At 44.9% G+C, this 144,179-nt stretch overlaps 3 protein-coding genes across 12 annotated transcripts in view; all 3 read right to left on the bottom strand.

The window, feature by feature from the left end:
* Positions 1–56,064, bottom strand: part of SNX27 (sorting nexin 27) — a 60,426-nt gene extending 4,362 nt beyond the window's left edge. Inside the window, exons 1-8 of one of the 7 annotated variants that reach the window (XM_074319075.2) lie at positions 55,583–56,061; positions 32,820–33,051; positions 20,618–20,810; positions 18,944–19,008; positions 17,318–17,422; positions 14,552–14,630; positions 9,121–9,284; positions 3,749–3,838 (exon numbers count right to left, since the gene is read on the bottom strand). In XM_074319075.2, the coding sequence (XP_074175176.1) occupies positions 3,749–3,838; positions 9,121–9,284; positions 14,552–14,630; positions 17,318–17,422; positions 18,944–19,008; positions 20,618–20,810; positions 32,820–33,051; positions 55,583–55,887 (1,233 nt within the window). In that variant the 5' untranslated portion in view covers positions 55,888–56,061. Of the gene's footprint in view, positions 1–3,748; positions 3,839–9,120; positions 9,285–14,551; positions 14,631–17,317; positions 17,423–18,943; positions 19,009–20,617; positions 20,811–32,819; positions 33,052–54,326; positions 54,366–55,582 lie in introns of those variants that run through there. The other 6 variants (XM_074319078.2, XM_019739998.3, XM_074319079.2 and 3 more) reach the window with 6 other exon arrangements.
* Positions 56,065–76,376: 20,312 nt separating this feature from the next.
* Positions 76,377–112,189, bottom strand: TUFT1 (tuftelin 1). 2 transcript variants are annotated; one of them, XM_019740023.3, is made up of 13 exons: positions 112,036–112,186; positions 94,890–94,964; positions 94,341–94,442; positions 91,319–91,405; positions 90,764–90,853; positions 88,920–88,985; positions 86,306–86,419; positions 82,929–83,057; positions 82,308–82,402; positions 80,313–80,418; positions 79,395–79,478; positions 78,448–78,548; positions 76,377–77,878 (listed from the first exon to the last, which is right to left on the bottom strand). In XM_019740023.3, the coding sequence occupies exons 1-13, from the start codon at positions 112,093–112,095 to the stop codon at positions 77,815–77,817; spliced, it is 1,173 nt and encodes a 390-aa protein (XP_019595582.3). In that variant the 5' UTR covers positions 112,096–112,186; the 3' UTR covers positions 76,377–77,814. The 2 variants fall into 2 exon arrangements, with proteins under 2 accessions (XP_019595582.3, XP_019595583.2); XM_019740024.3 differs by lacking the exon at positions 94,890–94,964 and having other exon boundaries at positions 112,036–112,189.
* A 1,199-nt stretch (positions 112,190–113,388) lies between these two features.
* Positions 113,389–135,140, bottom strand: CGN (cingulin). Of its 3 annotated transcripts, none has more exons than XM_019740020.3 (21): positions 135,030–135,140; positions 129,040–129,923; positions 128,228–128,328; positions 128,021–128,090; positions 127,819–127,914; positions 126,076–126,203; positions 125,242–125,374; positions 124,711–124,923; positions 124,153–124,301; positions 123,752–123,884; positions 121,141–121,341; positions 120,622–120,828; positions 119,931–120,188; positions 118,706–118,876; positions 118,012–118,173; positions 116,913–117,002; positions 116,370–116,453; positions 116,140–116,258; positions 115,719–115,827; positions 115,177–115,340; positions 113,389–114,865 (listed from the first exon to the last, which is right to left on the bottom strand). In XM_019740020.3, the coding sequence occupies exons 2-21, from the start codon at positions 129,907–129,909 to the stop codon at positions 114,724–114,726; spliced, it is 3,600 nt and encodes a 1,199-aa protein (XP_019595579.2). In that variant the 5' UTR covers positions 129,910–129,923; positions 135,030–135,140; the 3' UTR covers positions 113,389–114,723. The 3 variants fall into 3 exon arrangements, with proteins under 3 accessions (XP_019595579.2, XP_088655736.1, XP_019595580.2); XM_088799610.1 differs by lacking the exon at positions 135,030–135,140 and adding an exon at positions 134,890–134,908 and having other exon boundaries at positions 114,583–114,865; XM_019740021.3 differs by lacking the exon at positions 135,030–135,140 and adding an exon at positions 132,727–132,839 and having other exon boundaries at positions 114,583–114,865.
* Between the last annotated feature and the right edge of the window lie 9,039 nt (positions 135,141–144,179).

The following is a 144,179-nucleotide window of genomic DNA, read 5'->3' as shown; positions in this document are numbered from 1 at the left end:
AGAGACGTGGAGCTGCGCTGATCTTGAACTCGGTTTGTGATCTTGTGTAAGTCACTCTTCTCTGGGGACTTCCCCTGTGCCATCTGGAAACAGAGAACACTGCTGCCACCCTCTCAGCTCTGATGTAGAGAAAAACATATGCTTTGGAGCCAGACAGAAATGGTTCAAATCCTCATCTAACTTCTGATCTCAGGTAAGAGTCTTCATCTCTCCAACTCTGCCCTGCTCTGCAAAGTGGGGGTGACACCTGCATGGCTGTCATAAGGAGGAAATGAGACTGTACATACAGTGTCCCCAGCAACCCCAGGCACATAGTACGTGTCCTCCCCCTTGAATCAAAAAGCTGATTTATCCCTCCAGATTCAGGAATGTAGTCCCTGAAAGCAAAGGACCTTCAGAGGACTTCCTAATGGCATAGGTTCTAAAAATAACCTGAGTGAAAACGAAGGGCACCTGTGGCCCTGGTGAAACGACAGCAGTAAAGTTGCAATGAGGAAACCTAAGGTTTTCAGAGAGTCTCGGGTCAGGTAGTATTTCTCAGCTTTAAGTGGGCATATCTCCATTCCTGGATTTGCACAAAGCGTAAAGAGAAGAAACATTGAAGAAAGTCTTACCTACGTCCACAATTTCCAAAGTGAATTTTTGTTTTCAAACAGATTTATGTAACGGTGTGTAGCTATATATTTGAAACACAAAATTATCCTGTCCATTTTCCTTCCATGTTAAATACTGAGTACTTCAATATGTATCCCAATTATCTCCCTGACACACACCACGTAGGTGCCGGCCCCCATCAGGCTGAGAAGAGGAAACGTACCGCATGGGACAGTCTGTGACTGTTCAATACTTAGCACGACAGGTAACTACAGAAATAGGACAGTTACTAGCAGACTCAGTACTTAACACCAGAACACTTCGGCGAGTGGGTGAGGTCCATTCTGGGGAACTCGCTGTTCTCTCAAACACCCTGCCGAGGGTCAAACCAGGTCTAAACCAGAAATAAGGGCTTGCGAGGAACCTTAGGAGCGAACTCTGCCAAACCCCACAGCAGTGACGCTGAAGCACCTGGAATTTCAGAATCATCAGGGTGCTTCTGTGAAAAATCGTTACAAAAATGCCTACATCCTCCCCCAGGGATTCCGGCTTAGTAAATGTGAGGTGGGTGCAGACACCTGCACTGTGATTCCCACAGGTGAGCTAGGACCACACTCTGAGAAACACCAACTTTCACATTTACTGCCTTGTGTGAAATCACCAAAAATAATGTTGAGAAACACTAACATGGAAATTTCTTATTTGTCAGTTTAACAATGGCAAAGTCAGGCCACTGCAACATAAGGAAAACATGAGTTCCAAATGTCTACTGTTTATGTGAGAGTGAAAAAAAAAAAAAAAGGAAAAAAAGGAAAAGACCAAATCTCTCTAGGATGATTGGATTCTCAACCATCCAAATCTGAGATTCAATCTAACTGTAAAATAAGTAGAAAACAAAACCATTTTTGATCACACTGGGTCTTATACCGATGTCAAAGATATGTGCTGTCCTCTGTATCTGGAGGACACGGGGACTGAACACAGAGCTTATTTAGCTACCAGGAACGCTGGAGTATTCTGTCAAGGTTCTACTTGATAGTTGGCAATCTGAACATCCTACTTGACAGAAAAGAAAGTAGAACTGAGAAGCTTGTTGAATTGCTGAAGTTCTCACAGTGATTTGGCAACTAACTGTACTGATGGACCTAATGTTAGGCCCACTAACCATACCGAGTTGCTACAGAGAATGGTGTCAAGACGTATGGCTCTGAAGGGTCCACGGAGATGGAAGTTTCAATGTGCTGACCACTGAGTAAGCTGGTGTCTTTGAACACTAATACTTGAATATATGAAATTACACTTGAATAAATTTCAAACTTTGGTAGGATTTTCTTTAAAATCTGTAGTATCATAAGGTTAGTACACACTTGTATGTTGGCATTAGGTTTTCAAGACAATAGAATTCCATAAAAGTTTAAGCCCATTTTACACTCAATTTGAATGACCCATGGGGAAACGTATCAATGTACCAACTGCACTCAACATTCTCACCTGGGTGACTACAGGATACAAATTTGAGTCTGAAAATGATTTCACAAGAGATCACGCTGCTTGTTAAGTTCCGACTTTCTGTATTTTGCCACAGAAGAACACAAACCTATTTGTGTCTCCAGCACCTTGCACTGTGTGTGCCTAGCACACACTTGGTGCTCGGCAAGTAGTTTTGGTTGCATGCGTACACGGAAGAGAGCGTGTCTGGGTACTGCAAGTGCAAACACCCAACACATGTTCCGTCTGTCGTGGTGTTACCAGAGGCCACTGGGAAATCACTTTGCTTCTGGTGGCTCCGGCCCAGGTAGAGAACCGCTGCAGATGCCGATGGCCCCACAGTATTGGGCTCTTTTCACCAAGAAGCTGCGAATGTGCTGGTCAGAATCGTGCAGTAACATATGGAAGACAACGCCAGTGTCTCAAAGGACAGGTGGAAGCTGAGTTTTAAAATCCTGTCTCCCATATAGTAAAATGCCCTTAACCGAAATTCTGCCAAGTTAATACACTTTTTCTGTTTAAAATACTGTGTGTTGCTTATGTCAGCCTGTTGCTATGCACAACATTCGTAGATGGTTCTCTGATCTTTGGCAATTTTCTAAGGCAAAGCGATTTCTTCCTTTTCATCATATAAGTGATAATATAACTGTCCCAGCTAGACGTAAGACCATGGCTGAGTTCAATGGTTGACTTGCGTATTCTTATTTCAACCCAATTAATTTAGATGGATGAACATTCCCTCATAAGAAGTGCACAGAAGGTACAAAGAAATTCAAGTGATCTATAAAATTATTACCAATGCAATTACTGCCTAGTGTGAAATCATGAAAAATTATAATTGGAAAAATTTCAACTACGTGTGAATTTGCCAAGAAAGAAATTTTAAAATGCTATGAGTGGAAGTTCTGTAAGTGTTCTTTACACATTTTATTTCTGACAATTTCCATCTTGTATTTATGGCAGATACAAATTGAAAACTAATTTTGAGACATTTAAGGAATATTCTAGGCAGCCCTCTCTAACAGAACTTCCTGTGATGATGAAAACGTCCTATCCTAGCTGTCCAATACCATAGCTAGTACTCACATGTGGCTAGTAAGCATCTGCTATGTGGCTAGAGCATCTGAGGGAATGAATTTTAAATTTTATTTAATTTAAATAAATTTAAAATTAAATTTAAACAGCCACATGAGGCTAGTAGCTATCGAACTGAACAGTACAGCTCCAAGATATCATACTAATCAAAAGTGTTAATAAATGTTTAAGCAACTGCAGAGGTCGAAACTGCAAAAACAAATGATTTTGCTACTGCCAGATCACAACTAAAATAATTTCTAATGTTAAAAACCTAAATATCAATTCTTACGGAATTTTAATCATGTTAAACGTTTTGCACATCTTTGGTTTTAGAACTTTTTCTATCAAAAAAAATTCCATTTGGTTATTAATAATAAAGTTATATACCTATAGAGAGCAAAATAATCTCTGTGTGCGCTACGTGGAGGAAAACAGTGGACTTTTTACACCAAGGTCTGTATCCCCGCTCCTTTTCTAAAATTAGTTAAGCCACTGACCAGGCGGCAACAATTTCAAAACTGACTGGAACAACAGGTTTAAGAGATAAGAAGCAGCATTTCATAGAGAGATGATGGGGACGTAAACTTACCATGACCATTTTCCTTTGTTCATACAGCTTCTGTAATTGGTAGGACTTTTCCTCTGCTTTGATGTAACCTTTCTTCACATCATCGACAGCCTGACACCAAAACAAGGGCAGGGAAGAAAGGAATGTAAAAATCAACGTCAAGTACCTTCGTGATAAAAACAGAGGCACGATTTCACCGTCTGAAGAACTCTTCCACGTGGACCATCATCGTCCCCAGTGAACTCGGCCACAAGGACACATTTATGGGAATAGGTAGCATTTATGAAGTGTCTGGTATGGGCTCCAGGATGTTCTAGGCACGTGAGGAATCTGGTTTCTCAGGTTAAGAGATTTAAATTCTTGTTAATGTATACATGGGAAACAATTAGAAGACACTAAAAGACAGCATCTAATACTGTAGTGAAGGTAACAGCGGAGCAGCCAAACTGTGTGGTATAGACAGTGACACACGCAGTGGAACAGGAGAGCTCGCTGCTGGTTGCAGTTCTCAAGGAAGCCTTGGCTGGATGTCAGGAAACAGGAATGGGTTTGAGCTTAAATACAATTAGGAGACAGAGGTGCCCGGTTTAAGTAAAAGGGTGCATGGTGGGGGACAATGGAAGATAATGCTAGAGGGGTAGGTTAACAGATTAGGGAGGATCCTAAAAAGCGGGCACAGGAATTTAGCCTTCCGGACAGTAGGGGGCTAAAATAAGCAATACAATTTTATTATTTTGTTTTAAAAAAAAGAAGATCGATTTGTATGAGTGCCGTATGAATTAAGCGAAGGAGGGAACAAAGGGAGACCGACGATGTTGTGGTATTTGAAGCACGGAATGAAACAAGGCCTTAAGCTAGGGTGGTAGCAATGGGAGGAGAGGAAGTGATAAATCTCAGACCATGAACGGCAAAAATCCCCAATGGGACCTGATCCAGACATAATCCGCTAATTCTAAATGAGTCCTGGTTCAGCTATATGAAATATGCACCCTCTTCCCAACCTCACTGCACCCCAAGAAAAAAATTAAAATCTAAAGGAAGGGGACACTGATCATTGGGAGGAAAAAAGGAACAAATCATTTCTCCAGGGCCCTGGCACTCAGAACCTAACCTCAGGGAGTTCCTGCCAGGACAACTCTACACAGGCACCAGGCCGGGGATGACGTGAACTGCCGACTTCCTTAAGGTAGCAGCAATCGTTCCCCACAGTCTTTTAAGGGAAAATAGTTGCATAACAGAATGAGTTTAGGATTGAAGTCAAAAGACCAGTTCACCTTCTAGCGCTGGCCCTACGAGTGTGCACGTTAGTGAGTCACTTAAGCCCTCTCAGTCTGTAAAACAAGACTGATACTCATCTTACAGGCAGACAACAAAATGAGACAACAGGTGTTAAGAGTTTTGTAAAGTATAGATAAATAGTTGTTACTGTATCATTGCTATTGGCATTGTTTAGCTGTTAAGTCCTGCCTGGGACCACCTACTCCACCTCAGTCATAACCGTACAAACCAGGGCTCTCTTGGCACAGAGGCTCGTATGCAGAGGACATGCGCAGTAAGAATGGCCACACAATGACCTGGGAACCTGAAGACTTCATTATTTATCATCGAAAGACTTGGCTGCCCCAGACCAAATTTAAACCAATTATTGGAAAGCCAGGAGAGAAGAAGGAAAGCAAACAAACAAATACTGTTCTATCTATTCAGTTTCCTACGTAACAAAGTATTACTTAGCTAAGGGAAAAGAGTTTTCTGATGAGCAAATAAAAATGCTGTTATTTATTTCGTTCGCATCCCCAATACCTAGATTGGCTTCGACTCTGAATAGCACTTAAATATTTGATGAACATTTCCCCAGGGCAGAGGTGGGTCAGAATGAACATCTACTGCAGCCACTCTAAGTGAGCTACTGGGGCAGTAAAAACCTTCTCTCCTCCTCTCATTTCTAATCAAGATTATACTGCTTGACTAGCCCTGAGTGGAAAACATAGATATCATCAAGTAGAGTCCTCTTTTTCTTAATTGAAATTGTTCTTGTTAAAGTAAAACATGTACATAGTTTTAAAAAATTACAAGTATTACTAAAAGGCTCCTAATAAAAACAGCAGTCTTCTGCTCCCACAGCCTCATTCCACAGAAGCAACTAATTTTAATCACTGTCAGCAGTTTCTTAGAATATATTCCTTCCATAATTCGCTATGTCATGTTTACACTAGTAATTCCAAACTTAGCGATTTTAGACAATGTTGACTTCCTGTGTTAAAAATACTGTCTTAGCTTTCCTATACCAGCCAAGCACTCCTACCTCTTCTTCCTCCAGCCTCTCAATAAAAATTAAATCAATATTCAGTATTATTATAATCAATACATTATGACAAGCATGTAAATAAATACTGTTCACAACTAACTCATGTACTATATACTATGACTTCCTTTCTTGTATAAGCTTTTTCCTGATGGTAACTGCCTCTCGTTTTTGTTTGTAACTTTCCATATGACTCTTTTTCCCCCCTTTCTCTGCCTCCCCCCCCACCACCACTCTGGTTCAAGCCGTTGTTTCTCAGTCTAGTTGTGTAGGACACAGCTCCCTGGCCCATGCAGGTGTTATGGGCCTTGCCCCCCACCCCCAGCTGAGGCAGTTGGTCGCCAGTCATGGGTTGGCTGCTCACAGCAGCTCTCGCCAGCTGCCAGCCACTCACGATGGCCACCGGCCACTCATGGCGGCACACAGTAGCCCACGGCAGCACAAAGCAGCCCATGGCAGCTCATGCCAACCTCCAGCTGCTCACGCAGCCCAGCTCCAGGGAGAGCCGTTGTTCACAATCCTAGCTGTAGAGGGCGCAGCTCACTGGCCCACGTGGGAATCGAACCAGCGACCTCGGCCTTAGGAGGGCGGAACTCCATCCACCTGAGCCACCGGGCCGGCCCTCCATGTGACTCTCACCAATTCTTCCACAATAACCAAACACCAAACTCCTCTCGCTTCATTCAAGTATTTATCTGGTAAAAACTGTTGACAGTTCTCATCGGCTGTTATCTCCTCTCCTGTTCTTTGTTCTTGCAGGTTTATGCCTTTTAAATTTCCATTACTATTATTTTAGTGAGCCTTCAGGAAGGAGCAGATTACATAAGTGTTCAGTCTGCCAGGTTTAGCCAGACTTGAAATATATCCTACTATGAATTTCAACCTTATTAATTTTAGGGAAAAAGCTCATTATCATCAGTATCTAATATTTCATCAATTCTAAGGTGCACATTTTTTCACATCTCTAAAACTGGGATGCATCTTACAATCAATTATGTGTCAGTTTAATTAGTAGCTCTTTTCTCTTTCTTAGCAGTACGAAAAATAGTGCATCTTACAATGGACGGCATCTTGGAATTGAAATATATTAGCTAGTCCCACCATCAATATATGATACAAACATAACTAAAATTAAGGGAAAAAATTTAATATTATTTTCCAAATGGCCCAATTGTTATAGTCAATCAAGAAATCATTTGAGCTCTTCTGCCATTTTGGGAATGTAAAATGATGCAGCTGTTATGGAAAATTGTATGGCGGGTCCTCAAAAATTTATAAATAGAATTACCATATGATCCAGCAATCCCAATTCTGGGTATATTAAAAGTAGGATTTTGAAGAGATAGTTACACTCCCATGTTCATAACAGCATTATTCATGACAGCCAAGAGGTAGAAGAAACCCAAATGTCCATCCACAGATGACTAGATAAACAAAATGTGATATACACATACAATGAGATACTATTATTTTACCCTAAAAAGGAAAGAAATCCTGTCATATGCTACCACGTGGTTGAGCCTTGAGGACAGTATGCTAAGTGAAATAAGCCAGTCACAAAAGGACAAATACTGTGTGATTCCATTTACACAATCAGTACAGAGCTCAGCAAAGCAGTGCTAAGGATTTACCCAATGCAGGGCGTGGACTTGAACCAGACATTCTGACTCCTAGCTAATGATTCTTCCATTTCACCAATACAAGGAAAAATGTTCCATTCATAATTGTAATAAAAGTATAAAACACTTAGGAATTAATTTAAGGGGCATACGTGAAACATAAAACTACAGAACTTTATTTGGGGAAACAAAGGAGGAGTTGAATAAATAGAAACATTATGCACTTTGTTGGGAATATTACATTTAATAAAAATGGTGATTCTTCTTCAGTTAAACTGTAAATTTAACAAAAACCTAATTATAATAGTAATAGGATACTGTATAGTATTATCAAATGAGTTAAAAATGTTTAAAAGGGGGGCGGACGGGTGGCTTAGTTGGTTAGAGCGCGAGCTCTGGGCAACAGGGCTGCCGGTTCGATTCCCACATGGGCCAGCAAGCTGCGCCCTCCGCAACTAGAATGAAGTCAATGAGCTGCCACTGAGTTCCCTGGTGGCCAGATGGCTCAGTTGAGCGCGGGCTCTCAACTACAAGGTTGCTGGTTCGACTCCTGCAAGGGATGGTGGGCTGCACCCCCTGCAACTAACAACAGCGAATGGACCTGGAGCTGAGCAGCGCCCTCCACAACTAAGACTGAAAGGAGAACAACTTGACTTGGATGGAGCTGATGAGTCCTGGGGAAAATACACTACTGTTTCCCAAAAAAAAGTCCTGGAAATATACTGTTCCCCCCAATAAAGTCCTGTTCCCCTTCCCCAATAAAATCTTTAAAAAAATATTTAAAAGGAAGTACAAGACTAAAGATAGTATTCACTATATGGCTCTGCTATAAATCTATGATTTATAGAGTCATAATATAAACACTGAATATGGATTTAACAAATATTATAATTTGCCTGTATTAAGAAGATGAGAGAGATGAAAAGGTATAGGTATTACTGGGAATGGAGGATGAAACAGAGCCAAAGTCTCATCTTCTATGGTGGGAAGTGAACAGATATTGCCCGAATCTGAAAAATCAAGTAGGAGCAATATAACCAATTTCTAATAGAGACATGGAAATAAATATAAAACAAAACAAAACAAAAAACAAAGCTAAAAGAGGTGGAAGTGGTTGCCTAAGGAGGGAGATGAAAATAAGTGGGGGCGACTAATATTTTTCATAATAACCTGTATAGAACTATTTCAATTTTATGTATGTAAGATTTTGATGAAAATTTTCTGAAAAGGTTCACAGCCATAATGCTCATTTTCTGTTGTTTAAAAATATATTAACAAATATATTTAAGCTCTAGGACATCGTCACTTCTTAAACTTATTTATCTTTTGTGAAATGAGACAGAACATTTTACAAATTTAACTATGATCCAAGAGGCAAAGCAGGTTACCGAAGGATTCATAGTGAATTGGCGAATAACCCACTCCATACAAACAAAGAAATCAGGCCTTTCCAGGAAGATCGATTTACCCACCTGATGAAAGAAGTAGGTAACAGCGAGGTCATTGTCATTTAAGAGGATTTCTTCTTCTGTCGTAAAAAGCCACTTTCGAATGGTCAGGCAGGTGCCTGGCACAGCTGATGTGTAATTCTGGACGTACAGTTTATGAGGAAATTCATTAGGTGCCAGCTTACGTACTAAAGAGAAGACAAAAGAGAAAGCTAGAGTGAAAAGCTATGTAAGGAATTTTCCTAGTGTAAACTGCAAGTAATGTGTAAACCAGCAGATCACAAAAGGTAGGTTATCACTAACCAGCACATCTGCGTAGGTCCATCCAGGAGCTCTGCCGTGGGATCACAAAATCACCATTTGGCCAAATCTCTCCCTTCTAACTAGGACTCTGGCCAGTCGGGCCTCGAACTGACTGAACTCTATCACCTGAATGACAGCACCTACTACAAGCTCAAAATAGCTGGTCCATTTTCTGGTAAGTAACAGCGATGTCCACTAAGGTTCTTTAAAGCAAGCCTCACCTCTTGCCCAGCTACGGGGCATTCAGAGTCCCTCATGTGGCAATTTTCGATGAACTGCTTCTATTGTTAATAGCTGAAGGCTCTTCCACCCCACCCCCAATCGAGACATTTATCAAAGTTCAAAGTGTCTTCTGAGTAATGTGACTTCCTCTTCTAACAATACACAAGCAGAATAAAACAATACCACTTTGATTTGCGCATTGTTTTTTTTTTTTTTGAAAGACTCAGTTTTCTTTCCTTGATGTTTACTTGGTTTTACAGCACCGCAAAAGACAGATTTAATATTTCACATTTTATTTATTAACTAAAGCTTAGGAAAAAGGGTAAGATTAGAATCCAAGTGTCCTGGTTCCCTAGCAATCCTTTGTAACATTTATATCTGCCCAGTTTAGACTGTAGGGAGTTGGGAAGAATAGAGATAGCTGCTTCAGGGGGAATCCAAGTTGTCCTACTTGACCTGGGACGGCAAGGCAATCCCAACCTACCAAATCTCCCCCTTTCTGGCATGAGGAAGGCCTGAGCAGTCAATATTATCTGTAATTTCTGGCCTTAGCCCTGTGTATTACATATGACGTGGAAAGGACCCATAAGCCATAGGAAATCTATGTCCTTCAGAGCAAGCACTTAGACTTCCTCCCCTTTGTGGTCTTAATGAACCAATGAGACCACCACCCCTAGCTGTTACAAAATAATATGTAAGAGAAGCTTCCTGTCATCATGCAATAGAATTTCCTAGAAAGAGGATATTTATTTACAAAGAACCTTAAAGACGGGCATTAAAGCAATGGCCTTTAAGCAATTTATCTCTTTCTACCTCCTAAAACAAAAAGCTATTCTTGGCTTCCTCTCAAGATGGAGGAGTAGGTAAACGCTGTGCTTGCCTCCTCCCACGACCACTTCCAAATTACAACTAAACTCAGAACAATCATCACTGAAAACCCCCTGAAGTCTAGCTGAACAACTAAGAACATACAGAAGAAGCCACATGGAGAGTGGTAGGAGAGTCAGAGACACTGAAGGTACAACATGAAGTGTACCAGCATTTGCATCATAGGGGTACCACATCCATGTGTAACTGTTAAAAATCGGGAGGGATATCTTAGCTGTGGAGGTCGCCTCTGAGGAGCAGGGGATCCCAACTCCCCATGAAGCTGCTCCCTAGCCCAGGGTTCCAGTGCCGGGAAGAGAAATCTCCACAACTTCTGGCTGTGAAAACTAGAGGGATGGTGGCTGAGTGAGATGGATGGCAGCTATACTCCCAGACTCTCCTCTTACAGGGCCTGCACACAGACTTACTCGCTGACAGACTCACTCACTCTGAGCTCCAGTGCAGGAGTAGGAGCTCGCAAGGCGCCAGGGACATACGGGGAGGAACTGAATTGTCTGGCATCAGGATGAGGGCTTTGGGGGGCAGCTTTCTGCCAGACAGAAGTGCTGGCAGAAGCACTGTTCTTTTGTTGAGCTCTCCCCACTCCCAGTGTGCACATGCAGGCAGGCGCCATATCTGAGTCTCCATCAACGTGGCTGACATTGTTCACCCCACCCTGGTGATTCCCTGAAACCCCACCCCACCCAGCTTGAGAGCCCACCTAAGCCACTTCCAGTGGCTTTTCCATACAAACAGCCTGTCTTGGCTCATGTTACAGACTTTCCTAAAATCTCTTAAAGGTTCACAAACCCCAGACAAGCAGCATCTGGCATCAGCATGCCCCATATCTCTTGCTTAGCAGCCCCAAGCCTGGCACTAGCGGCAGCCAGCCTCAGTTCACAGCTTAGCCTCTTCCAGGGACCTCCAAGCATAGCACAGTTAGCAACCATCTGCAGATCACTTTGTAGTTCATATCAAGTGGCCCCAGGCAGGGCACAGGCAGCACTGACCTTGGCCTGCACCAAAGCTCCCTTACCCTGGCCACACACCTGGTGGCCAGCCTCAGACCACACCAGAGTACCATCCAACCACCTCCACAAATGATACACCCAAAGGGTAGACTCAGCAGGCACTAGAGCCCCACTAAAGTGAATCCTGCGCCACAGGGTCAGCCCCTGCACAGCAGCTCCTCCACAGTAGTCACAGCCAGTCCTCACAACCAATCAGCCAGAGGGTGAATCCCTCCCACTGATGTGCCAACAGCAACCAAGGCTCAACTACAACAGGAGGGCACACACAACCCACACAAGGGACACTCCTGGAACACCCAACTCAGGTGAATACGGAGACTGCATCACTGGGCCCCACAGGACACTTAATACATAACGTCACTCTACCAAGACCAGGAGACTTAGCAGCTCTACCTAATACACAGAAACAAACAAAGGGAGTCAGCTAAAATGAGACGACAAAGAAACATGTCCCAAATAAAAGAACAGAACAAAGCTCCAGAAAAAGAACTAAACAAAATGGAGATGAGCAATCTACCAGATGCAGAGTTCAAAACATTAGTTATAAGGATGCCCAATGATCTTGGTAAGAACTTCAACAAATGGGAAACATAAAAATGGAGATAAAGGGGCCGGCCTGGTGGCTCAGGTGGTTGGAGCTCCGTGCTCCTAAGGCTAAAGGCTGCCGGTTCGATTCCCACATGGGCCAGTGGGCTCTTTGAACAAGGTTGCTGGTTCAATTCCTTGAGTCCCGCAAGGGATGATGGGCTCCGCCCTCTGCAACTAAGATTGAGCATGGCACCTTGAGCTGAACTGCCTCCCGGATGGCTCAGTTGGTTGGAGGTGCAGGCTCTCAACCACAAGGTTGCCAGTTTGATTCCTCGAGTCCCGCAAGGGATGGTGGGCAGCGCCCCCTGCAACTAAGATTGAACACAGCACCTTGAGCTGAGCTGCCGCTGAGCTCCCGGATGGCTCAGTTGGTTGGAGCACGTCCTCTCAACCACAAGGTTGCCAGTTCCACTCCCGCAAGGGATGGTGGGCTGTGCCCCTGCAACTAGCAACGGCAACTGAACCTGGAGCTGAGCTGCGCCCTCTACAACTCAAACTGAAAGGACAACTTGAAGCTGAACGGCACCCTCCACAACTAAGATTGAAAGGACAACAATTTGACTTGGGGGAAAAAAAAAAAGTCCTGGAAGTACACACTGTTCCCCAATAAAGTCCTGTTCCCCTTCCCCAATAAAATCTTTGAAAAAAAAGGAGATTAAAAAAACATAAAAAAGAAGCAACCTGTCAGAAATGGAGAACACTGTAACTGAAATGAAGAATACGCTAGAGGGAATCAACAGTAGATTAGATGAAGCAGAGGATCGAATCAGTGATTTGGAAAATAAGGTAGCAGAAAATGCCCAATTGGAACAGCAAAAAGAAAAAAGAATCCAAAAAAACGAAGAGAGTTTAAGGGGCCTCTGGGACAACATAAAGTGTACCAGCATTCGCATTATAGGGGTACCAGAAGAAAAGAGAGAGAGCAAGAGATTGAAAACCTATTTGAAGAAATAGTGAAGGAAAACTTCCCTAACCTAGTGAAGGAAATAGACATACAAACCCAGGAAACACAGAATCCCAAATGAAATAAACCCAAAGAGGCCCCACACCAGGACACATCATAATTAAAATGCCAAAGGTTAAAGACAAAGAGAGAATCATAAAAGCAGCAAAAGCAAAGCAGTTAGTTACTTACAGGGGAGCTCCCATAAGACTGTCAGCTGATTTCTCAACAGAAACTTTGCAGGCCAGAAAGGAATGGCAGGAAATATTCAAAGTGATAGAAAGTTAGGACCTACAACCAAGATTACCCTATCCAGCAAAGCTATCATCTAGAATCAAAGGGACAGATAAAGAGCTTCCCAGACAAGGAAAAGCTAAAGAAGTTCATTACTACCAAACCAGCCTAACAAGAAATGTTAAAGGGACTTCTTTAAGAAGAAGAAGAAGATACAAAATATGAATAATAAAATGGCAGTAACTACGTATCTATTAACAATTTCTTTAAATGTAAACGGATTAAATGCTCCAGTCAAAAGACATAGGGTGGCTGAATGGATAAGAAAACAAGATCCAAGTACCCATCAATAGATGATTGGATAAAGTAAATATGGTACATATATACAATGGAATATTATTCGGCCATAAAAAAGAATGAAATCTTTCCATTTGTGACAACATGGATGAACCTTGAGGGTATCATGCTAAGTGAAATAAATCAGACAGAGAAAGATAAATACCATATGATTTCACTTATATGTGGAATCTAAAAAATAAAATAAATGAACAAACAAAACAGAAATAAACTCATAGATACAGAAAACAAACTGATGGTTGCCAGATGGAGGGGTGTTGCAGGGCTGGGTGAGAATGGGGAAGGAATTAAGTACAAATTGGTAGTTAAGAAATAGTCACAGGGATGTAAAGTACAGCATAGGGAATACAGTCAATGATATTGTAATAATTATGGATGGTGTCAGGTGAGTACTAGATTTATCGGGGACATCACTTTGTAAGTTATATAAATGTCTCATCACAATGTTGTACACCTAGAATTAACATAATATTGTACGTCAACTGTAATTGAAAGATATAAAATGATGTTTTAAAAAAGCTACTCTTAAAAAGTCTACAAAAAGCACAAAGTACACTAAAACAAGTTGTGGCTAATTAGAACACCCCTCTTTTTAAGGGTGTTTCATTGGAATATATGGATTTTGAACTGCTAATTTAAAAGACCCTCAATGAGAACACCTGCTTCAGTGCTGGGTGCCAGTAATTTCCAAGGAGGAAAAAGGACCAGCAGGCAGCAGATAGCCGGGCTTCAGGGGATTCCTCCGACCTGCTTGTTAGAGACCATCCCGATGAGCGGGCTCTCCCCTTGTCTGCCAGCTCTTCTTCTCTAGGCAAGCCGTTTCAGTCTGACAGTTTCTGGGAGCTTCAGTCTGACAGTATTAGAATAAAATACCTCCCAATAAAACTTAATATTACCCACTGGCACTTACCAAAGGAATGATTAATCACTTCAAATAAGGCAAAGTAATTCACCGTCGTACTGTCCATGCCGACTTTTGCTGCAATAGCCTAAAGTGTAAGCAGGATAGATTAGTTGGTTTCAGGGAAACTAAATCTGGCAACAATGTTGGAGAAGACAGTTGCACGCACGTGGAGGGCGAGGCGGGAGGGTTCTGCCATCTTGGTTTCACATGAACTAAATCCATGGTCCATGGCTATTTTACTTTGCATGTATGTGTACACGTACACACACATACATATGTATGAAATTGAAGGGAAAAATACTTGTATGTGATTTAAACAGCTATGATTTCTGAGTTTCTCCCCTCCAATTCAAGCAGATAATAGTCTCTCCTTAAATATCAGCTTTCCTCTCTGAAATATGACTTCCCAAGGGTCTTTATAAACAGCACTTACAAGACATGTGCTTGGTAAGGACAGATCTTAGGAAGAAAGGCAATTCTTAAATATCCAGTCTTGTACATTCCGCCTACATTTAATATAGGCTGTTAACATACAGGATCTATGCCTCAGGTTCTTGAGCTTCAAATACTGTTTATCAATTTTGTTCATGTTTTACAATATCTTCTTGCTTATTTTTCAGATGATCCATGTCTCAGGCTAGGGACCTCCATTTCCTAAGAATAACCATCAATACCCACAAGGAAATAGCAAAATGTTGGGACAGCAGAGGCATTTTAAACATGTATCAGTCCTTCTCTCTAGGAACTAAGGTCCTAATATGACAAATAAAAAGAAATTGAAAGATTCCACGTGCAAATAACTGAAAAATTGAAATTATACACAAACAACAAAACACAAACTAGTAGAACCAGCATTCCTCTTCAATCCCTATATATATATAAGGTGTTAAGTGAAGAAGATGAAATCGTTGAATATTAGTGTCTTAGTAAACCAAATATGATTATACCTTCTTCCCCTCTCTGCTCACATATCAGACCTAGGTTCACTCCTGATAGGAGGTGGGAACTGGAATTACTGTTACGATGACTAAGTTACTATTCTTCGCTGCACTGGATAGAAACTGAAATGCTCTCAAGGTTTGGAGAATGGCTTGTAGCTAAAGGTCTCCATTACAGGGTGAAGGGGAAAGGTACAAAAAAAAGTAGGCCTTACTAGAGAAATACTGGAAAAGAAAAAGAAAAAAAAAGAAAGAAAACAAACCAAAATATCAGCAAGCTATAAAATTAACATTTTCCTTACAATCATACATACCACACCTGATAATTTCAGAGATAGTTGAGATCCTGCACATAACATTTATCATGGTCTACAGTGTGTGAGGAAACGTATGGGGATACATTTTTTGTGTGCCACAAAGAAGTAATAAGTATACCCATATCCAGAAACCTGCTAGTCTCCCTCAAAATATTGATCAAATCAGGATGAAAGACCAATAAAAAGGCCTAAAAGCAACACCCATCACCCAGACATAATCTTTGAATACCATTTCTCACCGACAGGAAACAGGACTCCTTGGGGAAATGGCTGATTAGAGATCTAGCACAGGAAATACACAGAGTTCCTTACAGAAGAATTCTAGTTAGTAAATGTGAGGAAATGAGAGAATTAGAAAATCAGCACTTTGCAACCCTTAGTGAGATCACTGGCGATAGACTCATTTGATAAAAGGTCAGTGGAGAAGTTCACAACAGAGAGATCAGGTTATTACCACCTAAACCTACTCATTAATCATTAAAAGTGGATAACCAGATACTGTATCCCTCCTGTTGAGAAGCGATATGAAGTCTATAACATCAATTGCGAAATATTTTTATCAAAAAAGCTGAACTTGAATCTAATCAAGTCTGTAGAGAAGACGTCCATTTGTAGAAAATATAAGGAGACAGAAAGACATATTAAATGACAAATAGATAAAAGAAACAAACACATAAATTCAGAATATGGGGCATTTCAACGGGACACAGACCCAATTTCTGCAATAAAACAATAACATGAAAAAAAGTTGGGGAAGGGAAGAGAGACTTCTCTATTTTAAAACAAACATCCTGAAATCTATGTAATTTTACTAACAATTGTCACCCCAATAAATTAAAATAAATAAATAAATAAAACAAACATAAAAACCAAATCTGACATAAGGACCTTATTTATTTAGACCCTGACTTTAACCAACCAACTAACTATAAAAAATAATTTTTAGATAACTGGGAAATTTTGACAATCAATTTATTAGTTAATAACAAGGAAATACTGTTAAATTTTTTAGGCTTGATAATGGCTTATATAGGTCTATATAACGGCTTTTTAGGTTTAATAGCGGTTATATAAGAAGAATGTCCATATTGTTTAGAGATGTATACTGAAATACAGGTCTAATAACATGAAATTTGTTTTAAAATATTTAAATGAAAGGGGAAAAAGGACATATAATGCAAATGTGGCAAATCTTGGTGACTATTAAGTGTGAGGGATGAACACACAAGAGGGTCACAGAACTATTCTGTTTTCAGATACATTCTGAAGTTTTTTACAATTAAAGTGGGGGGAGCTAATCAGAACCACCACAACCTGGGATATTTATTGTACTTTCTTTCAAGGAGGACAAAGTACTTTCACAGGAACAATAACAGCATCAACCATAGTAGCTAGCATTTAATAAATTTATTATGTGCCAGATGCTCCAAGCACTTTATATGCATTAACTCATTTCGTCTATCTTCCTTCACTTTATACCACACAATGTCAAGCCTACTTGGCCCAGTTTACTTTACCTGATATACTTGGTCTGTAGTACTGTTCTTTTTAACCCTGACTGTAACTGTTGTTCCATCTGGTAATGCTACTCTCAGTTCTACGTCAGAGACACCATTGTAGTTCTGGGGAAGAAGACACAGAGAAAGAATTTAAGACCCAGCATATCTTCGTTCTTCTTGTAGCATGCTAGTTAAACAACCACCTAAACGTGTGATAGAGCGAAAGTGAGCGCCAATGAAAAGGGGGGAAATGACACCTTAGAAGTCGATAATACATTTACAAGTCAAAGCTGACTGTGGGTACAGCAGAAGTTAACCTTTAAGATGATCATGGAGGAAAGAAATACGATCTTGAAGCCAACAGGTTCACACTTTAAAACAAAACTTGTGTGAAACAGTCTAGGTCAAACACAGATGAGATTTTTGGCTTGCTTTGAAACACTCTGAACTCACACATGATAAAAGAAGACAACTGAAAGCCGTTGCAACAAATACTCTCTGGTTTTTCGTGGTTGGGTATGCCCAACTGGCTCAGGTAGTGTCCTACGCTCCTTTCTGACCCTGAAATAATCATGACACCGTTGAAAGGAAAAATGGGTGAAACTCAGGAATCTGAGCCTGGTGCCCAGTTTTCTTCTAACAAAGAGTAAATCATTCTCATCCTCCTTAATTCAAAGGAAGTCCTTCTCTTATTGCTTTTGATGATGAACACATTCCTCTAACCTTGTAATTTTTGACCTTGTCATTTTTATTAGAGAAGAACAACTATTGAGGAACAAGTCCATCTTCATTTACCACTTTTTTAAAAAGTACTATTCATCGCCTACAACCATCTTAAGCATTACTTTGTTATAAGCCCTTTTCTGCAAGAAACTTAGAACTTAGTTGGGAAAATCAGACATAGACATATAAAATAATCAGTGGGTAACACACTATTTAATATAGTGGCATTACATATTCTTTCTTGTATTCAATTAATATTTATTAAACACCTACAATGTGCTTGACGCTGCGCTGAGGCACTGGGAATAAAAAGATGAAGATTTAGCTCTTGTTCTGGAGATCTCATAGCACGGTGACCTGGACATTTGCTAAGAGGCTGGATTTTCAGTGTTCTCACCACGAAAAGAGGGAAAGGACGGAGAGGAAGAGGGAGGGAGTGAGGGAAGGAAGAAAAGAAGGGTTCATCAGATGATGGATATGTTCATTAGTTTGACTGTGGTGACCATTTCACGATGTATACATACATCAAAATTATCAAGTTGTACACCTCAAAGATACATAATTCCTGTTTGTCAATTATACCTCATGAAGTCGAAAAAAAAGATTTAGGCCACACTGTAGTAAATGAAAAATATAAAGTGGTAATATGATTAAATGTACAAAAAAATTGGAGAATGAGACAGCAACATGGCGAAACTTAAGTGGCGCTGACTGCAAAAGTTCTTGGTGGAATGAAAAACCAATGACGTAACAGGGAAGGCTTCAAAACAAGGTGGACTGAGCACTAGATCTTGAAGAATAAGCAGGACACATAAACAAAGGAAGCTGAAAAAAGTCATTTGGAGAATTTATGGCAAGCCGCTTCATAATCGGTATCCCTAATTTATTCCCCGCACAAGGAGCCAGCAGGTACTCACTCACCTCGTCTGACTCCGACAGGAACTCCTGCATGATATCACTCTCGCCAATGACTCGTATGGAGCACACTGCAGAAAACAAAGACAGAATCTGGCGTGAGGCCCTGAGGTCAAGAACATATCAAGACTGAAGTGCAGATCCTAAGTACCAGGCGAGGCTGAGCTAGTATGCCACCCCTCACATGTATGCCACCCCTCACATGTATGCCACCCCTCACATGTATGCCACCCCTCACATGTATGCCATCCCTCACTCACACAGGACACAACAAATGTTCATACAAATATGAACTAGAACAAGGGACTAACAGGATGTACAAACATGAAGCTTTCTAAGAATATTAAACATAGTCATCACAAAAAAGAGAAATAAAAGTTCAGTAAATCTAACTGTAGTTGTGTGTGAACTGTTAACAAGCAAGACAATAGAGTGAGTGTAAGGTCAATTAGAAATAAACCAAACACAAAATTGAACTACAAAAGGAAAAATATCTGTTTGGCCTCGGAACAGGCCAGTGAGAGAACCACGAGCATGCAAAGCCACTTTGGGGAAATGGGTAGGTAATTATGTATTAAGCTGCACACATCTTCTCACTTCACTGATTTTTAGCTTCTAAACAACAACAACAACAAAAAAAAAAAGGAAGGGAAGAAGAAGGAAAGCAGGCAGGTATGTAGCTAATCATCTAAATCTAAGAAAGTTAATTTCCTGGCATTCTCATGAGGGTAGTACATTACACTGATGACTTTACTTCATTTTATAAAAAAAAAAAAAAAAAAAAAAAAAAAATTCTGCCCTTTCTCATTTCCCAAGGGCTGTGTTTGGAGGCCATTCCATCTTAGAAAAAAAGCTAAAAACAGATGAGGAAGTTTCACTACTTCTTCGGGGGAAATTATTTTTCTTCAGGGATAAGGTTCTCTACCAAAGTTTTAAAAAAAATTCAACTAGGTCAATTAGTTCTTACACAAGGACACAAGGACACAGAATTACTAAATACCACGCAAGACTGTTATTCCATTAAATCAGTATTTTAAAGGAACACCTATTGCACGGTGAGCAAATCACGTTAACTCCATAATGTAGCGAAGTAAGGTCTCTTTTCTGACCACAGAATGAACTATCTTATTCAGATCTAACGTCCTAGGTAGACAAATGCTTTGGCACCCACACCCACGGATTCCTACTGTGCTGTCTGGAAGTCCTGAGGTCACAAGTCAGTTTCAGTGCTTCTACCTGTAACCTGTTCAGAATAAGTTTGCCTACAACTCACCAAACCTATCCATGGACAAGAGGAATAAGGAGTTTTCAAGTTGGCTGTGCCAGGGAACCGAGAATCGTTTTAATAGAAATGTCTTAAATACTGCCCACTGAGTTCCCAAATCACTTTGGCATGTTGATCAGTGCGTCTGTATATAAGCCTACAAATAATGTATCAAAAACTAACCATGCATTTTTCTGTTGTAGTTATGTGCTCAGTGAGTAATAAAATAGGCTATTGGTCTCTGCACTGGACATTTTGGTCTTGGTTTACAAGCTCAGATCATTCGACACCCCCAGTCAGAACCTGACTTACTTTCACTGTTGAGTTTCAGGAGACCTTGCGCTGCTGTTCAGGCGTGGCAGCACATCCGAGAGCCCAGGTCTACTCAAAATGGTAGAGTTTACTGGCCTGCTTACCTTTTTCTAGATATTCTTCCAAGCCCCGGCGCCGGGCATCTAACTGCTGCTCTGATAAAGAGAACGGCCACTTCCCCGGGAGTCGGGGAAAGGTGAAGTTGGCAAACTCTCGCTTCAGGTTCTGGTGGAGGATGGCAAACTCCCGGTACCGCTTAGAACACAGCTGCCTCCCTGCCATGTAAACATTGTATACCTGGGGAGCAGGAAGGAGAAAACAAAGCCCATTTACTACAAACGAAATCACAGACGCATCGAAGGTCAGGCTCAGGTTGATACTGGCTAGGTATATTCTGTACCCACCGAGCAGAGGGCATGTTCAACGTCACTGTAAAATAAGACCTCCTTTTAATAAGCATGCCAGAAATTCCATGTACCGAAGAGGGCTACCCCCTTATTTTTGCTATTAAAATTACCTCCAACACACTGTTTTAAATGTCTTCAGAGGCAATTATCAGCTTTTATGGGTGGCTTTTATTTTCAGAAAGTTAAAAGTCATGTAAAGCCAATGTGGTAAGTATAGTGAATGAACAAGCATGCAAATTTGGAGAGAGATGTAAAAAGCTAGGGCTGATTATAAAGCAATGTGACGAATATTTGTGTGTGGCCCAAGCTTCCAAAGAAAAGGTCTAAAAATGATGTAAGCAATTGTGGCATTTTTGTTATCAAAAACTCCTTTCCTGAAATCAGATATCCCGAGTTTTGTTCCTCTCCCTTCCGTCATTAAAATGGAGTTAACAAAAAGTTCAAGAATAAATGTACTCTAAGGACCTCCTCCTAATAATAAAGACTAATAATTCTCATGTAGAAACAGGCAGAAATTTTTGTTCACAGAGGCATATCAAGCTTCTAGCCCAGGACCTGGCACATAGTAGACACTCAGCAAATATACAATGACAAAATGAATGCACATATGTGCGGCTCTTGAGTATGTGCCCTTATAAAGCGGCAGAACATGAAATCGAAAAACATCAAATAATCCAAGTTACTTTGTATTCTCAGAACATATTTAAAAATGCAGAGAAGGGAATTTTAGCTCCAAATCATATTTACAGGGAATTTTAGCTCCAAATCATATTTACGGGCTTAGCAAAAATCATTCAGAATTTTATATGTGTACAAAATAGGTCACCTACTCACGTAATCAAGAGTTAATCACCGAGAACGTATAGGCCAGAGCCTTTCCTTCAAGCTCAAGAAGAACCTTCCCCACGCTTGTGTGGCTTAGGAAGTATGAATTAAATGCAAAAATAAACTAATTATTCATTCCAAACGCCTCTCCCACAACTCTCCTGTGATCCCTCCCCCATTAAAAGCAAAGCCTCTAATCCCTCTCAAACAGCCTCCAGGGACATGCACGTAAGATCCTGGTCAATGAGTTTCCTCCCTGTGATTACGACTCGAGTATGTATCTGATTGTAATGAATCACACACATGACCAAGTATTCCCGGCACTGCTTTCGGACGCACAAAAGCATGAAAAGAGCACCGGTCTTCCCCCCGACAGGACCACACGTTCTCTCAAGGGCAGGCAGTTTCAAGACGTCTTATCCAGTCAATCTGGTCCTGTCTACTTACTTCTCAAACTAAACTTTGCAAATTTCTCAGTAACATCACCATGGCTGAGCTTAAAAAGCAAGTGCACAAGCTACTGGTGTTATAAAACAGCCTGAGTTCCTCACACAAGGACGAGGTAGGGAGGTAAAACCAGCTGGCAGCATCCATTGCTGGTTCAAAGATACCCCCACGTCTTTTTCCAAGGCAGAGGACGTGGTCTTTCAGAATGCACAGGAAAGCCATGACTGCGTTTCCTCCATGGTGACCACTTAAGTGGTCTGAAGTCCAGTAAAACATTTCCTAAGATAGAAAGAAGCCTACTTTAAGAGGCCTTTGTGGCAATTGCAAAAAGAAACCCTAAAAATTGACTTCCAGTTTCTTCATCAGGTGAGAATAGTAACATCAACTAGGCTCTCCCCCTCCCTCCCCCATTTAAATGTGAGGTCAAAGGGGACAGAAATATAAAGAGGACGCCTGACGGTTCCGTAATACTTTAATAAAAGTAGAAATGGCCTCCACAAGACCCAAACCGTTTTAAAATTAACTGTACTTAGCAAATGAGAAACATACAAAACGAGATCCCAACAGAGACTGCTTTGTTCTTGTCCTTAAAATTAACCAAAATCTATTAGTATTCATTTCCTTAGTTTGGACACGCTCATTTGCAAAAAAAAAAGGCTGATTTACTTAAGTCCCAGCTGAGGTCCTCTGCCTAAAAATCATGAGTATACATGGTCCATGAGAAACAATAGTCTCATTACAGAGGAGAACATCCATCAGAAAATATCTTCTCTGGACTTGAAGGGGAACGTAATCAAATAGGAACTAACAACGTGCCCAGGCAAGCAGTGCTTCTGGGATCTTCCCAGTTTGATTTAAATCCTCACATTGGTCGGCTCATTCATGGCATTAGGTGAAGTCAGTCTAACTTTCTATGAAAGTACATTGAATTTAACGATCACTGGTCATTCTGTTTTCTAACTGGCCATATCCTAAGACTTCAAGTTGGGACGCTCAGACTGCAAAGCCAGCTGCCTGAGGGGACAAGTGCCAGCCCCCTGACATCCTCTTTGCTGAGTTGCACCCCAGGAAGAGAAATGGGATTAATTCTGGGTGGGCAAAGAGGAAAACTTATCTGATCAGTGATCTAATTTCGTCACTGTATTCTGCAAGTCAAAGTTCCAAAATTCAGCTTTGAAATAATTTCTAAATTCCTCATTAGTAAATGTTGACAACACATGCCATGCCATTCCTCTCTACCCTCATGTCTCAGTTCTGTGAGATGAATGCCAGAAGATGGTAACTGATATATTCTGGCAATGAGCACAAACCACTGCAGGGAAAGCAATTCTAGTAACATCTGGGCCGTAGTGAGTAGCAGAAACCGAAATCCTAGATGTCAGAGATCTTTGTTTTGTTGGTTCCTTAACCGCCACCTACAGATTTCTTAAGACTTTTAAATGATAGTGTCTCATTCTATGTAGCATCTGACTACTTCAATGTTCTCATTTCCTCAACCCTCTAGGAAGGACAGGAACTGTGCTACCGAACACACAGAAGAGAATCTCCTTATACAATCAAAAGTGATTAGGCAAAAAGTAGAAAGATGGCATTTCAGCCATGGCAATATCACCCGAGCTCAGCTTCCAAATGTTCAGTAGACACTGCACTGGTTCATGCTAGTGATCTAGACGAATCTTCATTGCATATTACGACCAACAATGCCACCCTACCATTTCATCTGGGTTTTAGCTGAAAATTCATCTTGGAAAAAACACATTATTTGCTATTCACAGGCTACCTATAACAGCAAAAGGAGATGGCACACTCAGCTGATTTCTGGATGGAATCTCTGAGATCCGTAACTAAGGGAATCTTCCCAGACGCAGAAGTATTTAGGCTCCTTCTTGGAAAGAAAAAAACATTAAAGGCAGCAACATACTCTTAAATAGCTTAGGCTTATCGTGTGTAAATGCGTGTTTGCCCTAACGTGACTCATAAATGGTCTCTATTACTTTTCTTTTTCTTTATTTGGACCTTCGGTATCAGAACTGGATTAATCACAATTCTTGGTTCATAATACAGTCTCATTCTGAGGAGCTCTTTGTTTGACTATTTGATCAGTTATTTTTAATCCTGTAAAAAGTAAACTAAAAGCTAAGACCTTGACAATAACTTATTTCTAACCATATAGTCTCTGCCTCCTTCATCCCATCCCCGCTTCCCTGATCCCCAAAATTATCATACTCAACTATAGTCATCATTCCCTTGGTTTTCCTTGTAAAGTTTTTCTGTATTTATGTGCAATCCTTAATTTTTTTAGTTTACTTTTTAAAGGGTACTTTAGTTTTATAAAAAGGTTATCATGTAGCATGAGACCTTTCGGGACTTGTTTTTTCACTTAGTCTCACCACAATGTTATATACCTTTGCGGTTTATCGTTGTATATAACACTTTGTTTGGTTTTCTAAAAATCTGTTCTGCCATTGATGGGCATTTGGGTTGTTTCTGGGTTTAGCTATTGTGAACAACGCGGCTACAAACATTTGCATACAAGCCCCGTTGCACATGTGTAAGAGATTCTCCTGGGGTTCCATCAATTTACACTTTCAGTAATATTAAAGAGCCTCTTAATTTATGCCAATGAAATGGGTGTGAAAAGAGTTCTCACTGTGGCCCTAATTTATATTTCCTTAGTTACTAATGCTGTTGATCGTCTCTTCATACATTCATTGGCCTTGGGAGTGTTCTCTTCTGTAAAACACCTATTCATATGTTTTGTCCACTGTCCTATTGAGTTTTTGTGCTTTTCCCATTGATTTGTAGTTCTTCACATGTTCTTGACATAATCATTTCACATGTGTGTCTTGTGAATACCTCACGCAAGGGTATGATCTGTCCTCTCACTTTAAAGTATCTTAATTTTTTGAAAGTTCTCAATTTGAAGAGTCCAATTTATCAATATTTTTACGTCCAATGCTTTCTGTGTCTGAAGAAACGTTTTCGCTATCCCCAGAACCTAAAAGCTACTCACCTATACTATCTACTAAGAGCTTTTAATTTTTTGTCACTTAAGTCCTTAATCCACCTGGAATTATTTTTTCCATATAGTATGAAGTAGAGTTCCACTGGTATTTCTTTTAAAGACAAGAATATTTCAAATCAAGTTTTAATTGAATTGTCCATAAATAACAATACTCTTCTTTTACAGGGCAATCTGGGAACTTCTGGGTGGCAATTAACCTCCCCTGTAACAACTAGAAAACTGGACATGATACGAGAAGCACTTATTTTCAGACACTGGACAACAGGCAGCTAAGAACTGTAATCCCTGAGAAAAGAGAAACAAACAAGACGAGCCCTACCATAACCTACGCTTTCTGCCTAGAGGTTAACTCCTGAACTGCAACTCAGACAGGGGCCCCAAAACAGAGTTCAGCAACTTCAGTGAGTTGAAGAGACAGAGACTGGAGTCTAGAGAGGCCAAAGCAGCTAGAATTTGCAGGACAGAGTACACAAGAGGAGGGAGCTGGAGAGAGATGGAGCTCCAGAAATCAGCATAGGATCTCCTTGAACTTTGGCTGAATAACAACTTGAGGAAAGAACTATCACCAGGGTGAGCCATAAAATGAACAAATCCTGGAGTTCAAAAAGGATCTGGAATCAACTGACTTCCCTCTAGCCGGAATAGAGAGACCGTCCTTGAATCTACATGACATTCAGAAAAGAAATCAAAAGAGCCATGCTTTAGGAGTGGGGCTAAATTAGTTCCAGACTAAAAGTTACTTTAAACTCGCCCTAAAAGAGCTTAAAATCAAACTCAACAGCATCAAAGTAATCTGTTAGTAACTTAGCTGCATGCCAGCAAAAACTCCAACACTCTTTCAAGGAATGAAACAAAATCTAACACCCAATACAATAAATTCACAAATCTGCAATAGCCAATCAAAAATTACTGGACAAGAAAGAAGTGTGGAAATTTGACCTGCACCCAGGAGAAAACTCCGTCAGGAGAAACAGACACAGAACAGTCAGTAGACAAAGACACGAAGTGTGACCACAGGTAGCGCCCGCTTCTGCTCAGCATCCAGGGAGCTGTGGGAATAGCAGTCCCACCCCAGACATCACACAGCTCCTGCTCACTTGCCAGTTTCTCCATGGGCCTTGTGCTCACAGGAAAGACTGGGGCAGGGCAGGAGACCGGAGAGAGTCTCCCTTGGTAGCCTCGGCATGAGGGAGGTGACTGGCAGTTGATAGGGGACAAACGCAATACACCACCCACTTTCCCCAGACCCTTCTCTTCGACTAAAGCAAAAGCCTTAAGCCCTTGGGGACGGGCAGCAAACACTCTCATTCAGAGAGCACAGGCAAAGATCCACTACTTCCAAGGAAAGAGTAAAAGCAAAACCTTCCATTCCTGGAAAATATCTTAGACCCAGGTTCTTACCTTGATACTGTAGCAGAGGTCTGCTAGAGCTGGGGGAGGGACAAGAAACTTTTCCAAGACTAACCACAGGTAGAGCACTGACTGGCAGTGACAAGGAAGGACGAAGGACAGAAAAGCTAAGAAAACCTCACCTCCAAGACACAGGCACACAGATCCTGCCTAAGACTGAGGCTGAATCAGACAACATAGAATGCATCTACCTTTACCATGAATCTAGCCCAAGTAAAAAGCAAGAGCAGTGGGGAAGGGGCCAGAGTGTGGACAGAGAACCTGTCGGGGATACAGGCATGCAGGGGTGGCTAAGAGCTGAGAGGGAGGGGAGAGTAGAACTCTGAGAAAAACCCTTTGACCACAGCCTCTACTCTAAGCACAAGGCAGCCTACTGCTAGAGTGACTTGAAGCCTATGGCACAATAATGATATGACAGCCACAACACAACCCAAATTGAGCTTAACTGACTCAATCCCCTAACAGAAGAGGGTCTGACACATTTTCAAGTTCAAACATTATTTACGTCAGTCTCTAATGCTCTACACATGATGCCTGGCATTCAATCAAATATCACAGGACAGAAAAACAATACCTCTCGCCCCCCCCAAAAAAAACCAAACAAAAAAACCTACTTATGTCAAGAGATAAGGCAGTCTGAGAGATATCCAGATGTTGAAACTATCAGACAGGGACTTTAAAATAACTATGATTAATATGTTAAAAGATCTTATTGAAAAGGTAGACAACGTGTATGAACAGACAGGGAATTTCAGGAGATAGAAAACATCAAATGGAAATAACAGAAATAAAAAACATCATACCAGAGATTGAAAACAGAGTAATAAAATTAATTTAAATTAAAACAAAAAGAGAGAGGAAAAAATAAGAATACAGTATCCAACAGTTGCAGGACAATATCAAACAGTCTAAAATACATGTAACTGGAATCTCAAAAGGACAAGAGATAAAGAACGAGGCTGAAGAAATATTTGATGACATACGAGTTACGAATTTTTGAAAAATAATAAAAGACATCAAACCACAGATATAAACTTTAGAAAACCCCAAGGAGAATAAATACCAAGAAACACCCGCTTAGACACATAAAAATCAAAATTTGAAAACTAACTATAAAGAGAAAACTTTGAAGGTAGCCGGGGGAGTTAAAACGTTACATATAGAAGAACAAAAACTAAAATGAACAGGCTTCTCATCAGAAACTGCAAGCCAGAAGACTGGAGTGACATTTTAAAGTACTGAAAGAAAAAACTATCAACCCAGAATTTTATACCCTGTAAAAATATTTTTCAAACATAAGGATGAAATACAGACTTTTTTAGACCAACAAAAGCTCAGAAAATTCATTGCCAGCAGATCTGTACTATATGAATATTAATGGAAATTCTTCAGGCAGAAGGAATATGATACCATGTGGAGATTGGATTTACATAAAGGAATGAAGGACACCAGAAATGGTAAATATGTGGTTAAATATAAAAGAAATCTTTTCTCATTTTTAATGTTTTCAATTGTTTAAAGCAAAGATAACTACAAAGTATCATGGAATTTATAACACATATAGAAGTAAAATGTATGACAACAGCACAAAGGATGGGGGGAGGAAATGAAATACATTATAAAATTCTTATACTATAAAGTAACATTGTATTATTTAAAGGTTATACTTAAAAGTTAAAGATGTATATTATAAACCTAGAACAGCTACTAAGAAAATAAAGCAAGTTATATCTAATAATACAACAGTAGAGATAAAATGGATTACAAAATATTTTATTGATCAAAAAGAAGGCAGGAAAGGAGGAAAAAATATAAAACAGATGAGACATAGATAAAAAAGAATAAGATGGTAGATTTAAACCTAACTATATCAATATTTATACTAAGTGTAGGGACGCATTTAATATACACACTACAAATAAAAGACTGAGATTGCCAGACTGGATACAAACCAAGACATAAATATACGCTATTTATAAAAAACCCACTTTAAGCGCAACTATATAGATAGGTTAAAAGTAAAGGATGGAAAAGCTATCCAATGAAAACAACAATCAAGAGAAAGCTGAAGTGGCTCTTAGTGGCTCCATCAGAGAAAGACCTCAGAACAAAGACAAGGGCTAAAGAGAGATATTTCATAATGTTAAAAGGGTCGATTCATCAAGAACACATAATTGCTTCATTATACATAAAGAAAAAACTGACAGAACTGAAGATTTTATACATGTTTTATTGTATAAGCTCCCTATAGACCAACCTTCCCAGTGATAACAACCACAAATTCTGGACAAAATACAAAACCCAATTACCTGAGCATCTGAACAGTACACTACAAGCAAGCAGACTGTAGAGGGGATTCAAAATGTGGAGCGCCCCACAGGGAGAGGCAGTCTGCTGCTTTTAGGGGGCTCTGCCCTGACAGTGGGCATCAGTCGCAAAGTAGCCTAACTTTGTGCTACTGCAACTAAGAATCCGATAGAAACCCTGCCATCTTTCTGGCTGGAGGAAAAGAAAAAGGATTCTGGGCAACCATGGCTGCCACCGGAATGAGTGGCGAATTCCAGAGGAAAGACAAGCAGAGAAGAGGATCCCTTAATTCTGTCAATGAAGTAACACCACACATATCTCCGCTGACCCCTCCCTGAATGATATGTACGCAGGACAGACTCAAAGCAGCACAGCAAAGGCTAAAAGAACTACACAGAGACTTCAGGTACAACCCACAGAAGGTGGCACAGCTCACAGTTAATTGCCAGTTAAAACAAAAACATCAACAGTCCTCAGGAATATCACAGAGCCCAGAGTCTACGCCATGTAACATTCACAATATCCAGGGCACGATTCAAAATTACTCATCATAAAAACAAAACAAAACAGAATTACTCATTATGTGAAGAACCAGGAGGATGTGACCCATTTTCAAGGGAAAAGACTCCAACCAGAGGCCAAACTCAAAAAGATGTAAATATTGAAATGTTCAGACATATAATCAATGGAACAGAATAGAGTACAAAAATAAAAATAAAACCACACATACACGTTCATGATTTTCAACAATAATGCCATGGTATTTCAATGGGGAAAGGACTTTTTTTTCAAAATAGGTTACTGAAACAACTGAATATCTACATGGGGAAAAAACACACAAAACCCCCCCACACACACAGTATACAGAAATCAATTCAATGGATCACAGACCTAAACGTCAGATGAAAACGATGGCGCAGCCACTTTGGAAAACAGTGAACGTTCCTCAAAAGGTTAAACACAAGAGTTACCATATGACCCAGCAATTCCACTCCTAAATATATATCCAAGAGGAATGAAAACATATCCACACAAAAACGTGCACAGACATGCTCGTGACAGCATTATTCATAATAGCCAAAAAGTAGACACCCAAATGTCCATCAATTGAGGAGAGAAAAATTAAATGTGGCCTATCCTACAGTGGAAGCTTATTTGGCTGACACATTCTACAACATGCATAAACCTTGAAAACACGTGATTTCACTTATATGAAATGCCCAGAATAGGCAAATATATTGAGACAGGAAGCAGACAAGGCTGGAGCGCAATGGACGGTTTGGAGGATGATGGCAAAATAGCACGGGCTTTCTTTCTGAGGTGATGAAAATGTTCTAAGATTGACTGTGGTGATGGCTGCACCACTCTGAACATACTAAGAACCACTGAACTGTACGATTTAAGTAGGTGAACTTATGGTCCGTGAACCATATCTCAATAAAGTGATTACAAAAACAGAGAGATAGGCCTATAAAACTTTTACAATAAAACATAAAAGGTTTGTGCCCTTGGGTTAGGCAGATTTCTTAGAATACAAAAAGCGTTATCCATAAATGAAAAAAAAACCTGACAAACTGGACTTCATCAAAATTTAAAACTTCAGTTCTTTGATGGACACTGTTAAAAATAAAATAGAAAGACAAGCCACAGACTGGGAGAAATATTTTACAAAACATCTATCTGATAAAGGACTTAAAACCAGAATACATAAAGAACTCTTTCAACAAAATAATAGTAAGACAACACAATTTTTGAAATGGACGAAAGAGTCGAACAGATACTTCATCAATGAAGATGTAAGAAGGGCCATTAGGCACATGAAAATAAACGCATCATCACGAGTCACTAGGCAAACACAAATGAAAACCAGTGAGACACCACTATACCCACTTGAATGGCTAGAATTTAAACAACTGAAAACTCCAAGTGTTCAAGAGGTTCCGGGGCAACTGGAATTCTCCCCTGCAGGTGAGAACGCAGAAATGGTACGGCCTCTTTGGAAAACACTTTGACAATGTCTTACAAGGTTAAACTTACACTTACCATATGACCCTGCAATTCCACTTCTAGTTACGTATGTACTCAAGAGAAATGATAACACAAGTCTGCAGAAAGCCCCGTACATTCATGTTATCTCATGGAAGCGACCCTAACGTGCACCAAGAAAATGGATGGATAAATAAATTGTAGTAGATCCATCGCATGGAATATTACCAGCAATTAAAGAGGAACAAACTATTGCTATATGCAACAACATGTATCAATTTTAAAAAGACTACACTGAGTGAACAAAGCCAAACACAAAAGACTACATATAGTATGATTCCAGGGACTTGACATTCTAGAAACGGCAAAAACATAGTGACAGAAAGTCCTCAGTGGCTGACAGGGGTAGTGGTAGGTGGAGGGGACAGGCTGCAAAGGGGCACGAGGAGACTTTTCCGGGTGGTGAAAATAGCCTATATCTGGACTGTGGTGGGGGTGATTGTAAAACTATGTCCATTTATCAAAACTCATGAAACTGGATATTAAACATGGGTGAATGTTAATGGAAGTAAATTATGCTCAGTAAAGCTGATTTTTTTTTTTTAAAGGACAATGAGTTTCATTCCTCTTCTGAAGTCGACAGAGTTTCCCAAGGTCGTAGGTAATTCCCAAAAGGTCTCAACATCCAATCTGCTCCATTTTAGGGCCTGACCTTGATTTCTGGTTCTTACAGGCTTTATGATTCAAAGTTTAGCACCTCGGAAACACAAAACACTGTTTTGTGCACTCGGTTCTGAGAAGACGCAGACCAGCTGACATAAAACCCATGTGCTGTCATCTCCGGCTAGCTCACACATGCAGTCAAACATGATCTGAGCCTTTTGGAACTGTTCCAGCTGCCTTGCTTGCTTTTCTCATCTTCTCACACAAAGAATTGACTGGAAATGTCTAGTGGCTCATTCCTAGACAGGGGACAGATCTCAGTTTCAGAGATTGCAACTTTAGCCAGCACGTCAGCTTTACACACATGTAGTCTGTTTGCCAATATCTAACGGAACCCACTGCATTTTTTAGCAAAGAATAATGAATTTCTCATTATGTCAACTTTCCCCAAATAATCAAAGGCAAATAAAGCATATTGAAACCAAGAGGAAAATTAAGCAGATTGGGCTACCAGTGGCAATCAGGTGCTGAAGAATAAACAAAGGCACTCAGGAAAGGAAGGGGCTGGCACACATCACCCAAAATTCAAGATGGGCTTTCCTGCATATCTGCAACAGCAACAGAACGGAAACGTATAAAACAGCTCAAGTGAATTGCATTCAGAATATAAGTAGGACCTTGGGAAAAACCAGTTTATCATTCACACAGCCATCTGCAGAGAAAGCGGAAAAGAACAAGAGGTAGGTAGAGAGGAGTCTGGGGCACTTGTAAGCTCTGACAGGGGCAAACTGTGTGACCCCCATGTTTTGGAAGACACCGTCTTTTAAGGTTAAACTTGTGCTACAGTTCTACGGAGTCAACAGTGAGACTGCCATTAGCAACGAGCTATGACAACCCATACAAGAACAAACAGACAAAACTAAACCAAACAAACAAAACTAAACCAAGCAAACAAAACAAACGCACACACGTTCACAACAGGCCAGAATGCAAACTTAAAACTGTCTGGAATAAAACGGAACCATACATAAGCAGAAATGGACTCTTCATTACCGTCGTTCGCCCTGCAATAAATCAGGTTCAGGGTCTCTTATGTACGTGCGAACCCACCTTCCCGGTTGGCAAACTGACCTCCGCGGCAGTCAGTTCCTCTAGCGCTCTAGGGGGCATCGGCACCATTAAGATCGGGGGAAACAAAAGCGAGCCGTGTGCGGATGGAGTTGGGCTGACACTCACCACAAACTTCTCACCATTCTGCTCCACATGTTTGTATGTGGGCACCGATATGGGCACTGCTTGCTTTTCTGTGTAATCATAAAATGATTGTCCCAACGAGTCGTCACTGGGATCTAGGTTATCTGCCTCATGAGGAGGCACAGATAACACTGTCAAGATCAATTCCTTGTCGCCTGCTCGGATCAGGTCCACCACCTGCTTGTGTGTCGCCCCCTCAACATTCACGCCGTTCCTAAGGGGAAAAAGGGAAAAAGACAATCCCATGAACCAGAAGGGTCCAAACACCTTGTATCTCCACCCTCCTGCCCCCACTCCAGTGTCACGCAGAATGAACCATAAAATCAAAGGAGGAGTTTGGTTCCAGACAAGCTGTTTAGATTTCTACAGATCAGAGTGTCAAAAAGTGTTTGCAAACTTATGGCGGGGGGTGGGGGAAATGGAAACAGGTGAGACAACCTACCCTGAGACAACCTACCCTTCCTCTACGCTAGAATCCCACACACAGCTTCAGAAACACACATGGGAAGGAGGTGAACGAAGCCAAGAGGGAAACAAAGCTTTTAAAGCTGAAGAGTCCAATCTCCTCATCCTAACAAGCACGTAGAAAATACAGTCCAAGTGCCCTTTAATAATCCTGCCGTCTGAACTGTCCTTTTTAAACCTCCTGGAAATGCTGCTAAAAGGAAATTTTTCACAAAATACATCCCCTTAATTTGTAAAGACTCAAAAAGTACAACTTCATTCTTTGACATCTGTATCTGATTTCTCCCCATATCTTCAAATTAGTCAACTTAATTTTCCTTTACACCAAGTTTTGTCACCCTGGGAGTTAAATGGTACATCTTTGTATACACGCCAGCTTCCTCTATCACTCCGTTTTTTCAAAGGCAACGAGATCACGTCTCTAAAACTTCACTACCTGACCCAACTTCCTCTGGGCTGCCAATCATTTCTACTCATCTCTTAGAATTCTACCTACTTCTTTCCTGCTCTGTGCTGCCTCACTTAAAGCTCTGTGGAATCTGTTCACACTAAAAAAACGTACATCTGAGGCTAGACAGTAAAGCAACCTACTCATTCTCCTTCCTGTTTCACTGTGTAGAAAAAGGCTGAAACTAGGAAAAGTACAAGGTTTGGAAGAACACGAATTTTGCCAGGAAAGATGCTGAGTCTCATAAAACTCACTCAGCCACCCGCAACACCTTCCCAGAATGCTGACCCAGCCTGCTACCTCAGCAAAACCACCAGGCAGCGAGCTGACCTGGGGGTTCCCACCGGGGCTAGCCCAAGCGGGCTCAGAAATACACACCTGGCCTTCAGTCGATTTGATAAAATCTTAACTATCTTTTAGAGTTCAACTCTTCTTCAGGCCTGTTCCAAACCATTAGGGTTTTTCCTTCCTGAAAATGATGCTAAGTTTAGTAACAAACCTTCCACAGACTTTTCAGTCACTGGAATTGTCTGTCAGAGTCTGGTATCTCAAACATCCATTTATATAAACAGAACAGGCAAGAGATCACCCCGCTCGCCTCTCCTTGTTTTGAGTTTAATAATCTAGCTAGTAAATCCAGCACTCTTGACATGTCACAACCTAAAGTCTAACTTACTTAGACACACACATACACAAACACACACACACACATCAGTAATTTTACAACTGGCTAGCTGTAAAAGGAAATAAAGAGCCCAATCCACCGATGGAAATTTGGGCTTTTAAAACTCCGATCAGGGCAAATTAGTGACCAGGAAAAGATGGTCAACTCTTTGATCCCAGAGCAGGAAGATAAAATAAGAAGAAAATGGGCTTTGGAGCTAGCCCTAGACGGGTTCAAACCTGCCTTTTAGTACCAGAATTGGTCTTGATCGATTTATTTCACCTGTTTTACTATTGCTGTCCACATCTATAAAATGGGGACAATAATGAATCCCTAACAGGTTTTTGTGAGGATTAACAAGACGTAACTTGCCGGGAGTACTGCCTGAGCACTCGCATTTGAAAGTATCCAAGAGGAAAGAGTGCTATGTACTTGTTAATTATGAAGAGATTTTGATTAAAGAAGAAATGAAAACCTAATGCTGGGGCCTGGCAAAGGATTTCATCTAAAGCTTTGGCCTTATTAGTAGTTCTGAGAAAATGTTTTGCTGGTAGAAGAAACAAAATCAAAAAAGCAAGTTAGAAATCAACATGGAGGATTTCCTCTACCCTTAGGATCTCAGTGAACTCACGAATATCCTTGTTAATTGTGTTTGTTTGTTTTAAACAAAATGGGAACCACTAACACTTTGAGACGGAACAAAATATCTGGGATACTAAAATAAGATTTTTATATTAGTACAATTTTATGAGGTAAATATTTGTGAAAACCATTTAAGAACTGATGCTCAAATCTTACTTTCCAGTTGCCTAATATTTTTCCCTTAAAGGATTTCTAATCTGGGGTGCTCTGTCAATAGACTTGGGGGCCAGTGAACACCTGCAAAATTTGTATGTAAAATTGTATTTGTGCGAATGTATATATATTGTTTCCTGGAGAGAGGGTCCAGAGCTTTCATCAGCTTCAGAAAGGAATATGTAATCTCTAGAAAGGCTCAGAACTATTGCTTTCAAGGCACCTGCACCCATTTAGTTTTCAGGTTAGAAAGCACTGCTCCCTGGGTCACTCACAGAAACAGGCCCTGAAGACCATCAGAGAAACCAAGGAGAGGCTTCCTGCAAGGGCCCCGGGGCAATAAGGGAGCTCGCTTAGGTTTCACTTCTTTATTAGTAAGAAGCTTCAACTTGGCTACCATCCCAAAAACATCTTTCAAAAAAAAGGGCAGGAAAGAACTACCACTGCCACATCCTAAACACACTTGCTATATTTATTTGGTTTGGCTACAGGAGGAATGCTATACATTCCACAATTTAATACAAAGCTGAAAATTCCTTCATTCTTCAGAGAATGAAACGAGGTCAGTGAAAACCCCAGGATATCTGATTTCAAAAAGGGCCCTCCCTCCTCAAGAATTAAGAGGCCTTGACAGTCATAAAAATATTTATATGATAAGCTCTTTTCCCCGAGAATGCTACTATACCAGGCTCAAATTAGATGTGGCCCTATGTGCACAATTCTAAAAACATAAATGAACGCAAACTATGAACTCTGCAATCAAGGGGATTTTCAGCAGTACCGACTTCTGGTTCCACGCATGGGTTTTGGAGTCAGACCGACCTGGGTTTGAATACCAAGGGCGCCATTTAACAGGTAAGACATGAGATAAATTATTTAATCTCATTAACCCTCGATTTCCAAATGCATAAAATAGGGCTAATAATACCAATAGCAACACAGCTGTTGTGAGAACTAAAATGGGATAAAGCTCTAGAACATGGTAGCCACTCAATAAATGGTAGCTATTCGTGTGATAGGATTTGTACCAGTTATGCAAGCCAGTCAGGGGTATCTTGGCCTCCTAACCCCCTCCACCACCAATGTCCCTTGTCTTTCTTCTGCCTGCAACATAATCTAGTTGGAATTCATTTGAAAATAAATCACTGAGCTCTCAACCAATGAGAATGGGGATCACACGACCGTCGCTGGCATAAGACCAGGCAGCAGAGAACCTCTAAGACTTACACCAACAAAAGTATCTACTGCCCAGTAGTTTCTACCCACTATGCTTCTTCCACAAACAAAGGCAGTGGCTTCAACAGACTATCAAAAATGTTTCAACAGATACGTGATTAAACGAATACAGCAAAGTGTGAATAGAATCTCGGTGGTAGGTATGCAGATATTCACTGTGCAATTCTTTCAATTCTTCTGCATGTTCAAAATTTTCCGTAATAAAATGTAGAGGTAGAAAAGGCTACCAAAAAACTCCAACAATCCAACAAAATTTTATTTCCTTAGGCAACTAGATGATACTCAACTTACTTTGTGTCTTCAGCACTGTAAAGACACACTTGATAATTTCAATCAAATTCTCATTTTTTGCATGAAACCAAAATTTGGCCCATCCCAGAAGCCTTTAGCTAACTAATGGGCGTGGCTTTTTAGATAAGACTTTTATTCAACTAAAGTTAGCCAACTGAGGAAACTGCAAAGCTAATACAAACACTCCCAGAAGCAGGAAAAAGCTCTAAATAGTCAGGATTTGTTTTTGTGTAGTGCTTGTGAAGGAAGCTATATATAATGAAACTAGATATGGGTGGAAATAGACAGAGCCACTCACTGTATGTCCCACAGGAAGGAGCCATGCTATGTGGTAAGGAGAATATTATTTTGACCCCCTGTGACATACAAGAAAGTAACTCAAGAGTAATTAGCCCCTCAGAGGCAGCCTATAAAAAATAGACAATGAATTCCTATAACTACAAGCAATAAGACATACTTTTCAATTTTGTAGATTAAAACACAATAGCTACATGTCCATAAATAAGAACAATTCAAATTAAAAAAGGGTGACAAAACCAAGTTTTCCAAGGATACGGAAGAACTGGAATTCTCATACATTGCTGATTGGAGCATAAAATAAAAACATTCTGGCAATTTCTTATAAAGGTGAACAAACATTTACTACATGACCTAACAACCCAAGAGAAATGGAAATATGTCCACACAAACAATTAAAGCTGAATGTTCACTGAAGCTTTAATCATAATAGTCCCAAGCTGAAAACAGGCAAATGTCTCTCAAAAGTCCCACACGCGAACAAACTGGGATACTTGTGTAATGGAATATTACTCAGCGATAAAAAGGACCAACCTACCGATACTGACAAAATGGACGAATCTCCAAAACCCACTGACTGAGCAAAAGAAGTGAGACAGAAAAGTGATTGATTTGATTCCCTTTATTTGAAGTTTCAGAATAGGCAAAACTATAGTGGTAGAAATTAAATCAGATCAGTAGTTGTCTTTGGGGTTCGGGGGTGGGATGAGTACTGAATGCAAAGGAACACGAGGACGCTTTCTGAAGTGATGAAAGTGATGGTTAAATGGTCTAGACTTTTGTCTAAACATAAACTCTACACTTAAAAATGTGCGCATTTGACTGTAAATAATTTAAGCCTCAATAAAGTTGATTAAAAAGTTATTACATGTCCTCACTTATAAATACTATGTGAACCAGCAGCCCATCAGCATGACACACAACCCCATTCTACTTTTCGACTGCTCCGCATTTTTTTCTGCTGTAATGAACAAGCTGTCTCATGAAGATCCTACACGTCTGCAGCATGAAACTGTTTAATGGACAGAACACATGCTTTTTCCTTCACCGCCCACATCTTCCTGGAAAAACCGTCCACACTTCCAAGTCTTACCAGCCTATTTCACGGAGTAATGAAGAGGGAATTAAGCCAGGGCTAGTTTACCCTACTACTGCTTTGGCTTCTTACCCTAACCTCCCATAAACAACGGGACTCATTTCGAACCTAGTGTAGTTAAGAACATCAGCAACAGACAATCATAAAGTTAAGCCAGAGAGTAAAAGTCTATTCAAGCAGTCATGTGAGAGACAAAAGTCAATTCACTAAGCTTTCGATTAGTATCATTATATTGCATTACAAATATAATTCAGATTTTGTTGAGACCCAGATTCCTCTTTAGATTTTTAGCATTCAAAGCTGTAAGAAATTTTCTTCTGACAGAGTATTTGAAAAAGAATTTGTTCAGCCAAATAGCTAACATTAGGGAAACGCTGAAGGTACACCAAACAAATGGACTATACAGTTCTTTAAAAATATTTATGAAGACTATATGCAAACGTGGAAAAGTCCTTAGAGTATGTTAGAGGCAAAAAACAAAGATGGACTACACGTTGTTTATTTGGGGATGTTTGCATTTAAAATATAAAAATATTGTCCATTGTGATTATCAGCATAGAAAATACGCTCAGCAATAAGTCACAATACGCAAAGTATGAAAATATTAATAGTTGAATTTGGGTGACTGGAACTATTTAATATTTTTAAATAGTAATTTAAAAAATTTAACATAGCTGTTGTATCTTTTCAATTACACAAAGCTTTTTAAACGAACTCCCTACCTTCTCCACAATATATTTTCTTGGAAATTTGGTAAAGACCTCACAAATTGGAGAAAAAGAGACAGACCCCTGACACATCCGAAGAGAGACGACGCTGCCTTTGACTTTTCACTGGTTCATTGCCCAGTTGGTGGGTCCAGCTATCCTAGACACTAAAGTACAAACAGAAGGAGCCACTCTACTGAAATGTGAGGATACGCGCTTTCTAACACTGTAGTTCAGTCATCGGACTGGCTTAGGTTGGCTCCTTTGCACCTAACTCTGCCTTGCTATCTTACTTAGGCAAACAATCAAGTCAGAAAATAGTTTTATTGACTAACTGTCTTAGCAATCATGTTACACTTTGCCCTTAAACTTGAGATAAGAGATTATGACCTGCATAAGCAATGAACATAGTCAAAGGAAGTGAAGCTTGAATGTGTTTGCACAAAATACTATTCTGGGTGACTAAATATCAAGAACATTTTGGAATTTTGTTTCAGAAATATTTTGCATCTTACATTTTAGGACATTTCATTGATAGGACAAGAGAAACACAACTAAAGAAAGTAAATGGCCAAAGGTTTCTAAAATGTTTGAGCTTTTTCTAATAAACAGCAAATCTGGTCAACAATTTAAGAAGCACAAGATTATCATCTCAATTACTTTTAAAGTTAACTTATATGGAAAATGAGACGATGACCATATAAAAAGGAAAAATCCTTCCTTTTGGAAAGTAATTTCACTGTCAATGTGCATCTACAGTCATAAAAATGTTCATATTCTTTCAACTCACGATGGCATGACTGAGAATTGATTCTAAGGAAGTCATCAAAATGTGAGCTCCGTGAGAGCAAGAACGTTACAGTGACGTGCAGGCTGCTCTCAAATATTTGAAAGAATAAATGAAATAATCCTGAACTCAGAAAAAGTGAGGCACAAACATATCCATCATTTTTTAGGTTGTTTCCAAGTTCTGTTCTTATAAAAAAAGCCAACGATAGGGGATGAATGGTCAAGAAAATTACAGCACAACAACCTAATTAATCATAAAGCAATTGTTTAAAAGTATAAATACACATATGCAGAACAAAATAATCTAGAAATGTTTCAACCAATGTTGGTAAAAAGTGGATTATAAAAATGCAACTTCTAAAAGATAACATAGGAGAAAAATCTAGGTGAGGTTGGATATGGCAATCAGATTTTAGATAGAATAACAAAAATATGATCCATGAAAGAAAAAACTGCTAAGTTGAATTGTATTAAAATCAAAAACTTATGCTTTGCAAAAGACACTGTTAAGAGAATGAAAAAAGAAGCCACACACGGGGAGAAAATACTCGGAAAACACATATCTGATAAAATACTTGTATCCAAAATATATAAAGAACCCTTAAAACGCAACAATAAGAAAACAAACACCCAATTAAAAAATGGACAAAAGATCTCAACAGACACTTCACCAAAGATGATATACAGATGGCAAATCAGCACATGAAAAGTTACACATCATCATTCATCACGAAAGAATGCAAATTAAAACAAGATACCACTGCATACCTGTCTGAATGGTTACATTAAAACAACAACAACTGATAATATCAAACTCCGCAAGGACGTGAAGCAACAGCAACTCACTCACTGCTGGCAGGAACGCAAAACGGTGCCGCCACTTTGGAGACAGTTTGACAACTTCTTCTTAAAAAGCTAAACGTAGTCTCACCATGGGATCCAGCAATCACACTCCTACTAGGTATTTACCCAATTGAGTTAAAAACATATTCACACAAAAACCTACACGTAGGATGTTTACACCAGCTGTATTCATAATTGCCCCAAACTGACAGCAACCAAATGTCCTTTATAAGTGACTGGATAAACAAACTGTGGTCCATCCAGACAATGGAATATTATTTGGCTATAAAAATAAATGAGCTACCAAGCCACAAAAAGACGTAGGGGAGTGAGGCTTCAATGAAAATTGCTCAGGGAAAGAAGCCAATCTGACAATTACACGATATTCCCGAAGAGCAAAGATCAGTGTGTGGCCAAGGCTTGCAGGGAGAAGCATGAGCGGAGCCCAGGGGGTTGTCACGGCAGTGACGCTCTTCTGTATGACACCGGCACGGTACCTGGTGCATTTGTCAAAACCTACAGAACTTTGCAATACAAAGAGCAAGCCTTAATGTATGCAAATTTTTTAAAAATCAGTAGGTTGGGGGAACCCAACTGGGAGAAGAGAATCTAACTCTATCTCAAATGTGTATCAAACAACCGCACTAATGGGGGCAGCGCAAAGGCGCAGACCTAAGTAACGGGAAATGAATGAATTCCGTAAGACTAAAGGCAAAAGGGGCTGCATGTAAGAACTGTACTCCAGTCACTACCCCTCTTTCCCATGGGGTACACGTGAACAATTGTGATACTGCTCTCCATGTGCACTGGAACTGAACCATGAAGTCAATGAACGGTGGATGTGGGGAGCCAAGTTTCTCACTGTTAGGGCGGTAATGTACAGAGGAGCAAGGGGAGGGGGGTCCAAACGATCCACGGTAATGGAGGAAAGCCACAGACATCGGTGATAACTCACGTTTCACTTAATACAGATAAAGATGGTTACATATAGAAATATTTATAGATATATGTATACACACACACACATTTCTTTACCCTGTCAGCTGAGAGGGCCAGAAAAAAACTACACCGTAGTAGCAACGACCACACTGGGTTTCAAATACCATTCTCCAATAGTAAAAGGAACCAGGGGCCCTAAAAGAAATGGCTGATTCGAGGACTGGGGCAGGAAATACACAAGAGGAGCCTGGATCATTCTGTAGTGCTAGAAAGTAAAGAAATGCTCAAAAGCAAACACACACTGATGGGGACATGGCAAAAAAGCACAGGAGCCAACTGGAAGAGCAGCTACCAGTGGCCAAAGCTAGAACAACTGCAGCAACAAAATCAAGCCGTAGTATCAGATTATATAACCCAAAGTGCAAAATATCCACGAGCCCATACTGATATAAATAAACGACTGAATAGATTCATACGTGGGGGAGAAGAGACATCCTTCTGTGTAGAATTCCAAACAAGTTAGAGATACTGTACTTTAAAGAGGGGGAGCATAACTCCCCACTCCTTAAGCATGGCACACAGTGACTCCTGTACAGCGGGTACAGTATGAGGGGCGAGGGGATAAGGAAGAATCACTTCACAGGGGAGAAACCAGGCAAAAACCACTGCAGCCAGATGATCAAGGTCAACAGTAACAGTCCTAAATCAGGATGATAATATGGACCCTTGATATGAACTGATGAACATGGTACTTTACCTCTGTGATCTTCCTCCCCCCAAAACCCAACCCCCAATCTGATCACTAAAACAAAACCAAAGTCCAATAGTCAGGCGTCCTGTAATATACCTGACTGGTAGTCCTCAAAACAGTCAAGGTCATCAAATACATGGAAAGACTGAGAAGCTGCCATAGTCAAGAGGAGGCACCTCAATGAAACGCGGTCTCCTGCATGGGGTCCTGGGACAGAAAGACACTAGGCGAAAAATCCGGAAATCCAAATAAACTATGGGCTTTAGCTGATGATAATTTATCAACATTGGTTCATTAACTCCAACAAATTTAAGATGTTCACAAGGAGAAACTGCGTATGGTGGGGGTGGGAAAGGGATTTATGGGAACGCTCTACACTAGCTGTTCAATTTTTTGGTAAACCTAAAACTGTTCCAGACAATAAAGTCTATGAATTTAAAAAATAAGATTACAAATGGCATAGAACAGTATGATTTCAACTTCATAAAAAATGCATAAATAAAAGACAGCCAAACTACCAAAGTAGTTATTTTAGGGTGAGATGATGGGTAATTTTTTTTTTCTCTTCCTTAGTTTCCAAATTTTCTCTAACGTATTTACATACTTTTATAATTTAAAAAATTATTTTTTTTACCACTGCACACCTATTAGGATGGCCAACATCCAGAATATGGACACCACCAGCTGCTGGCAAGCAGATGGATTAACAGGAATTCTCACTCATTGCTGGTGGGAATGCAAAACGGTATAATCACTTTGGAAGAGAGCTTTGCGGTTTCTTACAAAACTAACAAACTCTTACGCTTGATCCAGAAGTGGTGCTCCTCGGTATTACCCAAAGGAGTTGAAAATGTATGTCCACACAAAACCCTGCACACAGATGTTTACAGCAGTGTTATTCCTAATCGCCAAAACTTGGAAGCAACCAAATGCCCTTCCGTGGGGGAAAGGATAAATGAACGGTGGTCCTTGCAGACAATGGGGTACTACTCAACACTGGAAGAAATGAGCTATCAGCCACGACAAGACAGGAAGAAACTCAAACACATGTGTCATCATAAATTTATCCACACCCACAGAACATCCAACACCAAGAGTGAACCCTAATGTAAACTATGGGCTCTGGGTGACAGTGATGCGTCAATGCAGGTTCGCCAATGGTGACAAATGCACCCCTCTGGTAGGGAATGCTGACCCGGGGGAGGCTGCGCATGTTGGGGTCAGGAGGTATATGGGGAACCTCTGCACCTGCCACTCCATTTTTCTCTGAACCTAACTACTCCAAAAAAAGGAAAGCTTATTAAAATAATGAATTTTAAAAATTAAGAATGAAATCTCATATATATAGATGGATATAATATCTATCTATATAGTATGTATATATATACACACACATATATACATATACCAGGGGTGCCAAAAAAACGTATACAAGTGGCCACTTTGGTCAACGTTGCTCAAACAGTAGTTTGCCCTAATCAGAAGTGTCTGGACGCGGATGGGAACCACTTTGAGCACCTCTTGTAATTGCAGAAGTCAAACGTGACTTGTATTCATCTTTTGTTATCGGTATATATTGAGGATTACAATTTTAATAGTTTTTTCTTTTCTTAAAATGTGTGTACATCGGCACCCTTTGTATATCAAAGTAGATGTACCTCTGTCGTCAAACATTAGAATTCCCGATCTACAGAGGAGGACTCTATCACGACTCCTTAGTGAATAACTCAAAACAAGATGGGGCAAGCAACTCCATTTTCTGCCATGAAAATCAAACCAAGAACTGAAATCTTTAAATCAATTAAACCTTCAGACAGTTAAATGTTATTTTATTTTCACTTAGGAAGCCAATGCACAAAATAACTTTGTTAATTGTCACTTCCCTGCTTCTTTCCCTGTCCCCAATCAAAAACAACAAAAACCATCTGGCCTCTCTTCAGTTATGATTTAATGCAAACATTTTCCAGCCTGAACAACTGCTAAATACAAGTGAGCAGTAAACTACCACATCAAAGTTATAGGGTCTCAAAATTGCAATCAGTTTGCTTTTTCTTCAGATTTTTAAGGCCATTGTCATGTAACGCATTAATCCTGACAGACTATTCTTTACTTGGAAAAGAGAATATAAAAGTGTCTTGACTCAAACCACAGCCAAAACTAGAAACAAACAAAAAAACCCTCATCTTATTCTAAGCCTCATCTTTAGTGAATGAGGGGAAAACAAATGTCAACTACATGTGGACCAAATTACATGATTTCCAGCCCGAGTTCACAATCCATTAGTGCTTTTTTTAAAATACCAAAGCAAAATTCAATATTTATACCAATATTTTAAAGCACCCACATCCAGAAATTTAACACTGGGCGAAAGAAGAGTATTAATAACAATAAAGTATGGCCCTGGAAGGGATGAGAAACTGTGAGTGTGTCAATTAGCATCTGGAATTCCCAAAAAGGGAAAAACAGAATAAATAACTTGTCATATAAGCTGCTTACTTACCATCACTGGGGCTTTTTACCCTTGGCTGAGTGTGCTACTGACAGAGAACGCTACCTGAGACAGGAAACGTACAAATAAGGCTCATCTGTCTTTCAACCTTAGTACCTCCAGTCAGAAGTAGCCAGGGTTTATTACTCTGGAAGGAGTAACAGATTCCTCAAACCTACTTCCAAAGCAGTTTACAAATATAATCTTCGCAGGTAGATTTATTTCTGAATAAATAAATCATATGTGTCATTCAGGAAAAAAGTATAAGGGTTAAGGATTTAAAGTATTTGTAAAATAAATACAAAATTATAATCAAGCTATTCAGAAAAAAGTTTATTTGTTACCTGATAATTACCCTTCAAGCCAATGTAATCACTTGTCACCAACACCAAGAATAAAAACTTGTTCATTTCCCGCCTGGTACAACACAAAAGTCCAGTCTTAAATCTTAAAACAGCCTCCTCCGTTAAAATGATTAAGGCTGTAAATGTGTGTCCCAGGTCGCCAGCACACACCTAGTGTACATCCATGGCCCTGGCAAAATGAATGGGCCCCTGGCGTTTTCAGAAGTGTCTTGGTTTGAGCTATAAACTACACGTTCCTTGCAGTACATTTTGCGTCTGGGAGACTCCTGTTAAGATGCACTCGGTCCCTAGGCCCTTGCATTTACTGGCTTAGGTAACTCAAGGCAGAAAAGTACTTCCAGGGACTCGGAGGAATTGCTCTAAATTTGTTCATCCCACTGGGAGAGTTGGGTGCCATCTTTCTTTTCTTACCCTCCCTGGGTTTACTCCAGTATTAAAACTGTCTGGTAATCTGCCAGATCCCCCAGCAAATCATAATTTCCTAAGGGCAAGGACTACATGTCATTCAGCTCTGTATCCCCAGCGTCTAAACCCGTGTTTGTCACGTACTAAGCACTCATTAAAGATTTTCCCTGAATAAATGACAAAAACCTATTAAGGCTAACACACAAACACAATAATGGTTTTCCTTCAAGCACTTCCGTAATTGCATCCCTTATTTTTAACTCTTACACTGATTTCACTTCTTACAGGGAAATACTAAAAATATTATGCAAGCTCTACATTTTTCAAACTTTAGTTTTGAAAAACTTTAGTTTTAGTATTAGTGATCATTCTGCTTTCTATTATGGGAATAATGCTTAAGAGTAAAATATGGCATTTAATTATGTAACCAATTTCAAAGTGAGGCTGTTTTCTTTTATTCAAATACATTGAAAAGTAAATTGCTTTATCAATTTTTAAACATAACATTGACTCCAAAGATACCAAAATGAGGTAAAGGAGAATAAGAAATAAACATACTGACATTTAAAAAGTAAGTCTTCAGTGGAAATGTAACGGCTGTATGCGATGTCAGAGGGGTAGTAGATTAGGGAAGGGGGGTTATCACTTTGTGACGTGTATAAATGATAAATGTCTAACTATTACATTGTTTTGTACACCTGAAACTAATTAAAAAAAAAGGTAAGTCTTTATTTCATGTGAATTCTAGGACTAATCGATCGTAATTACACTGTTTCATATCATGAAAATGAAATGCACCAGACTTAGTATGAAAAAAATTAAGCACAATGGGTTTCCTCACATGATAAGAGGCTAAAGAATTACCAGTAAGGTCTTCAAGAAGGTTCCGGTACTAAAACTATAAAAGTATACATTGATTTTGTTTTGACAGGATTTTTTGTTTTTCAATTTTTGTTTTTACAAACTTGATCAGCATAAAACTCTACGATTCTACTCAAATGTAAGGTTAGATGTGAAAACGGGTTACTTCTTCACACTGTGGGATAACAAACATTAGATATGAGTAAGAAAGTTGCTAACAGCCGTAAAAGTTTCCCGAACATCTTTCCTCACTTCCCTCCTATGTACACGACTTCTGAGGACGCCCTCACTCAGTTACTCACCAGCAAACAATCCGTCGTCAGTCGTTTCCCTGCACTAACTCAGGCCTAAGCTCTGCTTCATTCTGAACCACTGCCCACATGGCCAATTGAAACACAACCCCAGATGTTTTTCATTTGATATACTGTGTACAGTGAAAGTTAATTAAAGAATAAAATCTACTTGCTTTATCAACAACCTTAGCTTGCAAGTCAGGTAAATTACCAAAGAAGGAAATCAATTTTTAAAAGTTCTATTTCACTATTTCTGAATTACTACATCATGAAATTAAAAGAATGATTCCTTGTATGATCTGGTAAGTTTGTTCTGGGGCAACAGCCTGCACCCTGAACCAACACCCAATTCCTAAATATTCATTTAGTCTCAAGAGATAATTTATATGAGTGTGAATAGAAGTATAAATTTACCAGTACTATTGAAAAAAATACAGTTCAAAATATCTTCATCTATGAAAGACAGCCTTAAAAATTAATAACAAGAGATATACTTTTGAAGGGAAATGGCCCTTTGGCAATCAAACACCACCCTTTAATCCAAATTAAATGTGGACAATTTCTTTTGGAAGGTGGACACAAACCAGTTTCTGTAAGATATGGTCTATTTCAATTTATTGAACAAGAAGAAAAGTACAGTAAGACCTTTTCTGAATAAGCAACATAAAAGGCAACTGGGTAGGATAGGGAAATCTAGAAAAATCTACCAGCACATAACTCATAAAGGGAAATTTTAGGGTCACGTTTCCTTGGATTCAAAACACCCGGTGGGGAAACTGACTGCCATTTCCAAGTAGACGCAGGTTACACAGCCTGAGAAAACAGACCCCAAAAGTAGTTTTTTAACCCTACTAGAATCAAAATAACAATAATATTGGGTAAAAAGAATTCAGTGACCGGCCCAGTATATTCAATAGACAAATTACACTGATTAGAAATCACAAAGTTTATAGATGATTAAACTGGTGAGCAAAAGCAGTGGAAGAAGTTTCCCAAACTTTCACAGAGGTCATCACATTTTCCAAGGTCTCCAAATACTAAGTTACTCAATGTCCCGATTTTTAAAACATACTAAATAAATAACTAGAACTATACAGTCACATAGATATAAGGGGGTGAGGGCAACTTCCTGGTGAATCGCCCTGAGAGGAACTAGCCTCCGCCCTGCGAGGCTCCTTCTCCAAAGAGAAGTAAATTAATGACTCGTGTTCCAAGTCCACAGAATATGTAGGTCTGTCATTCCAGTCTTCGCTGACGTCTGACACGAGAACGTGCAGTTTCCAATAGCTCAAGCAAAAACAAATGACTATTTAAAAGACGTCTTCGTAACAATGGGAGTCCCTTGAAGGTGATACACTTAAGGGGACTCAAAACTAGTTGCTTACTCTGCAACTTGAATACCTTGCAGACAGTTGTATTTCCTCAAATGTTATGAGAACCATAGTTAGTTAGCAGGGAGCAGTAAGTAATAAACAAGAGTCTACCCACGTGCTACCTAGCATTTCACTGATACGATGCCACGAAACTGAATGCTCGCACTCGGGAGAGAAAGCAAAAACTTCCTTCGTGGTCACCCCCAATTCTTAAACTTATCTGAAGGGTGTATGTACGAATTTTGGGTGTGAAGGTAGACGACAGGTATACCTCTCAGTACTATATTCAGTTCCCTGTCGTCAGTCCCCTCAACTCCCGCCAACATGCCCAAATAAAATATTTAAATGAAAGGAGGCATCTTGCAATCAGAGGGGCCGCCTGGAAGAACGTGTTACCTCAGAAAATCACAGGTAGGGCAGAGCACCTGGGACCTACAGCGTCCACGTCCACGGATCAAACCCACGGGCTGTGAACACAACAGCAAGTACCGGCATTTCACACACAAGAGAAAGAAACGCTGGATGGGGCAGTGAGGGGAAATACAAATGAAAGGCAACCAGCGCCTCAGCAGCTGTTTGCAGCTCTGGGTGTTAGAGCTCAGTTGTCCCTCGTCCCCTTCTTTATATAGTACAAGCCAGCCCAAGAGACTGGATGCTCGGAAATTCTTCTAGTTCTAATAGTGATTGTCCTCTTTGGCCTTGGAAAGTTATTCAACCTCTTCGGGTAAATAATTAAATAAAAACTAAATTGTCACAGGGAGCCCTGGGTAATTGATGCACACACAACTGTATTCTGACCTCGAAAGCAGAATAAAATCCGAACTTCTTAGCACTGCATGCAAAGCTCTTTGATCTAACTTCAGGCACAACCGTCTATAGACAAGCAGCAATCTTAGATTCCTTATATTTATTTATATTTAATAGTTACTCTAAGAACTTCTCACATCTTCAGTTTCCTTGGCCTACAGACCCCTCCCCCTTCTCTGCACTTGTCCTTCAACCACAGCTGAAAGGCCCTTTAACACCTACCTACCCACCAAGCCCCTCTTCCCTCTAAACACCCATCGTTTTTTGTTTCCCTCCTTTACTTCACTTTGCTTTGCACACAGTGAATTGTGACATGTACCTTCCCCACTGCAGTGGAAGCTTCTCAAGGGCAGGGGTGCAGGGATTCTGACTCTACAAGCCCCACAGGACTTGACACTTAGTTTGTGCTTCTCTGTGGAACCAGACTGAACATGAGGTGATATTAGTGGGCCAACGTCCGAAAAGGGAGGCCCTAACTTATTGCTTTTCAAACAGTGGATCACAACTTAATGAGTCATGAAAGGAACGTAAGAGGGCCAACGTCAGCATTCAAAAAAACAAAACAGTACAAAATATCGAACATACTAAAACATACCAGTGACAGGTACCAGTAAACACAGTTTTGTGAAACTTGCTTCGGGTGTTTTTTTTGTATTTATATTGGCTGTAATATAAACTGTCTCTCTTACTGTGAGTTGCAATTAAAAAACTATTTTAACATTGCCTAAGGATTTATTTTCAAACGTGGGGCGAGCACTGTACCGCCTGTACACAGGCTCCTCGTGGGCTGCCAGTGAAGCGAGGACATCATCTGCACAGCTGACAACGGAAGGACCCTCACTGGCTCTACGCCAGTTATGTCCGTGGTGTCAGTAACACCATCATCTAACGAAGGAACTCACCACCGAGCACGTTCCCAAAGCACTGTGCAGTGACCGTAAATCATGTTTGCTTGTCAACCGAGTCTCTGCTTATCTGCCAGGTCCTAAGAATTTTTCCCAAAGGCACTTATCTTACAAAATGATTACCCGTGAGGGCGTGGTGACAAACCCTCACCTGAAACAAACGAGTCAGTGAGGACGGAAAGAGAACTTTTCTTCAGAGTGACTTATATGACCCAGACAGTTCTACATGCCCTGGTCACAGCCATGTTGTGGAAGTGACTTCCCAGGGGAAGATACTATTATCAAATTTAGTTTTATTTGCCGCCTCAACCACCTATGGAATTAACAGTATTGAGTTAGGTTGCAATTATGATTGTCATGCTCTCTTCACCGAAACCCAGTAAAGATAGAGACAAACAAGGGCAAAGAATGACTGCTTCGGTCCCCTCACCCACCCAATGTAACACGAGAGACATAAGACAGTTACATTTCACAACACAACCAAAGCTCAACTGCTATCCAAGTCTATAGGGATGCGACTGAACTTTAAGAATTTTAAGAGACTGTGCAGTCAAGAATAGTTTGACTATTAGCAGTCAACAATAGCTGAAAAAAACAAAGAAATGTACAATACACTGGATTTAGAATCCAAAACCCTGGGTTTAATTCTGGTTAACACTCACTGGTGCAATACCCAGTTTGCTCTGATGAAATAGGGATCATAGTAATACATTCACTCAGCACGTATTTCTTGACTAATACCCTCCATGCGCCACTAGACAGCTGGCTGGCGACCAATACGGATGTATCTCCTGGCCTCAAGGAGCTTATACGTGTATGTTCCCCCCTCACAAGGCTGCTGTGAAGATCAAATGTAAAAACACCGCAAACTGTCACACACAATTCAAACAGCAAGGTGGTAGGTACAATGATTATTGTTACGACGTGGAATAATGATGATGGTTACTGTTCTTCTACCTCTTAACCACCCATCTTTACTACCTCAGCTTAGCAAGACTCGATAAATAAAGTACAGACGATTGGATATAATAGCCCATTATCTACTGAAATTATTTTCCTGACAAATGGAACTCAGGAGCCTAACAAATCAGTATTTGTTAATACCGCCCTAGCTCATGACTCAATATAACCATAAAGATAAAATGAACTGAGAATTCAAGGCCTGTCCCCTGTAGTGTCGCGCCAGGGAGGGCTGGGCATGTGAGTTGCATTACCTACACCTGGCAAGGGAGTAAAAAATAAAGATTTCTAGGCCCCATGCAAGACCTATGGAATCATAACCCTTAAAGAGGGAGCCTGAGAATCCATACTTTTAACAAGCACGCTTATCCAGTTGATTCTTATGCTCTCTAAAGCTTGAGAATCATTGCCATAGAAATTCCTTTGATCAATAATCATGATGTCAAATACCATTTCCAAAACCTGCCGGGAATATCTGAGCCAAACAGAATAAAATTCAGCTACAACTGAGAAAGTAACTCTTGAGGTCCTTAGCAGTCAATGTCACATGACTCACACTTAACTCGCAAAAATACTTCTTGGGGCACCAACCTCTTTTCAGTCAACCATTTTCAAACTTTCACAGAAAATAAAGCCAAAAAACAAAAAAGAATACCCCCGAGATGTTTGTAAGTTATTAAAATCAACTCTATAGTCACATATATGGTGACGGAAGGAGATTAGACTTTGAACAGTGAGCACACACTATATACGGATGATGTATTATAGAATTGTGCAACTGAAACGTATATAATGTTATTAACCAATGTCACCGCAATAAATTTAATTTTAAAAATTCAATAAACAAAATTTTATATATGGCTTTAATTTTTCTTATGGCTTAACTTTAACAAGGGAAAGTCGATGGGTATATTATTGTCCCATACCTATCAAGGAGGAAGGCATACGCTCTCTGCATCATGATTTTTAACGCAAGCCAACCTTAGGAGTCCATGCTTACTAACGACCACACTACCCAAATACCAAGGAGACAAAACAAACTAGTCAACACACAAACCTAATCCCTAAAAACTATAGATGGCACCATATCCAAATCCACTGCACACTCAAACCCTCCTAAGGGCATCTCTCAGGAAATCAATCAAGAACCCTTGGAACTATTTTAACCTTAAGAAAATTAACCTGAAATCAAATGTTACTTCACATACTATATAATTAGTGCAAAGATATATTTATTTTGGTTCTATTTGTTGAAAGCACCCTTCACTCATTAGCCGCCAGGGATACACATCAAAGTGAAGACACTCGATATATGTTACAATGGGAAAAATTACAAGGTGAAGACTAACATTCTAACTGCAGTAAAATTTAGAGCCCAGAGGGCTTGTTCATACGCCAGTACCAAGCCCTGCAATATGCCCCTTTCCCAAAGCAGGTAGCATCTAGTCAGTTTTGAACGGAGAAAGGACAAACTGAACCGCAGAGTATTTACTTTAATGACTGTTTCGAGATTCAGTGAGGACGGGTGAGGCCTAGGTAAACGGACTTTAAAAGAAATGGAGGCTCTTCCTTTTGTCTGAGCTTACTTTCCCTTAAATCCCAGCTACTCCGTTCTTTCACACCCCTCTACCAGTTGTCCAACTGCAATATATGAGAACTGGAATAATTTGTGCATAGGAGCAAAGCGTCAAAAATCAAAGTCTTAATTTAACAGCAATTATCAAAATCCAGACATCCACCTATGACTTCATACAAATTCCATCTACCTCATAATAATCTACCTATGTCTAACCCTGACCCCATTTGGCACTTCATCAACTTGCAAAGCTTTGCTGGGACAAGAAAGATTAACTTAAGGAACATGATTGAGAGACAGAGGAAAGCTCCGAGGAATGTTGCCTAGAACACGCTTTAGGACAATTAGCATCAACCTAAGTAAGAACAAAACAAGCAGCAAGCACAGATCTCCCTCAAGAGTCACGTCTGTCTGGTCGCTGACTTCCTCCTCATCTGAAAACCTAAGGAAACGATGCAGACTTTGGAAGAAGAGAAGGAAAGTGAAAGAAACTATATACAGTTGATCCCTAAACCTGGGGGTTTGAGGAACTGACCCTCCCACAGCTGTCGAAACTCTATGTATAACTTTTGATTCTCCAAAAACTTAAGTTTCTCCTCAGTATTCTCGGGGGATTGGTTCCAGGACCCCTCGCAGGGGATACTCAAGTCTCCTGTAGAAAATGGTGTAGGTAGGTCGATGCATGCAGTTGGTCCCCCACATTCGTGGACTCCCAACCGTGGATTGAAAACAGTACAGGTATTTACCGAAAAAAATTCACATATAAGTGGACCCACGCAGTTTGAACCCGTATTGTTCAGGAGTCACCTGGAGTTGAGATCTCAGTGAATTTACCAACTAGCTCAGCTCTGTGCTGCAACTCTATTTCCACTGTCGCAGTGGAGAAGCTTCAAAGAATTCAGAAATCAAAACAGTTGGAAAGGTGAGAAACCAATGCCAGGAAGATGTCTGATCATCACAACCTTCCAGAGAAAGTTTCTCTACGCTAAGAGTGTTCTTTTGCCCTGCCCGCTAAAAGAGAGAAAGTTCTCTACTCACCACCAAGGACGAGCCAAAATGCAATCTTTTTTCTAGAAGGAGGAATGAACTTAGACTGGAACCTGGGCCTGAGGTAAGCCCTTCTACCTGCCCTAGGGGGTCATCCAAGGTCTCTAAAGAGTCCCTAGTTCATATCTGGACTCTGCTGCAAAAACCACTACAAAGGCAAGAAGACACCATCTATGTTAGTTTGTGTGTGTGTGTGTGTATATATACACACATGGTCAATCATGTGAGCTGTAGTCTTCTACAGAACTATTTTAGTTTAGTTCTTTTAGCTCCTGTAAAGGGTAAATGATTTAGAACTTTATGATCAATTCATAATTTAAAACACTTTAGTTTTAAATTTCAAAATAAACAGCTGGGTCCAAAGTAAACTTCCGAAGAAAAAGAAAAGTGACATTCCAAGAGCTTCCATTGGAAGGAAACACCAGGCACAGATTTTGAGTTACCTAGAAAGAAAGTCAGGTGCCCAGGTACAAAGCGGAAGGTCACTGTTGCATTCTATATCTGAATGCCCTTACCCTCAAACGATTAAGAATAGATTGCTAGAGAATACTAGAAAAGAGTATGTAGGATGTTAACAGAAAAAACACACATCTATTTACAGGAAGGACGGAAAAAGTTACAGTAATAGTTCCAAACACTTGCTTTGATGAGCTACTCTTTCTAGAGGTGCAAGAGGAAACAGAATGGGTGGATACCACAAGGTAAGAATGTCAAAGATAAGGACAGGGGCACCAGGTAAACAAGACGGGATGGCCTGCTCTGTAGGCCCCAGACCTTCAAGATCCTATCCCCTTTGAAGTCTTGAGCAAACCTACTGTTTTACTAGAGGAACGCCTGAAGCTTGTGGACATTATAATTAAAATAACAGTGCAAAAAATGAGAAGGATTTCACGAGAGCAAATCCAAGCACTGAGCGAAAGGGCAAAAGTGTGAAAAAAGAATATACAAGATAGAGTGAGTAAGAAGGAGCGAGACACAGCACTGAGGACTGCTGAGCATGGAGATCATGCCAGCGTACACCCCCTACCAGCCAGCCAGCAATCACTCAATAAATGTTAATACAACGAACAAAAACACAAATGGAGCACCTGGGTCGGAGGAGTGGAGGAGGTCTGCACAGAAATCGCGAGACAAGGCAGCATCCTGCGCGAGCTTTAAGGGACGCAGTGGGGAAGGAAGGATGAAGGAGCTGGAGCGTACAGGGGGAGGGGCTGCCGAAGGGGAGAGGCTGGGTCGCAGCAGCAGAAGGGGCCTAAAAAGAGGAGGGGAAAGCCACCCGGAGGCAGGAAAGCACAGGATCAAGCCAAGCGTGGGACCGTCACCAGAGCATAGAGTAGGGGAGCCCTGAAAACAGCCCTGAGAAAGTGGGGAGGCCAAGGACCCTAAAGGGGGTTGTAATTGTAGACTGAAACAAAAGTATGAGAGCGGGGCAGGGGTCTGAACAGGGCTGCGCTCAGAGACGTGTGGTGACCGAGACACTAGACTCAAAATCATGGTGTAAGACCAGGGCTGCTGTGAAGAGAACTACGGTATCAGAGACACCAGTACCACCACCACCACCACCACCACCACCACCACCACCACCACCACCACCACCACCACCACCATCACCACCACCATCACCACTAAAAAAAAAAAAAAGAAGAAGAAGAAGGCTTGCAAGGGTCAGAAAAGAAGGTACACTCCGAGAATGAATACAAAAACGAAGAGAGGACGGACACACGCAAGGACAGAAAAATACAGAGTGGGTGCTCGCCTACGCGTAAGGAGAGGGTAAGTGAGGAAAGAAAAAGGAGAGCAGTGTGGAGGGCTGATGCTTCGGGAGGAAAAGTAGGAGCGGACCAGCGGTCCTGCGTCCTGGGGCGAGAGGGCCGAAGGGACGGTCCACGGGGGCTGCAGGGAGCGGCGGACAACAGGAAACGACGACGCCCACCAGGAGAGCTCGGGGAGGGCACACACACACAGGGGCTGGCGCAGAGGGGACGCTGTCAGCGAGCAGCAGGGCAGGGTCATCGCGGCGAAGCGGGGGGCAGCGAGCAGCATGCCAAAGGGGCAGAAAGGCAGCCGGAGGAACGGGGCGGGGGGCACGGCGGGAGGGGCACAGGGGCAGAAACTGGAGCTTGCAGGCAGGGAGGTGGGAGTCCCAGAAACCCGCGGTGTGGGAGGTAAAAGGGTCAACCCCCCCCCACCCGGAGGTGCGGGGCTTGAGGGGGGGCGAGGGTCCCCAGGGCCGTTCGGGGTTGGGAGGGAGGTGCGGCCTGAGGGTGACAGGGGCGGAGGGGAGATGCAGGGACAGGCGGAGGGGATGGGGCGGGGAGGGGCGGCGGGCAGCCCCGATACTCACACCTCCAGAATGCGGTCCCCCTTGCGCACCCCGGCACGATCGGCCGCCCCCCCGGGCAGCACCGCGCTCACATGCTGCAGCGGCGCGTACAGCTCCCCGTTGATGCTCCGCAGCTGCCCGCCCTCGCTCACTTGGCCCCGCACGTTGAAGCCGTAGCCGGACTCGGACTTGACGATGCGCACGACCCGCGGGCCGGCGCCGCCGCCGTTCCCGGCGCAGTGGAGCCCAGACCCCCCACCGCCGCCGCCACCTCCGTTCCTGTGAGGGGCTGAGGGGTGAATCCCTTCCCCGTCCTCGTCCGCCATCTTGCGAGCAAGCGAGCCGTATCCCCGCCCCCCTACGCCTCCACTCCCTCCCCGCGCGCGCGCGCCCTTCTCAGCAGCCGCGCGACCACCCGCGCGCGCGCCCGCTCCTCCGACCGCGGGACCCGAGTGGGCCAAGGAGCTGCCGGCTGGGGTAAAGCGGCGGCAGGGGGCGGGGGAAAGCGGACGGTTGGGCACCGTGGAGCCTCCTGGGAAATGTAGTTTCTGGAACGTGGGGGCGGGGAGGGGGCTGGGCCGGGCCGGAGCTGAGATCATATGACGCAATTCGGAAGCAACGCCTGCTGGGAGTTGTAGTTTGTCTTTTATGCTCAGAAATTTTATCTGTTGGGTGGTTGAGAGAGTGGTATACTGATTCAACTGTTGACTTGGGCAAGTTTTTTTTTTCCCTTCTTTCATTTCATAGACCCGCAAAACAATAACATTAGGACACGTTGACGTTTGTGTTTCAACACACTCTTAAATTACAACAACTCATTTGCTCAATACCTTATATCTTCACACAGATTATTTTATTTTATGGCCCCAACAACCTCGGGAGACTGCTGGATCATGACTTATTTCCCTATTTCACATATTGGGAAACTGAACCTTAGAGTGCCCAAAGTCATCCAGCTATTAAGTAACAGGAACTAAGGCGCAGTTATTTTTGTGCAACTTTCTTTTCACTGTATTGCAACTACATAAAAAGTATGCCCTGACTGTACAAAACGCATATATAGAGGAAACTATGGCCTCACTGATTTAGAACTGGATATTAGAGTGGCCAAGTAATGTCAATTGAGCAATGATTTTGGTTACCTTTATTTCTAATTCTTTTCGTTTCCCCCAACAACACAGTAGTGTAACTTGCCAATGGCAGCAATTGATGTTTTTTGGCTACCTACCCAAACACAAACTTACAGATACTGTGCAGAATGCCTGGCAAAGGCGAGTAAGAAGAGCAAGAGCAAAAATAATGTAAATATCTTAAGCACTTAATGCTCAGGTCTGTTATTCGATTTTATCTAATGGTGGGCTAATGTTGGTCTATTACTGTCTCATGGATGCTGATAAAAGACACAAAATTCCTGGGTCAGAGACAAAGGACTATGATGACACCTGGAAGCAACATGTGCTTCAGTATGTTTGTGTCAATTCCTCTTGCCCCCCAAGATTCACAGGGATGACACGAAAGGCTTAGATGAAGGCTTTGCGCTTGGTGGATTTACATCATGGCTGAGAAACAGAGTTTGGGGAACCCGCCATTTTATAGGAAGCAGTAAACGAACATGTTCATGTCCTGGAAGGAGACATTACATCATCCCTCAGAGTTGCTCACTATAAGTACAACCCTGAGAAATGACCCTGGTGAAGAGCAGTCAGGGTCTTGCATTCTTGGTATACCCAGGAAGTTGAGTAGAAGCATGAAAGACCCACCAAGGACAGTCTCTCAACATTACTATGTGCCAAACACTATTCTAAGCACTTTACATCTATAATCTCATTTAATCCTCACAACCCAATAATATTATTATTTTATAGATGAATAGACAGGCGTAGAGAGGTCACAGAGCTAATAAGCAATGAATCCAGAAGCAACAGGGACACAGAGTTAAAAGACAGGAAAAGTTTACTTGCAGAGGTCTGATGACTTATAAAAGCAACAAACAACCCCCCTAAAGAATCCATGGACTATGTAAGGGTGTCCAAGGGGATAAAAATAAACAAAAATGGTAGAATAATTAAGATAGCTCACAAAATGTAGGATGAAGCCTCAAAGTTATTATACAAACAGAACATAAAAATTAATGTGACCTTATTTTATAACCAAGCTAATGAAGGGCCTTGATTAGTTAACAAATACGGAAATTAATAAAAGTTAGAATAAGAATTTTGCTCCAAAATAATGGCACTTGGATTTTTGTTCTTTTTTAACATGAGTCGTTTGGTTTGAACTGAGTGTGGGATGGGAAGGAGCTTATCCACTACAGCAAGGCATCAGAGAAAGGAAAAAGGGAGCTTCCACTGAAAGAGCTAATTTTTTTCTCATTTGTTTATTTGAAAAAAATGTATTGAGTGCCTCCTCTGTTCTAGGCTCTATAGTAGTGGCTAGGGATACAAAGATAAATAAGATATCTATGAACTCCCATGAAGGGCAATATGACATGGTCAAATTTACAAATGCACCTACTCCTTGATCTGGCAGTTCCATTTCTAGTTCATTGTACTGTCACACTTGCACATGTGTGACATGACATGTTTGTGAAGTTAGTCATTGCAGTATTGTTTGCATTCGAAAAAGACTGGAAATAACCTAATGTTCATTGATTAAATTATGATACACCCACAAAGGAAACCCAAATAACTGTAAATAAAAAATAAGGAAGCCTTTTTTGCACTGAAATGGAATGATCTCAGAGATACTGTACATAATTAAGTGAAAACAAGGGACAGCACAGTCTATAGAACATGAAAGGGTAAGCATAGATACAGTTATGTCTCTAGAAGTATTCACAAGGAATTGATAATTTTACTTCTGGGGAAGGGGACTGGACAGCAGATGTGGGCACGGGGGTAGGAGTGAGACTTTTGTAATTTCTGAATTTTTTGGGCAGCTAAATGTGTTGCCTATTCAAAAAAATAAAATATATAAAATATTTAGAAAGGAGCTTATTGAAAGAAAAGATGATCAGAGCATCAAAACAAGAAAATAAAAGAAGACACCATCACTGCTCTTGAGTACTCATAATCTAACAAGAGAGTCAGCAAAAAAAAAAAAAAAAAATTACGGTACAGGTCTTGGCACACCTAAGTAATGAGAGCTGTGCTAGACACCTGCACAAGCTGCTAAAAGTGCATGTAGGAAGGGCCTTCCAAACGGAACAGCTAAGCTGAGTAATCATAGATGAGAAGAATTAGCAAGGCAGAGAAGGAAGGGCATTTCTGACAAGGGGAACAGTGTATTCACACAGAGATTGGGAAGAACGTGGTGCAGTGTAAAAACAGCAGTTCAGTAGGACTGCAAATGGGGACCAGAGGAAGTGGGCAGGGGAGGGGACAGGGAAGGTGGGCAAGAATCAGATCTGGGAGGTCTTCAGGCATTGGATATCATGCCCAGGAGTTTAAATTTCATTCCTAAGTATTTAGGGGCCTCTGAATGCTTTTAAGCAGAGCAGACGTATTATCAAAATTTGTGCTTCAGAAAGTTCATTCTGCAGGAAGTGTGAAGAACAAAATGAGACAGATCAGTTACGAAGCCATTGCAATGCTTCGGGTGAGAAACGATGAGATTCAGACGAGGGCAGTGGTGATGGGAGGGGGAATCCTTGCAGAGAAAGGACTTGGATCTCAGATGTGAGGGTGCTGAGGAAAGAATGAGATAAGATTCCTGGCTCGGGGGTGTGATTCCCCAAGACCAGGCATGAAAAGGAAGAGGAAGACGTGTGTGGGGAAGGCAATGAGTCCAGTTTGGGGTATGTTGGATTTGAGGGGGCTGCAGAGGATCCAAGAGGAATGGATCAGCAATTGGTTGGACACGTGAGTCTGGCATTGAGGACTCACTGGCCCGAGCCCAGAGTCGGGAGGCGTGGGCCTTGGGTGGTAGGTGGTGGCGGATGAAAGCCCCAGGCAGAGCATGTAGTGAGATGAGAGGAGGGCCAAGGCTAGAACCCAGAGAATGCCCCCTCCCCCTCGCCCCCAGGAGACTTTAAGAGTCAGGGGATCAGGTGAAAGACTGGGAGGAGTCAGAGAGCTGGGAGACCCAGAGCACCTGGGGGCTTGGAAAGCAATGAAGCTGCTTTTGGAAATAGGACCTGGACCATTTGCAGAGCCCTTCCCATCGAAGAACTATCGAGTCTTCACCACGACAGTATAAATAGAAGCGTTCACAAGGAACTAGACCCCAATAATCAGTAGGCCCCAATCACATGGCTAGTTAACAGCAGAACTGAACCTTGAACCCAAATTTTCTGACGCCAAGGCCAGGACTCCACTACCCAGCTTCCTTTTAGTTACAGAAAAAGCAGTGCCTCCTACCCTTTGTGATGTACAAAATCGGCAGGTTTCCCTCAGCTTTCTGTGTAGGAGTTACTTAGATGAGAGTCCCACCTCCACACTCTTGCTCAGATGCCCTTTGGTCCTAGGCGTCCTGCCTCTTCTTGTTCCCTCTGTACAGGTCTAAAATCTACTCATCCTCCAAGTTCTCGCGTATGTCCCTCCATAAAGCTTCCTCTGAGGACTCCAGTTCACTCTGACATCTCTCTTTTCTAAATTCCTTGGGCAAATCCACCTTCCAGTGACCCGCTGTCCCCCCAGTGCATCACACACGTGTGTAATCCCTTCCCGCTGAGTGTGGGCAAGGCCGGGGACTTGCTTCTAGGCCGCAGAATATGGCAAAGGTGACGCTGTGTCACTCCCCTGATTACAATTACGTGCCATCACGCTCCTTCTTACCCAATTGGAGCAAGAGTCTCCTGCTGGTCTCCAGGAACAAAACGGCCCTGTTGTGAATTGCCTGTGGGGCCTCTAGGAACAGGAAGTTGCCCCCAGCTGACAGCGAGAATATCGGGCCCTCAGTCCTCCACCTGCAAGACAGGCTGCCAACCACCACATGAGCCTGGAGGAAGATGTGGGCTCCTCCAAGCAACACAGCCAGCCAACACCTCATTCTGCACAGGACCCAGCCACATGGGGCACAGGCTCCTGACCCACAGGCCTGTGAGGTCGTCAGTGGGTGCTGTTTTCAGCTGCTAAATCTGTGGTACTTTGCTACATGGCAATAGATACTGCATTTATGATCAGTGCCACTCCGTGTAGACCCTAACAATGTAACATCTTGTTTAGCTTTACTTTTGCAATCGGAACATAAGCTTCTTGAAAACAGGGAACTTGTCACATGTGACTTGTGTCCTCGGGGTGTACGAGAGGCACAAAAGCAGGAGCTCAACAAATATTGATGGAATGTTAGTCCAGGAAAGGACCATAAAGTGGCTGACTACACCTGCTCTATAGGGACGTGGTGGGGATTGAATGAGTGTATGTGGGAAAACACCTAACAGAATGCTTAACACGTAGGTTTTATTAATAATATTTATTAAATAAACATCACACCTAGACCCATTCCCTCATTATGCTGATAAAGAAATAGCTTCCTCCACACCACCCTCCAAAAAAGTTAAACAGTCCCAGCAAAGTACAACGACTTGTCAAAGGTCACTCAGCTCTGTGGCCAGAACGCAACCCTAAGAAGACAAATTAAATGGCTTAAGTGAGGTAACAAGGCGTGCCATTACCTGCGGGTTCAGGAGTTAAAGAAAACAAAAAAAAGGACCATTTTTTAGGCCCTCACCTTAATTCTGATTCCTCTTTCCTCTTCACTACCTTTCCGTACTTGTTCCATGAAGACCACATGAAAAATTACTCTTCTGGTTAATTGAGTAACTGATTTGCAAGAGTGGATAGTACCTAGAGACTAGAGGGTTTATTAGTCAAGATTCTTTAGTTGCAAGTGACAGAAACTCAATGCAAACTAGCTTAAGCCAAAAAGGGAATTGATTGGTTCCCATAACTAAGGGCGACACTGGGCTTTCCAGTTAACTGTGGCTATATAACTAACCACTCCCAAACTTAGAGGCATAAAACCATCATTTTCTTATGCTGATGGACTCGGCGGGTCAGAAAGTCAGATAGCACACTAGGGATAGCTTGTCTTTGTTCCATGAAGCCTCGGCCTCAGTTGGGAAGACTCAAAGGCTAACGTGACTCAATGGCTGGGGTCGTCTGGAAACGTCTTGTTTCTCTGAGGTCGGCTGTCTGCTGGGACCTCAGCTGGGGCTGTTGGCCCTACATGTGGCCTCTTCCTGTGGCTACTTAACCTCTTTAAGCATGGTGCCTGGGTTCCAGAAACAAATGTCCCGAAAAGAATAAAACAGTCGTGCATGGCATTTTTATGCCTCAGCCTTTGCACTCACATGGCTTTACTTCCACCATACTGTTTTGTCCAAGGGGTCACGAAGGTCTGCCCAGGTGCAAGGGGAGGGGATGTAGGCACCACCACTCGATGGGAAGAGTATTGTCCTGTAATTAGGGCACGTGGGATGGGTCATGGCTGGTAGTGGCCATCTCTGGAAAAATGTGCTACACTGGGATGGCTCATAGAAAGAAAGAAAGCATATGCTACCGGAATCAAGGCCTTAGGGTCTGACACAGAGAACTCAGGGCCACCTTGCTTGTTTTCATTTGCCTTTCGTTTTTGCTCACCTCTGCTTCTCTTTGTCTATTAGCAAAAACAAACAAACAAAACAACACTTTATTTTTCTCAGCATCTGTAAATAATTTCCCAGGGAAGGACTGATTGAATCGTGGGCCCACCATGTGGACCAACGGAAGTCGCCTAGAGAAGGAACTGTGATTGTCCTGGATCCCATGCCCAGGTCACATGCTAAAAGAAAGCTTGCTGGGTAGACTATAAAGAAACAGCTAGTACAATCTAGTACAGGTTTAACGTAAGTGAGCACTTAGATCCACTTAGTGTGTATAACTGTGAGAGTTCTCTAGCAGCTTTCTGTAGTTGTAGCATTTCAAAGCTCTTTATCTGGTCATCTTCATACCATGCCCTCGTCTTCCTCTTGGCCACACAGCACCTCTCTGAGATTGGCTGGGTTTCCCATCGGGGAGAAGCGCTCCCTGGCTCTTACAGCTACACAGGCTGTTTTTTGTTTTGTTTTGTTGGGTTTTTTTTGTTGGTTTTTTTTTGTTGTTTTTTTTTGTTTTGTTTTTGTTTTTTGTCATCCCTCTCTGCACACCTGGCTGTCATGTTTCAAAGGGCCATTCCCAAGTATCGTTTCTCACCATCCTTCCACTTGTCACTCCTTAGGTAGTTGTCCCTCTGTTAGTTATGTCTCTCTTCATTTTTCTCCATGCCCCCTCTTTTTTCACCCTCAAAAATCAAACTTAGTTTTCCAGGGGTCCTTTTTCCTAGAAATTCCCAAGACAACAGTTGAGAAATAATGCAGTAGGTTGGGAGACCTCGTAACAAAAGGACCTTTTCAGTTCTTTTGCTAATGACTGGTTTAGGGAATTAGAAGGTGACACATTGTGGCCCAGGGGACAGGAGAGAAAGCTGATGCAAGAAACCCTGGAAAATTGAGTCTGATATGAAGAAAAGAGGGGTTTTGAGTCATTAGCGTCATCCAGTGGAAAAGAGTGTGAGACTTGGGGTCTCTGCATTGGTTCCTGTTTAGCTTTAATCCTTAATGTGTCACTTAGTATGCTTTTGGCTGCAAGTACAGAAAATTCAAAAGTAGTGTAAACAATCAGGAAATTTATGATCTCACCTAAATAGCAAGACTAAAGGTGTGTGTTCCAGCATTGGCTAATTGAGCTTCTCATTCACACCCTATGGGATCCAGGTTCCTTCCATCTCTCTCTCATCTGTCATCTTCACTGTATTGTCTGGATCATTTGGCTAATTCCTCTCCTGGTGGCAAGGTGACAGCTGAGCTCCAGGCATCACCCACACACGTGGCCACCACATCATCGAGAAGCAGAAAATAAAAAATGTCTCCTTGTGGGCCGGCCTGGTGGCTCAGGCAATTGGAGCTCCGTGCTCCGTGCTCCTAACTCCGAAGGCTGCCAGTTCGATTCCCACACAGGCCAGTGGGCTCTCAACCACAAGGTTGCTGGTTTGACTCCTCAAGTCCCGCAAGGGATGGTGGGCTGCACCCCCTGCAACTAGCAATGGCAACTGGACCTGGAGCTGAGCTGCGCCCTCCACAACTAAGACTGAAAGGACAACAACTTGACTTGGAAAAAAGTCCTGGAAGTACACACTGTTCCCCAATAAAGTCCTGTTCCCCTTCCCCAATAAAATCTTAAAAAAAAAAAAAGTCTCCTTGTGTCTATTTGTAAAAGCAATGAAACCCTTTCTGGAGGCCTTGCACCAGTTTTCTCTCAAGTCTCATGGGCCCAAAGTGTGTTACCTGCTGGTCTCCTAAACCAGTCATTAGCAAAGGAATTGACATTACCATGACTGATTCAAACTAATTGAGACTTTTTCCCGGAGCTAAGAGTCACCATTTCCTGTGTGCACGGCTTGCCAGTGAATCAGGAATAAGACTGGGCCTCTGCCAAAAGAAAAAAAGATGGGAGGGAGGGAGTTGAGGGGAGAATAAATTTGGATCAAGCAACCAATTGGATCTGATACACTTTTCTTCTCATCAACTTGTTTTCTCCAACTGTAAACCAGAGACGGTGATACATCCTTCATCGATCTGTGGAGATACTTCAAGAAACAAGGTTTTTCAGGAGACTCTTTTGAAAATAGTTTAATTAAAATACAATGGACCAAGCGGGCAGGAGAAAAAGGAAAAATACAGTGGGCCACACACTTCAACATGGATGAACCCTGAAGAGATATTATGCTATGTGACATAAGCCAGTCACAGAAGGACAAATAGTGTATGATTCTGCTTCTGCGAGGTTCCCTAGAAGAGTCAAATTCATACAGAAAGTAGAATGGTGATTGTGAAGGCTGGGGAAAGAGGAAATGGGGCGCTAGTGTTTCGTGGGACAGAGTTTCACTTTGGGAAGATGAAAAAGTTTTGGAGATGGTTGCACAACAACTGGCATATACTTAATGCCACAGAATTGTACATTTAAAATGGTACATTGTGTGTTATGTATATTTTATCACCACAAACATTTTTAAAAGATAAAACAGTGGGGCTATTTAAGATAGCAAAGGAATTGTGCTGAACTTGAGAAACGTACAATATAAATTTATGGTTGTCTCTCATAACCATCATGTCGAATGTTTCCCTATTTTAATTTGTGGGTAACCGCTTCCCAGCCTCAGTTATCACTTCTTTCCCAGTCATGTGTCATCGTCCCCTTTCCTCAGACCCACGATTGTTTGGACTGAAGTACACAGCAAGACATTCCAGACTCAAAATGCCCTGCACAGAATGGAATCGCTGTGACAACTCTCCCCCTGCCCCCCAACTTTCCCCTTGCAGGTTACCTGCACCTGCCTTCCTTTGTCTCCCAGTCTTCTTTCAATACAGCTGGCTTTCCCCACATTCATGCCAAGACCCTTGGGGACGAGGAGGCAGAGTGGCACTACAGAGAAGCACAGGCACAGCGGGTGATAGCAGCTCTTGCAAAGTCTATTTACTGCCAACACATGTATACTAATATTTACTGATCACACAGATGTTTGCAAATGACACAGAGCTGTGAGGAGCTGTGCAGAGAAGTTACCCCTCCTCAGCACCCCTTCCTGGAGGCCCAGCCTGAAGGTACCGAAGCCCCCCACCCCCACCCATTGTCAGATGTCCAGAGCTGAGTTCTAGCGCATAAACTTGAATTCAGAGGTCTCATCATATTTAACCTACTCACTCGAAACATTTTTTCCCAAAAAGTACCACAGATGGTGAAGATCTTTAACACGGAGTCCCTACCACTCCTTAAATTCACATCCCAGGACTTAATGACGCTAACAGGAAGTTTCTCTTTACCTGTGACTTTCTTCGGTAATTAAAACAGATTCTAGGCAAATGGCCTCTAGGGCACAAACCCTGAATGGTGGCAGTCAGTTATCTGCATGTAGCACCTGACACCAGGCTAGAGCCCTGGGGCTCCCCCACCCCCCGCCCCCAGGAATGATTTTCTTTTGTTCAGTGATCCTGGTCAGTCACTTGGCAAAACACCCTCCCGGTTACAGAAAAGGGAATCCATTTCTGTTCAGCCAGCACTGACTGAGTAACTACCACGTGGCGGACGCAGAGCCAGGGCTGGGGACACAGATAAATCACCAGCCCCTGCCCTTTGGGAATTCTCAGGTCTGGTGGAAGAGGCAGACAGGAAAACAGTTACCAGGATAACTTTTGTACCAGCTGTCCTGGGAGCATTGACGTGGGAAGATCAACCATCTGGGGAGTCTCTGGGGACTCAGAAAAGACTTCACCAATTTGAGTGGGGTTTTGAAGCCTGCGTAAAAGCTTGCTAGAAGGGTAAAGGAGGGAAAAGAATTCCAGGCAGAAGGAACAGCATATGCAAAGGCAGAGGGGGTGAGGAAGGACGTGGTGTGTTTTGGAGACAACTGGCAGTGTGGCAGAGGCCCAGAAATGAGGCTGGACGAGTGAGGCGGTGAGTCGCTTAACCCCCACCATGGCCCCGGGGGAGGGGGACAAAAACAAGCAGAAGCTCAGGCTCTGTTGCTGGTGAGTGAGCAACACCACCTTTCTACATAAAGATCACATCCTTAAGTCTTCGTCCTATGGGGGTTCCAGTTCCTCTACAACATTGTAACCTACTCATGGGAACTGTCTTCTCAAGGAACCAAGCTTTCTTGTGTCTGGAAAGGCCCTTGGACAGGTCATCTGGAATCTTTGGGCCGTTGTGTGGTCTGAAATTGATTATTGCTGATGGGAACTCTGAAGAGCCGGATATTTGATAGAGGAGGGGACTGGGGCTCAGAGGGGAGAAGGGCCCATCCCCCAGCCCCCCATCACTGTAGGACAAGCCAGGCCAGTGGTCAGTCCTCCTTCCCACCCTCACTGAGCTTCCTCTTCTGCCTCCCTTAAGGGACCCAGGCTGGTGTTCTGCATTCAGTAGACGCACGAAAATTCTGGTTAGTTCATCCTCTCCAGAAAAAAATAAAACACATTTAGTGTATGAACTTGGCTGAACTTTCTAGAAACTTCCAGAACCATTTCCCTCCTGCGTAAGGGTTGATTAAACCTGAGCAAGATGAACAGAAACTTCTCACAGCACTCTAGGAAGTGCTGGTCTAACACAGGAACCATGCAAATGAGGTTTTAAAATAACCTTTCCGCCTGCCTGTAGGCAACTTCAACTCGGACTGGGATATATTTTCAATTTTTCACCAAGTATTTACTTTCCCAGAATCCAATTTCTTTTCAGGCCTGGTCTTTTATCTTTCCGGCGCTAGACTTAATTTGTAAAACTGCTCCCTGGTCTCATCCCAACCTGGCTGGCTGAACCTTTGCAAAAGAAGTGACTTTGGGATTCACAACAGGAAAACTCCAGGTATCCGGGGAGATCTGAGGAGACAGTCTTCCTGGCATCTTTGGGCCCATGGGCCACCTGCCCAGGTGCTTGAGCACCTGCTGCCCTCTTGTGGCTGCAGCCTGGGCTACAGCCGTGCCTCACAGCAACTGAAAAAAATCCTCGTTTTCAGGTTCACGGGCTGTGTTCTGAAAGCGTCGTCTTCCTCCCCTGCACTCCCCAGACCCAAGGAATTTTCGAGCTGAAAGGGACCCTCGTCCAATCCCCATTTTTTGGCTTTTTTCTTTCTTTCTAAGAATAGGAACCCAAGGATCAGACAGATTAAATCATTTAGCCAAGGACACGCCCTCATTAGAGAAGTAGCGGAATGGAACCCCTACCGTCCTTAGAAGACCCCGGGGGGAGAGGGAGAGGAGGAAGAGGAAGATGCCGTGTGAAATTTAGAAGGCCACAGTGATGCTGCAGAGTGGCCGCAGTCCACGACCCCTCCGTGTTCTGTTTCCCAAGGAAAGCTGCTTTGTAAGTGCACACAGGCCTTGGATAAGGCCGGTCGCTCTGCCTGCCGTGGACACTTTCTTAGGCCACGGATAGCACTCCAGCGTCCAGGCCTAGATTCTTACCCAAGCTCCCACCTTGAGTAATTCCCCCGCCCCCCACGTTTGGGCCTCAGTTTTCTCATCTTTAAAGTGAGGGAGTCGGATTGGACTCGCTCTAAGGTTTCTCTGAGCAGTGAGTTTATGATGACGGTCCATTTGCTCTTGGCATATGTATATTGGGTGGCACTGATAGATGGGAGCAACCTGAGGACCGAGTCTGTAGCTTTCTCTTGTCACATCCCCAAAGCCTAACCCTATGCCTTGAATTAGATGCTAAAAAATATTTATTAACAATAATCACCATTTTCAGTGTCCGCTGTGTGCCAGACACACTCTGTGTGACCCTAACATACAGCTTTGACCATCACCACACCTATGAGGCTATAAATCACAGCACTGAGCCTAAGGCTTCCAGGACCAGATGGCATATACGGCTGAGCCCTGGTTATCGGCTTTCTACCTGCACATCCTTACTCCATGGATCGATTTCCTCATCTGTAAAATGGGAATGGACAGTGACTGGCACATTGTAAGCCCTCAGTGAATGATCTTATCAGGTAGACATTATTATCTTGTCTTCCTCCCCCTGGGATGTGGAAATTAAAGCAGGGAGAAATGAAATAACTTTTCCAAAGCAGCACAGCCAGTAAATGAAGATCTAAGATTATAAGCCAGATCCAGAACCTATGCTGACGCTTGAGCTCAGTGCTACACTATCTCCCTATTGTTGAACGACTGGCCAAACACAAGAACAAATGAATGAGTGAATGAATGAATGAATGCAATTCTTTACTGCTGATGGCAATGCTAATAGCTGGTGTCTGACTCTCATGTGGGTAGGATATTAATACTTAGGATCTGCCTCTTCCTTACTTTCTGGAACCAACTAAGAGAGATGAAAACAACTCAAAAAAAAAAAAATGAAACAGGGAAACGCCCTCTTCATCACAGAAAAGACCGGTTTCTTTTAAATCACAGAGGATTTACTCAGCATCTGCTTTGTGGCAGTACCAAGGCAGGGCACTGGGGGGGTTAGAGATATCCCTGACCTTGAAAAGCTTGCAATCTAGTTAGGGAAACAAACCTATGCAAAGTCTGGATTATAATGTTATAATTATTACACCCTAAAACAGGGTGATAGAGATTATTCGTGTTGAGTTGAGAAAGGGAACACACAGCCCAGGCGTGAGAATTCTGGGAGGGCTTCCTGGAAGAGGAATTCAGGCTAAATCTGGAAGCATGAGTAACTTTCTTTGATTATTTTCTCTCTATCTCCTACATCCAGCTGGTGGTTCATCAAGGCCTATCCAAATGACTCACCAGGCCCTTACTTTCCAGTTCAGCAGCCATTATCTCAGATCAGTCCCTCATTACTTCATGCCTGGAGGTGACCTTGCGTCTCTTAACTTGTCTTTTTGCTCCCAGCCCTTACCTTTTGCATCCATATTTTGGATTAGCCTCCTTACCTTGTAACGTCACTCCTATGAGTCATTCATTCCAGCTTCCCTTCCACTATTTATTGAGCATCTACTGTGTGCCAATCACCACCCTGTGCACTGGGGATTTGGCGTTGAACAAGACTGGCGAAGAAGACCCCTGCCTCCCTGGAATTTACATACTAGGTTTTAAAACTGCCAGTGGAGACCTGCTGCTTTCAAGATTAGAGTCCAGACTCCCCTAGCCCCGGGTAAGGCCTACCCTATCTGTCTCCCCTCCTCATAACCACCCATCACTTTCCAGCAGGGTTCTTCCGCTGGGCTCACCGTTCCCCACACATACCACATTTATCTCCAGCTCATTCTATCATTATGCCTTTTTCCCTTGGGCCTACCTGCCCAATTCCTTCCGGCCTAGTTCTGTCTCCACATCCTGCCCACCTTACTCAGACCTCCTCTTACACGATGACGTGCCTCTCTCATAATAGTATTTCACATGCACCAGTATCACTTACCTCTTCCACCCACCTGACAAGATTGTAAGCTGCCGGAGGGCTTCAGCCCTGTTCTGTATCTTTCCCTCTTGACCTCACCTGGCATGATATTGTGTAAATAGTAGGCTTTTTTTTTTTCCTCTTCCTCCTCCTCTTCTTTGTTTCTCCTAGCAATAACAACTGACATCTGGGAAGCACTTTACAAAGTGTTTTCATTTACGTCATCTTCTATAAGCTGCACAATAGGCTCGTATCAATTACCAAGAAATACTTAGTGGATTAAGAGGTCAAAAGAGGACGGCATTCCAGGTGAAGGAAGTAACTCCAGCAAATGTACAAACACAGCAAGGAACTGGGTCTGAGCAGCCGGCTGTGTGGGAGCGCCGCCCTGCTGGACAGAGAAGGGTGAACACTGGGGAAGATTTGGAAAAGGAAGAACAAAGGTAACAAAAAACAAGCAGAAAAACAAATCCCGCCTCACTAACGTGGTTATCAGCTAGGTGTACGTATGTATGTATGTATGTATATTTTTTAAATTAAAATATAATATTATAGATTCACATAGTTATTGGCTTTTTTCTCATAGTTCGTAGTATATTTAAAATTTGAATATATTGTATTTTTAATTAAAGTATGGCTGACATACAATGTTATATTAGTTTCAGGTGTGCAATATAGTGATTCTACATTTATATATCTTATGATGTGATCACCATGGTAAGTCTAATAAACATCTGTCACAATAATACAAAGTTATTGTATTATTGACTACATTCCCTGTGCTGTAAATTACATCCCTGTGACTTATTTATTTTATAACTCTTAATCCCTTCACCTTTTTCATCCATCCTCCTCCCATCTGTCAACTATTAGTTTCTATCTATGAGTTTATTTCCGTTTTGTTTGTTCATTCATTTTGTTTTTTAGATTCCACATATAAGTGAAATCAAATGGTATCTGTTTTTCTCTGTCTGTGACTTATTTCACTTGGCATAATACCCTCCAGCTCCATCCATGTCATCACAAATGTCAAGGTTTCATTCTCTTTTATGGCTGAGTAATATTCCATTGTATATATGTACCACATCTTCTTTACCTAATCATCTATCAATAGATACCTTGGTTGCTTCCATATCTTGGCTGTTGTAAATAACACTGCAATGAACACAGGGGTGCAAATAGCTTTTTGAATTAGTGTTTTCATTTTCTTCAGCTACATATCCAGAAGTGGAATTGCTGGGTCGCATGGTAGTTCTATTTGTAATTTTTGAGGAACCTCCATACTGTTTTTCACAGTGGCTGCACCAATTTGGTATCCCAGCGACAGTGCACGAGGGCTCCCTTTTCTCCACATCCTTGCCTACACTTGTCATTTGCTGATTTTGTGATGATAGCCATTCTAGCAGGTGTGAGAGGTGTATTTATTTCCAGTCCTTCTAAAAACCGTTTTTCTTTTGCAAAGCTCTAGTAAGTGTCCATAAAATTGTGTGTCCTACTTTTTGTCACTTAATATTCTGAGCACAGTTCCCTGACACGACCTCGTCTTCATAAAGTCCACGTGTCGTGAATGCATAATGTTCCAGAGTGGCTGCCTCTGAAATGAATTTACCCTTCGCTCTATTGCGGGACACACGTCATTGCCCGTTTTACGCTATTATAAGATGCACTGCAACAAACCTCTGCAGACAGAAGACGTGGAACAAAAGTAGGTCTTTGGTGAGACCTCAACGTGCTTCATGAAGGCTCACTGGAGCCTAAAGCTTCTCTGGACCTTTCTTGCAGTTGCATTTTCTCTGACTTGCAATCCACACGATCCCACCTAACATAAGGGTTCCCGAGGCAGGGCCGCACTTACCCTGCTCACCGCCATCACCCTGCCCGAGTCCTCGGTCCAAGGCTTGGCGGCCTGGACCAACTAGGTGCTTAATAAAGACATGCAGACAAAGAATATGAACTCTTGTCCTGACGGTGATCTAGAAGGATCTTTGTATTTTTATCAGGTGGTTGGAGCTTGTCAATAAAAATGTTGCCTCTTCTTCATATTTACCACTAAATTCCTCTTTTTTGGCCACTTTTCATTTTTTTAATTCATAAGTTTCACACTTTGATGAACTAAAATATTTTCCTTCGTGACCTTTATTTTTTGGTTGAGGTATAATTGATTTCTACCTTCGTGACCTTTAATACTAAAATTCTAACTGGATCTCCTGTCAGAGTTGAGGTGCAATGGTGTTTTCTGCTAGTTTTTCAAGAGTTAAGTTGTGATATTTAATTTACCTAGAATTTATTTAGGTGTACCATTTGAGGTTAGAGGCGTTCGTTTTTGTTTTCAAAAACTTCTAACCAACTGTACAAATGCTCTTTTCCCCATTAAGTTGCAATGTTTCTTTTGTCCTTCTGCTTATATAAAATTGCATCTATTTTTGCCTAGTTAGTCTGTTAAATTGATGTATAAGCCATATAATACTTTACTATCTACCAAGGTTAATACTCCTTCCAATTAAGCTGTCTTCAAAATTTTCTTGGCCATCTCCCCTGTTTATTCTTCCAGCTGAATGTAAAAATAATTATATCCAATCCTAAAAAGACTCTATTGGGATTTTCACTGTAATTACACTAAGCCTAAAAAAAAAAAAAAAAAAAAAAGCATTAAAGAAGAATTGACATCTTTACAATTTTAACTTTGCCATCTGGGGAAGTTTTTCTTCATTAAGGTTTCCCATATTTCTCAACAAAATCTGGTCATTTTCTTCACATAGATCATTGGCATTTCAAATAAAGGTTATTTGTAGGTATTTTATATTTTAGGTTGTTTTCTAATTGGGCGATCACTGGTGTATGTAGGGAAGCTTGTAAATTTGATGGCCTGTCCAAATGACACTCTAATTGTCAAGGCATTCTTTTGTTTCCTCCTGCAAGTATCACTCCCAGGTCTGCCCTCTGGAACTAGACGGAGTACAAACCACTTCTCCTTTTACAGGACAAATTGTCGTCTCTTTGGAGACTGCTATCATGTTTCCCATCAGCCCTCTTTTGTCCTGGCTGAATAACCCCACCTGACAGGATGACATACTATTTGGGAACGTTTCAAATGACGGTGGTGAGGAGGGAGGATGGGGGACGTTTAGACTGGAAGGTGGGGGACCAGTGGAAATCCGAGCTTACAGGCTGGCGAAGACGAGGCTGTGAACATGGGAAGGGCCAAGTCTGAGATTTCAAAAGAGGAAACATTAGGACACATTGACAAACTGGACGCAAGGGGTAGAGGGATGGGAAGAAGAGTGAAAGATGACTTTAAAATTCCTATCCTGAATCACTGAAGAGTGATTCTCTCTAAGAGAAAGTATGAGATTGCATAGGGGAGATAGTTTGGAAGGAAGTCAGTGTCCGTCCTCCTGACCCTGAGATGACAATATAGCCAAGGAGAGAGGCCTGTCCTATTGTGAGGTAACAGAAAATGTATGTATTGGTCTCTGCCCCTGGTTCTTGACACAGACTTTCTAAAACCCTTGTAATTTCCTTTCCTAAATGATAAGAGCACTGGAAGTATCTTTGGTTCTAATGTTTGGTCTTTGACCCTGCTTCCTGACCCAGCTCCTAAATTCCTTGGAATTTCCTGGGTGATAGGAACATTTTTTATTCTACTGAGGAGACTCTGGGTGGATACTGGAAGGGGGCCAGTCACCAGAAAGACCAAACCATGATTAGAAGCTTGGAATTTTTAGTCTCACCGCCCCCATCCTCCAGGGAGCGGGAAAGGGCTGGAAATGGAATCGATAATTTTCATGCCTATGTGAGGAGCCTCCATAAAATCCCAGTAGTTGAGGTTTGGAGAGCTTCCGGTTTGGCACACATCCACATCAGGAAGGTGACACCCTCCATGGGGACAGAAGCGCCTGCACTCAGGACCCTCCCAAACCTCATCCCAAGTATCTCTTCATCTGGAGGTTCACCTGTATCCTATCCTTTAATAAGCTGGCAAACCTAAGTGTTTCCCTGAGTTCTATGAGCCTCTCTAGCAAACTAATCAAAGCCAAGGTGGTGGGGGTGGGGTCATGGGAACCTCCAATTTGTAGCCAAGTCGGACAGAAGTCATGGGTAACCTGGGGACCTACTACTTGCAGTTGGCGTATGAAGTGGGGGGCAGTCTTGTGGGACTGAGCCTGTCACCTGTGGGATCTGATACTATCCCCAGGTGGTGTCAGAACTGAGTTGAACTGTAGGACACCCAGCTGGTGTCACAGAACTGCTTGTTGGTGTGAGAAGCCCCCCCATACTTGGTCACCGGAAGTGTCAGAAGTGAAGTGTTCTGTGTAAGTGGTACAGGAGACACACAGATGGAAAACTGAGTTTTTCCTAAACACCGGTGTTTTTCACATTTTCCCCCACAATAACATATTTTACACAGCTGGCTAGTTCACACACAAACACAGAGATATAAAACAGATGTAAGGGTCCCTAAACTCCTGCAGACACATGCGAGTTTGGGCCTGGAATACTGGTGAGAGGGAGGCATGGCCCAGGTGTGTGACCAGCATTGAACTGAAGGATTGTCACCAGGAGGCATGTCTTCCTTTCCCTCAGCTGTCTAAGGTGCTGAGGTCTAACTCTTGTGACCAACAGCCTGTCAGAACTAACAACCCTGCCACCATCTTCCCTCAACCCCAGGTGCCAGAGGGCTCCGGAAGATTCCAGCAGGAAGGCCACACACACTTTTCGAGTTCAAAGTCAGTCTCTCTGCCAACGCACAGAGCACACAGAGCTAGAAATTGCTCACCTTTAAATAAATAAATAAATAAACAAACAAACAAAAATCTCCTTTATCCTCAGCCTACAGGTTTTCCTTAAAGAAGGGGCTAGAGAATATTCAGGTCTCAAACTTTGAGTTTCAAGGCCATGGTGAGTAGAATTGGGGCAGGGAATATAGGAAGCCATTTCTCCTTGCAAAGCTGGAGTCCTAAATTGAAGCATAGAAAAGAGGCCAGGAGCCCTAGGCGAACATCTGTTGGGTGGGAGTCTGAACACACTCAGGCCCAAACTCTGGCTCGAGGGAGCCCAGGGGACTGTCAGAAGCCCCACAGAAACCAGCAACACAATTTGAAGAGCTGGTTAAAGAGAGATGTCTCTCTCCGGGGAGGGACATTGGCCTCCTTGGTCTAATTATCATGTCAGAGCATCTTTCCAGAGTAAATCTTGGAACATTTCATAGGGAAAGGTTGTTTTTAAATAGAGATAAAAAACGAGCAAATCCACTTTTGGTTTTAGAATCTTAGTTATAAAAAATCCCCAGGGCACCTATGGTTGAACTGCCCTGTCCTTGTTAGGCTTTTTTCCTGTTTGGGGAGGGGACCGACGAAGAGGTGGGAGGACAGGGCAGTTGCCCAAATATAGGACCTAGCTGGACAATCAGCTCTAATGCGTCTTTTGGAGCAAAAATTAATGTAAGACCCAGTATTATATTATAAGACCCTCTCTTATATTAAGACTGGGTCTTATATTAATTTTTGCTCCAAAAGATGCATTAGAGCTGACTATCCGGCTAGGTCTTATTTTTGAGGAAACATGGTAGTTGTTTGAGAGGGAAGGAGCCTCCGGCAAGCTGCTTTTCCCACGATGCTCCAGGTTTACAGGAGGCGGCTGCTGACGGCGGCGTGTCTGGGCAGCTTTCAACATTCAGTTCAGAGAAACTGGGCTTCGTGGCAAAGGTCCCAGGGAGCCAGACCCAATTCCTCTCCACAAAACATTCAAGAGGCACAGAGGAGTTGGCTTACAAATGACATAACACAGGCAATAAAGAGGCCGCTGAAGGCCTGAGCAGCTCACCACACCCTTTCTCAGGCCCGGTGCCGTATCTCGTTCTCTCAGATGCCCAACCTCCATCTCTAACTGAAAAGGTTGCCAAGATAAAAACTACCTTGCCCTCAACGGCTTTCTCCTCCCAGAGCCTCTGCTCCTTTCGGTGGCCACACAACTAACCTCTGGGAAAGATGCACCAGAGGCACCTTTTTGTCCCAGGAACCTCTCAGGGCCCTGCTGCGAGTGTCCCCAGCGTCTCCAGAAAACCTGATTATCTCCAACCTGTATCTCTGCTCAGCCCACCAGGCCCTGGAGGCCCAGGCCGAGAGCCTCCCTTTCCTGTGTGGCAGCACACTCCCTCCTTTCTCCAGCCTGGCAAGCCTTCTTGGCACCTTAGGCAACCCCACCCTGCTTCCACCTTCTTAATATTCTGAGAACCAGCAGTCTCGATAGACCCACGCCAAGCAAGAGTGCCAGAGAAAGAGACCCCGGGACCTTCAGAAGACAAGCCCAGGTCTGGAACGGGTTTCCAGTACTTTCTGAAACCTGGAGACGGGGGCAGGGGGACTAGAAAGACACTGGCCAGGGATGAAGGGGGTTGTAGTTCTAGTTTCTTTGGTCCAGAGAAGATTCGTGTCAATTCAGCGATGTCCCCATTGGGCCCTGCAGTCAGCTGCATTCTTGGCAGAAAGAAAAAGATCCCTGGACGAGGGGAACGATGTGCAGAGACAGCCCCAAACGCTATGCTGAAGAGCTGCAGTCAGCATTTCCTGAGTGCTTTTCATTTCTGCACAGCACATGGCGTTACTCATTGGTAAATCTCTAATCGCAGGATCTGTGCCTCCGACCAGTTCTTTCCCGACTGAGGACACACACAGGCGGGCTCAGAGGTCCCACAAGGCCCCACCCCAGACAGGGTCAGAGCCAAAGTCAGGAGCCACCTCCTCCCACCAGGACTCGGACCACAGAGCTGAGCTGCTGAACGGGGACATCCAAGTCCTCTGAATGCCAGAGTCCTCACGTCACAGTGTCTGGGATGTCTGGACACCGCCCAGACGTGGACAACAAAATGCCCATCTTCCAGAGGCACTAATCATGTTCTTTCATCCTCCCTGAAAAGTGAAAAGAACCCAGGCCAGGAATTCAAACAGACACATTCACATCATTTATTAAATGTACCATACAAAGAATAGGCCACGGGACAAATCAGAAGTGGAAGGGCCCATGACGACCGTCCGTTCTGAACCCCTTGCTTTACAAATGAAAGAACGGCACAAAGAAACCTGAACACATTACGGACAGGGCCAGTACGTGACGCAGAAACACACGGACTTAAGGCTTCCCGGTCTGAGCCGAATAGAACCGAAAGACTTAATCTATGTTGATTTTTAATTTCTCTGCGTCCTATAGTACCATATTCTGATGCTTAGCTCCTTCTTGAGGCTATAGGAAGGGCCCTAAAGGAAACACAGTGCGTGGCAGGGTGATTCAAAGCCAGGAAAATAGACCAACTGTGAAGCAGAGGATGCAGAGGGATCAGGGGAAGAATTCAGTTCCTCCCCAAGAGTCCCGCCCACCCGCCCTCTGCCCCCAAACCACACACACTGAGCCCCATTTGCCGCAGGGGCGAAGTACTTGCCTTCCTGAGGGGCAGACCAGGTGTGGCGGAGGAAGGGGCAAGAAGCAGGCAGGGAAGCGAACAAGAAAAGGCTTTCTAACAGTGTCGTTCTGAAATGAAGGCCCGTGTCACAGCACTGCTGCCAGGGTCAACACACCCGAACGCGGCAAGAAAAGGCCGCAGAACTCTGGGATACAAGCAAAAACACCAATAACTTAGCAAAATAAATACAAAGAGAGTTTTGCTGAGAGAGACGCAACCCAGTGCAAACAGGTTTTAGGCTCTGAGTCAGTTGAGAAGACAGGTGTGCTTTGCACTGCATGTCAGGGGAAAAACCCTAAGACCTTCTGTCCCACAGAACTGTCTGGGGTCCTACAGACTCCCTGCTAAAAGGTACTTCCTGAAGGTCCATTCCCTCCTCCCCAGAGTGGCTGGACGGCCAATCAGAGCTCAGGTAGCCCAGTGTCCACCTGAAGGAGGCCTGGGTCAGCAGGAGCTGAGGGTGGACCAAGAAGGAAAACAGTTTGTTGCCAAGAACAGAGCTGTGTTTGCGAGGGGAACTTAGTTCCCCAGGATACTTTCCAGTCACTGGGGACATCTGTGCCCCCAGCTTCTAAGCTGAGGCAAGTCCTGTCCCCTCTTCAGCTCTCCTGACCGGAAGAGGGCCTGGCTTCAGGGGCAGCTGAACTCCAGTCTACAACAGAAGGGAAGCTCTGCTAAGAGAAAAATAGTAACTATGGAGACGAGGACACCGCCCTGCAGTGTCCAGAGGGGGCGCTCATCCTCCATCCACCCAGCACTCAGAGGCCGGGAGTGCAGGGGACAGCGGGGCGCCAACTACCCCAAGCCCCGCACAGCCAGGGAACAGTCAGGAAGTCAGAATCAGTGCTAACGGCCTGCGGGGCGATGGGCTTCTCCACAGGCGAGAGGCGGCAGTGACAGCGGCGGCAGTCTCCGTCACCTCATGTTTCCACCACTCGGATGAGAGGCATGGGCTTAGGGCTGGGGGGCTTGGCTATCCGGACGCTGCAAAGGAAATTGGAAACACTGAGTCCTGTACGGTTGCCCACCCTTCACAGAGCCGCCCCTCCACGTGTGTCTCCGGAATTCTACACTGCGGTGCCGGCTGAGCTCCCAGGTTCCAAAGGCTCTGAAACAGTCATTGGCAGTGACGCCTAAGAGAAGACCTGGACGTGGGACTTTGGTCTGGTGACTGGGGTGATGAAAAGACAGGGGTCAGTTAAACAACTGAGAAGTGGGTCTCGCTGGGACTCTTGATTTTTTTTTTTCAAAGTCTTGGACCTTTTTGTGAATCTCTTGGGGAAACTAAAGGCTTTCTCCCAACAAAAACGCTCATATTACACATACACAATTTTTGCCGGCAGTTTCAGGGGGTTCATCCACCTCTAGCCTCCTGGGGGTGGTGGCAGCAGGCTCTACTCTAACCTCGTTAGGAAATGGTTTGGGTGGATCAGATCAGAGACTGATAGAATAAAGTTGGGATTTAAGAGTCTGTCCTTGCCTTGGCTTCCCATAGCTCAGTCCCTCTTTCCTCCACTTCCTCCTTGGGCCCCACGCAGGACACACCCACTCACCTGCCCAGGTTCTCTGTCTTGGCCCAGGTCTGGGTGCTGAAGTTGCTATGGCTGACTTGTTTCTCTATCAGGTGTTCCATCCGGTCGTGCATCTCTAAATTCTGTAACAAGTTATGAGGTTAGAATTGGCCCTTTTCCTGGCTTGCTGTTGGTCACGTTTAACTAGCTCGTTCGGGTCTCTCCATCTGTTTGCGCTGCTGTCGCCCCCACCCCTACCACGCGTGCCACCACCGGGTGCCCTCTCCCCTCCCCTTCCCTGCTCCAGCCCCCTTCCCTGAGGACGTGTTCTCTCAGTAGTCTGTGCTGTAGATCATTTCCTGTACATCATTTCCTAGAGTCAGTTGAGATATTTACTTGCCCTTCTAATACACTATTCTATAAAGTATTCTTAGATCTTTTTTTTAATGTATTTTATCTCTAAATCTAGACTGCAAACTCCCTGAAGGTCAAACAGCCCTGTTCTCCCATTTCTTTTTATTGCCACACAGTGGCTGCCATCTTCAGGTAGTTGACAGACAGGAAGGGCTCTAAGGGAAGGCGGAAGTTAGACTACGAGGGACTCAGCTAATCGAGCCCATCGCCTCGGCCATGGAGAAGATGCCACCTATCAAATGACTCCTCCTTCACAGCCCGGCTCCGCTGTCAGCTCCATTGCCAAGACCATACTCAGAATCAAGGGCTCGTCTCCATGCCCCCAGGGCATGGGGCTTGTCCCACGATAACACAGCCCTCCCAAGTGGGGACAGGTCTTTCCATTGGCAGCAACTCCCTGAAGGGTCTCAGACAACATTTACTCAGCTGAACCGAAGACCAGTCCCAGATACTCACTTCCGAGCAGCCGCTGGACAGGACCAAGACCCCCCCACCCCCCACAAGAACCTCTCCCTCCCTCAAGTCCAGTCTTCTCAAGAGCCTGCTCCCTTCCCGGGGCCGCCCAGCACACACACCTCTGCTTCCAGGTAAGCAATTTTCTCCTTGAGCTCCTGGATGGTGGTGTCTTTTGTCTGGATCACAGCTTTTGAATTCTGGAGCTGCAAAGGTGTGGGAGACACTGGAGCTCATTCTGAAATGACTCATTACAGACTCATCGAACTTCGGCCCGCTGCCGGAGAAGCCCGCAGAGACAAAACGCAGTTTGCACCATTCACACGGCTCGCTTAGCTTTTCTATAAAAACCTTCATCTCAGTCGCTATTAAACTGAATTATTCTAGGTGTGGGGGTAGGAGTGCAAGGGGTTCGGCACCCTGATAATCCAAAGTAATGAATGATTCAAAAACCATTCCTTTGACTTGGGGAAATACAAATTATTTATTCACATAGGAAATATTTATTGAGTGTTTACTATAAAGCAGGCCCTATTCTGGACAATGAGAAATGGCAGTGACCAAGACAGAAAAATCCTAGCCCTCCTGGAGCTGACATGCAGCTAACATGCTCTCCCACTTAGGGCGGGTCTTAAGTTTTCAAAACAGTTCTGCAAATCTTACGGCTGCCACCCTAAGACTCAGGCAGGGGGAGGAAGAAAATGTGCCACGAGGTACAGGGTTGAAAATCTGCACACAGATAAGTGTGCTTATTATGACTTAAGTGTTCATTTACCATCTCTCTTCAAAGTGTAAAAGAAACTAACCTTTTCCTTCTTTCCCATTGGAAAGCAGAAGGCAAATGACCAAAAGCGGGAGAAAAGCAAATCCCAATCATGCGACCCTAGCGACTGGTAGCCAGAGTGTTTCACGGGACACTTAGGCACAGAAGCCAAGCTCCCAGGAGAATAAAGAAATCAAAGGGGAGACCTGACAGGCAGGCAGGGCTGGACTCAGGGTGGTGCCTTCCTGGGGTAACCCGAGTAGAGCAGGGGTCTTACCTGCTCTATCATCTGCCGGACTTTCCGCTGCTGGCTCTTCAGCATGTCATCCAGGTGGTGAATCTTCTCCCGCAGCCCAGCCACCTCCTTTTCCAGGGAAGCAGCCCTGGGGACCAAGGTCAGAAGGCTGAGGCAAGCGGAAAAGATACTTTGTCTACCTAGTCCCAGGGAGGGTCTTGGGCTCGGGGTTCCATCAGGGCTGATCCCCTCTGCCCAACTGCCCAGTGGTCAGCCATAAGGAGCAGGTGAAGGGACACCTTTGAGCATCCCAACGGGAGTGTCACGAGAGATCATCTAGACCAAATGAGGAAACTGAGGCTCCGAAAGGTGAGAGGGGATAAGACATTCTAGATAGCTCTAGAGGGCAAAACTAGAACCAACAGGTAGGTAGGCATCCCAGGGAAGTAGGTCTTATGTAGACACAGAAAGACTTTCTTAGAACTGGAGCTGTCAGAAGTGGGCTGCCTCGTGTGTAATAAGCTCCTCAGTCCTGGAAAGAATCAAACAGGAGCTGGGATTATGACACCCAACACCATCAAGCCGGTGGCCGGGATTTTATATCAAGGAGATCAGATCCAACGCTCCTTCTAGCTTCTCCACACAAGTCTGCTTCTAAGTCTCCAGATGCTGTTTCCTGTGCATCTTCTGAGCAAACTGGGCCAAAATGGCCACAGGTCAGGTGGCTGGATGAGTGTCCTAGAGGTCAGACCTCTGAAGAATTCTGGTACCCAACACTCTCGGGTTCTACCTAGGGAAGCAGACAAGTGCCCGCGGCCAGCAGGTGGGCAGTTCTGGGGTGCACTGGGGTATAATGCAGTCTGAGACCCCCAACGACCTTCCTAAGCTTCAAACATTCTAAGTTTCCACCCTCAGCTCTCCAGTACCATCTTTCTCAGTCTCCTTTCATTTAGAATTTCAGCATTTACGATGCAGAGCTATCACTTGCCATCCCCAAGCCTCGGTTTGGGATTATCTGGTCCTTTCCGTTTCTCATGCTTCTTCCTCTCGGCCTGCCTGTGAGCACCCCACCGTTCGGGAAGACGAGTGCCAAGTAATTTAAAGCAATTCTTGGGAGGAAGTCGAGTCACAAAGGAGGCCACACGTCTGCATATTCTACGCCAGGCAGGCCTCCATCACAGTTATCTCAAAGGAGAGAAAACACCCCCAGCAGACTGAGGGTTCCAAGAAGGCAAGGATCGTGTCTGTTAACCTTGGAATTCCTTAGATGGCCCTTCAGGTAATGTCTGTTGAACTTGAAAAGGTCCAACTCCTACAGTGGAGATCAGACCCAATGTGCTGATATTAAATTTGATTTACCACTTGAGATCTTATTAATTGGGAACAGCATAAAAAAATTTCCAAATTCCTGAAGGTCCAGAGTGGCCCAATCTTTGGTCTGTAAGTTTCACCATCTGGGGCCTCTGAACCCCTGATTAGAGGGCATCTGCAAAACCATCGAACCTCAGAGTAGAAAAGATCTCAGAAAACCCCTATGTGCCACTAGACACGTGGTTCTCAGTTTCTGAGTCGGTTCAGTATGTCTTCGCGAAGCTGTTCACTGTATTTTTCTTCAGCATGACTTGTGAGGAAGTTACCCGACTCTACTCTCAAATAGTTTACAGTCAGGTGTTGTTTGGAGACAGGAAACTGTGGCGTGACAATACCCCATCCACAGGCAGGATAACGGCCTGTGGGATGATGTGCGTCAATGGCAGATGCTTTTCCAGCTCTCAGTTGACCTTGGCTCTCAAACCATAAAAGCCTTCGCTTGAGGATATCACCCCATGAAAAATGAACTCCCCAGAGATGGCGGCCGCTCAAGCAGTCTGTCCCTGGGCGGGGCCCCGAGCTGAGCAGGCATCGTGTGAGTCAGAGATGGAAGATCTGACATCAGCGCCAGCTTCTTCCCCAGGTCTGGCCACCCTGGGAGCTGCAGCCTGCAGGGCCCGCCCTCCCCTCCCTGCACCCCAGCTTCACGCTGAACAGGGCCCTTACTTTTCTTGTTCTGCTCGGCAGTCAGCATTCTTGCTCCGAAGTTCCTCAAGGGCCGTCTCCCCTTCCCTAACCTTCGCCAGTAAGGCCTGATGCTCCTGGAGGGGGCCAAAGGAAAGAAAACCGAGGATGAGGGGATGGCAAGTTTCTGCGACAGATTGGGCACGAGGGCTGGGGCTCAGACCCTACTGGGCCTGGGACAGCTGCCAAAGAGCAGCAGGCCAAGCTGGTTTGATGGGGCACCCTCCCCCCTCAGGGACAAACCTGCCCAGCCTCAGCCAGCTGCCTGGAGGGAGAGCCTGGCCCTGCATTACCCGGGCCCACCGGCCAGCTATGGCCGCCAAACCCTCAGAAACCAGGCCAAGTGGCTCTTCAAGGGCAGCTGTATCAAATCAGCTAAAATGGAAATGGGTGCAATTCTAGTTAGCGAGGGCTGAAGCTAGATGAGAGAAATGCATTCTCTTCCTTAAAGGCTGAAAAGTACTCGAAGGTAGTTGCCAAAGGAAGCTGTGAAGTGTGTTTTTCTGGAGCTTCTCAGAAAAGGAGAGTCTGTACAGCCATGTCAGTGGACCCCAGCACCCCCCACCCGGGGTCTGCGCGCGACAGGCGGGGTCCGGCGGTTACCATCTCCATGCCCAACAGGCGCCTCTGCAGTTCTCCCACTTCCGTCTCCTTCTGCTCCACTCGGTCCTCTGCTCTCTGCAGGGCCACATGACTCTGCTCTGCCTCTCTCTGATACTGGCTGAGTGTGACCTAAGACACAGGAGGGGGATGTGTGTAGTGGGAGGAGGAAAGAGAGCAAGTGTGGATAAAAACCTTAGAAAAGAGCCCAGGAGCCTGGGCGTGGTGATGGGAGGTGGAGGCAGCTCTGCTAAGCACACCTCCGTCTCCCATCACCACTCTGGGACCACTTGGGTGACGAGCAGGTCAACTCCACGCCCAAGGTGCACTGGCACAAAGTGGGTGGGGCTGCACCTCAGAGCGACACGGGGAACCCATAGGCACCACCCTGCAATGGCTGACTTCAACATGCCCTCACGTTCTCCAAAGCTGCCCCAGGTTAACCCAATGCCATGGCTTTCCTACAAATGCAAACATAGAGAAGCCAGGGGAGGGTATCTCCACACCCTTCCTTCTGTCCCCAATTCTTCCTCAGCCTAGCTTCAAGCCCTATTGCAGCCTACATACAAAGGCCAAGGGCTACTAAGCACCAGGAAGAATTTTTTTATTTTAATCTGAGATGATGAACTCATTAGGAAAGGATAGAAGCAGAATTTTAGGATGAAAAAGGAAACAACTTGCCCCCTTCCCTCCCACATGCATTTTGCAAGTCCTAATTATCCTTCGGGGTTCAGCTTAGACACCCTTTCTTCCAGGGAGCTGCTAAGCCTGGGTGAGGAGCCCCGAGAGGACACACAGCCCTTCCTTCTTAGAGCACTAAGCAGACTGTGCCTGGCCACTCGTGTGCACCCCACAGTAGGCTGTCAGCTTCATGGTGGCAGAGACCTCGAGCACCATTACATTTCCGGAGCTCAGCAGAGTACCCAGCACGGCCACTGCTCGATGAGATGACAAACAGAATTGATGCTCATCGTGTCCAACCAACCTATTCAAGGTCACACAGCTAGAACCCAGTGACTCCATCATCCATTTCAATGCTTCCCAGTTACCCCACAATGACCCCGCCATCCGTTACCGAAAGAGAACCCACGTAACCTCTGGAAAGCCTAACCGGCCCTGGGAAAACAGAACACCAGCAGCCAGTTTGTCCGGCTCCTCCCAAGTTAGAATCAGGGAGGAGACCGCAAAGCTCAGGATGATGGGTGATGGGACATGTCCACGCTGCACACCAGCCCTGGCCACAGCAGACTCACTGCAAATCCTTCCTGACAGCAACAGCCAGTAGAACGGGAAACCCACGCTTCATGGCAGGTTGTTTTCAAGGTAACTGACAAGCTTGCCCTTCCTACTCCCAGGTTCAGAAATGTAGGCCAGAGAGTTTAACTCGTGAGGGGACGCTGAGAAAGCCATCAAACATCCAAAGTTAGCCTGGAACAGGACAGCCCCACGGGCAGGAACTTAAAAACAAGGCCTCTCATTTCTGTACATGAACCTTGCACGCAGGTTGATGGGTGCTCGGAACACAGCGTCAGCAGGCTATGGGCCAATTCTCACACTTCACCGTAGGATCACAAGGGAAACAGAAAACTACGCCCCCTGCCACCACTGTCCTTGTAGCTCCAGCCAGCCCTGCCCTCAAGGAACCTCTTCATCATAAGAGAGGGTGCCAACCTACCCCAACAGTGGGACCACCCCAGGAGCACTGCTGCAGGTGGGTGCTGTGTACCACGGGGTTTAAAGGACAGCCCCTCCAAAGAAGCCAAGGGCGTGTGGCTGCAGCTGTCCAGCGTCTCTGGCCCTGGGCTTGTACTCAGGACACTTTAGCTCAAGCTTTGAAACCCAGGGCTAACAGAGTCCTCCACGCGTGGCCAAAGCCGACAAGTACTTCACAGTCCTTCTCAAAGCAGAAATTCCTTGCCAGAATGCAGTCTGATCAGTGCTGCAGCCTCAGCCTCCCCTTGCTCCTGATCTGCTCTAAGAAGGTAGGGAACAGCCGGTCAGCAAGCTGATGCGTCACCAACCACGTTATCCCAGTTGCGAAAGCTGAAATAGATGCGGCGAACGCCTTCACAGCACAGCTACTTTGTTCCGAGCAAACTAATCCTCGTACTGCCCAAAGTCCAAACCATGCAGGAGAGGAAAACCTACCTGCCTATTATACTGGTCACTCAGCACAACAGAGGAGAGCTTGTATTTCTAAACTCCTTCAGAGTAATGAATATATTTACATATATTATCTCACTCAATCCACACACCAAACTCGTGAGGGATAGTCCATGACTGCTTTTTACAAAAGTTGACACTGATGCGTAGGGAGGTTAAATTCCTTGCTCAAATAAACACTTCGACTGCAAGGGAAGCAGCCGATCATTCTCAGTGCCCTCCTTTCTCACCCTCAAAACTTGTCTCAGTCTCATGAGAGAGAAGAGTTCAGGGTGGCCTTCCTCTTTGCGCCAGCTCCCGGCATGCCTGGGCAGGGCATAAGCCTATCATTACATATTTATGACATAAATACCTTACGTGTGGATGAATAATAGCAGATAACACATGGCTAATCTCATACAGAGTAGTTAGAAACACCGCCCAGTGTTTGCTCAGTGTATCTCAGGTTATACTCAAACAATTATCTGGAAAAGTACGGAAGACTTCACACACTTTTAATAATGGGGGCTTTCACTTTCTACTTAGACTCTTTTTTTTTTTTTTTTTTATGGAGGGCACAGCTCACAGTGGCCCACGCCACTGAACCGGCCACCTTGGTGTGATCAGCACCACGCTCTAACCAACTGAGCTAACCGGCCACCCCGCTTTTGTATTTTTAAATCCATAATAATCTAGTATTATTTTTATAACAATAATTGAGATATTTGTTCAAGATCACAAAGCTCTGCAAAGTAAAGCCAAGACTAGATTTAAAGCCCCCTGATTCTATGGGCACTGTTTTTTCCACAGCCACAAAGATTCAGCCATTTGTCCAGCACACAAAAGGTGCCCAGCTTATGACAGGCACGCCAGGCACCAAGGATGCAGTGGAGAAGCTGACAGCAACAGTCCTTGCCTACATGGTACCTGAAGCCCAGTAGTTCTTATCGTGGTACTTAGGGAAACGACTTTTGAATGCCCCGCTCTCCCAGACCAGCACCACGGCTCAACTTCAGTAGAGCTGACCTTTGACCTATGGGCTAGCCTTGGACAACAAAAACTATGAATACCCAGCAGAGGGACAAGGAGACAGGAAGTGCCCCACGTGTCAAAGCCTAGCCTTTCCAGTGGATGGCACCCATACAGAAAGACAAGAAGTCCATACCGAGAAGGTGGCTGGTACCTGTATCCAGCTGCCCCACCCTTGGGACACCTTCTGCCCAAATCCCACATCTCACCTCAAAAGCCACACGGTCTGACTGGTGCTGCCACTCAGCCTCCCGCAGCTTGGACAGCAAGTCCCTCACGGTCTTCCTCAAGCTCTCAGCATCTTCATTTACACAGGCGTCCACCTATGGCCAGAGCAGGGAAGGGAAGGTGAAGCCACCGTGTTTGTGACTTGGTAAGAGAAGGTTCGCCCCCACACACACTTCTTAGGACCATCGTGCTCAGACCACCCTCACAAAAAAATTCACATCACACAGGGGAGAGTGGGTGTTAGGCACCCAGAGTTCTGAGTTCTTCATATGAAAACACTCTCTCCTCAGACCCTAAGAAACTCAACTAGCCTCAAGTCACCCGATTATTTTAGGACACACTCTGTCATTTTTATCCGTGTACCAGCTGATCAACAGGTATGTGTGTGTCAATGCCGTGTGTGTGTGTCAATGCCGTGTGTGTTTGTGTGTGTGTTCTGCTTCCAACAGACCAGCTCTCTGACAGTGAAGACCTTGTTCCCCTTTGAGTGCAGCCTCAAGGGCAGGGACTGTATCACACCCATCACGAGGGGTGCATCCCAAACACACATCTTTTGCTATTTTCTGCACCTAGCACAGAGATCGGCACATAAAGGGTTACTGATGGACGGGCAGGTTTGGGGCAAAAGCACCCCATTGGCCCAGGACTGAATCCATGGAGAAAAAGGTCTCTCTCCAGATGCGCCCACCGTGGTCTGGCAATTAGGGCTGAGTTGGCATGTAGGGTCTGGCACCCACCTGGGCCGCCTAGGTACCTGACACCAGTTACCAGCTAGCTCCCTGTGAGTCTGACAGGAAAACCTGTCTTGCACAATGGGAAGCAGCAACACCTTCAAACCAGGACACAGAGCTCTCAGCTGGGAAGGGGGTGAGGGGTCCCAGTCGCTGGGTTATTACTGAGTCCTGTGGGCTTTCAGACGCCTCACCACGCCCTGCCTTATATATGGGCTGCTTCAGAAACAAGATAACATCCGGTAGGGCTTGGAGCTCATGAGAAGAAAGAGGCTGGACAGATAATACCAGGTGTTATTACATCTTGCTGCCAACAGCACATTTGCCAAATATGGTGATTCAGGGGAAGGGAAAAATCCAAGCTGTACATGTGAAGTGAGCAGCCAGAACCATAACATTCCAAATCCAGCTGTCAGGAAGTTCTCCGGCCAGGTCTCCATATCTCTACCTAAGCTGTCGGCCAGGTGAGAACGATTTAAAAGGGCTCCTGGAGCATAACCATTATGTGTCTACTTCGGAGGGTGTTCTCAGAGGACTATTTAATGACACAAAATTTTCATGATATAGAGAAAAAAGGGAGTTATGAAATCGCACGTAGGAGTTAGAAACAACAAACTAGAGTTTAACACAGCAACGTAGATAGATCTAAAAGCGTGGTGTTGTATAAAAAAAGGAAGAAACAAAAATATAATATCAGTCCTTTATGAAAATTGAAAATATATTTAATAGGCATATTTATATCATACTTTGAATATATTAGAGTGAGTACCTTTTGGTGGGGGAAGGGAGAGGCCAAAACAATAAATAAAAACGTAAAACCAGGGAGAGGCCTTTAGGGGTAGCCCTCATTCAGCTCTGTACCTGAGAGCCAAAAACCCAGAACCCCAAAAAACACCCACCCAAACAAATACAAAGAAATGCTATACACAGTATAATCTCAATATTGTAAATAGACATATATTTGCAGTGAAGGAAAGGCAAGAAATGTCACCAAACTGTGGGTTTTCTCTGGGTAGATTACAATTGGTGTGTTTTTTTCTTTTACTTTGGTATCTGAATTTGCCAAATTTTCTATAATAAACAAGTCTTTGTATTATATAGTCTTACAAAATAATAACATGTCATTTTTTAAAAGTACAGCCGTGTTTGTCAATCATACCTCAATAAAGTGGGGGGGGAGATTTAAAAAAAAAGTACAGCCATGGGAGGAAAAAATCTGTTGTTATTCAAAAGCATGAGGTAGATTTATAAGTACGAACATGGAATGAATGTTGTACTATACTCTTTTTTAAAAAAGTAAGGAATTTATTGATCATGACCTTGTATGTGTGAAAAATATGTGTATATTACATACATACATTTATGTATGTACATATGGTACCTGGGTATATATTAAGATACACAGGCATACGTGATATTTAAATGTGGCTGTCTGTGTATAGAAAAACACTCTGGAACACTGGTACTCAACTTTGGCTAAACGTTACAATCACCTGAAGAGACTTTAAAAGTCCTGATGCCAAGGCCACATCTCAGACCAATTAAATTACAATCTCTAGGGTCGGCACAGAGGCATCATGTCCTTTAAAAGCTCCGAAGGCCATTGCAATGGGCAGCGAAGGCTGACGAGCCACCGTTCTAGAAGGATCCACCCACTTCAGTCAGTTAACAGTAGATCCTCCCAAGGACTAGGATTGGGAGAAGAGAACTTCCACTTCTGTTCCTCCATTGTTCGAAGTTTTACGACAAGGAAGCACTACACTTATTATACTTAGTGAGAGAGAAAGCAATAAACAAAGGGATCAGGGAGGAGGCCCTGTGTCTCCTGGCTAAGCAGGAGTTACCAGCTTTCCCTGTCACCTACCTCCGGAGGGCTGCTGTACAGGGTGCTGGGACTTTCACTAAAGCCATTTGGCTTTTCTAGCACCACCTGTTCAAGGAAAAATAAAATTGGTGGTTAAATCGGTCCCAAGCAAACAACTTCAAAACATTATTCTCCTAAAAGCTCAAATCTTAGATAGATAGATAGATAGATAGATAGATAGATAGATAGATAGATAAATGAGAGAGAAGGAGGAAGAGGAAGAAAAGAAGGGAGGGAGGGAGGGAGGGAACGAGGAAGGGTGGGAGAAAGACAGGAGAGAGGAAACAAAGACGCCCAGTGCTGGGTGGGAAAGGTGGAAAGGAAAGGAATGGAGAACCTCCTGCAGCCTTGAGAGGGAATTGAGAGGGACTACTCGAGCCTTGTGGGGAGGACAAAGGAAACCTCAGGCTAAAGCCCTTTCAGCAGACTGGAAAGTATGCAGGCCCAGTCCTTGCAGCCCAGGGGATACAAGCAGCTGCCTGCCACAAACAAAGCGTTTCCCTCACCCCGGGGATTCTGACAAGGTTTGACAAAGCATAAATCAAAAGGGGAAGCAGCGTGTGCTGCAATTCTTTCCAACCCAAAGCCTGATTATTTCTCACATGACTGTTGGTTTGTGCAAACACGGGGCCTGGACTTCTGGGCCAGTCTCTCAGCACAGTTTGTTCTTCAGTCACCTGACAAAGCACCTCCCACCAACCAGATGTGAGCTCAGGCAGTGAAAGTCCTACCTTCAGCCAAAGCAAAATGCATTAGGACCAATCGGCTGCCACGCAGCCAGTACACGCCCAAACCAAAGGGAAATTCGGCTGCCACTAGCTCTAGGTCACAGTTCCCCTCAGGAGCAGGGGGGCACGGGCTGCTGGAGAAACACCATCCCACCCAAACCAAACACCAGTGACAGACAGACAACTCAGAATCGACAGGAGGATGAGGATGAAGTCATGAAAAAGACAGTTCTAGTCCCCTCGGGACATTTCCATCCTCAAATTGTAGAAAAGCAGGATCTAAGGGTTGTCCACCCCAAGAAGGCTTGGGCAATTGATTAAATCGCACAAACATTTCCTGGACCTTCTGCATCCCGGCCCCTGTGCTGGGTGTGGGGATGCAGAGACGGGGGTGGACCCTGACCTGGGGGCGTCTTCCCCCTCCCAGGGAAGAGGTAGTGATACCCACAGGTAAATAACAGCCAAGGACCCAGGCTTCCACTTTACACTATAGGTGTCCCCCAAATTAAACAAGATCAACTTACAAGTTTAGAGTTTTAGGTGACTGTCGGCTTTATAAGACACTGTATTACAGGATGGATCCCACAATCCTTATAAATAAGATGTTTTGCCAGTGCCATAATGATAATTTTATTTGTATAAATTTAATATTTGGACAGCGTTTTAGGCACTGGTGTACTTATACCGTGTTTGCCCAAAAATAAGACCTAGCCAGACCATCAGCTCTAATGCGTCTTTTGGAGCAAAAATTAATACAAGACCCGGTCTTATTTTAATATAATATAAGACCGGGTAGAATAGAATAGAATAGAATAGAATAGAATAGAATAGAATAGAATAGAATACCGGGTCTTATACTAATTTTTGCTCCAAAAGATGCATTAGAGCTGATGGTCCGGCAAGGTCTTATTTTTGGGGAACTGCGGTATGTGGGCTGACAATGTGTCAATGCCAGTGCCCATGCTGGAGCGCCCTAACAAGGCAGCATCGCCTATATTTTCTCCTCTCCTGGCAGCAGTATTAGATTTGGCACCCAGTGGGTGACTGGTAAATGGGACTGCCTGGTACGACCCCGCCTCCTCAGTGGGGACCCAACCACGGATCATTTCCCATTACCTGTATCTCCTGTCTATGGCGACCCTCTCCTGGATCCCTTTCGAGCTTGCTACTTATATCCTCCCGGAGCTTCTGCAGGCAGCTCCTGGCCTAGGAAGGGAGGGGAAGAAGCTTTAGGTTTGGGATAAGGAAAGAGAGCATGCCAACTCATTCACCTGTGCCCATCCCAACCCTTACTCCAAGGAGTCAGGTACCACTCTGGGCTCTGGCTGGGGGAAGGAGGGACCCTCGTCACGTGGGGCTGCAGCCTAGTCCCTCCTGTACAAGCAATAAAATAAGCAAACCCTCCGCCCTGGGGAGCTAACATTCTAGGTGGGGAGACACACAACACAAAAGACAAATAAATAAAAACACGTAATGTTATATGGAGACAAGTGCCGGGGTGAGGGTGAGGGTGAGGAAAAGCTGGGGAAGCAAAGCTGGTCATTTTAGATAGCAGGGGATAAGGGTAGGCACCTGGTACTTAAATCGGATCCTACAAAAGAAGGGAGCCCCCAAAATGTGAGATTTAGAGAAAGGACCTAGGTCGTTTCCACAGAAGGAAGGGGTACCCACCTCCTGGATGTACTGGACCTCACTCTTCAGCTGGTTAATATTCTTCTCATGGATCATCTTATCTCCAGACCTCCCCTTCAAGTACACCTAACATATGGAAAAGAACGCTATGTAGTTAAGAATAAGAAACCTCCAGCTAAATGAACTCTACACAGATCCTCCCAGACCCCGCTGGTGGGAGGATCAACTGTAAAAACCTTCCTGGGAGGCAATTTGGTGATTCAGATCCGAGGACTTACAACTATGTTTACGCTTCGATCTATCAAATCTACTTCTGGAAATTTATCCTAATGAAATAAATTTAGTTAAACTGGCATAAACACTCTGTAAATTCACGGAAAGTGGGTAAAGGGGATTTATACATTTTTCTCTGTATGCCATGTTTGAATCATTTGCAACTGAGAAAATGTTTCTGTATTACCTGTGTTATAAAACACATACGCACAACTGACTAGCATATATGTTCCACAAAATATTGTTTATGGCAGCAAAAAACAGACAAATTGTCCAACAATGAAGAATGACTTAAATGAATTATGGCATAGCTATAATAGAATACTATGCAGCCATTAGAATGCCAGAGATTTACAGTTATAGACACAGGAGACGTTATAAACCACCATTAAAGGGGGGGAGCAAGCAAACTGTAGAATAAAGTGTACAATACAACTTTATTTTTTGAAAAACTGCATAAGAATATAAAAATGTCTGAGAGGACATACAATAAAGTGTTAATGATTACATTGATAGACTTATGGAATAGTTTTACTTTCTTTAAGGTCAGGCAATGACTTTGAGTAAGAAAAAAATTAATTAAAGGCATCCAGATTGCAGATGACACGATCATGTATATAGAATAATCTAAGGAATCCACAGAAAAACTATTAGAACAAATAAAGGCATTCAATAAGGTTGTTTGATTTAAGAGGCATATACAAAAAAATACCTGTAGTTGTATTTCTATATAATGGCAATAAACAATCTAAAAATGAAATTAATAAAACAATTCCATTTACAACAGCAACAACCAAAAAATACTTAGAAATCCATTTAAGAATGTTCAAGACTTTCTGAAAATTACTGAACGCTATTAAAAGAAATAAAAGAAAACCCCCCAAAATGCACAACATTCCATTTTTATGGATGGGAAAGCATAATATTGTTAAGATGGCAATACTCCCAAATTGATCTACAGATTCAACAAAATTCATATCAAAATCAAAGCTGGATTCTTTGTAAAAACTGACAAATTGATCCTAAAATTCAGATGGAAATGCAAAGGATCCTAAATAGCTATAGCAATCTTGAAAAAGAACACATTTAATACAAAGCTACAGAAATCAAGATAGAGTAGGACTAGCATAAGGATAGATACAGATCAATGGAATATAATTGAGAGTCCAGAAATAATAAGAATAAGAATATATACTCAACAGAGTTTGGACAACGGTGCCAATACCATTCAATGAGGGAAGAACAGTCTTTTCAACAAACAATGTTGGTAAAAAAAATCCACGTGCAAAAGAATGAAGTTGGACCCCTTCCTTGCAACACACACAAAAATTAACCTGAGATGGATCATAGACCTAATTTGTAAGAGCTATAATTCTCTGAAGAAAATGTAGGAATAAATCTTTGTGGCCTTGATTAGGCCAAGCCTTCTTAGATTTGATACCAAAAGCAAAAGTGACCAAAAAACATATATAATTTGGATTTCATCACATTAAAAACTTTTGTTTCAAAGGCCATCATGAAGAAAATGTTAAAAACCCCAAACAAACCCATAGAATGGGAGAAAAGTTTTTAAATATATCCAAACCATATCTCTAACAAGGGTCTAGTATCCAGAATATAAAAAGAACCCTTACATCTAAACAATTAAAATACAACTGAATTTTTAAATGGGCAAAGGGTTTGAAAAAAATATTCTCCATAAAAGATATGCAAATGGGCAACAAAGGTATGAAAAGATGTCATGAAATGCAAATTAAAACTATAAGATACCACTTCCTATCCACTAGGATCGCTATAATAAAAAAAAAATGGGTAATAACAAGGGTTGGTGAGGATGTAGAGAAATCAGAATCCTCATACAGTGCTGATGGGAATGTAAAAGAGAGCAGATGCTTTGTGAAAAAGTCTGGTGGCTCCTCAAAATATTAAATACAGAGTTACCACATGACCTAGCAATTTCACTTCTAGGTATATACCAAGAGAATTGGAAACATGTTCACACAAAAAAATTGTACATGAACATTCAAAGCAGCATTATTCTTAATAGCCAGAAAGTGGAAACAACCCAAGTATCCATCACTTGAAGAATGGGTAACAAAATGTGATACAGCCACTCAAGAGAATATTATTCAGCCATTAAAAGGAATAAGTACCGACATGTTAATAAACATGGCTGAACCTTGAAAACATTATGCTAAGGGAGAGAAGCCAGGCACAAAAGGCCACGTGCACGATTCCATTGATATGAAATGTCTAGAAGAGGCAAATCCATAGAGACAGACAGTAGTTTGGGGATTGCCAGGAGCTGGAAGGATGACTGAAAATGTTCTGGAATGAATAGTGGTGATGGTCGCTCAGCTCCGTGAATATACTAAAAACCACTGAAATATATAGTTTAACTGAGTCGACTGTGGGGTATGTGAATTATATCTCAAAAAGATGTTTTTTATAAATAACGAAAATTTTAATTTTAAAAAATAAGTTCCATACACACACCTCTCATCTGTCTCTCCAACCTCCAGCGCCTACATACAGACAGTGGCTAGGTACCTAAAATCCATCCCACCCACCACTGTGCCAGGCGCCAGGCTGCACCAACGTCACTAGAGACCAACTGTGGTCTCCTGGGGTCGATTACTATCTTTCCAGGAGATGGCCTGGAACTAGCATGGCAGGGCTGGTTCTTCCTAGTGAAACCATCAGCTCCCTTTGGCAAAAGCCATTCCCTCCCTCGTGCCTGTAGGGAGAAAGGGTCGGGGGAGAACAGGTGGAGGGGAAATCAGCTCACCTTAATGATCTCCTCGTGTCCGTCATTGGATTCCACCAGTTCTGAGGCCAGAGAATGGCTGGTTGAGCAGCCAGACACCATGGCATAGGTCTTTCTGCCCGCCTGCAAGAGAGAGAGAGAGAGAGAGAGAGAGAGAGAGAGAGAGAGAGAGAGAGAGAGAGAGAGAGAGAGAAAGACTCAGAAATCGTACGGCAAGCTCCAAACTTCTGCCCCTTTGACCAAGGGGCAGAAGATCTGCTCCTCAAAAGGCTTGAAGGGTTAGTCTGACTTTTTCCTCCAAAAAGTCGATCCAAAACCTCTATCAGAAGCCACACAGCAGCACGAACACCACACGAGGAAAATTAGTAGAAACCACAGGTTAGTTTTCATTTTAGTGGCGGGTCACCCCATCCCCCAAAGCAGCGCGCAATGCTGAGGTCAGCTGGGGGTGTCTGAAAGGAAATGTTCCCGGGGCAGCAGGGATGGCCCCAGGCAGCACTGGGATGAGGGGTCAGCGGCAAGGAAGACGTGGCTGAGGGTAGGAGGCTTCCCCCCCAGACACCTCCATACCTTCTGGGCTATGTGTTCAAGTTCATCTCCTGTCAGTTCACTCTGGAGGGTCAGTCTGACAATGTCCATGCTGCCCTAACAATGATAATGAAGCGACAAAAACCCTTTACCTTTAGTCTACGACAGGTACCGGTACACTTTTGCCAGCCCTGTGCAGTGGGCCTTATTATTGCCATTTCAGACAAAAACCAAGCGGAGGTCTGGGAAGGTGACGTTAGCTTGTCCAAGATCAGATCACTGCTGGGTGGTAGGATGTCTCTGTCCACCACACCAGAGACCACACAGCACACTGCTCCATGCAGCTCCACAGGGGCTACCCTGGCCTCAGATCACAGGAAGCACATTACACGACTCCCTTTCCCCAACCCTCAAGAGGACATTCCTGGAAGGGTCATCCCCAATCCAGAATTTCTGCACCTGAGAGCCAACCAGGAAGTTATTGATATTCTTTACCAGACTAAGATATCCTTCCTGAACCAAAGTACAGAAAGATACCTGAATCCAAAGCTCTGTTTCTATGAGCCACACAAAATCATCCAAACGAAAGCTGGCAAGATAATAGGGATTTATCTAGAGATTGGCCTACTTTCAAGGGAAGAAACAGATTTTTTTTTTTCATAACTCAAAAGGTTTAAAAAACATATTATGGGAAAAATGGAAAACCTGAGAGGAAAAAACATGTAGCAAGAGGGAAAGTAGGGGCTGGAGATTCAGGAATATAATAACTTTGAGAGGGTCAGCAAGGCAGAATGGACCAAAGCCTGCCAATAACCTGTGTTATGTGTCGAGGTGGGTGAGAGGCTTGGCCACTCCAGGCCTCTGGTTCCCACCAGAAAAAAATCAGAGGTTGGACTAAGTCTCTCTAAGGATCCTTCCAGCTTCAATACCATGGCAGCAAGAAAGAGGAATGCATGCCTCTCCCAGGCAATAAAGAGAAGATGGTGGTAAATTACCAAGGATGAAAGTGACCTTGAGGTCAAGTGGTCAGCCCCTGCCTTGAGGTCCAGAAATACAAATGCCATCTTACTCTTAACAAATTTTAAGGAACCCTCTTAACCTTCCAAATGTCTGTTGGAGGGAAAGGAGGAAGAAAAGATGGACTCTGCCCAGGGAGTTGGGAGAAGCTCCTATGGGCGGCAATAGTCCTTCCTACAAAAGAAAGAGCAACTTGGCGAAGAAATCAGTCTCTGTGATCCAGATATTTCACTCTCAGTGTTCTCACTGTAAAATGGGAATGCTACCATCCAACTGAGGGGTTTTTTGTTGAAGATTAACTGAAAATGTGTGGAGGTTGTTCTCTGCCACATGAGAAGGGGGTGGTCGTATTAGCCTCCTCCCACTTCTTGGAACGAACCCAAATTTAGGAAAGATGGAAGACACTCCCACATGACCCTTCAGCCTTCTCAATTCTGGCAATGTAGCTGGTTTTACACCTTAATTCCTACCAAATAAAAGCCCTGTCCTTCGTGTAACATTTAAGGTTCTCCATAGTCTGGGTCAACTCATCTCTTCTGCTACTGTCCCCCTATGCCCCCCATCCAGTACATCCCATGCTTTCCCTTTTAAATGTCCTCTTTCAATGTTCACTTGGGCATCTGCAAGTCCCTCACAAGCTCACATTCAAATGCCACATCTTCCCTGATGCTTCCCAACATCCTGTGGGCAACACATCCGCCCTCTCTGAGCTTGCTCAGCACCACAGAGCCTCCTATGGCACCTGCCTCTTAGTTATTTGTGTTCCCTGAGGAACCGCCCCTGCTAACTGTTAACTCCTTGTGGGTGGCTGTCGGCTGCAACCCTTCACACAGGTAAATATTTGCTGAACGCACAGTGAGTACTCCATGACATCTAGATTAAGAGAACATTACAAAAGAAAAAAGGGGAAATGATTTCAAAATAGTCAGAGCAGCTGCCAATTTTTCCCCAGGACACAGGCATGCACTTTGATTAAAACACCATCTCCCCACACCTGGAGGCAGTTGGAAAAAGCTAGGACGTCCCTCAGCTAGAACAAAGGAGTTATTAGCCAATGAAGAATAGCAAGTCTGGTTTATTTCATGAACCCAGGCATTCCCATTGGAAGAGCATAGATAACTAGGCTGGACTGGGGCCCTGAAAGGTCATCTCATCCTTTCACATCATCAGAATCCCAGACGGAGAAGAGAAAGTGGGAGAGCTGAAAAAGTACTCAAAAAAATAACGGCTGAAAACTTGCCAAATTTGGCAAAAATTATAAACTTACACATACAAAGAGCTAGGCAAATCACAAAGAGAATAAACCCAAAACTCATGCAAAGACAAATCAAAATTAAACTTCTGATAATTAAAGACAAAGAGAAAAATCTTGAAAGCAGCCAGAGAAAAATTACACCTTACCTATAGAGGGAAAACAATTTGAATAACAGCAGATTTTTCATCAGAAACCGTGAAGACCAGAAGGAAATGACATAGTATTTTCAAATGCTGAAACAAACAAACAAGCAAGCAAACAAAACTCAATTGAGAATCCTATACCCAGGAAAAATATCCTTCAGGAAAGAGGGGGAAATCAAGTCATTCGCAGGTAAAGGAAAACTAAGAGAATGTCTTACCAGTAGACCTACACTAAAAGAATGCCTTTAAAATGTCTCTAAACAGGAAACAATAAAAAAGGAAACTTAGAACACTAGGAAGAAACATGAGTAGCAAAAATATGAGTAAATACAATAGGCATTCCTTTTTCCTCTTGGGTTTTCTAAATTATGTTTGATGACTGAAGCTAAAATTATGACACTGTCTGATGTCATTCTAAACGTATACAAAGAAAATATTTAAATTAATTATATTATAAATAGGAGAGAATAAAGGCTATAAAGGAAGGTAAGGTTTCTGTATTTCACTCAAACTGATAAAATGACAACACCAGTAGGCTGTGGTAAGATACATATATGTGTGTATGTGTATATATATATATATATATATATATATATATATATACACACACACACATATATATACACTATATATATACCTAGAGCAATCACTAAAAATCTTATACAGATAACACTCAAAAACACTATAAAGGAATCAAAATGGAATCCTAAAAAGTGTTCAAGAAAGGCAGGGAAAGGAACACAGAGAAGTGAAAAACAGAGAGAACAAACCAAAACCAAAAATAAAATAGCAGGCTTACCATACCAATAATGACATTAAATGTAAGTGGTCTAACTACACCAATTTAAAAATAGAGATTGGCAGAATGGATTTAGAAAACATGACTCAATATATGCTGTCGACAAGAAATATTAAATATAAAGATAAACATAAAGAAAGTAAAAGGATGGGGAAAATATATCATGCAAACATTAATCAAAGGAAAGGAGGAGTGGCTGTGTTAATATCAGATAAAATAGACTTCAGAGCAAAGAGCATTACCAGAAACAGAGAGAGAGCGATTATATAATGTAAAACGGTCAATCCACAAAGACATAGCAAACCCAAACACATACGTACCAAACGGAGCTGCAAAGTATGTGAAGCAAAACCTGATAGAACTGAAATACACAAACCCACAATTACAGTTGAAGACTTCAAAACTCAGCTCTCAACAACTGATAGAACAACTAGATAAAACATCAGGTAGGCTAAATAAGAATTCAACAACACCAACCAACAGGATCTAATCAACATTCATAGAACACTCCACCCAACAACAGCAGAATACACATTTTCATGTACATATGAAACATGTATTAAGACAGACCATAATCTGAGCCATCAAACAAACCAACAAATTTCAAAGACTTGAAATTATACAGAATATGTTATCTGACCACAATGGAAATAAAAACAAAAATAACAGAAAGATAACAGAAAAAATTTTAAAACACTAGGAAACTAAACAACATACTTCTAAATAATCCCTGTGTCAAAAACAAAGTCTCAAGAGCAATTGAAAAAAATCACTGAACTGAACAAAAATGAAGAAACAAAATATCAAACTTTGTGGAACATAGCTAAAGCAGTTCTGAGAGGAAATTCATAGCACTAAAATGTATACAACAGAAAAGAAGAAAGTCTCAAATCAATAATTTAAGCTCCCACTACAAGAATACAGACAAAGAACAAACTAAACCCAAAGCAAGCAGGAGGAAAGAATTAGTGAAGGGAAGAAATAATTAATAGTTAACACAGAAAAACAAGAGAAAGATCAACGAAATGAAGAGCTGGTTCTTTGAAAAGATCAATGAAATTGATAAACCTCTAACAAGACTGACAAAGAACAAAAGAGAGAGATACAAATTACTATCAGGAATGAACCAGGATATTCCTACAGGCCCTTCAGATATCAAAAGAATAAGGGAATACTATGAACAACTCTACGAACATAAATTTGACAATTTAGCCAAAATGGACCAATTCTTCAAAAAACACAAACTACCCAATTCCCCTAACATGAAATAGGTAATATGAATAGCCTTGAAGTATCGAAGATACTACATTCATAATTTTAAAACTCTCTAAAAAGAAACATCCAGGCCCAGATGGTTCCACTGGAGAATTCTACCAAATGTTTAAAAATTGAGTACCAGGTCTACCTAATCTCATCCAGAAAACAGAAGAGGAAGGAATATTGCCCAATTCATTTTATGAAGCTAATTTTACCCTGGTACCAAAACGAGACAAAGCCTATTTTTAAAAAGGAAGAAAAGAAACTATAGATCAATATCTCTCACAAGATAGTCTATTCTCTAATATTTTGTTAGAACCATGGGTAAAAGACATGAAGAGGCATTTCACTAAAGATGATATACAGATGGGAAATAAGCACATAAAAAAATGTTCAATGTCATTAGGGAGATGCAAAGTAAAACCACAGTGAGATACCACTATACACCTATCAAAATGGCAAAAACAAAAAATAATGACAACACCAAATGCTGGCAATACAGAGAAACTGGATCACTTACTTACACACTGCTCACGGGACTGTAAAGTGACACAGCCACTCTGAAAAGTAGTTGGGCAGTCTCTTTAAAAACTAAACAGGCAATTATCATGTGACCCAGCAATTGTATTCTTGGGCATTTATCCCAGAGAAATGAAGACTTAGGTTCACATAAACACTTGTATATTAATGTTTACAGCAGCTTTCTTTGTAAGACTCCGTAACTAGAAACCACCCCATACCCTCCAATAGGTGAATGGTAAAACAAACTGTGGTCCATCCGTATCACAGAATACTTACTATTCAGCAACAAGAGAACAAATTACTGATGCATGCAGCAAAACTTTCCAGAGCATTATGCTAAGGAAAGAAGCTAATCACAAAAGCTTCCACACTACGATTCCATTTCTGTAACATTCCTGGCATGACAGAAGTATAGAAATGGAGAACGGATTAGTGGTTGCCAGCAGTAAAGGAGAAGATGGGGGTGGGAAGGAAGTGGGTGTAGCCCTGAGGTATCTTTGTGCTGATGGAAAGGTTGTGTATCTGTGACTGTCTCAATGTCACTGTCTGGACTGTGACAGTATGCTATAGTTTTGCAAGATGTTACCACCGAGGAAAACGAAGTAAAGGGTACAGGGGGTCTCTTATTTCTTATAACCGCATGTGACACTACAATTATCTTTTTTTAAAAAATAATTAATACTTTCAGGGACAAAAATGAAAGAATATAATGAATAAAATAAGTACTTATAATCCTACTACCTCCAAATAGCCACTCATAAAATGTTAGTGTATTCCTTACAATGTTTCTACGTGTATTTTTTTTAACTTTTATTTATTTTAAGTGTGTTTTTCCAGGACCCATCAACTCCAAGTCACATAATTGTTTCAATCTAGCTGTGGAGGGCGCAGCTCACAGTGGCACACGCGGGGATTGAACCGGCAACCCCGCCGCTAAGAGCACTGCACTCCAACCCACCAAGCCAACTGGCCGCCCCACTACGCATATTTTTAAAAGGCATACGACTGTACACAGTTACACATTTGCTTTTTTCCTCTCTAATATTTCCATCATTAGTTTCCATCAAACATTCTTCAAAATTGGCTTTTAACGGCTACTAGTATTCCACTGAATAGATTAAATTAATGTATTCAACCTAACCCCCTCCGTGTAGGTTATTATCAATTTCTTTGTTTCACATTTCTTATATTTTCTTTCTGTCTTTTAGAAAATACATTTTCTTTTGATAGTTCAAATGAGATGACACACGCTGCGACCTAGGTCACCACCAGCTTTCCTGCCTGGTCTGTTACCTGTCCAGCCCAACTTGACTTTCTTTCTTCTTTGCAGAAAAAGAATAGCACTGGGGACAGGTAGCCCTTGGCTCAGACACTGGCTCTGGCTTGGCTTTGTTGTGTGGTTTGAGCTTATTCTCCCTCAGCCTTAGTTTATCTGTTGGTAAGATAGATGGTACAACGCGTGAGAACTAATACAAGCAGATACACAATAATGCCAATTCCTCCAAATTTAATGTAATGCTTCTCTTCAAAATGTTTTCCATGAGTATATTCCATCCGCTTCTGGATTAAAATAAAACTGCCTTGGGATGTATAGTAATTCCTACCTCATACTATAAACAAACATCAGTTCCAAGTGGATTGCTGAGTTAAAGGTAAAAAGCCAAACAATAAAGGTTTTATAGGAAAACACAGGACATCTTTATGACCTAGGCAAAGGCAAATTTCGTCTTAAACATGGCACGAAAAATCCTCCCCATAAAAAGAAAGGACTATATAAAAATGTAGAGCTTTTTGTTCACCAAAAGACACACCACAAAGACAGTACATGGCAACCCAGAGAGTACCAGGTACTCACTCCACCCATATCCAACAAAGGATATTCAGAATACACAAAGAACGCCTACCAGACAAAAAGACTACATAGGATGTGGTATCTGGAGCTGGATCCTGGATCAGAAAAAGGACAGGAGTGAAAAACTGGTGAAGTCCAAATAAAGTCTATAATTTAGTTAACATTGTATCAACATTGATTTCTTAGTTATAACACATGTAGCATGGTGGTACCTGGGGGTACCTGGGTTAACAGTCTACGAGAATTCCCTGGACTACCGTCACTGCCCGAGAATAGGTACTCAGAAAACATGCTGAGTGAATTCCAGGGGATGCGCTTGGGGATTTTCCTAATTCCCTTTCTTTTGAGAAACTCCGACTCCTCGGCTAAGAGAAGCAGTATGGAATATTGGAAAAAGCAGACACGAAAAGGATGGGGGGACTAAGAGGGAAAAATAAGGAGCAAAGGCTAGGAAAGGCAACTCTGAGAAGAAATGTAAGTGACTAATGGATACATGAAGGATGCCCCACCTCTCCAGTAACCAGGGAAAGGCAAGTTAAAACAAAAAAGAGGAATCGATCGTTTAGGGAGAATCTCACAAGAAGTGAGAAAACAGGACATGTAGAAGTGTGCTCAGAGCAGCATTGCTTGTGATGGCAAAACACTGGAAACAACCCAGATGGTCCACTGACAAGAAAAGGAATGAATAAACTCTGGCGTCTTAGTACAATGAAATTCAGCTGTGAAAATAAACGAACTACAGCTACACACACATGAACGAGTCTCAAAATTCATATTAAGTGAAAAAGTAGAATATAGATGATACAATGTATATAAAGTGCAAAATGCTCCAAACTAAGCAACTATAGATGATACAATGTATATAAAGTGCAAAATGTGCCAAACTAAGCAACTATAGATGATACAATGTATATAAAGTGCAAAATGCTCCAAACTAAGCAACTATAGATGATACAATGTATATAAAGTGTAAAATGTGCCAAACTAAGCAACTTATTACTTGGGTCTGTAGTAAAAGTATAACAAAAGGGGACCGCCCAGTGGCTCAGGTGGTTAGAGCTCCATGCTCCTAACTCTGAAGGCTGCTGGTTCGATTCCCACATGGGCCAGTGGGCTCTCAACCACAAGGTTGCCAGTTGAACTCCTCGAGTCCCGCAAGGGATGGTGGCTGTGCCCCCTGCAACTAGCAACGGCAACTGGACCTGGAGCTGAGCTGCGCCCTCCACAACTAAGACTGAAAGGACAACAACTTGAAGCTGAACAGCACCCTCCACAACTAAGATTGAAAGGACAACTTGACTTGGAAAAAAGTCCTGGAAGTACATACTGTTCCCCAATAAAGTCCTGTTCCCTTTCCCCAATTAAAAAAAAAAAAAATCTTAAAAAAAAAAAGTATAACAAAAAACAAGGAAACAAACACAAAATTCAAGGCAATGGTCATTTCTGAAGAGGAAGCAGCGGGTTAGACTCTCTGAGGCCCCCGGGGGCTTTAAAAGTCTTGGGGAGGTTCTATTTCTTGAATTGGACACCAGCTATCCAGGTGTCCATTTTATGGCTATGCTTTAAAAACTTCCCATATACGTCAATCTTCTTTCTTGCTTTTCAGTAAAGCTATGATTGGCTTTTCTTCACAAGAATCCTGCAGAAATATTCTTTTTATACCAAGGAAATGGCAAATATTTAAGATACTGATACTATCCAGGATTGGTGAGGATGGAGGGGAGAAGACTAATCTCATATATTGTTGGACAGAGTGTAAGTTTGTGAAAGTATTCTTGGAGGCTAACTTGGTATTGTTAATAAAAAAAAGTCTGTCTGCATAGTTTGCAAACCCTTTGGCCCATAATAACACTTTTAGGAATATGCCCTATGAAAATGCATGCACAGTTGCCCAAAGATATATGTGTAAATCTGTTTTCACAATCCTGTTGACAACAGTTAAAAACCGGAGACAGCATAAATATTCTCTAGTGAGTGAGTGAATAAAATATCGATACTATGAAACACTACACTGCTGATGAACAAAACCTCCACATAGGACAGGAAAGGATCTCCCAAGGTACAAATAAATACAGTAAGTGAAAAAAATAATTAATAAAATACGACTTCTCGGGGAGGCCGGATGGCTCAGTTGGTTAGAGCACGAGCTCTCGACAACAAAGTTGTCAGTTCAATTCCCAAATGGGATGGTGGGCTGCGTCCCCTGCAACTGAAGATTGAAAACGGAAACTGGACTTGGAACTGAGCTGCACCCCCACAACTAGACTGAAGGACAACAATTTGGAGCAGATGGGCCCTGGAGAAACACACTGTTCCCCAATATTCCCCAATACAATTAAAAAAAAAATTTTTTTTTTTAAAATATGACTTCTCATTTAAGTATACATATTTAAGTAGACATCTATATTTTTTTTCGGAGTATTGGTAACTGCCAACTCCTATACATATATTCGTAGCAATTACTACGAGTGGAGCCCTACTGGCCCTTTCTAAGTGCTTCACATGTATTAACTCATTTAATCCTCCCAACAATACTACATGGTAGGTATTATTATCTGCACCCCCATTTTACAGATGAGAAAACTGAGGCACAGAAGTATCTTGCCCAAGGTTGTAAAACTAACAAGGAGCAGAGCCAAGATTCAAACCCAGGCCCAGGGGCTCCAGGGTCTGGACTCCTAACCATCACATCACACGGTGGTTTCTGGAAAGTAAGCACATAGAAAAAACACCGAATTTGCACTCTGAACTAGAGAAGGGCAAGGAGTAAAGGGACTTTCATTCCATATACTTCTACAGCTTTAAACTTGAGCAATAAAAATGCACTTGTGAAACACCCCTATAATTACATATAGAAATAAAGAAATGGAAAGAAAGTACTAAACTCAGAGTTGGAGGTGGGGTTTGAGTCTGACTTGACATCTATTCATCCTTGGGCAAATCATTTTCTCTCTCCCGGCCTCAGTTTTCTATCTGTGAAATGGGAATAATACCTCCACTGCTTTTAGGCAGGTAGATGTGTGTAGGAAAAGCATGAAAGTGCTTTGCAAACCGTAGATCACTTCGCAAAGGTGAGGCAGCTTTACTTCCCCAAGGAGCTCTGGAAAGACTGCAAGGGAAAGGGTGGGTGAGACGAACTGTCTCCTTGGAGCCTGTCAATAAATCTGGGGTTCTCTCTGGCACCTCAGCCTCAGAACCAGAGAATCCAGTCTGCAAGGTCACAGACCTCACCCCACAGCCCCAACCCAGAGCCGAGGAGGGAAACTCGGGCCTCTCTCTGCTCAGTGTCACTGGTGGTTTTCTGGAGCTGGGGTGACCTCAGGGCTGTGAGCGGGCCCCAGGGAGCTTTAGGATTACCCCCAAATGTCTAGCAGGGTGGGCCCCACTGGAGACTCTCTGAAACGCAAGCTACAAAGTGGATCCTTCTTCTCCAGGGAAAAAAGGAACAGAGCTAATCACAAGGTGAGCAGCCTCTAACCCTATAAACGTTCTTGGGGAGAAGCCCAGCCACCTCTAAATTACAGGCGGCCTCTGCACTCTGTTCAAACAAATCTCCAGCTGTGACTCACTCCTCAGAGCAGGGAGGGAGGGGTAAACACATAGCTGAGGGGGTAGAGATCAAGACACTCAGGAGAAGCGATAGGGAGATAAACTGGCTCCAGAGGTTCTCACACCGCAGGCTCCTGCGAATCGGTAAAGATCTATGGGAAAAGCCTGCTTTCCCAACCCCCACTCCACAGGTTTCCAAGGGGGCCATGAGGACCAGGTGGCCCGTGAGGGTGAAGGATCTTTCTAAACGGAAGTAAGGCAAGTGGAGACTGCCCCTGTGCTGGAAGCCAGCACCCTTAATTCATCTGCACCCTGGAACCCGCTACTCCAGCCCTTTGCCCCTCAGAGTCCCCTCTCCCACCGAATGGATGTGGTCTTTCAATCTACTGCAGCAGCAGCTACCTCTGAGAAACAGGAATAGCTAGCGCCTTGAAACTGGCTCCCAAGAGGCCAGGGTGACGGAAGTCCCAAGAAAATCAAAGAAGAGAGCCAGACGGGTTTTGTTGTGTGTGTGTGTGTGTGTGTTTTTTTGGGGGGGGCTACCCTCTCTTGGCTTGCAGGTTTCAGGTGCCCTTGGTCCTGCCTTCCGCAGGGCTCTCTGGGCCAGAGATGCCCGCTTTGAGTATGACACAAACAATTATTCCTGCTCCTTCCCACAGATTAGCCAACAAAACAAGTGTTTGCTTTTTGTCTGGCTACCTGCCCAGAGGCATGGGCTGGACAAGCTCTATGCAGAGTGCTGACCGGGTGACTGGGAGGGAAATGAGAAAAAGGGGTTTAGGATGGCACCCTAAATGAGGCTCCTCTCATTACCTGGAGCCCCGGCACAGGAAAAGCTGGGGCCTGGCAAGGAGCGTGCGTACAGAGAGGAAGGTGGGCTCCCACACTCTCAGCTCTGAAGGAACTCAGTCTCTCTCCAGGAAACATGCCTAGTGCCCAGCCAGCCTGAAACGAAGGGGCAGTTCCTCAGTGCCCCCTGCCCTCAAAGGGCTGATACAAGTGCCCTCCCTAGTCTCTGACTACCTTGCTTTACAGGTTTTGCTTTTGTGCCCCCCGACTCTAGAAGACCATTTCCTTTTTCTCCCTTCATCGACCTGTCCCCATCCTACCCTATATTTTCTTCTCTTCCTGCCCCTCTGGCCAAACTTAAATCTGCACCACCAGCCTCCCTGGCACATACCCACTCTTCCATCTAAACCTCCCCACCCCTAGGAAACAAAGGTATTTCACAAGATTCTGCATTGAAATCCAAAGAGGCGTGTACCAGAATTACCAGCAGGCAGGGAAGCTCGTCCCACCAGCTCTGAGCACACGTGTCTGGAACCGAAACCATCTGGGTACACACACACACATACCCCCACCCTGGAGAAATATGGGTCACTGTTGGTGCCAAGGGCCTGGTGGTTGGGTAAGACTCCGCTCCCAGATCCTCCTGCAGAGCCAGGGATTCCCCCAATTCCTGGCAGCTTTGGGGACACCAGACATCAGCTGCTGAACGTGAGAATCTGGCAATGAATGGGGGAGATGGACCGGTGTGAGGAGGAATTTATGAGTTGACCTTGGGGGAGGTGTCACGAGTGGAAGGAACAGGCAGTCACCAAACTTGAAAGGTTCCTCTGCCCGGGAGTGTCTTCCCCACCCAGATGTCACAGGGCCAGCTTCCACCATTTTAAAACACACTCATCCCTTTGGAGTAGGTACAATGATTCCAGATGAATCCTCTTTTCAAATGCAAATATTCTGACCCAGCAATTCTGCTCCAAGTATTTCTCCCCAAGAGAAATGAAAACACATGTCCACACAAAATCTTGTAAACAAATGTTCATAGCAGCATTATTCATAAGAGAAAAAAAGTAGAAACAACCCAAATGTCTCCCAACATTCATCCATGATGAACCTATGTGATAAACTATCCATACAATGGACTATTATTATTCAGCCATAAAAAGGAATGAAGTACTGATTCATATTACAACACAGCTCAACCCTAAAAACATCATGCTAACTGAAAGAAACCAGTCACAAAGGAGCACATATATGATTCCATTTATATCAAAATATCTAGAATAGGCAAATCCATAGAGAAAGTAGACTGGTAGTTGCCTAAGGCTTGGTGGGGTGAGGGTCCGTGAGTGACTGCTAATGGATCGGTTTCTTTATGGGGTGATGGAAATGTTTTAAACTTGATTGTGTTGATAACTGTATAACTCGTTGAATATACTAAAAAAACCACTGAATTGTATACTTTAAATGGGTGATTTGTACAGCATGTGAATTATATCTCAATAAAGCTGTTACAAAAAATGAGACCCATGGTAAGCCTTCAATCAGTCACAGCTTTAGTTACTTTTTTTTTTTTAAAGGAGTGGGGCTCAGGAAGGATTTGATATTAAACTAATTCAGCTTCTGAGGTCCTAAAGGAGTGACACGTATACCAGCTGATGAAAGAAATTCCAAATCCACCCGGATGTTGAAAGAACCTCTGGCCAAGAGTGATCGAGATAAAAAGTTAAACAGGGTGAAAAAGTGCAAATATTCTAAGGAAGGGTAACACTGATCGAGATTACTTAAAGAGAATCACCTTATCAAAAAGCCCAGAGCATCATGGGACACCAGCTGCCTCGCCCATGAGGTCAGAAAAGGAGGAAGAAAGGGGCCCAGAGGGCGGTGCCAAAATATGAACCCGGACCATCACTCAGTCTCAGCCTGGTCACTGACGTTTTCACCCTGGGTCTACCTACAGGCCCCTTCTCCCCGTCAGAACCCTCCACAGGCAGAGGAAGTGGGAAAGGAACGCATAAGAACAAGTGAATGTCGACATAATGAGAAGCAGCAAACCTTGAACGGAAAAGGGAGTGCCTAGACTCTTCCTCCACCCGTTGGCCAAGTGTGAGCCGGTAAGTAGCAAACAGAAAATAACAGCTAACATCTGAGCACGTACCATGTGCCAGGCCCTGTGCTTCATGCTCCCTACGTATTACCTTATTTAGTCCTCACAATGACCTTCTGAGAAGGGTACAGCTATTATCCCTGTCATATAGGTGAGGAAACTGAGACTGAAGAGATGAAGTAATTGACCGAAGTGATGCTGGGCAGAGCAAACACCGATTATACAGCTCACTAGAGGCTCCCAATCACAATGCTATTAACAGAAACCATAGTTCAGCCAAAAATTGTGATGCAATTATATTAAGGATGGGAGAAGGGAAAGAGAGGGTGGAAAGGGTGGAAGCATGAGCTCTTCTAGAATTCCTCCAGCAGGAAGTCAATAGATGAGTAAAACTGATAAACCAAGAAGTATCAATACAAGCGTTATTCAGGAACCTGCGGTAAACGCCAGACAAAAAGCTAAAAGAGTTGAAAGTGGTTACTTGCATGGAGCAGTGGTTACTTGGGGCAGGGAACTGCTTGCTACTTTCTTTTAAAAGCCTTTTGATAGTATTAGATCTTTAGAAAATCATTCATATATATTCCTTTGATAACAATGATTTAAAAAAGGAAAAGAAGAGCTCAGGCAAACCATGCTTTTGCCACACAGCTTCCATCTGGTAAAAGCACTTCGGTTGGTTTTGCTCTGGAGACTCTCCCTCCTTCACTGGGTAATCTGATGGCCTGTCAATCAAAGACCCCGACCCTTCTCTGTCCAGGGGGTCAAGGGACCAGTGGTACCCTCTTCCTGGACTTGAGCAGAATGGCAAAAAGACCTAAAACAGCTGGAATCAATTCACCCAGATGTAGAAACCCTCCATTAGTTCCTTCCATCTACCCAGGTGCCAGGACACCGCCGGTTCAGACTTTTTTAAACTGTCCCTTAAATTCTTTGAGCTGCCCATTTCCTTCTAATAAATTCCTCTTTTGCTTTAGTTAGCTGGAGTCACTCACTCTCTGTTGCCTATAACCAGAGGAACTTAATGGGAATATCTAATGTTCGAGGTTGATATGTGCTTTTATTTCCCAGCATCTTACTACAGTTGCTTGCAAACTTTTTGACCTGAAAAATACATTTTATATCACGATCCAATAAACATAAACACCATATATATATGAAACAAAAGTTTTGCCAAAACTGTCTACGCTAACACTGAGAGTGTTCATTCTATTTCTTTTTTTAAGACAATTTTTTACAGCAATTTTAGAATTTACAACAAAATCAATGGAAAGGTACAGAGATTTCCCATGTACCCCTTGCCCCCCACTCACAGACTCCCCCATTATCAACATCATTCACCAGAATGATACACTTTTGCCAAGAAGGAACCTACACTGACATATCAGAATCACCCACAGCTGATAATACACCTTAGGGTTCACTCAATGAAGTGAATGATGTTGTACATTCTATAGGTTTGGACAAAAGTATAAAGAACATATATCCATCATTATATCATACAGAGTGTTTTCACTGCCTAAAAAATCCTCTGTGTTCTATCCATTCATCTCCCCCTCATCCCAAAACTCCTGGCAATCACCGATCTTTTTATTCTCTCCATAGTTTTGCCTTTTCCAGAATGTCATAGAGTTGGAATCTATTTCCTTTCTAATACTGGTTCTAACCCCCTACGTGGATCTCAGACCCACGGTGGTTATAATCTTCAGCTTGAAACACACTGGCTGCTTCTGCTCCACCTGCCTCCAACAGTTAAGAAAACCCATAGTGCCATGCCCATGTGTGGGGCATTGAGGCACAAGGCCTAGCTGGGGGGAGGGGGGGAGCACCAGGCGGTCCAGGGTCCTGACTCCCAATGGGACATACCAGCCAGTCAAACTGTCTATGCTGCTGACATCAGAAGAAACAGCTGCTCATTTACTCACTCACTTTGCTCAAGCACTGAGCACTCACTCAGGGGTGTGAATACCTGACAGTTCCTGGGGACTGTCCAGAGCTGTAAATTCTATCTGCTGCTGGCTCAGAGGAGAGGAATCCAGGACAAAGCCTGTCTCCTGACGGATTGATTGTTTATTATCTCCTCCCCTGTATAAGAGCTCAGGAATGTCTGAGCAATGATCAGATCTGGGCAGTGATTATTTCATTCCCAGCTTTGAAGTAAAATAACTCTCAAGTCCAGCCTAGAAAGAAGGAATAAAAGGGAATTTCTGTCTCCCCCTGTGCTAGAGGTCTCTGGTTAGCTTCAAACCGATCTATGGCTGGAGATCGCTTGAATTCCTTGCTAATGATTTTCCTATCGACTCTTTCTACCCCACCAGACAAGCAGCAAAACATCAAGAGACAGAAGAGAGTGTCGATTCATTCTCCACACCGCCAATGCCTTGTCTTCAGACCTTACTGGATCCCTTTTCTACAGCAAACAAAAGGAAGCCCAAACACCCCTCTCCTTTAATTTCCTCACATCCATTGCCCTGCTTCAACCATTCCAAAGCAGTGGGCAAGAGCACGGAGTAGGACTTGGGGCTGACACATGAGGCGATAGATTTTTTTCCATTCTCTACAGCATCCCCTAGCTGGGGGGTGGCAGGCTACGGAAGACCAAGCATTGGGGGCCTGGGATTGCGCTGTAAGGTGGTAAAAACACAGCCTGGGCAGAAATGGAAAGGAGACTGCGAACAGAATTAAGTGATCGTCTGAGCAAGTGATCATCTAAACTTGAAACGAGCCACTATTCTATAAATATTCTTTGAAGAAGAGACAATCCAGGTGCTAGGTTAGCTACCCTCAGGGACGTGCTGAGACAGGAAGAGGGGGAAGGAATTAGGTACAGAGGGGAGGGAGGGGAAAGGAAGAGATACAAACTCCCCATCACGTTGGCTTCCATGCTCCTCTTACCCACAATAGCTTGGAAATCGATGAAATAGTACACACCTATTCTGGGTTAAGTTCCCCAGTAGTGCCTGGAAACACTCAGCCAGCCACGAGTTACCCTCCTGCCTCTCCAGAGGAAAAAGCATATGGTCAGCTGGGGAGGGGAGAACACAGACAGGCAGCCAGGGAGTGAGGGGAGTAGAGCAGATCGGTTAGCACTAGAGAACACCCCTCTCTCCCCCACCCTCAGTCGGTCTAGAAACCCTCGCGTGGGTCACTTCCCTTCCCTTCTCAGCCCAGGTTCTGGCATCTCCTTGCCCCGGGCTTGGCTGATGAAGACGGAAGCAAAATCTACAAACCGTCCCAGGAAGCTATCGGTTGACCGACAGGAGGACGGGAGCAGGAGAAACGCAAGGGGGAAGGAGAAATTTGAGCAGAGAGGTGACTGCCCCGCAAGCGGACAGCCCTATCCCTCCCTCCCAGCGAGAGCGTTCCCGGCCATCTCGGCGTACTTGGGGTCCTACCACCCCCACCCTGCAGTCCGAGCCCTAGGATTTCACTCTATTGTCTTCTTCCTGATCATCCAAAGCACCATGAACTTCTCCGAAGGGCCCCTAAGTCACCAGGACCCACGGAAAAGCCTAATTGCCCCTCGTGGGGACCCAAAGTCCTAAAAGAGCGTAGGGATCCCGACCCCGGAGCTCATTCTCCCACCACCCAATCCACCGCCCACAGGAGCCGGAGGAGCGCGCACCGGAGACACGCGCCACGTCCCGGGCAGCAGCCGCAGTGCCCTCCCAAAGGGCAGGGACGCCCGGAGTCCTCAAGCCTCAGAAGAGCCTCCATCCGCGACTTCCCAAGGATCCCACGGGCCGCCGCGGGGCGGGAGAAAAGAGAAAGACAAGCGCCGGGAGGAGCTGCCCGCACCGAGCGCAGCACCAGGTGAGATCAGCGAACTCGCCGCGGGGGACGGGAACCGTGGAACTGGAAACCGAGAACACCGAGCTGCGGAGGCAGTCAGGCCGCTTTTGCTTACCGCGGTCTGCCCCTCCGGGTGCACGTCCACCAGGGTACACCAGTTCCGCGTCCCGTTCATCTTCGTCCCGCGGGCGTCGCAGCACAGAGCAGCCCTCAGCCCTGCCGTCCGGCTCCAACCAGGCGGGCGCGCGCGGAACCACCCCCTTGTATAGGCGCGTCAGGGGCGGGAACTAGGGATGGGGCACGCCCCCAAGGTGCGTTCACCAATGAGCGAAAGCGCGGGAAGGGCGTGGCCTCGGGGATCAGGGCACGCCCATCTGCGCTAGCTCAGATTTACATAAGGTGGGGCCTAGAGGCTACTTAACTGAAGTTTTGTGTGGCTTACGTGGTTGTACCTCAAACATTCTTCCTTAATCTTGCTGTCCCCTTTCAACTCCAAGATCAGTATTGGTAAGAGAGAATCACCCTGCCTGCCCCTAGAGGATGAGTTGGAAAAGACCTTCCAGACATTCTCCTCGCCCCACATATAGGACAGCCTGCAGGCCTCGTGGAGCTGAGCAAACCTTTCCTCCACGGCAGAAGTGCAGGCACCAAAGACCAGCTCACTCAGACTGGCCTAAGCCAGTCTGGCAGGTGCCCTTCCTTGGCAGGAGGCCCAGGCCGAAGTCGAAGCCAGTTTGGCTCTGGGTGGGGCTTGTTTTGCAGGAGCTATTACACCAAAGCTGCCCTTATATGGTTGGGAGAGGTGTCCTTAAAAGGAATTTGTATTCTTGAGAAAGGATGAGCCTCAACGTCTCCAATGGCATTTGCTCACCAAACCCAGGTTAGCGTCTTCAGGGCCTGAAAGAGGATGGCCAAGCAGGACCTTGGGGCCTCTTCCCAGGCCAGCTGCTCTCTGTAGGTGACTGCTCCAATGGGCTATGGTCCATGCAGAAGGCAAGGAGGTCTGACCCACTCTTGAGTGGGAGGTGCCCCTCACTCTGGCAATAGGCTCTGATGAACAGTTAGCTCTCTCTTCAAGACAACATAAGGTCAGGGATGATGGAAACTTCCCTACCTCCCAGGTAGGGGCTGGGTCCCACACCAGATGTCTGTCCCTGGGAGGTGATGCTAGGGAATGTATCTAAACCCCAAGGGAATAAAACCCAGTTCTGGTCCATCTCTTCTAATCCTCAAAGAAGGCATTACTGGCCTTGCTATTCCCAGAAGCTTGTTTAGGAGAAAAGGGAGGTGCTATAAACACTTCCCAGTTCCCTGGGTTCCATCTAATCTGTTGTAATAAAGAGCCTCTAAAAAGCGAGGTCCATAAAATCCCAGCTTCAGCCGCTAAGCTGTCCAGTTAAAATGGCTTCTTCATAAAATTCTGACCTTCAAATAAGCCAGGAAAAAGAATGAGAAAACAAACCAAGGATTTCAGTATAGATATATCATTTTAATATTTAATTTTAAATAAAAATCAAGGCTGGATTGGTTTGGGAGAAAATATCTGATTTGCAGACAATTTTTTTTTTTTAAATCATGAAATTACAAGTCATTGGTGAGAGCAGCTTTCTTACAGAACCTGCTTAGGAGACAGGTGAATCATCTCCCTTCCCTCCTCCCCACCAGGCCTTGGCTCTCCCCAAAACCAAAGGAGGACTACATCTTCCACTGCTTCTTCCCATTTCTACCAAGAGTCAGCCTCTAGCCCCAGACAGGAAGCCCTGTATCAGGTCCAAGCTCCTAAGATAATGAGTGTCCTTTGGTTCCCCACTGAGGATGGGCACATCTGGTCAGAGGAGCCACGAGCAAGGCCACAGGGACAGGAACCTTTGCTTTTCATCTCGTGTAGACAGTTGTCAGGGTTCCCAGGTGCAAACCCCTTATAAACACATCCATAGTCACGGAGGAGAGGAGGAAGGATGGAAACCCTGAGCAGAACCTACCAAGTCCCTCTCCCAGGGGCTCGTCTGCAGAGAAGCCAGCAGTTCTGTTGACCAGTCACTGAGGCCGCAGGGAAGGCTGAGGGCCCCAGCTGGGGAAAGGCTGGTCCTTGGAGAGGTATGAATGTGCAGGTATAAAAGGCAAGAAGATCAGCCTTATCTCCTCGCCGTGACTAAGGCACTGAGAGGAAAGAAGGAAGGTAAGAATGGTGAAGATGAGAAGGGAAGGAGAAAGGGTCCCCCGGATCCACTGGCTTAGGAAAGAGGAAAAAACAGGAATGGAGGGGGAGGGGACTGCCATGGGCCCCTTGGCTGTGCAAAGAGCAGCGTCGAGGAGCAGGTAGACCCACGCCAGCATGTCCATTACCCATAAGGTTCCCCTCACCCTGCTCCAGGGTGGGAGGAAAGCAGGTTGCAGGAGTCAAAGGAACAGAATCACCGAGGGTATTTATTTCCCTGAGCCTGAGGGGTAAGGGCTAAAGAAATAAAGCTTTACATACATGGCAATTTCTCTCCCTTCCTGTCCTGCTCAATCAGCCTATATGCTGACCATCCTGCTGCTGTGAGGGAGAAGAGGGAGGGCTCGGCACTTAAGGGGAGGGTGCAGTTGGCTTAAAATCCCCACTCCTCCGGAGGAAAAAGGAAGCCCGCCTACCGGTTTAGCACTGATGCCCTTTTATCGCCCTCACTCACACCCCTCCCTGTCTCAGGTCTGAATAATCGGGTCCCCCACAGGAAGGAGGAATCTGAGGCTGGGCAGGGCAGAGCAGGGCTGGCCAGGAGAGGCCTCCAGCCGTGGTTTCTGCGCCCTTGTGGACCGCGAGCTAACAGGAGCTGGTCTGCAGGTTGCTCTCCGTAAGCAGGGATGCAATGGAGGAAGGATCGTAGGCATTGTCGAATTCTTCATCTGAGCTCAGCCCTTCGTGTTGGAGGGTTGACTCGGCAGCTGAGCGGGAAGCTTTGCGCCTGAGTCAGAGAGAGAATACTGGTAATGGAGGCAGGTAGATAGAGTGAAATAGCCACGCTTTTCATGTGAAGGAAACTCCCAATTCTTCTAAGACCTAATGTTATGCCCGAGATCCCCCACTGATCAGAGATGTGGGGAGACAGGGTACATAAAGGGGGCTGAGATACTAAAACATCATCACACTGGCATCCAGCTAGGAGTAAGAGGCCCCACCTGAGAGCTCCTCCTCTCCTGCAAGGTCAGCTCAGCTGAGCCCATCCCCTTCCCACTCCACTACCCTGAAGGAGCAGGGCCGGGAGAGCAGCCCTACCAGGAGTCCTTCTCCAAGGTTTTGATCCGGGCCTGGAGCTGTTCGTTGACCTCATGCTGCTCCTCCAGCTCACGCTGGGCTTTCTTCCTCAGGCTGTCCAGTCGCTCAATTTCCTCTTCTGCTTCATCCACCTGCCGCTTCAAAGCCTTCACCCGCAGGCTTAGCTGAGCAGGACAAGTCCGCACGTCAGGAAAGCACTGGCTGCTACCACGGCCTGAGACTCGCCCCTATAGCAATCTTGACAAGGGATCGTGGCCCCTGGGAAAATGTTGTGACCATGGGCCTAACTTCATGGGTTTGTCTCAGTGTTTAAATGAGTTAACACATGTGTAACACTTAGAAAGAGAAGCGTGCATATCACAGGCACTCAGTACACCTGCTGCTTCTGTGTCCTCTAATCGAGTCCTTCCAGGTGCATCTTGGCCCCTGTACAAGGAAAGCCTAAGTCTGGAAGGCCTACAAGACGGGGCCTCCCTCGGCCTCCAAGCCAAGGCACAGTGTATACTGGCCACACGGCTGCCTGGCCCCGGCAGCGTCCTTACCTGGTCCTTCTGGTCATTGACGTGCTGCCGTTCGTCGTCAATCTGGATGGACAGCTCTTTCACCCTCCGCTCCAGTTTCCGGTTGGTGGACTGCAGAACTGTCTTCTCCCTAAGATGGTGGGGTACGGGGATGTCAATGGCTGTCACCATTTCTAAAGGAACCCTCCCAGTGCCCCCGAGGACTCTTCTCAGTCACAAGCCCCACCATTAGACTGGGGAGGACCCAGGGCAGACCCAAAGACCTGGGGACACAGAGGTCATTCACACTTCAGAATGTCTGCCACTCTCTCTCTCTGCTCTCTCGCAAGAGAAAAGTTCTCCCAAAAGACCAGGCCAGGTTGGCCATGGGTGAGGTGGAAGATGGAAGGAGCCCCAGAGGAGAAGAGCCCAGAGAGAGAGAGGAAGTGTGGGCTCGTGTCACCTCTCTTCAGCCTGCAGCCGCTCCTGCAACTCCCGATTCTGGGACTCAAGCTGAGAGAGGCTGGTGTTGGGCTTCTGGAAGCCTTCTGAGCTGGCCAACCGGCTCTTCAAGTCCTTGTTCTGAGAGGGATAGGAAGCCTCCATGGTTAGCCACTCTCCTTCTGGTCCCTTCCACGGTCATTCTACCCACCTCCTGGGGTCTGTCCCCAAGACTCCCCACCCCCCCCTCACCTGTCTCTCCAGGGAGATTTTGTCACACTCCAGATCCTGCCGAGCGGACCTCTCCTGCATGAGCTCCGTCCTCAGCTGGTCCACCTAGGAGTTGGGTGAGAGGACCCAGACTTGGGGAGAGCTAACGATGAGCCAGCAAGCTGAACCAAATGAGGCTCACTGAACCAGGAATCCCCCACATTCCCGGGTAACTAAGAAATCACAGCCTTTTCAAATGGGAGGAGCCACAGAATTTAAGCAGGGCCTCCTCAGTCCCATCCAGAACTAACATCTGTCCTGAATGGAAGCAGCTGGACCCAGGTCCCAGAGCAGCCCAGGCCACCAGGATTGCTTCCGCCACTCAAATTCCCGGCTTCTTTCCGTCTGAGGAAACCTGCCAACCCTTCCCGAAGCAGGGGAGACCCTGCAGCAGAGCCAGGCATGCACAGATTCTGCAGCCAGCTTCCCCAGATTATGAAAAACGGAGGGTGGAGTGGTTTTTGAGAAGGCCCAGAGGCTTTGTCGTCAGGGGTAGACGCGGATGGGGGTAAGGCGGGGTGGTACCTGGTCCCGGCCACGGTTCACCCGGTCTGTCAGCAGCTCCACTGTGTTTTTTTCCTCATCTAACTCTGCCTCCAGTCGTGAGACTTTTTCCTGGGGCAGAGGGACAACAGGTTAATTGTGCCCCAAATGCTGGACAACGCACTGCCAGACTCCAACCGGGACCCCCTCCAAGCCCAGCCTCCACAGGCTTTTCTCTCTCACACCCCCATTACCTGTGGGTCCTCGCCCTGCCTGGCCCCACCATGGAGCTGATGCTCGCTGCTGCCAAGGGTGGCGTCGAGGGGAAAGAGTGGGGTCTGCTCTGGGCTCGGCCCCTTGGCAGGATGACAAACCCCAGAATCTATTCCTCAGTGGGGCAGCCCTACTTCCCCAATGGGAAAACAGAGACCAAAGTGCCCGAGCCAAGGGTGAGATGGAGACAGTCGCACCCTGTAGCACCGGGGCACAGACCGGGGGAGGACACCTGAGCCAGGCGGTACCATGTGGGGGCTCAGAGTATGGGCTCGGGGGCCAGCGGCCTGGATGTGGAAATTAGCAGAGCGGCCGTGGGGTTGCTTAACCTTTGTGTGTCCCCGGTTTCCTCATCTGTAAAGCGCGGAGAAGACTCCCTCCCTTACAGGGTGATCCTCAGCATTAAATGAGTCTTAAGTGCTTGGCACACAGCGTAATACAGAAGTGTTTGCTGTTGCTGCTATTGTTGTTATTATTATTATTGCCAAAGATAGCAAACTGAAGGCCACTGTTCTCTCTAAATGGGAGAACTTGCTGCTCAGCAGCTGCCACCTACTGTCGCCACGCGGAAAACTCAGGGTGCGAAGGTCAGTGTTACCATATTTTCCAAATGTATAAAAGAAGCCAGAAATCCAGATTTTATGTGACATCTGTTAAGTTTCTAAACACTGGCGTCTGTTTAATCGAAGCTGTTTAAAACACTGCAGTCAAACAAAACCCATCAGCAGTGGGCTGCCCGTTTTCGGTCCCCCGTGGAGAAAGAAGCTTGGGGTATCCTGGTTCCTTTGCTCACAGAAGTCCCACCTGTGCCAGGACCCAGACCCCTTCCCCCCCACCACCACCACAGGCCAGCCCCCAATGTCCTCACCTCAAGGCCCTTGAGTTGCCGGGTCCTGTCATCCTGGGAGCGTTTTTTGTTCTCTGCCTCTTGCTCCAGCCCCTGCAGCCGCTGGGCCAGCAGCTCCTTGTCCAGGCGGGCTGTGTCCCTGTCGGCCTGGGATTCCTGTAGGGCCTGTCGCAGCCTCTGGACCTGGGCACAAGGGCAAACGCAACAGCTTGGAGAAGTAAGATGAGGACTGGGGTGGGAACGGTCCACCCCCTGCAGGAAGAAATAATCCACCACTGACATTCTTTACAATTGCCAGAGCATGGTGGTAATAAAAAGCAGGCTATTAGTCCATTTTCTTTATTGTCTTAAAATTCTCTGCACAAAAATTGGAATCATCTGAGGGGTTTTTAGACTACAGGACCCGGGTCCCAGCTCCAAGAATTATGATTTAAATGGTACCGGATGTAGCTCAGGCATTCGGTTTGTTTTTGTTTTTTAATCTCCTCAGGTGACTAATGTGCAGCAATTTGCAAATCCCTGCGCAGCAGACAATGCATCCCCTATTGTCTGTACCTAGGGTGGGTCACTTCCCTCCCTGTCCCCCACCTTAGTATGTCACCCTAAGTGCTTAGACTTAGGGTCCTAGGATCCCTGGGCCATAGGTTAGGAGGCAATGACCTTCAAGCCAAGGGTACTGGGAGGGGTCCCACCCTCCAGCCACTTGAGCTCCTACCTCGTCCTGGAGCCTGCTCAGCCCCCCAGAGTTCTTCTCAGCCTCACTGGCCCACTCCTTGGCCTGGCGCTGGGCATCTGCCACCTCCCGCCGGGACTTTTCCTTGTAGTCCTCCAGCTGGGCTTGCAGTTGCTGCAGGGCTAGCTTAGAGTCGTCTCCAATCTGGCCCATCTGAGACAGAGAGAAAAGAGCCGTTTTCAGCATTGTATCTCTTTACCGCGTGTCTTTGTCCCTTCTCCAGGCCCAGGCTCCCAAGACTCTCCCAGAGCCTCTTTCCTGCCAAAGCTGCCCCCTCTTGCTCTTTCCTGGCCTAGGTCCCTGGTGTGGCTAATAGTAATGTACAGATTGCCTGGGCTCAAATCCTGGCTCTACCACTTACTAGCTGTGCGACCATAGGCAAGTTACTTGCCCTCTCTGGGTCTCAGTTTCTCTCCCATCTGTAAAATGGGGAACCGACATCACAAAGGCGTTGGGAGAATTACCTTTGTTAATTATGTAAAGTACTTACAACAGCTCTTGATACAAAGTAAACCTTAAATGACCTTATTTCAGCAAACCCAAAGTACCCATGAATGTCAGGTGTACCAATAAGAAAGAAAAGTCTGCCAAGTTGAGTATGACATGCCATCAATTAATCATAAGACAAAACTCCACTGCAGCGAGGATAAAATGTGCATTCTAGAATTGATGAATTATAGTAGGCGTCTGCTCTAGTTTTATAAAGTACGAGATAAGAAGGACAACCTTACCCCCCAAAAAACCATGTATTTCTTTTTCTTCCTTTCTCCTTCCCCTCCCCCAAATATAAAATTCTCCCAATGCAGATTCTTCTGTTTAGGTCTGACAGACTTTTAAGGGAGAATCCCAGGAGATATTCTCTAAGGACCAAGACCATCAAGGAACGGGATGTGGGGGAAAGGGGAGCGGGGGGAGGGGGTGGCAGGTGGCCTCAGTTGGTTAGAACAGGTGCTGGTAACGCCAAGGTTGCCTGTTCAATCCCCGCATAGGCCACCGTGAGTTGCGCCCTCAATAAATAAATAAATAAATAAATAAACAAACAAGTAAAGTAATGTTAAAACAAAAACCCCTGAAGGGAGGTAGAAAGGATGTGACTCTCTGAAGGCTTGACCTTGGCCTCCCCAACAATGAAGTTGAGGAAAGCGAAGAGCACACATTCTGACCCACATCCCCCCCCCCCCCCCCCCCGCAGGCTTCTGTACCCCACCTCCTTGTTCAGTCGCTCCACCGTCTTGTCCAGCAAGCGCTTCTGCTCCTCCAGCTCTGCCTTGCCCCGCCGGAGGGCCTCCCGCTGCTTGCCCTCCTCCTCCAGGGCCCGGCTCAGTGCGTGTTGCTCCTGCCCCATGCGGGCCAGCCCCCGCTGGGCCTCATCCAGCCTTGCCTCCAGGGCGCGCTTGGCTGCTGCCAGGCTCCCTTCCTCTTCCTGGGCAGCGTTCAGGGCCTCCTCTAGCCGCTGCTTCTCTGCCTGGGAGAGGGGGTTGGACTGAGCGGAGGCAAAGCTCGGGCTCTGGCCACGTGGAGGTGAGTCGATGGGAGAGCGGAGGACAGATGTGTATGAAAAGGGGGGACAGTGCACACAGGCTCGGAGGAAGCGGCAAGAAATGAAGACACGGAGAACGGAGCAAAGGATGGGAGGGAGAGATAAAAGTACCAGTGCCAAGCCTGGGACCGTCACACCAACACACACTCCGGGAAAGAAACCCAAGGTGAACGGAGGGTTTGGGGAGGCAGAGAACCACACTAAGGGCAGAATAAAAGTGATGGCTGGGTATTCAGCCAGGGACTACAGGAGAAAGCCCCCCCCCAACCGCCCTACCCCCTCCCCCTCCCCCCCCACCAGCCACCCCCCCCACCTCCACCCCCCTGAGGAAGCCAACCACGTCCCCAAGAGCACTGACCTCCAGCCGCTGCACCTTGTCCCGAAGCCGTGCCTCCGCCACTTCCCCACCCTCCGCCAGGCCTCGCGCCTCTTTTAGTTGCTGCTCCAGACCCAGGATGCGCCGTCGGAATTCGTCATTTTCCTCCTGGGTCTCCCGAAGCGTCGTTTCCACTGCTGCCCGACGTTGCCCCAGCACTGCCGCCTCTGCCTCCGCTGCCATCTGAGCCTGCGTCCGTTCAGGGAGCGGTGGCTCAGACCCCAGGGCTCCAAGTCACAAGCCACTCCCAGGAAAGCCACCCCACCGAGTGCCAGCAGCCAGAGGCTTCCCTCCGAACCCCACCCCTACAGAGACGCAGTGGGTGTCACCACGTACAGCCCGGCCTCCCCCTGCCACATCCTGGCTGCTTTAACCACACACCTGGGTCCAAGGATCGGGTCTGTACATACCCATGATAGGTACTTTTCCACGCCCTCTGGCTCCTCAGCCCTCCAGACCCCTGAGCCTCCACCTCCTAAGCCCTGTGCCCACTCCCCTTGCCTTGGAAGCCTCTTCACAGTCCTGTCTCAGTTGCTGGAGGGTCTTATGTAGCTGGACGTTCTGCTGTTCCAGCCCCCGGCCTCGATCAGCCTCGACCCTCAGCTGCTTCTCCAACTCCCGCTCCCGCTGTCGCCCAGCCACCTCCTGGCTCTGCCGCTCTGCCTGCACCTCCTTAAGTTCCTCCTGTGTCCGATGCAGCTCCTGGAAGGCAAGGGGAGCGGTGCCAGGGCAGAGCCAGCCTGGGATACCAGAATGTGGAGAAACTGAACTCACACATCGCAGGGATGTAAAATGGTGTGGCTACCTGGGAAAGCAGTTTGGCAGTTTCTCAAAAAGTTAACCATAGAGTTACCACATGACCCAGCAATTCTACTCCCAGGTATATGCCCAAGAGAACTGAAAACACATGTTCACAACAAACTTAAACACAAGTGTTCATAGCAGCATTCATCATTACAGCTAAAATAGAGAAACAACCCAAATGCCCATCAATTGGTGAACAGGTAAACAAATGCGATATGCCCACATAGTGGAGTATTATTCAGTGATAAAAAAGTAACCAAGTCCTGATAAATGCTACAACCTTGAAAAGCACTGGATAGGTGAAAGAAATCAGACATGAAAGGCCACGTCTTATAGGAGTCCAATTAAAGGAAATGTCCAGAATCAGTAAATCCATAGAGACAGAAAATAGATTAGTGGTTGCCAGGGGCTGGGGCAGGGTGACTGCTAATGGATACGGGGGTTCCTATTGGGATGATGAAATGTTCTGGCATTAGATGGTGGTGATGGTTGTACAACTTCGTGAATATACTAAAAATCAGTCAATCTGTACACTTGAAAATGGGTGAATTTTATGGTACATGAAATAAATGTCCATCAAAAAAAAAGTATTTGGAGTGAGAGTAGATGAGGGTATGGCTGACAAAGGATTGGCTGTGAAAAGAAAGAAAGAGAGAGGGGAAGAAAGAAAGAAAGAAAGAGAGAGAGAGAGAGAGAGAGAGAGAGAGAGAGAGAGAGAGAGAGAGAGAGAGAAAAGAAAGAAAGAAAGGAAAGAAAAGAAAGGAAATGTTGAAAACCAAAATATGTGCCACAGTAAACACTGGTGCTGCTCTGATTTCTTTCTTTTTCTTTTTTTAATTAAAATGGGAATTCTGGTTCTGATTCTTTAGCTATTAGCTACTTCTGAAATTCAGAAAGTGTGCTCGCTTCGGCAGCACATATACTGAAATTCAGAAAGTACCGTAATTAGGCTGAAAGATTATATAATATTTAGTGAGTCTTCAATGTCCAATACTAACAACACTAATTACAAAGAAAAAGAAAACTAGCCCAGGGTATGGTCTACATTGGACTGGGTTAGTTTCTTTTCCTAATGCATACATTGTTTATTGACTAAATATTTGACAAAATACATGTAAGGTATAAGGTAAATGAAACACTAATTATGACTTCTTAGTTCTTTAGCTTAATCCAGCATAACACGGCAACTGAGATTGCCCAGGTTTACTGCATTAGCTAATCCAGCGAACAGACTTCAGGCTGTCCTTGATATTGGTTCACTTCATAACAATGTAATAAAAATTTAAGAGTACTTTTGATTTCACAACCACCAAAGTCTAGTTGCTTAACATTTATTTATGGTTTTCTCCACCAAATATTTTGTGTAAATCCAGGCTTTTATTTGTCTGGAAAATCAACATTCAATGCTATATGTCTTCACTCATTTAAAAACATAATTACCTTGATTACAATTAGGCCATCTTACAATAAAGGCATGATAAACAAGCAGTGACTAATTAATACTTGTTAACTGAGCACCTACTATACATATAGCACTTGATTCCAGCACAGTGAATCAAAGAAATGGAGACCTAGAAGGATCCTCAGGAGGCCATACATGCCAGTTCCCCATAATTAATGAAAATATTTTCTATATGTCTAAATAACCAAAAATAATGAGTTGCTTTCTTGTCCTTCATAAACTAGTACCAGGAATATGAAGTAGTTATTTGTGTGTTCACTTAAATGTGATGCCCTTTATCATTTATAAAATATTTACGCATGATAAACCATTTAATTCTCTGTGTCTAGATTCTATACTCTCTAAGCAGCTTTCAAATTACCATTTGGCTTCCCATGTAGGTCAGCTGGCCACACCAGTGCAAGTATGCCAGCCCACGTGATGACAATTCTCATTATAAGTGAACAAACTGGCATTCTAACTGTAAATGTTTGTTTCATAGAAGCAGTTAAAGAGGACCCTCCGAGAACAGAGCAACTCTTGCTATGCTGATCGAGTTAGGATTCTGAGCTTGCAAAAATGACCCCACACATCCACCTAAATTCCACTACCCCTGAGGTCTCTTGGGAGGCAGCCAGCAGCCTCTGGCTATAACTCAACCTGGCCACTGAAAGCCCTTTCCAATGGAAACTTCTAGACTCAAGAAGACCCACCCTGCTGGTCCCAGTGTGTGCTGGGAAGAGATGAGGCTGAGCAGTTCATGTGGGGTCTGAAAACCAAGCACATGGGAGTGTGAAGGCCCTCGTGGATAGGTGAGGCAGGTGCCATCACCCCAACCTGCCCTTCTGCCCCCCAACTCCCAAGTACCTTCTTGAGCTCCTCCACCTGGCGAGAATCTGCAGCACCAGCTCGGGCCTGCCCTAATTCCCTTTGCAAGAACTCTATCTTCTCCCCAAGCTCCTCTTCCATCTCCTCCTTCTCCATCCGCAGCTGCAGAAGTCTGAGCCCAGACAGGCGAATCAAAAGGGAAAGGGAACAAGGTCAGGCCAGCTGCCTGGGAGAGGTTAGCAGGACGGTGACAACCACCTCTCTGGAGGCCAATCCCCTGGGCACTCAGCTCTCAGGAGGGAGGGAGGAAGGCAGATGTGAACAAGAGCAGTCTGAGGAACCGGAAGGAGAGAACATGGCATGTGGCATGGCGGGAAAGGAAGTGGGGCACGCATGAGAATCACGGATAAGCATTCCTGGGAGAGCACCAGGGTCCTTACTCCTGCTTGGTAGCTCGAAGCTCCTCCTTGTTCTTCTGGAACAAGCTCTGCCAATGCCCTGTCTCCTCTGAGGTCTCCTCCAGCTCCCGCTGTAGCCCCCGCACCAGGGCGGACATCTTCTGCTTCTCAGCCTCTAAGACTGCATGGTCCTAGGAAGGGGAGAGTCGGGGGGCAGGAGGTTCATAGGGAAGAGCTCGCTTCAAACCAAAGCGTGAGTGTGTAAAACGGGAGGCTCAGGCCCAGAGGGCACCATGCCAGCTGCACGCTCGACATGGTACCTGGTACGAGCTAGCAGAAGGCTCTCTCCCCAAGTCACAGCCCACCCCTCTGTCATCTACAGGAAGCCTCCCCGTGGGCCTCTGGTCACGCACCCTCATTGCTTCTGACATGCATTCCCTCCCTCGGCCCTTGTCCTGACCAAGGTTTTCATTACTCTCACGGGTGTCTTTTAGGGGGAGTTCCAGTTACGACCGTGAAACATCCCAAAATTCCAAGACCTCAAGGCAGCCCCCTTCCTGGGGGTGCCCTCTTCTCCCGGCCCCTGCGTGTGTCACATGCCTGGGTTGCGTCTTGCATGCTCCTCCGAAGCTGCTCTGCGTCCCGCTGGTACTGCTGCCGGATACGGTCCACCTCCTGGTCACGGGAGGCCACCTCCTCCTTCAGGGCCCCCTTCAGGGCTGTCAGCTCACGCTCCCGCAGCCTCAGCTGATCCTCTATCCGCTGTTTCCCCTCCAAGACCTCTTCCAGAAGTTCCCGGGTCTCTAACAGGTCCTGGGGAAAGTCAAGGTCAAGGACAGAGTGACTATATGAGGATCTACCTGTCTATTCGATCAAAAAATATTTATTGAGCACCTTGCATCTGTTAGGCATGATGCCAGGTACTCTCCGGCCTCCAAGATGCCTCATTAGGATAAAGGAAACCAACATTCTGGGCTCTAGTCCCACCCCGCCATTGGATGTGTCTGAAAGCACACTAACGGGTACCCGTAATCACTTACTACTCCCTGGACTTTGGGGAAACTGGAGATGTAGATTTGAGGCTCTAGCTGAAAGGAAGCAGAGTCTGGGGTACCCAACCCGACTCCCTACCTTCATTATCACCTCCTTAGCGGGCTCAGGACCCTGGGCCTGTTTCAGCTTGTCCTGCATCTCCATCACCTGGGCCTCCAGCCCATGTCGCAGCCTCTCATTTTGGTCCAGAAGGAGCTTCATGTTCTGAAGACTGACAATGTATAATAGATAATGTTACTGAGCATTGTGTCAGGCAGTTTTCTGAACACTTTACATATGTTACTTCATTTAAATCTTAGCGAGGCCTCCCCTTAGCGACTGCCTTACTTAATATTGTAACCTGCTCCCCCATAATCCCAGCCCTCCTGATCTGCTGTAACTTACTCTACTTATCACCTTCTCACATATGACAGATTTACCTACAGAATAGGTTTATTGTTTAGGTTTATTGCTTATGGTCCGTTCCCCCGTTACTAGAAACTACGCTTCCAGAGAGCAGGGCTCTTCATCTGCGTGGTTCACTGCTGTACCCCAGCAATCGGTGCTTATCATACATCGTTTATTGCAAAATCACCTGCTGAATGCATGACTACAGACTTACAATGATCCTGTGAGGTAGGTGCTATTATTAACCCCATTTTACAGATGAAGAACCTGACACACAGGCTAACCAGGTAGCCTAACTCATGCACTATCACCATTACTGACAAAGAAGGTAAAGAGAGAGGGCCTGTCTTTCAACCATCTCTGTCTGTCCCTTCCAGCTTCTGGAGAGTTCCCCCGGTCTCCTTCAGCCCTGGGGCAGCCTCTAACTCTTTATTGAGTCTAATTTTTGTAGGAGGTGCTGTCCTGGGTCATGTGTAATAATGACAGCCACCCCACCCCACCCCATGCACCATCAGCTGTGCTCACTCCTTGGTGCTTTGCTGGGCCTCCCCCATCTTCCTCCCGAGCAGCTCCTGCAGACGGCTGCACTCTTCCATCTTCTCCTCCAGTTGCCGCTCCAGCACAGCCCGGGATGGGTCTAACTTCTGCCGCTTCTGGAAAAGGAGAGGAGAGTAAAACAGGCAGAGAATAGGGAAAGCCTCTGAGAAGGACATGGGGTCATGGAAATGTCTCACTGTGATGGCTTCAAATACATCCACAAAGCCTTTGACATTCTTTTCAAAAGGTAAGTGAAGCCTCTCCCCTTGGACCGAGGGACTCTCTTCCAACAAATATAAAAAGGGGCAAGTGCCGTGTAGCTTCGGAAACTAGGTCATAAAAAGGCATTGCAGCTTCCTCCTCACCTTCTATCTTGTTTCACTCACTCTGGAGGAAGGAAGGTAGTAGCTACCATATTGTGAGGACACTCACGCAGCCCTATGAAGAGGTCCACACAGAAAGGAACTGAGGCCTCCAACCAACAGCCATTGAGTAAGTCATTTTAGAAGTAGATCCTCCAACTCCAATCAAGTCTTCCTGTGACTGTAGCCCCTGCCAATACCTTGACTGGAGCCTCAGAAAAGACCCCGAGCCAGAACTGCCCAGCTAAGCTGCTCCCAAATTCTGGGCCCTCAGACACTGAGAGAGGTTTGCATTAAGCTGTTCAGTTTTGAGATAATTTATTACACAGCAATGGATAACTAATACAGTACCATTATTATCCCCACTTTACAGTTCAGGAAACAGGGGCTTAGAACCCTTCAAGAACTTGCCCGAGGTCAGTTACACAGCCAACAACTAAAGGTCCCAGGATTTGAACTTCGTTAGTTTGACTCCACAGCTCACCATTTAACTATTACACTGCTTTCCAGGAAACAAGGGGAGTGACAAGCCAACATTTCTGAGCACCAACTATATACCGTGTTTCCCCAAAACTAAGACCTAGCCGGACGATCAGCTCTAATGTGTCTTTTGGAGCAAAAATTAATATAAGACCCCATATTATATTATTTTATATTATATTATATTATATTAGACCCAGTCTTATATTATAGTAAAATAAAACTGGGTCTTATATTAATTTTTGCTCCAAATGACGCATTAGAGCTGATTGTACGGCTAGGTCTTATTTTCGGGGAAACACGGTACGGGCAACATTATAAGAGTCAGAAGCAGCATTTTAAAGGGAGGAGGGGGACAGCGGGGGTACATAGGCTTTAGAATAAGACTGACCTAGATTTTTAAATTTCTTCTCCGCAGCTTACTACTTTGAGCAATTCACTTAACCCCTCTGATCTTCAATCTTCTCCTCATAAGAGGCCAGGATGCCTACCTTCCAGGGTCACTGTAATTATTACACATGACCCAGGACAGCACCTCCTACAAAAATTATACTCAATAAATGACAGCTACTATTATCACCATCATTATTAGGATGATGAAAAGAACTGAGGTAAGTAATTTGTTCAAGATTTATACAGCGAGTAAGCGGCAGAACCAGAATGGGAACCGCCAAAAGAAACGGAACGGAAAGTAGCTGGACCCCTGATGGATGTGCTTCTCATGTCTCAGCTCCAGAGAAGCCCAGAAGTCCTTGCTGGGACCAGCACACACTCTTGTCTCGTCTCACAGGACCCCGGAGTGCTCGTTCCATTGCTTGGAGGCACCAGCCTAAGCCAAGTTTTCCCCCTGTGGTCCTTCCTCCTTCCAGCACCTCTAACCTCTCCTCACCTTCACCTCTTCATCCAGCTTTTGCTGCAGTTCCTCCACTTTTCGGGTGAGTTCGCCCTGCCCTGCCAAGGTCTTAGAAGAACCGGAAGCAGCCATCTGTCAGAGACATGGGGTAGTGGGGAGGAAGTTAGTCCATATCCAGATCTGGAGGCCCAAACAGCCCTGACCCTGACCTTGCTCCCACCATGAGAAGGCCACTCACCACCAAAGGCTGCAGCTGCTCCAGCACCAAACTGACCTTCCTCCCTACAGAGCTTTCACTTTCTGGGCTTCTGGAGGATAGAAGGACAAAAGCAAAGGTTAGGGGAAAACAGAGGAAGCAGAGATGAAGAAAGAGCAGGGAGGATGGGGAAGAAAGCCAGAAGGGAAAGAGAGATGTGCGACTCCGCCATTGGAAGTCCCCACTCACCCCTCCCTCAGGATGCCATAGATGGTGGCCTTCAGGTGGCCCACACTGCCTGGTGGGGCTGCCTCCTGCTGGTCTCGGAGAAGGTCTGGCGTTGACTTGAACTACAAGAAAAGCAAACCCAAAGGAACAGAAAAAATAAGCCAGAAGCGTGTGTGGGGTTCAGAGGGAGAAGAAGGGGCAATTGGGGGACCAGGCCCTTCGAGCATGATGAGGGAGCCTGAAGTGGGGTAAAGAGACAACACCACTGAGGCCTGAGCCAGAGGCCAGGAAGGGGTCCAAGCCAATACACCTGTCATCACTGTCGCAAACCCGAGCTTTCTCAACAAGCAGCTCTCCCCCACTTGTGAGATGCGTTGCAAGTAATTTGTCACTACTGACAGTTAATGTACTTGAGTTTATAGATGATTTACTTCTAGAATGGGCTTAACTTTGTCTCGGGGTACAATCGCTCCCCCACTTGCATTCCTGAGTGAGAGACAAATGTGGGAGTTTTGGCAAGAGCACCAGACAGCTGCTCATAGCCCCCAAGCCTCCTTACGTGGGCCGCAGACCTAGCATATACTAGCGAGGCACTTAATGGCTGGGCATTGACAAGGAACTGGCCATGCCCGTGAATGGTGATTTCATAGTTTGTTCCATTTCCTTTAGATTTTTGCCCTTGGAAATCTTGCACACGTGGATAGAAAACATGGAGGACAAAAGGTAGAGACTCTGCTCTCGGTCATTGGACCAGCAAGGGGTCCCAGGGCAGGTGGGTCAGGGCTGATGACAGGGGGCCTGGGTGTGGCAGCGGCAGAGGGGCGGGGTCTGACCTGCAGCACGGAGGGTTCGGGTGTCCTCCCTCGTGGTTCCTCAAAACTCTGAAGGACCCAGTCGTGGGTCTGTCGGGACCGGCTGAAGCCACTGGGAGGGCTCTGGCTCTGGGCCGGCTGTTTCAAGCTGCCCAGGTGGCTGTCATGCTTTGTGCTAGGGCTCCAGGGGGTGGGGGACCTGCGCTCCCGTTCCTCGAGGGTATCCCGCGGGAGCCGGTTGTCCAGACTCTGACTCCGCTTCCGCTGCTCAGGAGCCAGTGAACGCATGCGGCGGCCAGTGCGGCCCCGGGCCTGGCCCCCAAAGCGACTATCAAACTTGCTGATGAGCGAGTCCACTGAAGACAGGGGAGCAGTGTCGATGGTGTCCCCTGGGGAAGCTCCCTGGGGGGCCAGCTCCAGCAGGCTGGCGCTCCTGTTGCCCGGAACCATGGGGGCAGGGCCTGTCAGTGAGGCCTGGGACTGAGAGCGGAGGAGCCTAGTGCTCCAGCTGGACCCGGGCTCCTCATCAGACAAGCTGTCCTGTGAGCGGCCAAGAAACTCCCTGGCCCGAGTGTAGGGCTTCTCAGGGAGTTCGGAGTCGGAGCTCGGAGCTCCCGGGGCCCCGCGATTGTTGGCCTCCTTGATTTGGACCCCAAACGAGTCACCACCACCTTTCTCCCCACTGTTGAGCACCACAAAGGGCTGGCCAGCGATGCCCTGCACGCGCACAGCGACCCCGTAGGTGTTGGCTCTCGCATCCTTAGCCGGGCGTCGCCCCCCGTGACGGAGGGTGCCCATCTCCGTAGCACCCTCTGGCTCTGTGATGAAGCGAATCTGGACTCCGTGGTCTACAGGGCCTCGGGGCTCGGTCATGGTGAAACCCTGCTCCATGGGGGGGAGGGGTCCTAGAAGATGAAGAAGAATGTAAACTGAGGGACTACAAGTAGAAACTCCGAAACCGCCAGCTACCCTGCGCTCGGGAGGATGATGGTCTTATCAGTTCCTTCTACATAAAAGCAGCGGTTCTCACGCGTGATCTGAGCAGCAGAAGCACCCCCAAGGGCCTGTTGAAACAGATTGCGGGACCCACCCCCAGGGTTTCTCATTCTGTAGGTCTGGGGTGGGCGGGGCCTGAGAATGTACAGTCTCCAGGCTCCCAGGTGGTGCTGACATTGCTGGTCTAGGGACCACACTTGAGACACACTAACCCAGAAGAATCCCTTTCCTCTGATACAGTCCTGGGAGTTTGGTTTTGTCCATTTAAAGATTTTGTTTGATCTTCATACATATACCACCCTGTGCCTCCCCAACCCCAGTGAAGGCAGAAACCGAGCCCTACCTAACACACCTCCACCCCAATGGAGCAAAGGGGACTCCGCTCCCATAGCTCATTTCAAATACAGAAGACTTCGAAGGCATGCCATCCCACCTCTGGGAGGATGCCTCTGGATTAGAGGAACCGATAGCTGGGGGCACAGATGGGGAAGTGACTGGCTGTCTACTGTGTATCTTTTTGTCCCTTTTGAATTTGGAACTATGTAACAATGTATTGCCTATTCAAAAAAAAGTGTAAATAACATAGAAAAGTGCCAGTCCAAGGGGTCCCAGGACAGGCAGACTTGTCCCACCTGAGAGCCAGAGCCACGACCACCCACAGGCCATCTCCCCAGGTCCACATTGCCCAAGCTTGGAGTCAGCAAATGGAATGTATTTCAGGTTTGCTCTGGCTCCTGGGCCTCGGAGAAGAGCGCTTCTCCTCCAAGCAAATGAGGACTGCAGCTTCCCAAGCCTTTCTGCTAATCTCCACCGGAGCCTAGCACCAACCTGGAGGGGGAGCCTCTACTGTGCCAGACACACAAATATACCCAGCTCAGTCTCCCTGTGGAGCTCTGGGCCAAGGAAACTTGGCAAGGCCCCTTTCAGGGATTGTACAAAGGCTAGGAGGCCCAGGAAACCGGTGAGAGGGGGAGGGAGGCCCGAGGTCCAGGTGAGAAAGGGCTTGGTGGGGGAAAGAGTCTCCTGCAGGAGGAAGAGCATTCCTAGCATTCCAGGCCCTTCCCCTCCAGAGAAAGTAACCAGGAGGGAGGAGCCCCTATTGCCAAAAAAGAAAAAAATCCTCAAGGCCTTTTTTAGTGTTGAGACTCCATTCTAAAACGATGAAAGCAATGGAGACAGCCCACCCAAATTTTACCCGAGAATCTCAAGAGGCTCATGAACACCTTAAAGCCCACCCATGAGCCTCAGGACTGCTGTCTTCCGCTATTTAGGCATTGGGGAGCACCTTAACCAATCTCTTAATCTGATACCCCAAACAGCAGGGTATTAACTTGGTGGGGCCCTATGTTGGAATTCAAGTAAGAAATAGGACCAGGAAGGAAGCCACAAGGCAAAGGGGTAAGTTTTCCAAACCACTCATCCAGCAGAAGAGGCGCTGGACTAGAGTCAGCATCTGGCTTGGCGTCCCAGCTCTGCCCTTCACTTGATGTATACAACCTTAGGCAAATCACAACTTTTCTGAGCCTCTGTTTCCTCATCTTTAAAATGGGTATGATGACAGTCCCTCACAAGGTAATTACCTGTGAGAATTAGACAATTACATGGATGTACACAACATCCATGTAAAATTTTTCAAGTTGTACACTTAAGATTTTTGCATTTTATTGACTTAGGTTCTAGGTTAGTTAAAACAATGACGAGACATTAAACATAAACACACCTGGCAGCACGTGGCTGTCACACAGCCGACTGGTTACCCTGCACAGGCTCTACACCTTCCAACAGGCCCTTCCTGGCTTCAGCTGGTGCATAGAAGGACGTCACTTCCTCAGAGAAGCCTTCCCCGACTACTCTTTCCCACAAACTAGGTCAGAACCATGTCATATACTCTACAGTTGCCCTTCCGTGAGTTTGCCTCAGCTTATTTCTATATATTTATCAGAGTGATGATTTGTTTCCGGTCTGTCTCCCCCACTGGATTATAAGCGAAGATGGTGGCTCTCAGCTGACTCCTGTGTCCCCAGGGCCTGGCACATAGTAGATAAATATTTGTTAAAGGTTGGATCCTGGACCAGGGCAGACTCGCACAGAAGATTTGCCAGAGGATCCCTCAGAGCCCTTTCTCATTTGCGCCACTAATGAGACCTTCTCCTAGCCTGGACTCGCCCCCCCCCCCCAGTCAGTCATAATTTTGGAACCAGATGTGCCTAGACTGCCAGCTCTCCAGTCACATGATTTATTCATGCTGCAGCTCTCCCCTGTCAGTACATCCACTGCTCTCCCAGATCCAGGTCACGACGTTCCCAGGCTCCGCTTGGCACAGTGCACGGCCTCTTGCTCCCCCAAGAGCACCAAGCTGGTCAGGGGCAGCAAGGAATGCACCCCCAGGTCCCAGTGACTCCCTAACCTCCACCACCTCCAGTCCCAGGACATGTGGGTCAGGGGCCGGGAGGACTGAAGGAATCTTTGGGGTGGGTCAGAAAGCAGGGCTCTAAATGATTCAACATGGAAAACCCGAAACCTATCCGCCTTCAGTTACAGAGAACAGCGGGGCGGGGCCAGGAAGCAGGCAGCTCCAAGGTCTTGCCTAAGGCCCAGAGGCAGGTAAACAGTGACCTAGCGCCAGGCAACATGGAGTCCAGAGCCTTCACTCCCACCAGATGTCTGACCCTGCTTTTCCCTCCCCTGGCATGTGCCCAAGCCGCTCCTCACCAACTGGACTCCGGGAAGAGACCACGCCACAAGTGAATTCAGCTTCATCTGTCTTCCTCTGCCAGTCCTGCCTACAAGCTGGGGGAGGACACTGCACCTGTACCAAACAGCCACTTCTCCCTGAGTTACTCATTAGCCTGCCCTGCCCCAATTCCATCACCTCTGGCCCAGCCATAGCGTCTGGCTTCCAACTAGGAGTGACAGGGTCCCTGGACTCCTGGCAGGAAGTGGGGGTGGGGTGGTTTCGGCGTGTGGAGGAAGAACTGATATACATACACAGGGCCGGGCAATATGCTAGATGCTACATAACTGGCGGATTTAGAAAATGGGAGAACTGGAGGTCGAGATGAGACTCCCCTCGGAGGTAACAAGAAGGGCACATGGTCAAAATAGAAAAGGACAGCTCAGCGACCTTGATCATTTGGCTCCCATTTTCTCAATAGAGTTACAGAGATAAGAAGGTCCCCCATGGATCCAGAAAGAACCCCCCAAGTGGAGTGCTGGCTCGGTCCACTGTAAAAGCCGAAACCTGAGAGCCAGGCTAGAGCTGCCTGGCCAGTGGCGGAAGAAAACACAATCAGGAACTGGGCCCCAGCAAACTGGCTGGACTGGTTTGAGAGGCAAGGGGAAGGGGAGGGCCAGGGAGATTCCACTAGCAGCTTGCAAAGCAGACCCGAGAAATTCCACACCAGAGGAGGCAGAGGGGCAAAACCATGGGCAGGGACTCTGTCCAGCCTAGAAGCCGACGCCAAGGCTCTGAAGGAGGAGGCACAGGATAGAGAGGGAGCAGGCGGGAGCAGATGCACAAAAACAATGATTGACAGGCTGTGTGTGACAGGAAGCCTTGGTCTCCCTCTGCCCCTCCCTCCCAAAGATGCATTCCTGATCCCACACTAACTTTGGCCACCTCCCTGGTCCTTCGTTTTCCCCTGTTTTCCCCTTCCCCACTGGTAGAGAAGCAGCCCTACGTCCCTCCTCACCTCCCACAGAGGTGAAGGCAGCAGGTCAGCCTGGAGAAGGCAGGAAGGGTTCTAGGAAGCCAGAATCCTCTTAGGGTCAGGCAAATCTCTGGATTAGCAGTCCCCTAGTGCCAGCCCCCCACTCCCAAATATCCAGGATGAAAGAAGAGGTGCAGAGGCACCTGCAGGCAGCCTGTCTACAACATAGCGGTTACTAATTATTTCCCAATTATAACCACTTTCCTCAGGCAGGGCATCAAAGGGGCTGAGCTAAGGCTGGCTCTGGTTCCCTTACCTGCCTAAGGCAAGGGAATCTCCCTCACAAGTCTTGTCGGGGCCCCAGTGTGCACCTCCCATCTAGCTGGAGACTTGGAGGTGGTAACTCCTCTAGTCTCGTGGTCCCCTGAGGAGTCCTGCCTATTTCCTGCAACACTCGTGTCCACTGCCTGTCTGACAGCTATCATGGTCCAGGAGTCAGGGATGCCTGGTGGTGTTTCAGGGAATAATGGGCATCTTTGAAGAGGCTTCAAGGAAATTGGTTAGGCTCCCAAACCTCACCCAATGGCTCCATCTAGAACCACAGAAGAAAGTACGTGTGTTTTGGGGGGGAGGGTTTGACATGAGGCCCCAGAAAGAGGCTTCATCAGAAAGAAACAGTTCTAGATATTTTGTAGGCCTAGGGATCTTTGCTTCCTCATATCTCTCCCTTGGAGAGTACTGTTTCAAGAGGAAGAAGGAAACATTTTCCCTAGCATGCAAGCCTTAAACAGTTTCACACCTAGCAAAGAGACTGCCCTACCCTCTTGTTCGGCCCCTCAGCGTCTCTTATTTGCAACTGTCGTCACCTGTAGGTGAATGGTTAAAGATTCCACACCTCAGATCCATCTCAAAGCCAGGAGGGAGGCTGTCAGCACCAGCTAGACTGGCAGTCAGGGGGCAGAACCTCAGGGCACAGCAGCTCTCCACGCCCTCCCCCTTATGCCTCTGAACCTGGCAGCAGTTCCCTTCCACCAACTGAGACGCACTCCTTCCCCCCACCACCCCAGTCTCCTAGAGAAATTCTGCCCCTGGGACCGGCCTCTGACCCCAAGAGAGATCCTGGCCCTGAGCCGCTTTCATGCCCTGGGAATAGCCTTAGTCTCAGGTGCCCCTCACCTGGCACCTTCGAGTGAGAGGCAGCCCTTACTCAGGACTCCCGCCCTACCTTCACCTCTCGTCTTCTCCTCTCTGATACAGCACCTGTGCCTGGAGGGAGGTATCTCGGATCGCCTCTCGCCCCTCAGGGGTTACACCTGAGGGCCCGCTTGCCTCTCAGGTGTCCTTGCCCCCGCTCGGTTCACTCACCCCAGCCGGGCTCGGCGCTCCCGAGCTCGGGTTCGGGTTCGGGTTCGGGTTCGGGCTCCGGCTCCGGCAGAGCTGCATGCGCGGCTCCCAGGCCCTCCCCCTCCGTCCCTCCGCACTCCCTCCTTCTTTCTCCCCCTCCCACCAACCTGTTACTCCCCTTTGGAGCTCCACCCCCATTAGCCGTCATCACCCGCCCCGCCTTAGCCTTCTTCTGGTTGGTCCGTTTCCCGCGAGGGGCGGGGCCGCCACCGCGAGGACCGGGACCCGGGGTCGCCAGCCGGGGTGGGCGGGAGGTGCAGGCCGGGTCACGTGGGCCGGCGGGCGATGGAGCGCCTGGGCGGGGCGGCGAGGGGCAGCAGGAGGCCATTTTGGGGGCCACGCGAGACGTCCCCCCTCCCCGACCCCGGGAGCCGCCCGCCAGAGCATCCTCTGGCCTCAGCTGGAAAATAGCCCCCCCCCTCCGCCGCCCCCGGTGTTCTCAGCCCGAATCTCTGTCCAGAGCCCTTTCAGCCCTTCACCTACCTCCGCATAAACCGGATGACTCTTCTGTCACTTCTGCAGAAAACATCTGTCTCTCCATGTCAGAGCCTCCTCCACCTCACTTCGTCTTCTTTTCCCCCAACCTGAGCCAGAATCCCAATTTAGGATTCTCTTGCCCATCCCCTGGCCTCCACAAATCATTTTCCAGCCTGGTACCTTTTTCACCATCGTAATCACCTTCCAAATTACAGAATTTAATCTTAAAAATCATATTCATCGTTTGTCTCTCGTCCTACCGTAAGCTCCGCCAGGGCAAGGATCTCTCCGGTTTTGTCCCTTGATCTATCGCAAACGCCTGAAACAGGGACTGGCACGTACTGGGCGCTGAGTGTCTGTCAAATGAATGAACGGGAATGGGGTGAAGTTTATGTTGAAGGGGGATGTCATTTTACATCGAATAAGAATGAGCCTCGTTCTGAACGGAAGGGGACTCAAGCCCAAATTGTTAACGCACCTTCTAAAAAGTGGGGAAATTGATCCCAGTCTCCAGAAGAGTAAGATCAGGCAGGGGCCTCAGCAAACAAGGGGCTCCTACTCTCTGTGGTTAAACAGCACGGCTGTTAAAGCTGACTCCCTAGGTCGTAACCGTTGAGATAGGGGAAAAGCAGATCGATTTAGCTTATGTCGCCGGGCCCTGGATGTTGTTCTCAATTATTTATTCAACAGATATTTACTGTGGACCTATTCAGGGTTGAAGAGGAAATCTTTTTTTTTTTTTTTTTTTGAGGAATCTTAAATGCAGCTGACAGTCGGGTTCGTTCGCGGGAGCTATTTCCTTACCCTCCCCCCCCAGCCTTCAGTGGCTAGGTGTGGGTCCTGGAGGGTAAAGTCCGCCTACTAGTTTCTTGGCTCCGATGCAAAGTCTCTGCATTCCAAGGGAAGCACTTCTATCAAGGTTAGAGTCCTCAAACCAGCCAATGTCCTGGGGAGGAACTGCAACGAAAGGTGTGGGGGTGGGGATCGGAAGATGGGTAGGCCTCCAGCACTGTGTTATCTCCAGACCGCGGGGGTGGGGTTTCTTAAGATATTTTTTTTTTTTTTTTTTTGGAAATGTGAGATTGTTGAGTTGACCCAGATATTGGAAAAGTGGAAACGCCTCAACTCTCCTGGGTAACACCTTAATAATTAGGATACTTAGCGCATTTGTAGTAAATACAGAGTAAGAGTGGTGAAGGAGTCACCCCACCCCAGCACGCTGAACATAGACGACAAAGCAAATCCAGGAGGCCTCTGAGTCATAGTCCTGTCATCTGTTCCTCAAGGAAACAGCCTCATTCAGAAGGACATCATCAGGCACAGGTGGCAAAGGTGACACCGCGGTCTTTCCCCAGAGTGCGTGGTCCCCGTCCTTAAGAAATGCTACAGTTTGGCAAAAATCGGCCAGTTTATAAATATGGCAATGGGACAAAATTAGAGCAAATATCATATCCAGAAAGAAGAAACAAATAACATGGATATAAATGCAAGAGGGTAATTTTATTTTTGGGAAATAGTGGAACGGGGAAAGTTCTAGGCAAACTGGAGATTTCATCGAAGAAGTGAATTTGGAGCCCAATTTGTTTTAAATTCTTTCCTCACGTCTTTCCTGTGTTCTCCAAGACTATCACGAGGTCCACTAACAACTCTACTGAAACTTATCTCAAAGATCACCTCTTAAGCGGGGGCCAGTTCCTACATGGAGCAGCAACGAAGGATACACAGGAAGAGTCATTAAAGATAGATGACCGAAAGGTGGTGATATCGTTGGCTGAGACTGAAAGGGCAGGAGACAGAAGGGTTTGGAGAGGACCCAGGAAAGGAAGCGTATAATAAACCAACTTTGGAATTTGCTATCTTGGAGAAGTAGGCAGGACACACACACACACACACACACACACACACACACACACACACACACACACACAGAGTCTAGTAAATGATGTTTAGAAGAGAATTTAGGGGTTGAGATGAATCTAAGTATTATCCTCATAGATGTGAAAGTTTGCAAAGAGGACCGAAGGAAAAACCTTGAGAAATATGGAACAGATTGGGGTGGGGGGAAGTGATGGAGCATTCAGGGGCATATGTGGGAAAGACCGTGGAAAAGAGATGTTCCAATAGGAAAAGAGACTGGACTTGGGCACTTAAAAGTTGATATTCCAGATGTCAGTTTCGGCTGTGCTGTAGACCTTCTGCTCAGACTGTGATAACAAGTATATCAGGAAAAGCGGAGGAGAAAGGGTACCTTGACTAAGAAAAACAGGGTGGAAGAAAGAGGAAGTTTTACGTTTGTTTTGTTTTGCTTTTAGGAAGGAGAGAGTTGGTTATATTTTGAGACTAAGCCCGAAGAGTGAGCTAGAGTCAAGAAATGAAAGGGTCACCTGAAATTAATATAAAATTTTATGTCAACAATAATTGAAAAATACATGTTTAAAGTTAATAATAATAATAATAATAATAATAATAATAATAATAAAAGGGAGAGAGAGAGAGAACAGTCAAAGCCTGGACCTACAGGGAAAGGTAAAATCTATATTCTAGAACTTAAATTGGGAGACCGGGTATGAAAGAGTTACGAGAGTTGAGGAAGTGGAGTCAGACAACTTTAGGTCATAGGACTCCTGAACCTGCCAAAGAAAAGAGTGCTTCTGAGGGCTGGAGACATCGGAGACAAGTTTTGGAACTGTTGGAATCATCTGCAAGCCTAACAAAGGATATGATAGGTACCAAATGAACGGCACGAATGAAATGCTCCCAGAAAGTCTCCTTTTCAACTAGAATTCGGGTGGTATCCAATCTGGGCCTTGAAAGGAAATGAGTAGTTGAAAGCAAAGGAAGAATAAAGGCAAGAAAACGTGCAAAAGGTTCTTTTACCAAGATGTCCTGGGGTAGGCAAGTGTCATGTTTGTTGTGGGAACTGGAAGGCGCTCCCAGAGGTTGGGCAAACAGACAGGGGAGTAGTGGGAAATGAGACAGAAAGGTAGAATCTAGGATAGATTATGCAAGGCCTTGAATATCAGACTGTGGGCTTTTGGGGTAGATAATGGAGAGCCATCGAAGGTTTTTGAGCAAGAAGGTGGCAGTGCTTCCGAAGGTTAACCTAGGTCAGTATAATCCATGCAGTGACAAAGTGACGTAGTGAGCTCCACATAGAGTGGGGCAAAAGGAGGGAAAAGAAAGGGACCACTCCCCGCCATGTCCTTCTAGTACATTACTCATCATTTCTTTCTCAAGCTTTGTTTACAAACACTTTGCTCTTCAACAGAAATAATAATATATCATTATACTATCGCTTGGGGCTTTTCCTGGTTGACTAAAATTTCTGTTATGTGCGTTGTTAGGGAAGATAAGACGTGGTCACTTGATATACTCACCTGAAATACTTCACATGTCAGGATCTCCCAGAGTCCCCCAAAGATATTTCATTCTTTCTGACCCTTATTCTTTTCCTCAGTTTGACTAGGGAGGTGGAGCCACAGAGATTCTACGAGTGGACAACACTGATTGAGAGAGCTGAGTCAGGAGTCAAGAGACCAATATAATTCTAACCAAGTCTCCGAATATCCTTGGAATTCAGTTTCCTGTGAGAAATTAAGAGATCCTGAATTCCATAATTGCATTGTTTCCTTTGGGCTTCTGGCGGGAGAAGTGGGGGCAGGGGGAGTCATGTTCTGTCTTCCAGCTTCTCCTTTTATCATTGATTGGCTGGGAACATGAGTAAGTGTAACCATATCTGATACAGAGCTGGGTGACTGTTTGGGACAAAGAATTCCAAACAAACTTTTCAGCCTAATCAGAGTCACTCCCTGACAAGGGAAAGACTCATCCCAAAGCTCCTGGTCTCCCCACAGCCTTTGACCCCTTTATCATCCCAGCTGCCCCACCCCTAATGCTCTGAGCAACTAAATTACAGTAGCACTTTAGTCCCCAGTGAGCGTTCAGAATAAGGGTAGCATTTAAAAGAAAAAAAGAGCAAGAAAGATACATAGTTCCAGTTCCAATGGAAATGAAAAAGGAACAGGTTCCTTCGCATAATTTTATTTCCCTCTGAGTGGTTAAAAACGCCATTCTGAGGAGAGAGCCAGCTTTCCTCCACACACTCAAACAACAGCTGATTCCACCTCCCATCTCACTTTCCTTACCTTGTCAGTGAAGGAGGCTTGGCGGCTTATACCTACACGCACGTTCCCAAAGCCCCACGTTCTCGCACAGGCCACCATGACAAAGAGTTTCAGCAAAGTCCCGCCAGTTGTCTGATTGCCTCAGGTTCTTTATCTGCATTTTTTTTTTTTAAATCTATGTCTCAAATACAGAGGCAAGATGATATGTGGACATAGCACTGGACTCGAAGACACAACACCTGATATGGCAGCTATGGAGATGGGCAGCTCCGCTCTCCCTTGAAGAAAGTCAGCCTTTCAACTGCGCAAGTGCAGTCAGCTGGCAGCCTCCAGCTACATCTCCTCTGGGATCCATCCCAGTGTCAAAGCTAAGGCCCCTCTCTCCCTGAGCAGCTCCTAGCCAATGGCCAGGCACAGGGTATTTGTGGGGCATGGCCATTTCTGCCCACAGTTAGACTCCTCTGTGGGACATCTTTGCTCTGGGGCATTCCACTGAGTCGACTGCAACTTGAAAGGATCTGCATCTTGGCTTGAGGTTTTCCTTGTCTATGTGCTTTCCTTTCATGGGCATCAAATCTGTATCAGCATCCGAAGGTTTGCCCTACCCATTCCTGCGTTCTTACCCTTTGTCTTTCACAGGTGTTACCACCCAATAAACCTCTTGCAACTCGTCGTTTTGTGTCAGCATCTGCTTCCTGGACCACCTGACTGGACTCAGTTCTTTCCAGGAGTGATCTGAAAAACGTAGGCAGTAAGGTAGGGCTTGGGAGCTGGTAATTAGAACACCTCATGGATGGTATGTGGGGAACAGCTAGTCTCTGGGACAAGATAGGGACCCAGTTCTAAAACTTTCCCTGATGGTAAAGTGGGAGCAGGTTGCTATGGTGCCACAATTCAGGCACGTGGGGCAGGCGGACGGGTAGCAGTGAATGCGGGACAATGGCATTGGCTGGCTGTTATTAAGTTGCATTGAGCCCTGCCAAGAGATACTGAAAAGCTGAGAGCAGTTACCAAACATTGAAAATTAACTGTGAAGGCCAGAGAGCCTCTTTGATGAGTTACAAAGAGGCCTTTATCTACATCAGCGGGAGAGCAAAAATAGCTGAAGACCAAACTCGGGACTTTATAATTGAGTTCCAGGAGGCGGGTCTGTAATGAAGGTCAAGGCCAGGGTTTGGAAGACCCAGGATCCTGACACAAGGAATGGAGATATCCAGGTGGTGCCCCCAAAAATGCTGATCCCCTACACTCCTCTGAATGCTCAGAACCTTGAGGGGGAATACTCCTCCCTGTTAAGAGGTTGTACTCCCTCCGTGTGGGAAGACACTGCAGAATCTGCCTCCCCTCCTCTTCCGACTGCCAGGATCTTAATTAGGGTTAAGTTACAGGACACTCCAGATGCTGACCCTGATGAGGGCAGAAACGGACTACCCCCAAAGCAGCTCCAAGAGCTAACCAACATGAATTGGTAACAGTCGGCGAATGCCTATGGGACTGTATTTTGATGGTGCTTAATCAAAGGGCTGAAATACAAGACCGGGTAAGGGAGAGTTTATTGACTGGGGCCCACTCTCTTGGGACAGAATTTAACTTCCTGGTGAGGACCTGTCCCAATGGCTCCTAGAAACATGGAGGAAGTGATAACCTTTGCTGAGGGAAGTGCAACTGCCTGAATTGACACAGCACCTGAGGGCAAGAAAGGGTTAAATGGCTCGAGGTGGGAAAGCTAGAGTCAATTATAAGAGGCCAGACGCCCTACCAAAGGAGGTTCCATGGAAAGGCTAGAGGAACCCCACTTACCAGGGCGGTCAGGAATGTGCTGGTGAGAGGCGTGCTAACCTCACCCAGAAGCTCAGGGTGGATTTTTTCTGCAAGCCAGAGCTAACTCGAGAAGATGCTGTCACAGCTTGGCTCTTTCATAGCAACAGGGACAATGGGGGCCCACAGCAATAGAGGCCATTTAACTGCCATAAGCCTGGGGGGTTACAATTATCCTAATGACTGGCAAGGTCAGAGGGACAGCTCAGGGAGCTTGACACCAAAAGTTGTGTAGTATATATGGTAAGTATGTACTATGATTCCCCAGTCCTTCCAAAAAGGGACTTAGAACTATTTACTCAGATGACTGAGTAAAGGAGAACACTCTTTAATGGAGATATCCAGGTGGTGCCCCCAAAGATTCTGATCCCAGAATCAGAGGAAAGGAGAATACCCAGGCATTTTGAGGACTGTTGGACACAGGACAAGAGTTGACATTGATTCCTGGAAACCCAAAGCATCCCCCTCACCCCACCATTGGAGTGGGAACTTATGGGGCCAGGTAGTAAACAGAGTTCCCACCAAAGTCCAGCCTCACGTGGATCCACCCCATCTAGTCAGAAGCAGTCGGGACTGTTTGGACGTCCTGCAGAATACCCCTTTGATACATTCCATTGATGACATCATGCTGATCGGTCAGGATGAGCCAGAGGAGCTGGTATACTGGTATACTACCAGTATATACCAGTAGCTGGCATATTACCAGAGACTTGGTAAGATACATGCGCTCCAGAGTATGGAAGAAAATCCCTACAAAGATTCAGGCACCCACTACGTCAGTAAAGTTTTGAGGAGCCCAGTGTTTAAGAGACATGCGTAGACACCTTCGAAAATCAGAAACAAAGTGCTGCATCTTCCATCCCTGCCAGAGAAGGGAGACCTCGTCAGGGCACAACTGCTTTGGCCAATGTACTAAGTGACACAAAAGACTGCCAGCTCTGAGTGCGGCCTGCAGCAGGAAAGGAGTAGCCCGACTGCCTTAGTCAGCTCGTGCTGCTGTAACAAAATACCACCGACTGGGGAGCTTGTAAACAGCAGACATCTATTTCTCACAGCTCTGGAGGCTGGGAAGCCCAAGATGGCGGTGCTGTCAAACTTGGTGTTTGGTAAAAGCTTCCTGGTTCACAGATGGCTGTCTTTCCACTGTGTCCACACATGGCAGGAAGGAGGGATCTCTCTGGGGCCTCTTTTATAAGGACACTAATCCCATTCATGAGGGCTCCACCCTCATGACCTAAACACCTCTCAAAGGTGCCACCTCTTAACACCAACGTATTATGATTTCAACATAGGAATTTGGGTGCGACACAAACATTCAGAGCATACCACCATTACCATCATTCTCAGTGTCTCACTGGGGGACTTTATGTTTCCTGTTCCTGCAACTTTGGGCTCTACAGGGTTAGAAGTTCTAACTCCCAAAGGAGCATGCTCTTTCCACGGGGTCACATTAAATTACATACCAGGGCTGCCACCTGGGCACTTTGAACTCCTTACATATCAGGAGCAACAGGCAAGAAGAGAAATTACCATGTTGTAGGGTAGTTGACCCAGATTAGGGGAGAGATAGGAAGACTGTTATTACACAGTTGAGGCGGATGGCCTACCTGGGCCCCTCTTGCTGCTTCTTTGCCTTGTTGTGACCATGATTGGACAAATGCAGAAATCCTGACCTGAAAAGGGGCCTCAGACCCATCAGGAATTACTGTTGGGGCCACATCACCAGGTAAGCCACTGAGAGCAATAGAGGTCCTGGCTGAGGGTAAGGGGGGTTTAGAGTGGAGGAAGGGGACAATGAGTGACAGTTGTAGCTCTGAGACCAACTGCAGCCATGAGGGCTGTACTTGACTCCATTAACCTCCCTCATCTAACTTTCTCCTCAGGAAGAGAGGTCCATGGAACCCTTACTAAGTAGGTATGGAGAAGTGAATCCACATGACATAAGGGGTGGACAGTAGCAGTCATGGATGTGACCCACATGGATTCCCATCCAGAAAGTACTTTCTGTTCCGCTGCCAGGAGTGCAGTGATCTCACAGCGTCCAGCTGCAGCACCTTCAGGATTCACTATCGTGGTCAAGTTCAGACCACCCTCTCCCCAGGCAGCCTCCAGCCAATGACTGAGCATGATGTGGGCACTAGGACGCGCCATTTCCGCTCAATATGGCTCTCCTCTAACTGGCAGTCTTTGCCCCAGGTCTCTCCATTGGCCCAGCTGCGATGGTCAGAAATGCACTGTGACTTGGGGCTCTCCTTGCCCAATCCTGCTTCCTTTCCTTTCATCTTTCACAGGCTCTACCCCCAATAAACGTCTTTCACGCAACTTTGTCTCAGCATCTGAGGACCCAAACCAATGCACCCAGGCAATAAAATAATGTTAAACAGAAAAATAGAAACTACATATATGTGTGTATACATACACACACACACACACACACACACACACACACACACACACAGACTACAATTACAAAGATGTTTTCAATGTGTATTTATATAGATAAGACCTGGAAGAAATTATAGAATAATAAAACTTGTGAAACTATTAGAGTAAAAGAATTATGAACTAATTTTTTTTACCTTTCCTTTATTGTCAACATAACATGGTTTATACATTACACAAAAATAAGGAGAAAATAAGGCTATTGATTCTGAATCTACTTTCTGTCTCTAAAAAGCTATGGGACTTTGGG

This window comes from Rhinolophus sinicus, chromosome 7, assembly GCF_057876585.1.
Source record: "Rhinolophus sinicus isolate RSI-liver-muscle chromosome 7, RSI-T2T, whole genome shotgun sequence".
In the NCBI taxonomy this organism is placed as follows: domain Eukaryota; kingdom Metazoa; phylum Chordata; class Mammalia; order Chiroptera; family Rhinolophidae; genus Rhinolophus; species Rhinolophus sinicus.
This window is presented reverse-complemented; position numbering and strand designations above follow the sequence as displayed.

Coding starts and splice junctions, on each gene's coding strand:
- TUFT1 (XM_019740023.3), bottom strand. CDS start 112,095: ATGAACGGGACGCGGAACTGGTGTACCCTGGTGGACGTGCACCCGGAG. Junction 94,965..112,035: donor ACCCGGAGGGGCAGACCGCG/GTAAGCAAAAGC, acceptor TATCATTGTTAG/GGCAGCATGGACATTGTCAG. Junction 78,549..79,394: donor TTGCTTACCTGGAAGCAGAG/GTGTGTGTGCTG, acceptor AACTTGTTACAG/AATTTAGAGATGCACGACCG.
- CGN (XM_019740020.3), bottom strand. CDS start 129,909: ATGGAGCAGGGTTTCACCATGACCGAGCCCCGAGGCCCTGTAGACCAC. Junction 120,189..120,621: donor ACAAGGTGCAGCGGCTGGAG/GTCAGTGCTCTT, acceptor CCCCTCTCCCAG/GCAGAGAAGCAGCGGCTAGA. Junction 115,341..115,718: donor TCAATGACCAGAAGGACCAG/GTAAGGACGCTG, acceptor TGTCCTGCTCAG/CTAAGCCTGCGGGTGAAGGC.